General features: G+C 41.7%; 1 protein-coding gene across 3 annotated transcripts; it reads left to right on the forward strand.

Annotated features, from left to right (window-relative positions):
* Positions 1-27632: 27632 nt before the first annotated feature.
* LOC140203019 (cytochrome P450 3A29-like) lies at positions 27633-85289 on the forward strand. 3 transcript variants are annotated; one of them, XM_072268702.1, is made up of 14 exons: positions 27633-27797; positions 28057-28250; positions 35338-35431; positions 37093-37145; positions 44386-44485; positions 44847-44960; positions 49853-49941; positions 55805-55953; positions 57763-57890; positions 68370-68472; positions 82081-82241; positions 83528-83754; positions 84663-84825; positions 85028-85289. In XM_072268702.1, the coding sequence occupies exons 2-14, from the start codon at positions 28156-28158 to the stop codon at positions 85121-85123; spliced, it is 1572 nt and encodes a 523-aa protein (XP_072124803.1). In that variant the 5' UTR covers positions 27633-27797; positions 28057-28155; the 3' UTR covers positions 85124-85289. The 3 variants fall into 3 exon arrangements, with proteins under 3 accessions (XP_072124803.1, XP_072124805.1, XP_072124804.1); XM_072268704.1 differs by lacking the exon at positions 28057-28250; XM_072268703.1 differs by lacking the exon at positions 27633-27797 and having other exon boundaries at positions 27857-28250; positions 68370-68463.
* Positions 85290-105215: the final 19926 nt, after the last annotated feature.

The following is a 105215-nucleotide window of genomic DNA, read 5'->3' on the forward strand; positions in this document are numbered from 1 at the left end:
TGTCCCGTATTAGCTGGGACATTCCATATATTGGGCTAAAGTGGTTTGTCCCATACAGGACCACCCTTGTCCCGTATTTCCCTGGCTAAGATAGAGCGTTCCTATGAAATCTTTCGTAAGCCGAAATAGCGTCAAGCGAAGAAGCAATTACCATTAATTTATATGGTAAAAATTTTTGAGCGTTCCCAGACCCAAAAAAATAACCTACCAAATCATACCACATAAAACCTAAAATAACACTAACATACAGTAAAAGCAGGAATGATATGATAAATACACAGCCTATATAAAGTGTACATCTATATACAGTGTAGTTTCACTTTAACAGAATCGGGAAGATTAAGACAAAACGTATTTGAAAAAAAGATCGGCACGTACATGCATGTGCACACAGGTGCCCTCGCAAGGCTTCATGGTTATGGTAGTCTTTCTCGGGGTAAACAAGTGTCCCGTATTTGACTGCTACAGAACCTTTGTCCCTTAATTGGGAGTGAGAAAGTTGGCAGCCCTACTTGAACACCCCCCCCCCGCCCCACCCACTAGTCGACCGGTCCACAAGAATATGTCAATATTAAACCAGTCTGCGGTGCAAAAAAGGTTGGGGACCCCTGCCTTAGAACTACCCAGGCTTTACCCATAGCCCTCTATTTTCCTAAGCTGGAAATCCAAAGCAACACTCTCAGAATGCTGGCAACAGTCTAAAGTTCTCTGAGCTCTTTCAGAACACAGTTTTCAACAGCAAAGTTAACCCCCACCAACCCGACCACCTTTGGCAGGAGGGGCAAGATCCAAGAAAGGCAAGTGTTGGACCTGGTTAATGAAGGCGTGGGCCAGATCAAAGTGGCAGGGTTGCGTGAAATTGAATCTCAAGGGAGGAGATCAAAAAGCACAAGAGGGCTGATTTGCCCACTGCCCGCATACTCTCAACCCAACCTTACAGTGACAGTCTCTTCATTCTCCCGGTCAACAAAATGCCAATAAAAAAGCCCAGATACCCAAAAGGCGAGAGAGAACCAGTAAGTTAAACGCAAACTGGGTCCACAGAAAACAAGTCACCACTAAACTCAGGTGGACTGCTACTGAATACCCTGTAAACACAGTCAATTTAACCCATGCAATCCCAGGCATACAGATGCCAGGTAATGATGTTTAAAAATTATCATTACCCTGAGAACAACATGCCTCTCATTATCCTGGTTCATGGGAAAAGCACAAGCCGGGCTTGATCAACCCATGACTGGGTCACCTCAGGGAGGGTGTCTAATGATTAAAGACCTGAAACATCTGATGATCCGAGGATGCATTACTGATGATGTGTCCCAGTGCGCACCCGGGCCATTGAACCAAGTGGTGTTGGACCACGATAATGAAAGGCATGGGCCAGATTAACCAAGCTTCACCACACGAGCCTATCTGCCATAGCACCACATACCTCACCACTCAAAACTCTGCAGCCTTACCTATCCCTGTCACAGATATACATCGACCAGCCCAACACTCAAACCTAATCCATCATCATATAACTTGTTTGCTGATAAAAGAAATTTTACCTAAACAAAGTCTGTGCTGCACAGGTGGCTGTGGAGGCCAAATCATTGGGTATATTTAAGGCAGAGGTTGATAGATTCTTGATTAGTCAGGGCATGAAGTGATACAGGGAGAAGGCAGGAGATTGGGGCCAAGAGGGAAAATGGATCAGCCATGATGAAGTGGTGGAAAGACTTGATGGGCCAAATGGCCTAATTCTGCTCCTATATCTTATGCTCTGATAGTCTAATCGTAAACATGAGAAAGTCTGCAGATCCTGGAAATCCAAAGCAACACTCTCAAAATGCTGGAGGAAGTCAGCAGGTCAGGCAACATTAATGGAAATGAACAAACAGTCAACGTTTCAGGCCAAGACCCTTCTTCAGGACAGAAAAGGCAGTGGTGGGGGGGGGGGTGCGCGGGGGAGATGCCAGAATAATAAAGTGGGGGAGGGGAAAAGGCAAGCTGGAAGGTGATAGTTGAAGATGGGTGGAAAGGTAAAGGGCTGGAGAAGAGGGAATCTAGTCACAACGAAGAGTGGACCAAAGGAGAAAGGGAAGGAGGAGGGGACCCAGGGGGAACTGAGAGGAGATGAGAATAATTAAAAGGCTGGAGTAGGGAATAGAGGGAGAAGGGAGGAGGAAGGAAATTTTTATTACCAGAAAGAGAAATCGATATTCATGCCATCAGGTTAGGCTACTCAGATGGAATATAAAGTGTTGCTTCTCCCCCTCGAGGGTAACTTCATCTTGGCATGAGAGGAGGCCATGAACCAACATGTTAGAACATGAATGGGAATCAGAATTAAAATTTTTGGCCACCAGGAAGTTCCACTTTTGACGGAATGGAGCAGAAGTGATTAACAAGGCAGTCCCCCAATTTATGACGGGTCTCACCAATATAGAGGAGCACTGGATACAATAGACAACCCCAGTAGATTTGCAGGTGCAGTGTTGCCTCACCTGGAAGGATTGTTTGGGGCCCCAAATTGGAGGTGAGGGAGGAGGTGTATGGGCAGGTGTACCACTTTGGCTGCCTGCAGAGATAAATACCAGGAGGGACATTAGTGGGGAGAGACATGTGTGTTCGACAATCGTCGACGTCAATGAGGACCTCAACATCATTATGATGGTGTCGAGACTAACGCGTGATTTGAATTTAAGTGAGGGAGAGTTGCGCAGCGTCAGCCTCACTCTCTCTTCCCAATTCCCATCTGGATCCAGTGGCAAGACAGAGTCGAGGCGGCTGGACATGGGACTAGGTGCAGTGGATGACCAGGACGTCTTCTGTGTCTTGTCCTGCTCGACGTGTTCCACGATGCTTGCAGAGGCCGCCTTCTTGACCGTTGGACCTTCCATTGGTCTCGTCCGCTCAATCCGCAGGAGTCTTCCTTCACGTGCTGGGATAGACAACTCCCTATCTGACCGAGGGTTTGAGACCCATCGACTACCCTCACCTGGTTTAGCCGGCTTGTCGAAGCCGTCGCCCGGGGTGTGGCCGCTGCCGCATGCTAACAGCTACGGGGAGCTACAGGTGAGAGCTGAGTGCCAGGTGGGGACCAAAGGTGGACAAACCGCCCTGAAAAGGACGCGACAAGTTCCCCCACCGGAGGTGCTACCCCTCCCTGACACCCCATACACCCGGCATATAGAGAATATGTAAATAAGCAGGCAAGTATGCACATGGCATTATTCTCCCTCTCAATCCACACATCTATTTTTGGGGATTCGAGAAACTATCTTGTTTTCCCTGCCCCCAACACTGATTCAGAGAAGGTAATGTCTGTTTCTGAAAGACTGAGGAGATGATTTTCACAAATGAACCAGTTTCAAACAAAGGAACAGATATATTCTGATGTAACCACACTGCCAAAGTATCCAAGATGTGAGACTGAAGTGTTTGGCTGGCTGCTCTCATAAGACTTTTGCATTGTCTGTGTTTCACTGAGTGAAAATGCTGGTTCTCCCCATTGATTCTCTGCATGATACTGTTGGTATCTCAGCTGAGTCCCCAGGACACAGTGCAAGAGAGATGAAGACAGATTCTGAGGACTGACGATTTTTAAGCCATATTTAAAGTCACATCTCTCTTAAGTGACCAAGACAAATCATCAAGGAGAGATGGTGACTTACCTCTGCAGTCAATTGCGTGACATACACCGAAACAGAAGGGCAGAAAGCAACTGCAGTATTGAGAAATATTAATATTCATGTACCCAAAGCCATATGTGTTAGTATAACGACCATATGTGTAGTATAACGCTTTTACTTTTTAACATCAGTAACTTTGACATAACCATGTATGGACTAATAATAAACCCTGCCACCTTGAATTGAGTTTCAGCTAAATTTATTTCCTAAAGGGGAACAGAAATTATTCTAATTGAGTTTGAGCAGAAAGCAGTGATCTTTCAGCTGTTTATTTATTTATTAATTTTAAACTTTGAGTTATTGAAACAAATAGAAATCCAATCTCTTGTCATGCAAGCATTTGAAAAATTGACATTTTAACATAGAAGTGACACAGAGTTGGACCAACATCAATTTGCTTCAATGATGAGGCATTCTAGAGTGATTACAATACACCCTCTGCATTCCTTTAGAAAAGCAACCCTATCTGAATTATGGGTCACAATGAATACAAAGTAAGATTAATGACTTTGTGATTTGGTTTAGTTAGAACTTGCTTGCATAAACCTGATTTTTGCTGACTACCTGAGGCTAAAACACGGTAATTAAGGAGCTTTTAAAAGGAATAACATTTCCATGCATTTTTTTTACAATAATCAACCATTTAATGACTATGGTTATAAATGGCACAATAAGAAGCTGTCAGAGTTGAACCTAGTTTCAAAGATTTACATATTGATTGACTCATCGTGCCACTGTCCCGAAATTCCTTTGTACATTCTTGCACTAAGGGAAAAATGTTTTGTTTTAAATGTTTACTGTAAATTTATGACATAGAAAGTTGCAGAAAGCTCTCTCCATTTGAACCTGGGTAAATTCAGGAGCAAGTTAACACCAGATCAAAGAAAATAAAGAGGGAATCTGGAAACACTCAGCAAGTCAAACAGCATCTACCAAAATCAGTTCTGATGAAGGGTCTTAGACCAAAAACGGATGAACTTCTGTTCCTGTTTCTACTGGTGCACCCCTCCCCCCCTCCAAACCTGCTGAATGTTTCCAGGATTTTCTGTTTTTCTTTCAGATTTCCAGCGTTTGTAGATTTTGGCTTTTAACCAAATATGCAAAGGATCTCTCCAGCCAGAGCTTGTTTGCCTCTTGTTCGTGGACTTCTCCCCTAAAGCTTTGCTGTTTTATTTTTGTGTTCAGTTCTTCCTCTGACTTCCTCTTTGGTAATTTGAAGGATTACACCCCTGGTCCAAAACCCACCCAGGTTTTCTCGGCCTTTATCTCCTGTGACGCCCTCTGTGAAACCAGCACAGATGAAATTAATGTATTTACAGGACGTTAATTTGAATGACTAAGGTTGAAAATTAGAACTCAGTTCACGTATGAACTACTGTGAGATCAATTCAGTTCAACATTCAAACTTCCAGAAAATGCAGTCAACAAGAAACTAGGGCTTTCTTTTGGGTTCCAAGTGCCCTTCAAACGTAAATGCTTCCCGCTGTGCTCCCACACTCTGACATGGAGCAGTGGAATAGATTGTGATGTAGACACTGGAGCAGAGGCACACTGAGCAATCGAGTGGCAGAACATGACGTCGGTCTGATTTGACTCCATATGTCATTGCCTAGAAAAGATCTTTTAACACCTGATGGTATCAGAATTATGAAGCATACTGCGTCGAAGCTGTTTTAAAGTGATCATTGGTTACATAAAGGTTAGGTGCTGATTGGTTTCTTCTGGTTGTTAACCAATTCCACTATTTTTGTAGCTTGCCATAGAGGTTTCGTTTCTAGTTTCCGTGGGGAGAGCTGCCACGTGTGCTGAAGGTTCCAGCAGGATAGGCTGCCAACGGGAAGAGGAAGTATAGAGTGGGTGTCGGGAATTGGGACTGTATGGAGGGGAAGGTGGAAAATTATCTGCGCCCAAATTGATAGGGGAGCAACCTACTAAGGTTCAACTTGTTAGGTGTCTGTAAATCAGTATATCGCATCCTCAGAGAAATCTGTTACCTACATCACAAGTGGTTTTAAGGCTGAATGTTGCAAAACCCTTTGTGCGTCTGATTTCATTTGGGTTGCTGCTGTTGGTACTTGCAAAATCTCACAGCTTGCTGCTAATTATCATGTTAGTGAGGTCACTGGTGCATAATGTGAGCCAATCACGTTCTGTGTTGCTGGAGACAGAGTGAGCACGAGGACGTGTTCAGGTGGGAGTCTTTCTCACTGGTTGGGGTATCAGTGGCTGCTTGTGCATTGCTTTGAACACATATCAGCAATGACATGGGTTCAAAGTGAAAAGGATCTTGTTCTATCAGTACCCAACTAGTATGCGATCATAGGCACCAATCCTGTACACAGTCATGATGCCTTCAATTCTGTGGTAGTCTGCTGTGCCAGCAGTACCTGAGACACCATGAAACTTTCTTTCCAATCTTGATGAAGAGTCTTGTCCTGAAACGTTGACTAAATTCCTCTCCATCGATGCTGTCTGACCTGCTGAGTTCCCTTCAGCATCTTGTGTGTGTTGCTTTGGATTTCCAGCACAACAAGCATATGCTGACAATGTGACCCTAGGCTGTGCAACCGACACACAACTAGAAAGCAAATCTAGAAGGGGGACCAAGCTCCGTGGAGTGAAGAAATTGTGTACTAAAGAAACATTTTCACAGCTTGGCGCACAGGAGCCTTGCAGTTGCAGGGGAGCAGGTCTGAAAATCTGTGACCGTTTGCCGCATACTGCGCAGTCGGGTATTATGATGAGGCGGGGCCTGCGTAGCTGAGGAGCAGGTAGGCGGTGTGTAAACAAAGTGGCAGAACGGATAAAGAGGAACAGAGTTGGTAAAGTAGACTGTCTCTTGAATGTCTGTTTTCTACAGGAAAACAGATTATTATCTGAATGGTGGCCGATTAGGAAAAGGGGAGGTGCAACGAGACCTGGGTGTCATTGTACACCAGTCATTGAAAGTGGGCATGCAGGTACAGCAGGCGGTGAAAAAGGCGAATGGTATGCTGGCATTCATAGCAAGAGGATTTGGGTACAGGAGCAGGGAGGTACTACTGCAGTTGTACAAGGCCTTGATGAGACCACACCTGGAGTATTGTCTGCAGTTTTGGTCCCCTAATCTGAGGAAAGACATTCTTGCCATAGAGGGAGTACAAAGAAGGTTCACCAGATTGATTCCTGGGATGGCAGGACTTTCATATGATGAAAGACTGGATCGACTACGCTTATACTCTCCGGAATTTAGAAGATTGAGGGGGGATCTTATTGAAACGTATATAATTCTAAAGGGATTGGACAGGCTGGATGTAGGAAGATTGTTGCCGATGTTGGGGAAGTCCAGAACGAGGGGTCACAGTTTGAGGATAAAGGGGAAGCCTTTTAGGACTGAGATGAGGAAAAACTTCACACAGAGAGTGGTGAATCTGTGGAATTCTCTGCCACAGGAAACAGTTGAGGCCAGTTCACTGGCTATATTTAAGAGGGAGTTAGATATGGCCCTTGTGGCTAAAGGGATCAGGGGTATGGAGAGAAGGCAGGTACAGGGTTCTGAGTTGGATGATCAGCCATGATCATACTGAATGGCGGTGCAGGCTTGAAGGGCCGAATGGCCTACTCCTGCACCTATTTTCTATGTTTCTATGTTTTTACAGGAAGAAATGATGCAAGTATAATAGCACCAAACACAACCACAACACCTCGGCCCTGTCCACCAGCTGTTCCACAAAATACTTTCAGGTACCAGCTGTCACCTTGTTCTGTTAGGCCATCTAAACCAAATTTTAAAATAGATAGAAAATTTAAGATTTCCTGTGCATTCTGTTGGCGCCTACTTTCTAAGTGACCATCTTCCATCATCTACCTACAGGAACAATATCAGTAAGATTGAAAGAGTGCTGGGAAATCTACAAGGATGATGACAGGACTTGAAGTCTGGAGTTACAGGGAACGGTTGTAGAGATTAGGACTTTATTCCCTGGAGCGTTGTAGAATGAGGGGAGATTCGATAGAAGTATACAAAATTATCAGGGGTATAGACAGGGTAAATGCAAGCAGGCTTTTTCCATTGAGGTTGTGTGAGACTAGAACTAGAGGACATGAGTTAAAGCTAAACTGTTTCTGGAACAAGCTAAAAGTGGAAGGGGTGGATATGGGCTTGATTTCAACAATAAAGGGAAATTTGAAGAGGTACACTGTTATTCCACCATCAAGAATACTTACTATGCCATCCCATGCCCACAATTTGGAAAGTCCAGTCACCTGGCTGTACTTCTACTCCCAGTGTAAAGGTGGAGACTAAAGACCACAGTACCAGTAGTGAGGACCAAGGTAAGGTGAAGGGAGGAGGAGGAGCGATTACAGGACTGCTTTGAGTTAGTGGACTGGATAACATTCAGGGATCTACCTTTGAGTCTGAACTAATACACCACAGTTGTCACCGGCTTCACTGATACCTGTGTGGATGAGTATGTGCCTTCAAGAACATACAGGACATGCCCAAACCAAAAGCCGTGGATGAACCAGAAAATTCGTATTCTGCTTAGGGCTACATACAATCATATAACCATATAACAATTACAGCACGGAAACAGGCCATCTCGGCCCTTCTAGTCCATGCTGAACTCCTGCCCTATCCTATTCCCACTGACCTGCACTCAGCCCATAACCCTCCATTTCTTTCCTGTCCATATATCTATCCAATTTAACTTTAAACGACAACATAGAACCTGCCTCAACCACTTCTGCTGGAAGCTCATTCCACACAGCTGCCACTGTCTGAGTGTTGGAGGTTGGAGGAACACTCAGGTTGGAGGAACAACACCTTATATTCTGTCTGGGTAGCCTCCAACCTGATGGCATGAACATCGACTTCTCTAACTTCCGCTAATGCCCCACCTCCCCCTCGTACCCCATCCGTTATTTATTTTTATACACACATTCTTTCTCTCACTCTCCTTTTTCTCCCTCTGTCCCTCTGACTATACCTCTGGGTTCCCCTCCACCCCCCTTGTCTTTCTCCTTGGGCCTCCTGTCCCATGATCCTCTCATATCCCCTTTGCCAATCACCTGTCCAGCTCTTGGCTCCATCCCTCCCCCTCCTGTCTTCTCCTATCATTTTGGATCTCCCCCTCCCCCTCCCACTTTCAAATCTCTTACTAACTCTTCCTTCAGTTAGTGCTGACGAAGGGGCTCGGCCTGAGACATCGACTGTACCTCTTCCTAGAGAAATATCCCTTTTAGTTCATTCTGACCTCACATTGTGGTCAGATTTCCTTCTTTGGTTCAGCAAAGTAGTGACCAGTGCCTTAAAAGCTGGGAGATGTATTGAAGCGGCTGAGTGGTGGTGCAGGGAAAATGCTACTTACCCTGAGAGAGGATAGTAGGCTGGGGCTGGGGCTCCATGGATCTACTGGACTGTCCCATGGTCAAAGCAGATGCAGTCAGTCAGAGAACATATTGCTGCACTGCTCTGTCACTGAGCAAGCCCCTTTCAAACACTGATGCCCCCAGTCACAATAACAGCACCTGAGCTTTACCTGCAGTACAGAATTTGAGTGGAGCCTATTTGTTCTACACTGGACACTGAGTTATCTGCCACTGGATCACAGTGCCACGGTACATCTTGACATTAACACAATTCTTCTGGCAGACTTTCCATAGTACTAGGTATTTTGTGCTTGACCTTCAGTTGCCTTGTCTAGGCTATATCGGTGAAATCCTCGTCTGTGTCCTCCCTAGCAAAACCGTCCTTGTTCTCTGCCCTGGCTGCATGCCACCAGCAACCAGAGTCTCGCCACATGCAGGTCCCACACACACTGCGTTCCTCTGAATTACAAGTAGTGTCAGGTGCTTGAGAGATTGATGGCAGCAAGTATGAAATCAAATACTACAGCTTCATCATCACCGCCTTCCTGCTCTTCCTCTACTGCCTGACCTTGCAAGAGTACTTGGGGATAGAAAGGACAAATCTACAAAGCAACACACACAAAATGCTGGAGGAACTCAGCGGGTCAGGCAGCATCTACGGAAGTCAATAAACAGTCGCTGTTTCGGCCCAAGACCCTTCTTCAGGACTGAAAAGGATGGAGGAGGACACCAGAATAAAAAGGTGAGGGGAGGGGAAGGAAGTTAGCTAGAAGGTGGTAGGGGAAGCCTGGCTGGCAGGAAAGGTAAAGGACTGGTGAAGAAGGAATCTGATAGGGGTGGAGAATGGAACAGAAGAGAAAGGGAAGGAGGAGGGGACGCAGGGGAAGGGATAGGCAGGTTAGAAGTGGTATAAGCCCAGAGTGGGAAATAGAAGGAGAGGGGAGTGGAGTGAATTTTTTAATCACTACTCATGCCATTAGGTTGGAGGCTACCCAGACGGAATATAATGGTGTTGCTCCTCCACCCTGAGGGTGGCCTCATCTTGGCACAAGACCAACATGTCGGAAGGGGAATGAGAATTAAAATGTCTGGTCACCGGGAAGTCCTGCTTGTGGTGGACAGTGCGGAGGTGCTCGATGAAGCGGTCACCTGATTTTCAATGGGTCTCACCGCAGGAGGCAGCATCAGGAGCACTGGGCACAGTAGTTGACCTCAGCGGATTCGCAGGTGAAGTGTTGCCTCACTTGGAGAGACTGTTTGGGGCCCTGAATGGAGATGAGGAAGGAGGTGAATAGGCAGGAGTAGGATGCAAGTTATGAGGACAATGGTTGTAAAGAAGGGAGAGGGAAGCCATATAAAGTACTTCTCCATCATCAACAACTTGTAAATCATGGGGGTGGGGGAGGAGGAAATGGGGAATGAAAAGAAGTTTAGATATCTCAAAGCCATTGGCATGAACACTTTTAGCTCTGCTGCTCAGACAGAAGCTGAGAGGTAACAGTGCCAATATGACCAGCATTGTCTGATCCTTGGAGGCAGAACTTGAAGGTGCGCATCTTGCCCATGTTAGCTCCTGATGCCTTTGACTGTGTGCTTCCTTCCCTTGCAGGTCGAGGGAATTGTGTTAGTGATTGTGGTATGTTGAGATGATGTGTTTCTCATAGCTGAGCAACTGGCAGTGAATCCAAGCTGTGAAGTCCTAAGCATGTGGATTGTAACAGCTTTAAGTGGGCATATTAGACCTGAGACCTGTTTGATAGAATCTGAGAGATGAGATGTGGAGTCCAAATCAGTGTTTGCGGTGAGCAGTTGATGACAGATGGAATTTGAAGATGAAGTTGATTATTCGTATTATAAATGGCTGAACGTTTTATGAACCAGATCTAGGCTTGCCTCCAGTCTTCAAACTTTGTGCCCATCTACGGACCATTTCTCCCACTTTCCACCTCTCTCCCAAGAGTTCCAGGTGCAAGCTCTCTCCAAAATGCAGTGTTGCTTCTTTCTCTCTCGGTTCATAGTCGGTTCATGTAGGACTCCCAGCAGCTGCGTCAGCCACAGAGTGCCTCCCCTTTAAGAAATTCAAGCGAGCTTTAAGTCACACGAGTGAGTGTCAATTTTGAGCCCCTATGGTGGTGTGAGCCTCTGAGCTTGTGGTTATCACTACCTGCATATAGGTGTTTATCATTGTTGACGTCGATGAGGAGCTCGACACCATTATGATGGTGTCCAGACTAGCACATGAATTGGATTTAAGTGAGGGAGAGTTGCACAGCGTCAGCCTCACTCTCTCTTCCCAATTCCAATCTGGATCCAGTGGCAAGACAGAGTCGAGATGGCTGGAGATGGGACTAGGTGCAGTGGATGACCAGGACATCTTCTGTGTCTTGTCCTGCTCTACACATTCCACGACGCTTGCAGAGACCACCTTCTTGACAGTTGGACCTTCCATTGGTCTCGTCCGCTCAATCCGCAGGAGTCTGTCTTCACATTGCTGGGATAGACAACTCCCTATCTCACCGAGGGTTTGAGACCTGTCGGCTACCCTCACCTGGTTTAGCCGGCTTGTCGAAGCCGTTGCCCGGGGTGTGGCCGCTGTCGCATGCAAACAGCTACGGGGAGCCACAGGTGAGAGCTGAGTGCCAGGTGGGGACCAAAGGTGGACTAACCGCCTTGAAAAGGATGCAAAATGTTCCCCCAGCAGAGGTGCTACCCCTCCCTCACACTCCATACACCCCGAGACAAATGGTTGAGGGAATCACTAAGGGAAGTGGAAAGTGGGAGGGGGAGAGGTAAAGATGTGTTTGGTGATAGGATCCCTTTGGAGATGGCAGAAATTGCAGGGAATGGTGCGTTGGATGTGCTGGTTGTTGGGGTGATAGGTACAGACAAGAGGAGCTCTATCACTTTGCAGGCGGTGGGTTGGTTGGGTGAGCGCGGATGTTCGGGAAATGGAGGAGATTCAGGTGAGGGCAACATCAATGGTGGAAGGAGGGAAAACCCCGTTCTTTGAAGAAGGAGTGCATCTCTGATCTCTTGGAATGAAAAGTCATGTCCTGCGAACAGACGTGGCAGAGGTGAAGCATCTGAGAAAGGGGAATACATACAAAATGCTGGAAGAACTCAGCAGGCCAGAGAACATCTACAGGAAAAGAGTAAACAGTTGACGTTTCAGACCAAGAACCTTCATCGAGACTGGAAAACAGAGATGAGAAGCCAGGGTAAGAAGGTGGGGAGAGGGTAGGAAAAAGAACAAGGTGAGAGGCGAAACTGCAAGAGGGGGAAGGGTGAAGTAAGGAGCTGGGAAGTCGATTGGTGAAGAAGCTAAAGGGCTGGGGAAGGGGGGATCTGATAGGAGAGGACAAAAGGCCATGGAAAAAAGGGGAGTAGCACCAGAGGGAGGTGATGGGCAGGAAAAGAGATAAGGTGAGAGAGGGAAATGGCAGTGGGGGGTGGTGAAGGAGAGGAGGGGTGTAATTACCTGAAGTTCATGAAATTGATGTTCATGCCATCATGTTGGAGGCTACCCAGATGGAATATAAGGGGGTGTTCCCCCAACCTGAGTGTGGTCTCGTCGCGGCAGTGCGTGAGGCCATGGATTGACATGTTGAAATGGGAAAGGGAAGTAGAATTGAAATGGGTGGCCACTGGGAGATCCCACTTTCTGGTGGTTGGAGCATAGGTGCCCTGTGAAGTGGTTTCCCAATCTATGTCAGGTCTTACCGATATTATGGCCATCACTGAGACCTGGCTAAAGGATGCATGTCTCTGGGAGCTGAATGTCCAAAGATACACCGTGTATCGGAAGGATAGGAAGGTAGGCAGAGGGGGAGGCGTGGCTTTATTAGTAAGAAATGATATTAAATTATTAGAGAGAGGTGATATAGGATTAGAAGGTGCAGAATCTTTATGGGTTGAGCTAAGAAATAGCAGGGGTAAAAGGACCCTGATGGCAGTTATTTATAGGCCTCCAAACAGCTGCAGTGATGAGGACTACAAATTACAACAGGAAATAGAAAAGGCTTGTCAGAAGGGCAGTGTTATGATAATTGTGGTGGATTTTAACATGCGAGTGGATTGGGAAAATTAGGTCAGCACTGGATCTCAAGAGAGAGAATTTGTAGAATGTCTGCGAGATGGCTTTTTAGAACAGCTTGTTGTTGAGCCCACTAGGGGTTCGGCTGTACTGGATTGGGTATTGTGTAATGAACCGGAGGTGATTAGAGAGCATGAGGTGAAGGAACCCTTAGGAGGCAGTGATCATAACATGATTGAGTTCACTGTGAAATTTGAAAAAGAGAAGCCGAAATCTGATGTGTCGGTATTTCAGTGGAGTAAAGGAAATTACAGTGGCATGAGAGAGGAACTGGCCAAAGTTGACTGGAAAGGAACACTGGCGAGAAAGACAGCAGAGCAGCAGTGGCTGGAGTTTATGCGAGAAATGAGGAAGGTGCAAGACAGGTATATTCCAAAAAAGAAGAAATTTTTGAGTGGAAAAAGGATGCAACCGTGGTTGACAAGAGAAGTCAAAGCCAAAGTTAAAGCAAAGGAGAGGGCATACAAGGAAGCAAAAATTAGTGGGAAGACAGAGGATTGGAAAGTTTTTAAAACCTTACAGAAGGAAACCAAGAAGGTCATTAAGAGGGAAAAGATTAACTATGAAAGGAAGCTAGCAAATAATATCAAAGAGGATACTAAAAGCTTTTTCAAGTATATAAAGAGTAAAAGACAGGTGAGAGTAGATATAGGACCAATAGAAAATGATGCTGGAGAAATTGTAATGGGAGATAAGGAGATGGCAGAGGAACTGAACGAGTATTTTGCATCAGTCTTCACTGAGGAAGACATCAGCAGTATACCAGACACTCAAGCCTGGCAGGGAAGAGAAGTGTGCGCAGTCACAATTACGACAGAGAAAGTACTCAGGAAGCTGAATAGTCTAAAGGTAGAGAAATCTCCCAGACCAGATGCAATGCACCCGCGTGTTCTGAAGGAAGTAGCTGTGGAGATTGCGGAGGCATTAACGATGATCTTTCTAAAGTCGATAGATTCTGGCATGGTTCCGGAGGACTGGAAGATTGCAAATGTCACTCCGCTATTTAAGAAGGGGGCAAGGAAGCCAAAAGGAAATTATAGACCTGTTAGCTTGACATCAGTGGTTGGGAAGTTGTTGGAGTCAATTGTCAAGGATGAGGTTACAGAGTACCTGGAGGCATATGACAAGATAGGCAGAACTCAGCATGGATTTCTTAAAGGAAAATCCTGCCTGACAAACCTATTACAATTTTTTGAGGAAATTACCAGTAGGCTAGACAAGGGAGATGCAGTGGATGTTGTATATTTGTATTTTCAGAAGGCCTTTGACAAGGTGCCACACATGAGGCTACTTAACAAGATAAGAGCCCATGGAATTACAGGAAAGTTACATACGTGGATAGAGCATTGGCTGATTGGCAGGAAACAGAGAATGGGAATAAAGGGATCCTATTCTGGTTGGCTGCCGGTTACCAGTGGTTTTCCACAGGGGTCCGTGTTGGGGCCGCTTCTTTTTACATTGTACATCAACGATTTGGATTATGGAATAGATGGCTTTGTGGCTAAGTTTGCTAACGATACGAAGATAGGTGGAGGGGCCGGTAGTGCTGAGGAAACGGAGAGTCTGCAGAGAGACTTGGATAGATTGGAAGAATGGGCAGAGAAGTGGCAAATGAAGTATAATGTTGGAAAGTGTATGGTTATGCACTTTGGCAGAAAAAATAAACGGGTAGACTATTATTTAAATGGGGAAGGAATTCAAAGTTCTGAAGTGCAACTGGACTTGGGAGTCCTCGTACGGGATACCCTTAAAGTTAACCTCCAGGTTGAGTCAGTAGTGAAGAAGTCGAATGCAATGTTGGCATTCATTTCTAGAGGAATAGAGTATAGGAGTAGGGATGTGATGTTGAGGCTCTGTAAGGCACTGGTGAGACCTCACTTGAAGTACTGTGGGCAGTTTTGGTCTCCTTATTTAAGAAAGGATGTACTGACGTTGGAGAGGGTACAGAGAAGATTCACTAGAATGATTCCGGGAATGAGAGGGTTAACATATGGGGAACGTTTGTCCGCTCTTGGACTGTATTCCTTGGAGTTTAGAAGAATGAGGGGAGACCTCATAGAAACATTTCAAATGTTGAAAGGCATGGACAGAGTGGATGTGGCAAAGTTGTTTCCCATGATGGGGGAGTCTAGTACGAGAGGGCATGACTTAAGGATCGAAGGGCTCCCATTCAGAACAGAAATGCGAAGAAATTTTTTTAGCCAGAGGGTGGTGAATCTATGGAATTTGTTGCCATGGGCAGCAGTGGAGGCCAAGTCATTGGGTATATTTAAGGCAGAGATTGATAGGTAGCTGAGTAGCCAGGGCATCAAAGGTGATGGTGAGAAGGCGGGGGAGTTTGACTAAATAGGAGATTGGATCAGCTCATGATAAAATGGCGGAGCAGACTCGATGTGCCGAATGGCCGCCTTCTGCTCATTTGTCTTATCGTCTTATGGATATACAGGAGGCCACACTGGGAGCACTGGATGCAGTAGATGACCCCCAATAGATTCACAGGTAAAGTATCGACTCACCAGGAAGGCTTGTTTGGGGTCCTGAATGGTGGTGAGGGAGGAGGTGTAGGGGCAGATGCTTGCAAGGGTAAGTACCAGAAGCGAGATCAGTCAGGAGGGATGCACGAGCAGGGGAGTCGCATAGGGAGTGATCCCTGCGGAAAGCGGAATGGAGGGGGAGGGAAAGATGTGCTTGGTGGTGGGAACCCATGGGAGATGGTGGAAGTTATGGAGAATTTTGTGTTGGATGCAGAGACTGGTGGTGTGGTAGGTGAGGACAAGAGGAACCCTGTCCCTGATGGGATGGTGGGAGGATGGGGTGAGGGCAGACGTGGATGAAATGGAAGAAATGCAGTTCAGGATATCGTTGATGGTAGAGGAAGGAAAGCTCCTTTCTTTGAAGAAGGTGGAATCTCATTAGTTTGGGACTGAGAAGCTTCTCGTATTTGACAAAAGGAAATAGCATTTTTACAAGAGACAGTGTGGAAAGAGCTGCTTGTCTTTTATTAAATAGCACTTTCTTTTGTTTTGTCTTATTGATGCAAAAAGGAAATCCCCACCACTGTTGTTAGGTTTTTGTGGTAGTTGTTTCTAGTTTCCACCTCTTTAAATAGTGTAACAATATCAGTGTTTTAGATCTGCCCCATATGAGGAGAATTTAGGAGCATAACCAGAGCCTCAAACTTGTGCGGTCTATTTTTCCTCAGTGATTTTATGTATCCTATCTGGATGGAGTGGCTTTCTACTTTGGGGACTGACAACCAGTTAAGACATTTTTCTATCTAAGTTCATCTGCCCTGATATTCCTACTGACATTTTACTGCTACATCAAGAGCACCCCCTTTCCAGTGGAGACAAAAGCTGCAACTCTCTGGGAAACCTAGATTCAAGATTCAACATTCAAGACTGTTTATTGTTATTCTTCAGTACATGGGTGTAAAGGAGAATGAAGTGATTATTACTCTGGATCCGATATAGAATCCAGTAAGAATCATGTTCAGAATCAAGTTTATAATCACCGGCATGTGTCGTGAAATTTGTTAACTTAGCAACAGCAGTTCGATGTAATACCTAATACAGAAGAAGAAGAAGAAAAATAAATAAATAACCAAGCAAACAATCAAATAAATAAACCAACTACAGTATATGTATATTGAATAGATTAAAATTATGCCAAAACATAAATAACATATGAGGGGTGATTGATAAGTTCATGGCCTAATTTAGAAGGAGCCAGTTTTAGAAAACCTAGCACATTTATTTTTCAACATAGTACCCTCCTACATTTACACACTTAGTCCAGTGGTCGTGGAGCATACGGATCTTGGACGTCCAGGAAGTGTCCACAGCAGGGGTGACTGATAAGTTTGTGGCCCAAGGTAGACAGCGATGAGTTATACAGCTCTCGTTACATGCACATGCTGTTCAACTCTGAGTGATTATACAGAAAGTTTGAGGGTAATAACTCATCTGTTAATAACTCATCAGGGGGGATTGATAAGTTCGTGGCCTAAGGGAGAAGGATATGAGTTATTAACTTCAAACTTTCTGCATAATCACTCAAAGAGTTGAACTGCATATGCATATAATGAGAGTTGTATAACTCATCTGCTTCTACCTTAGGCCACGAACTTATTAATCACCCCTGCTGTGGACACTTCCTGGACGTCCAAGATCCGTATGCTCCACGACCACTGGACTAAGTGTGTAAGTGTAGGAGGGGACGATGTTGAAAAATAAATGCTAGGTTTTCTAAAACTAACTCCTTCTACCTTAGGCCACAAACCTATCAATCACCCCTCATATAATAAAAAGGTGAGGCAACGTTCACGGGTTCAATGTTCATTTAGGAATCGGATAGCAGAGGGGAAGAAGTTGTTCCTGAATCACTGAGTGTTTGCCTTCAGACTTCTATACCTCCTACCTGATGGTAACAGTGAGAAAAGGACATGCCCTGGGTGCTGGGGGTCCTTCATAATGGACGCTGCCTTTCTGAGTCACTGCTCCTTGAAGATGTCTTGTGTCCTTTGTAGGCTAGTATCCAAGATGGAGCTGACCAAATTTATGGACCTCCGCAGTGTGTTTTGGTCCTGTGCAGTAGCCCTCCCCATACCAGACAGTGATGCAGCCTTTCAGAATGCGCTCCACAGTTCACCTATAGAAGTTTTGAGTGTTCTTGTTGACATACCAAATCTCTTCAAACTCTGAATGAAGTATAGTTGCTGTCTTGCCTTCTTTATTGCTGCATCAATATGTTAGGACCAGGTTAGGTCCTCAGAAATCTTGACACCCATGAACTTGAAATTGCTCACTCTCTCCATTTCTGATCCCTCTACGGGGATTGGTATGTGTTCCTTCATCTTGCCCTTCTTGAAGATCACAATAAGCTCTTTTGTCTTCCTGACGTTGAGTGCAAGGTTGTTGCTGCGACAGCACTCGATTAGTTGGCATATCTCGCTCCTGTACACCCTCTCGTCTCCATCTGAGACCCTACTAACAATGGTTGTATCATCAGCAAATTTATAGATGGTATTTGAGCATGAAGAACATAATAATAATAAACAATAATTACAGTATAAATATAAAAACAATCCTATAAAACACAATGTTCTAGTAACCATTACGTAGATAGACTAATTATATGTACATGAAATAACACTGGATGATGTGTAAGTAATGGTGCTAGGGGTGGTGGGGTCGGTTAATGGGTGGAGATGTTGGTTTGTCTGATAGCTTGGAGGAGGTGACTGCTTTTCTTTCTTTCTTTTCAAATCTTTTTATTGTTATATTATACAAAAGAAATAACACAAGTACATTGAAGTAACAACCCTTACAATGTCTCAAAAAAGACATTATCGTAAAGATTGAAAAAAAATTTGTGATAACAAAAAAAACCTACTAAGCAGAAGAAGTGGGAAAAAAACCCCATTAGGTGTACAACCCCGGAACCATGCGTCATACAAAAAGCTTCTAAAAATAAACATCAAACTGCCAGCAAGAAAAGAATATATACCAAAAAGTTTACAATTAGATCGTGGAAAGAATCTATCAATTAGCTGAAATGATAATAACGAGCAAATGAGCCTCATCTTTTCTCAAAGCCAAATAAAGCTTTAAAGGTTCGACTTCTAATCTTCTCCAAACTAATGCATAGCATCACTTGAGAGAAGCATTGTGACAAAGTGGGAGCTGATGTATCCTTCCACTTCAACAAAATGGCCCTCCTAACTATCAATGTAACAAATGCAATAACATGTTGGACAGACACAGAAATACCATGAATATTTTGAGGAATTATTCCAAAAAGCACAATTAATTTATGAGGTTGTAGATTAATTTTAAGTGCTTTAGAATTTGTTGAAAAAACTGACTTCCAGAACTGTTCCAATATAGAACAAGACCAAAACATACGTGTCAGTGTAGCTATCTCAGTTTTACATCTATCACAATAACTATCAACATTTGAAAATACTTTAGAAAGTCTCTCCTTCGTCAAATGATAATGATGTACAATTTTAAATTGAATCAGTGAATGGCTAGCACAAATTGAAGAAGAGTTAACCAACTTCAAAATCCGCGTCCAATCCTCCGTCATAAAAGTCAAATTGAGTTCCTTTTCCCAATCCTGTTTAATCTTAGATAAAGGATGCTTATCCCATTGTAATAATAAATTATAAATTTTTCCAATAGAACCCTTGATCGAAGGGTTCATACTCATAATAGTATCTAAGAAGTCAGCCTCCGATATGTAAAGCAAATTACTTAAATATTTTTGTAAAAAATGTCTAACTTGAAGTTATTGCAGAAAGTGTGAGTATGAAAGAGAATATTTATCAATTGGTCAAAAGACATTAATCTATCTTCTCTAAATAAATCCACAAAAGAATTAATACCCTTATTTTTCCAAAGTAGAAAAATTGGATCACTCAAAGAAGGCTTAAAAAAGTAATTTCGATAAATTAAACTACAAAGTTTAAATTTTTTAAGATTAAAAAAATTGCGGAACTGAAGCCAAATTTGTAAAGAATACTTAATCACAGGATATAGGATTAAATTAGCAACTGTAGCTAATTGTATAGGTAAAGCAGCTCCCAATACCGAGGTTAAATAAAACTGTTTCACAGCTTTCAGTTCCTGGTCTACCCAAATTGGCCGATCACTCTTATCAACCCAATATAACCAAAAGGACATGTATCGCACATTAACAGCCCAATAAAACATTCTTAGATTAGGCAAAGCAAGACCTCCATCCTTTTTCAATTTTTGTAAGTGACATTTATTAATTGTTGGACTTTTATTATTCCAAATAAAAGGTAAAATAATAGAACCAATCCGATCAAAAAACTTCCTAGTTAAAAAAATAGGGATATTCTGAAATAAATATAAAAATTTTGGTAAAATCATTTTAACTATATGAATACGACCAAGAAGTGAAAATGTGAGTGGACTCCATCTACTAAATAAATACTTCATAGAGTCTACTAAAGGAACAAAGTTGACTTTCTAAAGATCCTTACATTTTTTAGTAATTATAATACCTAAATATTTAAAAGAATCCGTGACTGAAGAAGGGGTATTATCATATATAGAGACAGAATCATTTAAAGGAAACGATTCACTTTTACTGAAATTTATTTTATATCCTGAAAAGAGGGAGGAGCTGAGGACAATACAGAGTGACCTGAAAGCCAGGATCAGTGAGGCTAAAGACAGGTATAGGAGGAAGCTTGAGTGGAAACTCCAGCAGAACAACATGAGAGAGGTCTGGAGGGGGATGAGGACCATCACTGGGTTCTGGCAAACTAGCAACAGAGGAGCGGAAGGCAGTGTGGACAGGGCCAATGAACTTAACCTCTTCTTTAACGGATTTGACATTGTGGCCCCTGCCCATCCCACTCATGAGCCATCTGTTGTCGGCCCCCAACCAACACATATTCCACTCTCCCCTCCTACCCTTCCTCACAGTCTCCCACCCTGCTCTCATGATTATACCCCTTCCCCACACGAAACCACCACGGGCTTCACAGCTGAACAGGTGAGAAGTCAGCTGAAACGTCTCAACCAAAGCAAGGCTGCAGGACCGGATGGTGTCAGTACCAGGGTGCTCAAAGCCTGTTCCCCTCAGCTATGTGGAGTACTTCGCCATGTATTCAACCTGAGCCTGAGGCTCCGGAGGGTTCCTGTACTGTGGAAGACATACTGCCTTGTCCCTGTGCTGAAGACGCCGCACCCCAGCGGCCTCAATGACTACAGACTGGTGGCATTAACCTCCCACATCATGAAGACCCTGGACAGACTTGTTCTGGAGCTGCTCCGGCCTATGGTCAGGCCACACTTAGATCCCCTCCAGTTCACCTACCAGCCCTGACTAGAAGTTGAGGATGCTATCGTCTTCCTTCTGAACCGTGAAAACTTTAAATTCAATTATAATAAAAGAGAAAAAAAATTAATAGTATATTTGACCCAGCTGAATTTTCAAAAATAGAAATTAATAATATCATAAGTAATTAAACCCTCCCAAATATATATATATATAAAAAGCCCTGTTAGTAGGAAAAAACTACCAATTAGTTGATTAAAAAAAGAAACCAAAAACATCAAACCAGGTATTAGATTAAAGGGACAAATCCCCTTATCTTCTTTTCTCAGTCGAATATTCAGATAATCATTTAGATAGTCATACTTGAGCCATAAATCTTCTTTCCAAAGGAAAACCAATAATATGCAATAATGAACAAATCTCCTTATTTTCTTTTGTTAGTCTCTCAATGAAATATACAAATGACCTTCATAAATCTTCTTTCCAAAATGCAAATAATATACAGATAGCCAAACAACCTTTCAGATAGTTCATTCAGTAGCGGCGTCAGTAACGTGGCGGGTATAGCCTGAACTAAGTCCAGTGCAGCTTTTGGATCAAAAAAAGTACAAGGAGGAGAATTAGCAGGAAAAACTTTAATTCTTGTCGGATATTCGTAAAAATGGAGCTCAGACTCCATAAATCTAAAAACCCTCTGATTTCTTGCCTGTCGCATTATTTGATCTTTAATTTTAAAGTGTTGAAAGCAAACCAGAACAGATCTTGGTTTACTTGAATCCTTCAATTTCAAAGTAAATGCCCTGTGTGCCCTTTCTATAGCAGGCGGCTTTAATAAAACGGTAGGAAATAAAACTGAAAAAATAAAGTGTGGTAAGCAGTTAAATCTCCTTCTTCAGCTCCTTCTTGCAGCCCAGCAATTCGTATATTCTTTTGGCGAGACCTAGTTTCCAGGTCTATAATCTTATTTTGATATCTTTCCAAACGAGTCGTAGCTTCAGACAACTTTTGCTTAGTTATCTTCAATTCTTCTTCATGCGTAATAACTTGAGTTTCCAGGTCTTTAAGTTTTCCCAGAAATGACTTCATTTCATTACTATTCTTTTCCAATTGGTCTTTAGTTGATCCTTTCTGATCCTTAACTGAATTCGGTGTCCGAATGATATCTTCAGCCCATGATGGCATTTCATCATATCTTTCCTTTTGCACCTTTCCTTTCCCATTACCTTTATCACTACCTTCTGATAAATTCTTCCCACTTCTCGTAGACATAGACATATTGTTCCCCCCCAAGAAGCAGCAAGTAAAAATTTTAAATTCAAAGTTTAAACTAGGGGGAGAGAAAGAAAACTAAAAGCAGCACAAAATTACTGCTACTCCATTTGCAGATGGGGCGGTCTCTCGCTTTTGAATCTAGTGGTCCTGGTGTGGATGCTGTGTAAACTCTTCCCTGATGGGAATGGAAATGAAACTCGCCAATTAAACAGAAGCCCCTTCATCCACTGGGACCTCAGCAGTCACCACTCAGCACCATTGAAGTGGTGTAGGTCCTCTTGGACCGGTTCAGAAATATGGACCTCAACAATGATGAATCTAAACCGGGGTTCACAAAAAGTCAGGGGAATATCCACAAAGGGTACAGATGTAGAAGGTCCCTGGATTATGCATTGCATTAAACTAGTAGTAAGCTATAATTGGTATCAGCAAGATCCATATGAGATACAAATATAGAAAATTTAAGAAAATCTGTTATCCATCAGAACATATGCACAACAGGAAAATATGAAGGGAGAATTACAGTGAAATCTGGTGCATTGGGCATTTTCTGCCTCAGCTATCTATATATAACTTTATGGTTTTGCTCTACAATCCCCATCACTGATAAGAAAAAAAACACGCACAGTTTTCATTTAATGCCTCAATTTCATTCCAATGTTTAATTATTATTTCTGTTCCTTTCAATAGATTGTTACTATAAGCAAATTTGAGTTTGCTCTTCTGGGAACTATTCTCATACGCTCTGTTCATTTGTAGCTCTCCTCTTAATTATGTTTTGATTTGATTCACACTACTTCATGAAGATTGCAATTGTCGTAAACCTTATTTAGCTATTTTATTTTAACCTCTATGACTGTTGTCACTCAAGGGGAGCTGACCCTGGATTTTTATCCTTCCTATCTCTCATAATGTGTCATCTCTGCGCTGAAAACATCTTTTTAAAGGCTTCCATTGGTTTGGCTACTAGTGTTTGATTTCAATCTACCTTCAGCTGTCACATGAATTTTACCTTCCTCTAATTATCTACTTTAATTTTAGTTTGAAACATTTCTGTTTTCTTAACTACTTTGATATTTTAAAAGACAGAGATGAATTTAAAACAGCTTTTTGTGAGTCAATCATGATTCTAAGTATATTGTTAAGTGCAGAGAGAGCACCAAATTTTAGAAAGGTGCAAGAGAAAATATTTTGACTTTGAGGATGAAACACTGAGAGAAAGCGGTATTGGAAATGAATGAGAGAGTGAGGGATGAAGAAACTAGTAGGAGAGAGGGAAGGAGAATTAAGGAGGAGTTTGGATCAATAAAAAGGGGAGGGTAAAGAAAGAGTAGATCAGAGAATTGGAGAGTGGGCTCATAATGAGAAAGCATAATCTGATTCAGTAGCCAGATAGAGGGTAGAGATTCAAATCCATCCCCAGCTTTCAACTGAGGAATTGCCTTCGGGTGTCTCCTGTCTCCATGCCTGGGAGAGGTCTGTCTGATCATTGCTGCACGTCCCCTCCCTTTTTATGTGACATTGCATTTGGTAACCTGTATCATGATAAGGCACGTTATTGCATGTTTAATCAGATAAATGTTTTCTTTCTCTTTATTTCTCTTTATAACTATAAGAGGCACATGAGGCAATGATGGCGGATTACCATATATAAACATGCAAACAAGCATTTTCGAGATTCGTTAACTGTTTCATGACTACCTCATTTTTTTAAATATACAATATTTCTGCTTTTGCATGTTTTTAAACATCTATTCAATATATATATCTGTAATTAATTTACTCATTGTTTATTGTTATTATTTTAATTTTATTTATCATTTCTTTCTCTTCTATATTAGGCATTGCTTTGAACTGCTGCTGCCAAGTTAATGAATTTCGCGTCACATGCCAGTGATAATAAACCTGATTCTGATGAATCTTTTGCTGCCTGGGATCTCAAGTTTGTGGCCACAGTCCCGGCTTGCAAGCTGCCTGGGTTGCAAATAGCTCACTGGAATTAAGCACCATTCTAAGCTGGGAGCACCTGATCTGGGGAGCAGTTACACATTGTTTGCTATTTGAAGATGCTTCTCCACAATTCCTGGCTTTACTTCATTGTCTTAGTGGATATTGGATGTAAGAGTGGGGATGGGGCTGCAGGCCAGAAGAAGCCTGAATGGCTTCCTGGTGGACTTACTCAGGTTTAGCCAAGGTATTAATGTACTGCTCAAAGGTGGGTGTTAAGAGAGGGATTGAGCATTCCTTGCCTCTCTTTATGAAGGTATGGAGGAGATCAGAAATGGAAGTTACTTGCAGTCTTTGTCACCATCTATAGAAACAATACTAACCAAATTTACTGTTACCTTTCTTAAATATAATTTGGGTTTTATCGACAATGAGCCTCATTCAGAACTTGCTTTATTAAGTCACAATAAACACAATATTTCAGGTTGATATATCCTGGACTTTTTTTTTGAGTAATACATTAAAGTCAAGATTCTTTCTGACCCTTCAGAAGGAAGTAAGCCCTTGGCCCGATGTCTATTAAAATAAAAAAATGGAATTGCTTTTGTCTCCTGGTCAACATTTATTTTTCCGTCAACAGGACTAAAATTGATTATCTGGCCATTGTCACATGGATGTTAATGGGAGCTCATTGTGTACAAAATGATTTTCACTTTCCTCACGTTCACTCAGTACAGTAAATACCCTTCGGAGAAAGACGAACAAAACAATGAATAAAACACTCTATGCTGCTGGAAGATCTTAAAACATGTGGAACTCACAATTTAACTTCCCCAATCTTCCTGTGCACATTCCAGCCTAAAGGATACACTGAAGCTTGGTGCAGACAATTCAAAGACTTAGCGACGAGGAACTGCGGGCCAAGGTCTTACCAAAGGCTGAGTTCTGTGCATCAACTTTTTAAACACTGTTCAAAAAGGCCACCCGATGCTTTGTAAATAGAATTCATTGACTTGATGACACCACGGACTACTGACTTGATGGCTCAATGAACGTAATTAAAGGCATGATCTATGTTATTCCATTTTAAATATATTTCCACTAATAAAGTTGAAAGAAAACATTATTATATGTAAAACATCGAGGTCTGTGTTGAAATGAACTAAATAAATCGAGCGCGCTTCCTTGCATTGCAAACTGGACTGGATGGGTGCAGCCCATTCCATAACGAGCAAAGACTTATGGTGTTCTTTTACAATCGATTGTAGTTCTTTATTTTCCTGTAAATGCCGGCAAGAAAATGAATCTCAAAGTGTAATGTGGTGGCATATTTGTACTTTGATAATATGATGAACTCTTAAAAGATAAAAACTAAGGGTAGATGAAATTGTAAGGAAGATCTATGATGAAGATCAGAGGTAAACTTTATTTCAAGCATTTACTGTTTTTTGAGTTTTGTCCGAATAATGTTGTGCAATGTAAAGATATATTTTTGGACTTGAGTAATTACTACTTTCAGAAATGTTTTTCAAGATGAACTTTTGTTTAAGTCAAATGTAGCATTGTCAAGTTGTCTCCTGGAGGTCAATGAGCACGATCTGTGTATTTGGTAAGGGCAGTTGGATATAATGCAGACATCATCCCACCTCTCCCGGAAGTTCCGGGAGTCTCCCGCATATTAATAGCGGCTCCCTGATGCCCGCAAATTATATACAATATCCGGGAAATCAATTTTTTTGAGAGCGAGTGCGAGAGAGAGAGAGCAATAGAGCACGAGAGCAAGAGAGAGAGAGAGAGGGCGAGAGAGAGCGCGATAGAGAGAGCACGAGAGAGTGTGAGAGAGAGTGAGAGAGAAGGCAAGAGCGAGAGAGCGAGCAAGAGAGAGAGAGAGAGAGAGAGCGAGAGTGAGAGAGAGAGAGCGAGCCAGAGAGAGTGAGAGAGAGCAGGAGCATGTGCGAGAGAGCGAGCGACAGAGAGAGCGCATGCGAGAGCGAGCCAGAGAGTGAGAGAGAGAGAGCCTGAGAGAGAGAGCGCGAGAGAGACAGAGAGCGTGTGCGAGAGACAGAGAGCGAGAGCACACCATGGCAATGTTCCAAAAAAAGAAAATATAAAACGTACATCACTCCAGACTACCCTAAAGTGTACCCCTGTCTAATAGGGGTCAAAAATAATGACAGTGTTGCTCGCTGCACTGTTTGCAACAGTGACTTTTCTATTGCCCATGGTGGGTTAAGACTGTAAAAGACATGCTGAGGTGAGTTTAACAGGTGCCATTCGTTCATTAGCATAGCGAACATTAGTTACACTAGCTGGCTAGCTGCTAGGGAGCTACTCTATTGCAGACATCCCACCTATCCGGGAAGTTCCGGGAGTCTCCTGCAAATTAATGGTGCTACCCTCCCTGAAATGAGTTTTTGCAGGGTGGGATGTCTGTATAATGGCCTCTGTGAAGTGTCATGAATTAATATCAAAGCTTCACATTTCTATTCAATAACCCTCACTAATTTTTACAGACGCACCGTAGAAAGCATTCTTCTAGGGTGCATCACAACCTGGTATGGAAGTTGTCCTGTCCAAGACCGAAAGAAGCTGCAGAAGATCGTGAACACGGCGCAGCACATCACACAAACCAATCTTCCGTCCGTGGACTCACTTTACACCGCACGCTGTCGGAGCAGTGCTGCTAGGATAATCAATGACACAACCCACCCAGCCAACACGCTTTTCGTCCCTCTTCCCTCTGGGAGAAGGCTCAGGAGCTTGAAGACTTGTACGGCCAGATTTGGGAACAGCTTCTTTCCAACTGTGATAAGACTGCTGAACGGATCCTGACCCGGATCTGGGCCATACCCTCCAAATATCCGGACCTGCCTCTCGATTTTTTTGCACTACCTTACTTCCCATTTTCTATTTTCTATTTAGGATTTATAATTTAAATTTTTAATATTTACTAATTTTAACTATTTTTATATCAAATATCGCTCTGATGATTGTACGTTCTAGTACCAGTTGTTTGGCGACAATTAAGTATAAAGTATATCTTTCCAGTTATGTTTAAACTGAGCTCAAATGACCAATTTGTCAAAAGTGCCAACTTATCATGAGTATAGAGTTAAAGGGCAAAAGTTTAGGGGTAACATGAGGGGGAACTTTTTTACTCAGAGAGTGGTAGCTGTGTGGAACGCGCTTCCAGCAGAAGTGGTTGAGGCAGGTTGGATGTTGTCGTTTAAAGTTAAATTGTACAGCTATATGGACAGGAAAAGAATGGAGGGTTATGGGCTGAGTGCAGGTCGGTGGGACTAGGTGAGAGTAAAGCCTAGTTTATACTTTTGCGTTGACGAGTCGCCGCGGACCATACGCGAGAGCCTGCGATGCCGCGACGCGCACCTCTCCTTAACCGCGCGTCGCGGCAACGCAGACCGTAAGAACTGTAATTGGTCCGCTTGGTAGCATCGCATTTTATCCTACGTTGCAATAGCTTCCCATTGGGCGACCGAAGGGCAGGGAAGGAACTCTGGCTGCAATGTTTTCCCTAAAGCTTGACAGACCTCCGAAATTTCACTTTTACGAAAAAAGACGCTCGCTTTAAACTGGTTAACCCCGAGAAAGACTACCATGACCATGCAGCCTTGTGCGGGCAGGTGAGTGTGCATGCGTGACACCGCGCGAATTACAGAGCGACGCAAACACACCAACGCGGAAGTATAAATGCTCGCTCGCGCGTAGGCCTCTTGCGGAGGTAATGGCTACCAGTTGACGCAGAAGTGTAAACCAGGCTTAATTGTTCGGCGAGATGGCTTGATCCGTGCTGTAATTGTTATATGGTTTTTTATATGTATTATATGTATTTTGCAACTGCTGATGTCAGCTCTCGCGTCGAATCACGTTCCATTTTGGTAGTTATAAAAGGCAGAAATCCCGCCTCTGGTTTGGTTTGCTATCAACAACATTCGCGGAGCGCGTTCGTGTACTCAGCCATCGATCCCCGAAACTTGCGAGATGCTTGTGTTGTCGGAGTGCTTGGGGACTATCGGGGCCGCTCTGTCCTCACCGACATGGGTCCTCCTCGTCACTTTCCTCGTCCTGCTGAGCTGGTAAGTGACTGACCAAGTCATTCTTCCAAATCAAAGGAGGAAGTTTGCTGCAGTTGGAACTAAGAGTGAAAAGTCTAACTTTCTCTGGATGTTTTGTTATTGATCTAGTGTATATTAGTGTGGAACCAAAGTAATCAGCGGGAAGGAAAGTGCCTTTGCAATTTAGTTCGAGATACTGTTGAGCCAATAGGGTTTAGTTCAGTTATTTGGAATCGAGTTGTTCTGATGCGTTGGGGTTCAATGTGTGGGGACGGGGTTGTGGTTTCAATGTGTGGGGAAGGGGTAGGGTTTCCAGACACCCAACCCTGCAAAAGCTCATTTCAGGGAGGTAGCACCATTAATTTGCGGGAGACTTCCGGGAGAGGTGGAATGTCTGCAGTAGAGTAGCTCCTTAGCAGCTGGCCAGCTAGTTTAAATAACGCAAACAACAGGAATTCTGCAGATGCTGGAAATTCAAGCAACACACATCCAAGTTGCTGGTGAACGCACAGGTCAGGCAGCATCTCTAGGAAGAGGTGCAGTCGAAGCTTCAGGCCGAGACCCTTCGTCAGGACTAACTGAAGGAAGAGTTAGTAAGAGATTTGAAAGTGGGAGGGGGAGGGGGAGATCCAAAGTGATAGGAGAAGACAGGAGGGGAAGGGATGGAGCCAAGAGCTGGACAGGTGATTGGCAAAGGGGATATGAAAGGATCATGGGACAGGAGGCCCAGGGAGAAAGACAAGTGCTGGGGGGGGGGGACCCAGAGGATGGGCAAGGGGTATAGTCAGAGGGACAGCGGGAGAAAAAGGAGAGTGAGAGAAAGAATGTGTGTATAAAAATAAATAACGGATGGGGTACGACGGGGAGGTGGGGCATTAGCAGAAGTTAGAGAAGTCAATGTTCCTGCTATCAGGTTGGAGGCTACCCAGACTTCATGCCATTAGGTTGGAGGCTACCCAGACAGACTGGGAGACCGCTTTGCTGAACACCTACGCTCTGTCCGCCAGAGAAAGCAGGATCTCCCAGTGGCCACACATTTCAATTCTACATCCCATTCCCATTCTGACATGTCTATCCACGGCCTCCTCTACTGTAAAGATGAAGCCACACTCAGGTTGGAGGAACAACACCTTATATTCCGTCTGGGTAGCCTCCAACCTGATGGCATGAACATTGACTTCTCTACCTTCCGCTAATGCCCCACCTTCGAGTCACAATTAGATTCACTATTGGTACATTTGTGCAAGAGGCGGGACTGCGCAGGTGTGTGACGTCGGACAGTGAAGTGCAGAAGGTTGAAAAGGTCAGAAATCCTGATTCGGGTTTAATTCAGAGAAGGAAGTCTGAGAATCGGAGCAGGAGTGCAGCGGAAGCCACTTTGATATTTTCTTTTTCTCATCGGCATTAAGAGAGGCGGGACTGTGCAGGCGTGTGACGTCGGGCAGTGAATCATGGAAGATCTAAAAGGAACATAGCCGTATACAACGGGCAGTGTCGTTTTGCGGGCTGCGGAGTGAGCCGGGAGCAGAGTGAAGGCTTAAGGGCTTTGGCTGAATGGGCTTAGGTGGAAACGGGCAAGGCAAAGTAGGTTTGGTTTTCAATTTTCCCTGTTATTTGAGGAAAGGGGGAAATATGAGTGTGAGGGCAACTTACTGTTCTTGGTGTCAGATGTGGGAGGTCCTGGAGTCTCTTAGCCTGCAACAGGTGCGCCGAGCTGCAGCTCCTAAAGGACCGTGTTAGGGAACTGGAGCTGCAGCTCGATGACCTTTGTCTGGTCAGGGAGAGTGAGGAGTTGATAGAGAGGAGTTACAGGCAGGTGGTCTCACCGGGGCCACGGGAAGCAGGCAAGTGGGTCATGGTTAGGAGGGGGAAGGGGAAGTGTCAGGTACTAGAGAGTACCCCAGTGGCTATGCCCCTTGACGATAAATAGTCCTGTTTGAGTACTGTTGGGGGTAGGGGACAGCTTACCAGGGGGAAGCAACAGTGGCTGTGCCTCCGGCACAGAGTCCGACCCTGTGGCTCAGAAGGGTAGGGAAAGGAAGAGGAGGGCAGTAGTAATAGGGGACTTGATATTTAGGGGGTAGATAGGCGATTCTGTGGACGCAGTCAGGAGACCCAGATGGTAGTTTGCCTCCCTGGTGCCAGGGTCCGGGATGTTTCTGATCGCGTTCAAGGTATCCTGAAGTGGGAGCGTGAGGAGCCAGAGGTCGTGGTACATATAGGTACCAATGACATAGGTAGGAAAAGGGAAGAGGTGAAATGAGAATATAGGGAGTTAGGAAGGGAGTTGAGAAGAAGGACCGCAAAGGTAGTAATCTTGGGATTACTGCCTGTGCCATGCGACAGTGAGAGTAGGAATGGAATGAGGTGGAGGATAAATGTGTGGCTGAGGGATTGGAGCAGGGGGCAGGGATTCAAGTTTCTGGATCATTGGGACCTCTTTTGGGGCAGGTATGACCTGTACAAAAAGGACAGGTTGCACTTGAATCCTAGGGGGACCAATATCCTGGTGGGGACATTTGCGAAGGCTACTGGGGAGACTTTAAACGAGAATGGTTAGGGGGTGGGAATCAAATTGAAGAGACTAGGAGAGAGGAGGTTAGTTTACAAATAGAGAAAGCTAGTAGACAGTGTGTGAGGGAGGATAGGCAGGGGACAGAGAACGGGAGCACTCAGACCAAAGATGTAGGGAAGAAGGAAGAAAAAGATAACAAAGTTGTTTGCACCATCAGGGATAAACAGAATAAGAGGTGGAGCATTTCTTAAATGTATCTATTTTAATGCCAGGAGCATTGTAAAAAAGGTGGATGAGCTTAGAGTATGGACTGATACTTGGAAATATGATGTTGTAGTTATTAGTGAAACATAGTTGCAGGAGGGGTGTGATTGGCAACTAAGTATTCCTGGATTTCGTTGCTTCAGGTGTGATAGAATTGGAGGGGCAAGAGGGGGAGGTGTTGCATTGCTTGGCAGAGAAAATATTACAGTGGTGTTTTGGCAGGATAGATTAGAGGACTCATCTGGGGAGGCTATTTGGGTGGAATTGAGGAATGGGAAAGGTGTAGTAACGCTTATAGGGGTGTATTCTAGACCACCGAATGGGGAGCGAGAATTGGAGGAGCAAATTTGTGAGGAGATAGCAGATATTTGTAGTAAGCACAAGGTTGTGATTGTGGGAGATTTTAATTTTCCACACATAATCTGAGAAACCCATTCTGTAAAAGGACTGGATGGTTTGGAGTTTGTAAAATGTGTGCAAGATAGTTTTTTGCAGCAATACATAGAGATACAAACTAGAGAAGGGGCAGTGTTGGATCTCCTGTTAGAGCTTGAGATGGGTCAGGTGACGGAGGTATGTGTTGGGGAGCACTTCAGGTCCAGAAATCACAATGCCATTAGTTTCAATATGATTATGGAGAAGGATAGGATTGGACCTAGGGTTGAGATTTTTGATTGCAGAAAGGCTAACATTGAGGAGATGCAAAAGGATTTAGAAGGAGTGGATTGGGACAAATTGTTTTATGCGAAGAATGTAATAGAGAAATGGAGGTCATTTAAAGGTGAAATTTTGTGGGTACAGAATATTTATGTTCCTGTTAGGATGAAAGGAAAGGTTAAAAGTTTGGGAGAGCCATGGTCTTCAAGGGATATTGGAAACTTGGTTCGGAAAAGGAGAGAGATCTACAATAAATATAGGCAGCTTGGCGTAAATGAGGTGCTCGAGGAATATAAAGAATGTAAAAAGAATCTTAAGAAAGAAATTAGAAAAGCTAAAAGAAGATATGAGGTTGCTTTGGCAAGAAAGGTGAAACTAAATCCAAAGGGTTTCTACAGTTATGTTAATAGCAAAAGGATACTGAGGGATAAAATTGGTACCTTTAGAGAATCAAAGTGGACAGCTATGTGCGGAGCCAAAAGAGATGAGGGAGATTTTGAACAATTTCTTCGGTATTCACTAAGGAGAAGGATATTGAATTGTGTAAGGTAAGGGAAACAAGTAGGGTAATTATGGAAACTATGACGATTAAAGAAGAGGAAGTACTGGCGCTTTTAAGGAATATAAAAGTGGACAAGTCTCCGGGTGCTGTCAGGATATTTCCTAGGACCTTGAGGGAAGTTAGTGTGGAAATAGCAGGGGCTCTGACAGAAATATTTCAAATATCATTAGAAACGGGGATGGTGCCCGAGGATTGGCGTATTGCTCATGTTGTTCCATTGTTTAAAAAGGGTTCTAAGAGTAAACCTAGCAATTATCAGCCTGTGAGTTTAACGTCAGTGGTGGGTAATTAATGGAAAGTATTCTTAGAGATGGTATATATAATTATCTGGATAGACAGGGTCTGATTAGGAACAGTCAACATGGATTTGTGCGTAGAACATCATTTTTGACAAATCTTATTGAACTTTTTGAAGAGGTTACTAGGAAGGTTGACGAGGGTAAAGCGGTGGATGTTGTCTGTATGGACTTCAGTAAGGCCTTTGATAAGGTTCCACACAGAAGGCTAGTTAGGAATGTTCAACCATTAGGTATTAATATTGAAGTAGTAAAATTGATTCAGCAGTGGCTGGATGGGAGACGCCAGAGAGTAGTGGTGGATAACTGTTTGTGAGATTGGAGGCTGGTGACTAGTGGTGTGCCTCAGGGATCTGTACTGGGTCCAGTGTTGTTTGTCATGTATATTAATGATCTGGATGATAGGGTGGTAAATTGGATTATTAAGTATGCAGATGATACTAAGATAGGTGGAGTTGTGGATAATGAAGTAGATTTTCAAAGCTTGCAGAGAGATTTAGGCCAATTAGAAGAGTGGGCTGAAAGATGGAGTTTAATGCTAATAAATGTGAGGTGCTACATTTTGGTAGGACTAATCAAAATAGGACATACATGGTAAATGGTAGGGCATTGAAGAATGCAGTAGAACAGAGGGATCTAGGAATAGTGGTGCATAGTTCCCTGAAGGTGGAATCTCATGTGGATAGGGTGGTGAAGAAAGCTTTTGGTATGCTGGCCTTTATAAATCAGAACATTGAGTATAGGAGTTGGGATGTAATGTTGAAATTGTACAAGGCATTGGTAAGGCCAAATTTGGAGTATTGTGTACAGAATTATAGGAAAGATGTCAACAAAATTGAGAGAGTACAGAGAAGATTTACTATAATGTTACCTGGGTTTCATCTCCTAAGTTACAGAGAACGGTTGAACAAGTTGGGTCTTTATTCTTTGGAGCGTAGAAGGTTGAGGGGGGACGATAGAGGTATTTAAAATTGAGGGGGATAGGTAGAGTTGATGTGGATAGGCTTTTTCAATTGGGAGTGGGGGAAATTCAAACAAGAGGACATGAGTTGAGAGTTAAAGGGCAAAAGTTTAGGGGTAACATGAGGGGGAACTTCTTTACTCAGAGTGGTAGCTGTGTGGAACGAGCTTCCAGCAGAAGTGGTTGAGGCAGGTTCGATGTTGTCATTTAAAGTTAAATTGAATAGCTATATGGACAAGAAAGGAATGGAAGGTTATGGGCTGAGTGCAAGTCGGTGGGGCTAGGTGAGAGTAAGAGTTCGGCACGGACTAGAAGGGCCAAGATGGCCTGTTTCCATGCTGTAATTGTTATATGTTATTCTTCCTCTTTGTGCATGATATTTTTGAGGAAACAATCAATTTTCAATCTCCAAGTAAAATGGAAGCTGTCCTTGAATGTTGCAGCACAGAAGTTGGGTATTGACTATGTCTATGGCATGTATAGCAACATCAAGAGCATCTAGTAGCTGATGACTAGGTTCTTTCCTGATACCAATAGAGACAATGTTTGCACAGTCCCAATTTCTGTTTCACCCTGGCTATACATTCCTCCTAGCTTTTTTCCTGAGGTGTTACCCTTGATTCCAATTTGAATTTCAAATTCCACATAAAGAAAGTGAACAGAGCAGCATTTCAACACTAGAGAAATATTGCAAAGGTACATCTGTTTCTGTCACATAATAATGCTGAATTAACAAATTCATGCCTTTATGTTGAATAGACTAGATTCCTGCAATGCACTTTTTATCGGCCTTCCAAAGCAATCTATTGACAAACTTCAACTCATACAGAACAGTGCTGCTAGACTTTTAACTAACACCAGAATGAGGGAGCATATCACAACTCTGCATCGACTTCATGTATCTTTTAGAATTGATTTTAACGTTCCCTTAGTTGTTTTTAAAACTCAATGGCTTGAGCTTGGAGTATATCACAGAATCACTTTGTTTTTATAATCATGCTTGAAGTTTCAGGTCTTCTTCTGCTGGTCTCGTCAATGTAAATAATCTCCCTCAAAATGAGTCAGCGGTTTTGAACTATGGAACTCGCTTGACACTTTTAAACGGGAGCTCAAAACCTATTTACTTAACCTTGCTTTTAGCAAACACCATTTTTATTTTCATGTTTGCACTTTATCTCATTGTAAAGCACTATGAACTACATCATTTCTATGAAGAGTGCTCAAGAGAAAAGTTACTATTATTATTATGATGGTTATTATGCCATCTGAACTGTATCTGCAGTACATTAGATTTGTAATCACGCCTACCTGTGAAGAGGATAAATGATCCATTTGCCAAAAAAAATTGGTTCATTTTTGCTGCCGTACATATTGGCCCCCAGGGTCCTTTCAAACTGGTGGCAGATGGCCAGTGATCTGCAGACTGACAGTGAACTTGCTTAAAATTGGCAATATTGCCCATGTACTGTAATGGCTTACGTTGCCCTTGTCAAGGCAGAGCACCCTTCTGCAAGAGATCAAGAAAGTATGGGGCAATTTATATGTTAGGACCAGTGGACTAACTGCTTCTAGATTCATTGTTTTCTTAATTTCATTCTTGGTATTTTTCTGTAAGACTCTCAGTATTCTTTTCAGATGTGAACTATTGGAGTATTCCAATTCCTTTGCACACAGGAAGAAACTATAACTTTCTGTATCAATAGAAGATCGAAGTTTGAAGATCTGAATTTATTGAAAAGTGATATGCAAAGATAGGTTAAAGCATTAAAATAAAGGAATGCTCCAATAGTTCACATCCAAAAAGAACACTGACTATAACACAAAGACTATAACCATTTAATTTAAACTTGCAGGTACAGTGTTTCGTCATTTGGGACTTTTAAACGGGTTGGAATTCCAGGGCCAAGGCCAGTACCATTCTTCGGAACATTCTTGCATTACAGAAAAGTATGATTTTTTTTATTGTGTCAGCAGTACTTCCTGTTAGTGCTTCATCTGTTATCAAACAATTCTTTAATTGGTTAAAAGAAGGTACAATATAAGATCTGAGAGGGACTTTTCTGAAATTCTTTGCTATATCTGAGTGAGAGAAGATGTGGGAGTGTTGACTTTCCATATGCTCCAGTGTCGACATTTCATTCAGTGTTGTCAAGCATTCAAAAAGTTTGATGTTTGAACATAATCAGAGCATCATGTTGGAGTGACTACATTGGAACAAAATTAATGTAACAGCTTGGTTGAGAATTAGTATTTTTTTAAATTTAAATTTAAAAAACCTTAATATGGGAAAAGATTCAAAACAAAAAGTTACTACGTCGCTGTATGCACCAGCCTACCACGAGGGAGCTTTTCAAAGGCCAAAATAGATTCCAAATAGAAAATATCCACCATCCTACCCTTGTCATTCATCTTTGTGATTTCCTCAACAGTCTTAATTGAATTTCTCCAGGACTTCCCCAAAAAAGCCAAGCCAACTATATTTAATCTATCTATGCTTATTCAATTCTGTTCCTAAGAATCTTCTTCAATAATTTCCATACCACTGATGTAAGATTCACTGAATTATAATATCCTGATTTGTTCCTGTTGCCCTTAAATAAAGGAGAAAGGCTGGATAATTTCCAATCTTCTGAGACCTCACCTGTGGTTAAAGAGGATACAAAGATCTCTATTAAAGTCCCAACAATTTCCTTCCTTGCTTCCCTCAGTATCCTGGGGTAGATTCCATCAGGCTCTGGGGATTTAACCACCTCAATGTTTTTCAATAACCCAAATACCTATTCCTTCATATCAATATGTTGTTGGGTAGAATATCAGCAAACCTCTCCTTGATCTCATGATCATCAATGACCTTGATTTTGGTGAATACTGATGCAAAATGTTCAGTTGGGACCTCAGTCACTCCCTACCTCACGGCGTCCTTTGTTCTTCAGTGGACCTACATTTTTCCTAGCTACACTCTTTCAATACCTTGGGATACTCCTTAATCCTACTTGCCAAGGACATTTCATGGCCCCTTTTAGCCCTGTAAATTCTTTATTCAAGTTATTTCCTGTTTCCTTTGTGTTCCTCAAGGTCTTTGTCTGATTTGAGCTGATGGATTGGTGTGTTGCTGCACAACACTTTAGTCAAAGAAAATAGTTTACTAAACTGCAAGCACTGAATATTTTCTTTGGTAAAAATTGCAGAATGAAATAGGGTGATTTCTAAATGATATTTACTGTATGCCACAAAGACTTTTGCCCATGCAAATTTTACCCTTCAGATAAAAATAGCAGAGACCTTCAGCAGGCAGAGCTCTTCAGACAGGTGTATGTAGTGGATGTTTCACCTGCAGAAGGTCCTAGGCTTGTCATCATTGACATGGTCTCTGGATATATTGTTCAATGAAGAGGAATTGGGTGCTTATCACTCTTGGGGCATAGGCTGTCCTTCAGTTTCTTTTATGCTGATCTATCATTGACTGTCTTGTACCAATAGATGCAACATATTCACCAAAGGAATGCTCAGAGCAAGATATAATAATTCCTGTATATTTTAGCTGCTTGTGTGCCCACATCATGATTCAATAGTATTATATGAATATCGTTTGTTTTCTTCTTGGCAAGGGTTTTTTAAACTTTGATCAAGAATGCTACAAAAAGTATGGAAAATTCTGGGGGTGAGTACATCCTTCTTTTGCAAACTACAGTAAATTAGTTTGGCACAACACTGGGCTGAAGGGCCTGTTTGTTTGCTGTACCTTTCTGTGTTCTCTATTCTATGCCACAATGCAAAACACCACTGTTCATGTTGTCATTATTCATTCATCTATTTGTTTGGATTTTTATTTAACTTTGATTTATCTGTTTCTTTTGCATTTATGCAATCAAACTGTGGAAATGTCTCCATTTTGCATTCATTCTATGGTCCTGAAGATGTCCTTCATTGGACTGAGATGCAAGAGGGGAGTTCATTTATGGGACAATAGACCTTTGCAATGAATAATGAAGTGCTGACTGTTTTCTTTTCCTGGGATTCGGTGCATTTTAGCCATTCTTGGGTTGTTGTGAGGATAGGCTGAATCTACTATCCATTAAGGACTATCTACTAAGGAATTTCCAAAGCTATTGTCCAGAATTTGACCATTTGACAACTTCCTACAAGTTGGATGGGTCTGGGGAAAATGTACTTAAGTAGTGCAAAGACAATTGATCCTGGAAGTGATATTGGTAGGTGGGGAACTCTTGAATGTCTAGAATCTTCCTTTATTTTTGACATTGGGAAAACAATGGGAAACCTGCCAGATTAATGGGGTTTTATTGTAATTGATGACAATCTAGAGGTCAAATGCACTCAGAGTATGACATTAAGTTTAGATCTGCACGACCTTTCCAAATCAATCCACAGGCAGATAACTAGATGTTAGAACAAAGCGATCTGGAAATATTGGTCCATAATTCATTGAAAGTGACATCACAGATAGATAAGGGTTGTAAAGAATACCTTTGACACATTGGGCTTCATAAATCAAAGTACTGAGTACAGGAGGTGAGATGTAATGTTGAAGTTGTAAAAGATGTTGATGAGTTGGAGTATTGTGTGCAGTTTTGATCACCTAACTACGTGAAACATGTAAAGATGCAAAGGTTGAAAGAGTACAGAGAAAATTTACAAGGATATTGCCAGCATTGGAGGACCTGAGTTATAGAGAAAGCTTGAATAGGTTAGGACTTTATTCCCTAGAACGTAGAAGATTAGGATGAGATTTTATTGTGTTCATTAATGAGGGATAGTGCAGGCATACACCAGGAGGCCAGCATGTAGGATCTTCAACTAAGCTTTATTCATAAAGTTGCTTGTACAATATGTGAACTCCTCCCACTTGGGAGTGGCTAACTGAGAGGCACAGGAATACCACAACATCTCCCTTCTCGGAAAAAAGGAGAACTAGGTATGTACTTTTTGTCCACAGAAATAGGCAGTGAAATTGAGCGATTCAGTTCACTTTACCCATAGCTTGTAACTTGTGCTCCTTAAGTAATCATAAAAAATAATTGCCAACAATTATAACTGTCTTTCTGTTTTTTTCTTTTCAAATCTTTTTTTTTATTATTATTATTATTATCCAAAATTGACAAGAGTACGTCGAAGTAGGCAACACTTACAATGTCTCAAGAAAAAAAAACATTGTGTTAAAGATTGAAAAAATTTTGGTGACAGAAAAAAGAGGGGGGAAAAAACCCCAACTAAAGCAAAGAAAAGTGAGGAAAAAAAACCCATTCGGTGTTCAACCCCGGAGTCATGCATCATACAAAAAGCTTCTAAAGATAAACATTAAACCACCAGCAAGAAAAAAAAATGTACCAAAAATTTACAATTAGATCATGGAGGAAATCTATCAATTAACTCAAATGATAGCAACGAGTAAACGAACCCCATCTTTTCTCAAAATCAAACATGGGTTCGAAGGTTTGACTTCTAATTTTCTCCAAACTAAGACATAGCATCACTTGAGAGAACCATTGTGACAAAATGGGAGCCGACGTATCCTTCCACTTCAATAAAATGGCCCTCCTAGCTATCAGTGTAACAGATGCAATAACATATTGGTCAGACAAAGAGATACCGCAGGTAATTTCAGGAATTATTCCAAAAAGCACAGTTAATTTGACTTTTATGACGGAGGACTGGACGCGGATTCTGAAGTTGGTTAACTCTTCTTCGATCTGTGCAAGTCATTCACTGATTCAATTTAAAATTGTACATCGTTACTATTTGACGAAGGAGAGATTGTCTAAAATGTTTCCTAATGTTGATAGTAATTGCGATAGATGTAAAACTCAGACAGCTACACTGACACATGTTTTGGTCCTGTTCTATACTGGAACAGTTTTAGAAGTCAGTTTTCTTCTACAATTTCTAAAGCACTTAAAATTAATTTACAACCTTTCTCTTTGTTTCTAACGGTCTCTCAATGACTTTGTTTTCCTCCTGTTTTTTTCCTACCAATTCCCTTTTCTAAAACTTTTTCTGAAATGTTTTCAGCATTAGGTCTCTTTTCTAAAAAAAACACTAAATCTAATGGAGATCATGGTAGACAACTTCAACACTCTGAGAAACCGAGAGGATTATTCTGACTGTTTAGTTACTTGCCCTAAGCTGTTAGGCAATGGAGAAAATCTCTGTGGTGGAACAGATAAACAAGCATATCTGGTATAGGTTCCCGGAAGTGTTGGAGTGGATGGAGGTCCTTGAACAGGTGTGTCCACTTCAGGTAAGTGGTTCTCTTCATGAGGATCAGGACACTCTATTTCTTCCTTTACCTTCCGTGGACTTTAAAGGCACAGGAGTCTGATCACAAGTGATTGTGGTGCATGCTGCTGGACAATTGTTCATATTTTGAATTGGTCTGAAACCCTAACAGCTTCACTACTCCTGAGCGGCAGCAAAGACTTTGCTCTGTGGCTGAGACCATGCATGATGTTCATTTTCTCACGCCATGTTGTCTCAAAATATGGTAAGTGAGGTTGGAGATAGGAAGGAAGAACGGGCAGGCTTCTTCTCAGTCTCTGGCCAATTGACAACTCTGATAGACCATAGCCATTCGTAAGAGGAGTGGAACGATCAGCTAGCAGTGCTTTGCTGGCGTCTTTTTGCCTTCAGTAGGACACTTTTAACGGTTTGCACTGCTCCATTTGCCTGTGGGTACCATGAACTACTTGTCTGGTGGTTGAACTTATGGTCCCTAGCAAAGGCCTTGAATTATGGACTGTTTTCTGACACGCATTCTCTGGTATTCCATGTTGAGTGAATACAGCTTTCAATTGCTGTATAACTGTGGTTGAGGATGTAGAGGACGGCTTGGACACCATAAGACCATAAGACATAGGAGAAGAATTGGGCCATCTGGCACATCGAGTCTGTTCCACCATTCAATCATGGCTGATCCTTTTTTTTCCCTTTTATCTCCTCTTGAACCTAAGTTCCCGGCCTTCTCCCTGTAACCTTTGATGCCATGTCCAATCAAAAACCGATCAGTCTCGACCGAAAGTACACCCAGTGACCTGCCCCTCCCCCCACAGCTGCATGTGGCAAGAAATTCCACAAATTCACCACCCTTTGGCTAAAGAAATTTCTCAGTGTTTCTGTTTTGAAAGTGCACCCCTCTATCCTGAGGCTGTGCTCTCTTGTCCTAGACTCTCTCACCGTGGGAAACAACCTTTTCCACATCTACTTTGTCTAGGTCCTTCAACACTCGAAAGGTTTCAATGAGATCCCTCCTCATCCTTTTGAATTCCAGTGAGTACAGATCCATCAAACGTTTGTCGTATGATAACCCCTTCATTCCTGGATTCATCAGGACACCTCAACATTCCATGAGTAGTAATCTACAGTGAGAACATATTTATCTCTTTTCAGCTCAAAAATGTCTGTGCCTGCAATTTTCCATGAAAAGTCTGGGAAATCTGTGGGACAGAGAGGTTCAGTATGATTTTTGTGCTGTTTTCTGCATGCTTCACATTGCTTTATGTAGCCTCCCAGCTGTGTGCTCAGACCAAGATACCACATGGATTACCTTGACATTTTTCGATGCCTTGATGTCCCTGGTAGATTTGACTCATAACTTTGGCATGCAGAGAAGCAGGAATGATGAGTCCGGAGCCCTTTAGCAACAAACTGTTAAGAACAGTGAGTATGTCTCTTTCAGGCCAGTAGGGTCTGAGTTTCGAAGTTCCTTTTGGGAAAAACTGGCCATCCATGCTCACAATATTGCATTACTTTGTTGCAGATTTGGTCCTTTTTCCACTCAGCACAAATTTCATCCAGTTTGCTCCGTGATGCAGAAAAGCTTTCAGCCTTCTCTGAGAAATTGGACTGTCGAGTCAACTGACTCTGCGGCTAGCAGTATTCGTTTAATGTTTAGATGTTGTTTTCAGCCGTAGTGTTTTCCATTTGAGAGTTTTAGTTAACGGCTCTGTTTGGCCTAGTGTTTATTATTTTATTTTCCCTTTTGACACCATTCACATCAATGTCTGTGAACTATGGGCCTACTTCAGCGTCTCTCACTCTGCACTCGGGCCATATCCGAATTGGGTGACAGTTTCCTGTTTCTCTGAGGCAGGTTCTACTTTGTTCTCATGTTCCTCACCTGAGCCTCTGAAGATGAGTATATCATCCATGTGGCCTACTACTCCTTCCATTCCCTCCAACATTTGGTTCATCCTCATCTGAAAGAGTTCAGGGGCTGATGAGATACCAAGCGAGTGTATCCTGAAGGCATAGCGTCCATATGGAGGTTGTGAGCTTCTGTGATTCAGCATCTAAATGGATCTGCCAGAACCCTGAAGTTGCATCAAGTTTGGTGGAGAACTTTGCTGCATCCAGCATACCTACTGTGTGCTCCACAGAGAGCAGAATAAACTTCACCTGACTCACTACCTTATTCAGTTCTGTTAGATCAACACTGATCTTCACTGTGCCATCTGGCTTGGGAACAGGAACAATGCCCGCACAGCAGTCAGTAGAGACATTCAGTCAAACACCTCCATTCTCTCAAGTTCAGCTTTGACTTTGTTCATCAATGGGACCAGTGTAGCCTTGCTCTGGTCGGAGAGTAGGGCATCACTCCTAGCCTCAGTTGGATAAGGTGCTCTTCTTTCAGCACCGCGAGGCTTGTGACCAACTCCTGGTACTTCTGCCACTAAACATCACTTAGTGAATTGAACCTTGCCACATGGTTCAGCTTCTTGATGGCATGTTGTCCCAGTAGTGGTGAGAAGTGATTTTTGACTGTTTCTCATTTTTATGAACAGAAGTAGTAAACGTTCCTTTCTCACTGAGCTTATGGTTCCCTGGCCCCATAAGCAGTTTCTTTGATGGGTTTAGCATAATGCCTGTTTTGAACTGATGTTCAGGGATGGCTGTGACAATGTACCTCAGTGTCCATTTTGAATGTCACTGCCTCATTTTGCAACTGAACCATAGTACATTAGCCTTGTCTACTTGAAGCTAGAATTCACTCCCTTTGCCTGAATCATGGTCTTCTTTGACCTCCTGAACTGTTTCTGAGTGATGCTGGCTTTTATAATGGCGAACGCTATTGTGTTGGTGGACAGGGCTCTTTGACATGGAATGGAGACTTGCCGCATCTCCTGCAGTTGGACATTTTACCTGCTTTTTGTTTCACCTGTCTGTTTTGTTTCAATTGAACTCTACTCTCACTGCTTTCTGACTGCATCTTGCTTGTACCTTTCTTGTACAGCTTCTAGATTTACCATAGCATCATTTTCATGCCTGAGTTCTACCTGTTGCTGGTGAACATTCTCACTCACCCTAACCATAGTAATAGCTTTCTCTAGTATGAATGAGATTTGTCTGCACTCGAAGTCTTGCTGACAATTTAGTGTCTAATAGCCCGGCTCCAATCCTGTCTCTGTGCTCATGTCTCAGACTTCCATATGCACGTTTGTCTGACAGGGCATACAAATGCTGTGATGAAGTCATTTACACTTTCATCTGTCTCCTGTTCTCTGGAGTTGAACCTTGCCCTTTCATATGTCACATTTTGCTTTCCTGTGAAATATTCTGTACTGTTTTGTACTCCCTTTTCTAAGCATCTGTCAGTTCAACTCCCCCCTGTGAATGTCATCATCTTTGTCACCCATGCAGTATATCAGCGTGCTTACTTGATGCCCTTCTGGAGCCTGAGTGAAATTGCTTACAGCCCTAAATCTCTCAGAGCATCTAAGCCATCTCTAAAAGTCCCCTGGTTTAGGGAAATGAAATGTATTGAGGGGCTTTATAAGATAAGTAGATGTATGCACTGCAAGTATTTGCTCCATTTTCCTGTTGATTTGTTTATTTCTTATTTACTTGGACTGTAATTTTTTTCTCTCCACGAGAGTTTGAATGACCTCTGAGTTCTCCACTGTATCTGTGTCTCTGTGCACTCTGCAAGGCTAGTGACCCACACACAAATTATTACCATGTATCCACTTTTGAGTGCAGCCTGAAGGCATTGCCTAGCAACCCTGGTCAGTCTCAGCTCCGTTAGCAAACTAGCATAGGCAGTTTAGGTTGATAAGTCTTTGGACAATTTTCCACAAATATAAGCAAACAAGAGCAGTCTTATTGTAAATTCTTTCTTGATGGGGATCTCCTTTGGTCTTTAGCACAAATTCAATGCTCAACCACTTCTGACACCATTTTGTGCTCATTAATGAGGGAGAATGCAGAGCACACCAGGAGGGTAGCATGCAAGGTCTTCCACTGATCTTTACTGGTAACACTGTTTGTACAATATGTGAACTCCTCCCTTCTGGGAGTGTCTAACTGAATGACATAGGAACAGCATTATTAACCGCCACAACAAATTTGATAGAGATATTCAAAATTGGGGGGGGGGATAGATAGTAAATGAAAGCAAGTTTTTTCCACTAAGGTTGGGTGGGACTACAAATAGAGGTCATGGGTTAAGGGTGAAAGTTGAGAAGTTGAAGAGGAACATGAGGGGAAGCTTCTTCACTCCGGTAGTGAGAGTGTGGAATGAGCTGTCAGCACAAGTGGTGCATGCAAGCTGAATGTCAATGTTTAAGAGAAGCTTGGATGGGTACATAGATGGTAGGGGTATGGAAGGCTATGGTCCTGGTGCAGGTCGATGGGAGTAGGGAGACTGAATTTTTCAGCACAGACTAGAAGGGCCAAAGAGCATGTTTCTGTGCTGAGCTTTTCTATGACTAATTTTCTTTGTTTGCCACCCCTAAATGGCTACATTGTGCACCCTGGCATTTGATTCCAAATGTTTGAAGAGATATAACATAAGTGGCTAAACCTTTTCACCTGTTTATTGCAACTGATTTTCTATTCCTGGATGTTTTATTCCCTGATTTACTTACTGAAAAAAAATTGCTTTCCTTCAGAATTTTTGATGGGCGAAAGCCTCTTCTCTGCATTATGGACCCTGACCTGATTAAATCGATCTTTGTAAAAGAATTCTACACATTGTTTACCAACAGGCAGGTCAGTATTTATGTGCATTGATAGTGGTTTCTTTTGTAACTCTGTTCTTGTTCCATTTTCTTCATTTCAATATTTAGATTAGCTTTCCTCGTCCTCCTTTAAGCCCCTACTTACATGTGCGATACATGTTTAATGGAACTGCCAGGGAATTGCGATGCTTAAAAGGCAAGAGCATCTCAAACATGCCACTTTGGTGCTTGTTCCCCAAGCTCCCACCCCTACCTGCTCCTGCACACTCCTGTATTGTGATTGAAATGCCCCCTCTACTTACAACATCCCTTGTTCTGCCTATCTCTGCAGTTTTAGAACCCAACATGTCATTATGGCAAAGAATTTGATGCTTAATCTTTATTTCATTCAGGGTTTTGGTCTGAATGGTCCGTTTAAGGAATCTATCCTGGTTATCCAGGATGAGCGATGGAAGACAGTCCGAAGCATTCTTTCACCAACATTCAGCAGTGGGAGGCTAAAAGAGGTAACAATAAGGACTTTCTATTAATCAAATCTATTTTAGATTATGAGAACACTCAGTCCTCTTTTATTGTCATTTAGAAATGCAAACATGCATTAAGAAATGATAGAATGTTTCTCTGGAGTGATATAATAGATAATAGAGAATAGGTGCAGGAGTAGGCCATTCGGCCCTTCGAGCCAGCACCGCCATTCACTGTGATCATGGCTGATCATCCACAATCAGTATCCAGTTCCTGCCTTATCCCCATAACCTTTGATTCCGCTATCTTTAAGAGCTCTATCCATCACTTTTTTGAAAGCATCCAGAGACTTGGCCTCCACAGCCTTCTGGGGCAGGGCATTAAAAAATATCCACTGCTCTCTGGGTGAAAAAGTTTTTTCTCAACTCTGTTCTAAATGGCCTACCCCTAATTCTTAAACTGTGGCCACTGGTTCTGGACTCACCCATCAGCGGGAACATGCTTCCTGCCTCCAGCGTGCCCAATCCATTAATAATCTTATATGTTTCAATAAGACACAGAAAAGACGATAAATATCACAGAAAACAGGAGAAACCAAAGACTGAACACTGACAGAACCACATAATTATATAGTTACAGCAGTGCAAAGCAATACCATAATTTGGTGAAGAACAAACCATGGGCACGGTAAATAAAGTCTCAAAAGTCCCCGAGTCAATCGACTCCCAAGTCCCTGATAGCAGGCGGCAAAAGGGAGAAGCTCCCTGCCATAAACCAACAGGCACTGTCAACTTGCCGATGCCTTGGAAGCAGCCGACCACAGCTGACACTGAGTTCATCCGTCCCAAAACTTCGGGCTTCCGACCAGCTCTCCGATACAGCCTCCCAAGCATCATCGTCTGCCAAGCACCTTCGACCTCGCACCCGGCTGCTGAAACACGCAAAGCCGAGGATTTCAGGGCCTTTTGCTCTGGAGATTCTGGTTACCACACACTAGCAGCTGCAGCGAAGCGGGCATTTCAGAAGTTTCCAGATGTTCCTCCGTACTCTCACGTCCGTCTCTCCATCAAATCAGAATTGTGCACGGTCCCCTACTTGACAACAGACATCATCACCAAAGTGGCCACGTGTGCTGCCATTGCGCTGCCATCTTCTCCAAATATATGCCTCCAAATTCTCCTGCACGTATGCCTTCTGTGTCCTTTATGACAACTGGCCTATTGTGCGGGTGAGGGAGATTACGACTCATAGAAAACTTAAAGACAGATTTTAACAGGGTGTTGAAGAGCAACCCGATAACATCTATACTGTTCCAAGGTTACCATATACCGAATACCTTAATTTACATCCATGTTCCCTCTATAATTTGATAATTCCCTGCCTTTTTTGAATACATTAAAGCGGCACCTTTATTCCAACAGTTGTGGAGAATATCTTGGGCTAACAACAATATTCTTTAGATTCCTAAAACTTTTCCATAATATCGAAGGAATTATGATTGCCTGTTTACACAGAATGCTTGGAGGACAGGCTTGATCAGACAAAATTTCTTATCTTTTCCATCGGAGGTTGTATTATAAAATGGAAGCCCACAGAAGTATTTTCCTTGTGGAGCATGAAAAAAACGGCAGATATGGAAACAAGGCAATTGAGTACTTGTGTTGTCCTTAAGACATTTATTTAACTTCATTAATTCTCCACTTTAAATAATTTGTTCGTAACTATTTTCTAGTTAAAGTTAAAGGTTGATAACTACGTTACAGTTTAACAAAGGTAAAATTCATTGTCTATGGTATATCGCGGCACGTGATGATGTCACCTCTGGTTTCGCCACGTGTTGTGGGTAACTCTGGTTCAGAGAAAGAGGAAAGGTGGGGGCCCGTGCATGTTGCATGAACATGAAAAGCTCCGTTTCTACCCACAAAGAAACATTATAGAAGTAACGCCGTGAGTTCATATGACAGTAGGCATGTTGAAGTAAAAATATTAACGAGGGTTCTATTAAAGGAAGTGGCGGTTGGAGTGGCGCACGTGGCGGCTTTTCAATTTTAAACGCGGGGTCAGCTGGAGCCTGGCGGCGGCTGGATGCGACCCCCCCCATCCCTTCCCTGGGCGGCTGAACACACTTGCTAAAAGAAAAGAGCGCGCGTCTCCTTTTCACCATATGATGTTAATGTGGAAGAGTGAACAGTACATGGTTAACCTTACTATGACTCTGTTTTCATTGCCTCTGGTTTAACTTGGTGTTCAGTCAGAGTTTCAACACACTGCACGAGAATGCTACAGTACTGATAATCCATTTATCAATCTTAGAAGACAGAACTTAATAAACAAAAACAAATGCAGATGGTGGAAAACTGAAATAAAATGAGAAAATGCTGGAAATACTCAACAGGAGAGACATTATCTGTGGAGAGATATGGAGAGAGTTAATGATTCTTTCTTTAAGTTTTAAAATTCCACAAGAGTGCTTTGAGTAAAGATCAACATTATGCAATACAGGTTTCCCTCGCCATCTGAAGATGGAGCATTCCTATGAAACGGTTCGTAAGCCAAAATGTCGTAAAGTGAAGAAGCAATTACCACTTATTTATATGGGAAAAGTTGGTGAGCATTCGCAGACCCAAAAATAACCTTCCAAATCATGCCAAATAACACATAAAACCTAAAATAACAGTAACATATAGTAAAAGCAGGAATGATATGATAAATACACAGCCTATATAAAGTAGAAATACTTTTCTACAATCATTACTGCACTGTTCTCCGTAGCGAAAATCTCACGCAAGCGCCGTCGGCAGAAAATCTCACACAAGTGCTGTTGGCAGAAACGGCGCAAGCGCTCTCCAGTAACCTTTAAGCTGTTGAGCTGCCAAATCATACCAAATAACACGTAAAAATACACAGCCAAAATAAAGTAGAAATAATGTATGTGCAGTGTAGTATCACTTACCGGAATCGGGATAGCTCCAAGCAAACTGATGATGGTGTGTTAGTCTGAGTTGTCGCAGGTTGGGGTGGTGCAGTGGCCCCCACCCTCCAGGCCACCAACCGATACCGATCCGTGAAGCATGCAGCGGTAGCCGGGAGGCACACAGCACATCTTTAAGAAAAAAGCCGGAACAAACATGCTATTTAATTAGCTGCCACCCGGCACGTAATTGTCAGCCCCGATCAATGCCGATTTCCAATTGCATCGTCTCTGATCTGGGCCGACAATTACGTGCCAGGCGGCACCTAATTAATTAGCTTTTTTCTTAAAGATGTGCTGTGTGCTTCCCGGCTACTGCTGCATTCTCCGTGAATCAGTGTCTGTCTGTGCCCTGGGGGTTGAGGTGGTGGGACACTGGGGTGTCATCTCGTGATTGTCTATTTCCATTAGGGCAGGCAGGTCATATTCTATCTTTGCCCGCCTCAATGTCGAAGGTCGAGGTTCCTCGTCTGCTGTGGCTGATGTGGAAGGCTTGCTTGACTGCTGAGCCTCGCGCATTTTTCTATCACACAGTTCTTTGTAAGGACTCAAACCATCTTGCAAATATCCCCTAAACCTACGTACCCTTTCAAAATTAAAGTCGTACTTTATCATTGCAGCGAAAATCTCACGCAGTTGCTTCACGTTCAGTTCGCTACTGCATTCGGTTTTGATTGTTATCCTTTTTTCTTCCAATTGCATCAGCTCTTCATCTATCAGATCTTGGTCATGAGATGTTAAAACTTCTTCAACGTCATCTTCGTCAACTTTCACAAGCCAAACTCACTTTCCTTACTTCGTTCACCACGATCGAAACGCTTAATTATGTCTAGTTTTACGTTAAGTGTAACACCCTTACGAGCTCTTTTAGGGTTTTCCGATACCATAGAACTCGTCTTGCTAACAGCTGCTCACAGGCATGTGTTAAAGCAATGCCGGCGAGAATGCAGTTCCGAATCCGAGGAGAGCGGCTCTTCGGGGCGTGTGCTGCCTTTTATCGCGCGCTGATTTTTTTTCGTAACAGTGAAAACACCTTCTGAAAGCGAAAACAGGGTACTAATGTAGGTCTTTCGTAACAATGAGATTTCGTAAAGTGAACGTTGGAAAAGCGGGGGACACCTGTATTGGAGCAAGTAACTAAATTACAAAATTCGTAAGTCATCAGGATTTTAAAAAGTGTTTTAAGATACTGTTAGGATGTTACACTTTGCTTTAGAATAGTGCATCTTGAAAGGAAAAGACAGGGAATCATAGGTCTGAAGGAAGGAACTCTGTGAAAGGCATGGCAACCAAATATGCAAGGGCCCTGCATTGTAGAAACAAGAGACATCGCAGGATTGTAGAACAGAGGACCTTAGAGCAATGAAGAGTATTGATATGAGCAATATGAATTTTAAATTCAACCATTGATGTCACTAGTGCAGGTAAATGAGGAAATGTTGGGTGAACGGGATTTAGTGGAGTGTCTAATTCATTGACATTCTACACTTTTGGAATGTATTGAATTTTTCTGTGTGGCCATGTATTTAAGAATAAACTAGAATTGAAATTGTGATTTCTACATTGTTTTGGTCTGCATTACTAAAATTCACCAAATTCTGCAGGATTTTGTAATTAAACTCCTAGGACATTATATCCAGGAGAAAAATTCTAAGGGCATTTAATGAACAAGCCTTTAATTTAATTTGTTTGTTTATTGGCTACATTGGTCATGTTTTAATGAGCTATTTTCCTGAAGGTCATAAAATGTCTGATCTGGAAATAAAGTCAATGTTCATTTTCAAATTGATATTGGGAGGTAGTGTATAGTTAATTAGCATAGATAGGTCAAATGATTGATATCAGGATATTTTGGGGAGGTGTTAACCAACTGAAAATCTTTAAAGAATACCTAATTGGTCCAGTACCTAGTTGTTTTGTACATTTTTAATTTTGGCTGTCTTTATTTTACTCCTTTCCCAGATGCATCCAATAATTTGTCATTATGCAAACAATCTTGTGAAATTGGCTGAAAAAAAGGTGAAGATGAATGAAGTTGTCCAACTAAAGGAGTGAGTAATTCGTCTGGTTGTTTCTTTGGCACAACTTTTTCCTTTTTAGAGTCATAGAGCCATTTTTTAGCCCATTTCCAGCTGCTTCAGATCCCACTACAATCCACAATAGTCTTCCTCGTTATCTACCACACCCTCAATCTTGGAATTATCTGCAAATTTGTTTCTCCAGTTAACCACAGTATTACCCAGATTGTTGATATATTTGACAAACAACAATGGACCCAGCACCAATCCCTGCGGCACTCTACTAGGCACGGGCCTCCAGTCAAAGAGGCAGCCATTTTATTACCACTCTCTGGCTTCTCCCATGAAGCCAATGCCTAATCCAATTTATTACCTCATCTTGAATGATGAGCAACTGAATCTTCTTGATCACCCCCGCCCCCGCATACAGGACCTTGTCAAATGCTTTACTAAAGTCTATGTAGATAACATCTGCTGCCTTGCCTGCATCCACTTTCTTGGTAACTTCCTTGAAAAATTCTGTAAGATTGTTTAGATATGATCTGCCATGTTGAAAGCCATGCTGACTATCCTTGATCAGTACATGTCTATCCAAATACTTGTATCCGGTCCCTTGGAACAAACTTTTCCAGTACTCATGTCAGGATCACCAGCCTGTAATTTCCTGGTTTATTTTTAAAGCCTTTCTTAAACATCGGAACAATATTGGCTATCCTCCAATCCTCTGGTGCCCCATCTATCGCTAAGGATTTTTAAAATATCTCTGCTAGGATCCTGACAATTTCTGCACTTTTACGAAGGTCCGATGGAGCACCTTGTCTGGCCGTGGGGATTTATCTACCCTAATTTGCCCCAAGGCAGCAAACACCACCACCTCTGTAAATCTGTATCAGGTCCATGAAGTTGGTGCCACTTTGCCTCACTTCTATAGACTCTGTGTCCATCTCCTGAGTAAATACAGATGCAAAAAAAATCATTTAGGATCTCTCCATCTCTCCTGGCTCCGTGCATTGATTATCATTCTGATCTTACAGAGGACCAGTTTTATCCCTTGTAATAATTTTTCTCTTAACATAACTGTAGAATTCCTTTGGGTTCTCTGTCACGGATCACGTTCCTATTTATCCAAGCACTTTCAACCTCTTGGTGTTCCCACAGAGGACGAATATAATATCTGACTCCTCATCACTTAATTGATTATCCTGATTCAGGGATCAATATATTTCTGAATATGAAGGGTAAAGTGGGACTGATTGGTAATTGATTTATCGCTTTAGGTTATTCGGCCCATTGAGTCTGCTCCCGCATTCAATCATGGTTTATATATTATCCCACTCAACACCATTCTCCTGCCTTTCCCCCGTAACCTTTGACGCCTTTATTCAGAGCCTATCAACCTCCACTTTAAATATACTAAATGACTTTGCTTTCACAGCCATCTGTGGCAATGAACTCCATAGATTCACCACCCTCTGGCTAAAGAAAATCTTCCTGATATCTGTCCTAAACGGATGTCCTTCCATTTTGAGGCTGTGCCCTTTGGTCCTAGACTCTCACACTGCAAGAAACATTCACTCTATGTCCACTCTAGCTCAGCTTTTAGATACTCAACAGATTTCAAGGAGATCCCCTTTCATTCTTCTGAACTCAGCAAGTACAGGCCAAGAGCGGTCAAACACTCCTGATACATTCTGTCTTTACAATCCCAGAATCATTCTCATGAACTTTCTCTGGGCCCTCTCCAATGCAAGCACATCCTTTCTTAGACAATGGACAATGGACTACTCCAAGTGCAGTCTGAACAATGCCTTATATGCCTCAACATTGTGTCCACCTTTTATAATCTAGTCCTCTCAAATTGTCCTTATCAACGATTCAGCCTGTAAGTTAACCTTTGGGGAATCCTGCACGATGATTCCCAATTCCCTTTGCACCTGATTTCTGAATTTTCTCACTGATTAGAAAATAGTCTATGCAATTATTCCTTCTCCCTGACTGCAAGGCCATTCTTTTCCATACACTATATTCCATCTCCCACTTCTTTGCCCATTCTAATCTGTCACATGTACTGGGGTACAGAGAAGAAAATTGTTTGTATGACATCCATACATATCATCTGACAACATCAGTATATCAAGGTAGTACAAAAGAAAGGAAACAGCACAAAGCAGAAAGATCTGTCAGAGTTACAGAGGCAATGCGGACAATAAATTGCTAGCCCACGTTGAGATGGACTGTGAGGTCAAGAGCTCCATTAAATAGTCTCATAACAGCATTATAGAAGCTGAAACAAACAAGAGAAAATCTGCAGGCGCTGGAAATCCAAGCAACACAGTATGAAACACTGGAGGAACTAAGCAGTCTAGGCAGCATTTATAGAAAAAAAGTACAGTCAATGTTCTGAGCCGAAATCCTTCAGCGGGACTGGAGACAGAAAGCCGAGGAGTAGATTTAAAAAGGTGGGCGTAGGGGAGAGAGAAACACAAAGTGATAGGTGAAACCTGAAGGGGGATGGATGAAGTAAAGAGCGGGAAAGCTGATTAAAAGAGACAGAAAGGTATGGAAGAAAGAAAAGGGAGGAAGAGCACCAGAGGGAGGCAATGGGCGGGCAAGGTGATGAGGTGAGAGACGGAAAAGGAGATGGGAAATGGGGAAGAACGGCGGGGAGGGGGGAGGTGAGGGAGTATTACTGGAAGTTCGAGAAATCGATGTTCATGGGATCAAGCTGGAGGCCACCCAAATGGAATATAAGGTGTTGCTCCTGCAGTCTAGGTGTGGCCTCATCCCGACAGTGGAGGGGCCATGGGTAGACATAGCGGAATGGGAAGTGGAACTAAAATACTTCCCTATGAATTTTACCTTTTTGTATTTTTCCCCATTTGAAAGATCAAAGTCTATCAAGACTTGATGGTAAATTCCTATTCTTGAGTTTGATTCCAGCTTAGCTGAAAAAACCATGCTAAAGGATCAATATTTCATGCTTTTTTTGATATTAATCTTAATAACATTAACATAATTAGACACATCACATTACAAAAGTGGATGCAGTGCATTTTCTAGGCAGATATTCTATGTTTTGTCCAAATGAGTGTCCCAAAAGAAAAGGAAGTGCTGTTGGAGTGGTTTACTCTCTGAAGCCTGTCACAGAGGAGCACCTATACACCTGCTCTGTGCATCTCCCAACATGTTGTTGTGTAGCAAACTGAGCAGGACATCAGTCATCAATAGTGCAATTCCAGTGGCAATTTCACAGCAATGATGCATATTTTGGTTGCCATGGATGCTGCAGAGGGGATGCCTGAGAGTTCCCACCTTTATTCTAAAGGACATGAACGTTGCGGTCAGTCAGAGGCATGTCTGTAGGAAGGAGAAGATGCACGCACTGGGGGTGGACAGGGAATCTGCCACTATCAGCAAAGCCTGGCAGGAGGTGGTTCTAGTAGTCACTTTCCAATATGAAAATCTCCACACATGGAGGAATGCTCAAAAATGTGTCTTGACTTTGCAAGATTCGCCAGTGATGTTTACACTGAAGTTGGAAGTGCAGATTATGGAAGAGCACGTGCTGGCTACTTTGAGGTGCATTGGGGTAGATGAATCCCCAGGACCTGACAATGTCTCCCCTTGGACTTTGTGGGAGGATTGTGCAGAAATTGCAGGGGCCCTGATAGAGCTATTTAAAATTCTTTAAGAACTATCTAGTGCAGCGGTCCCCAACCACCGGGCCACAAAGCATGAGCTACCGGGCCGCGAGAAAACCTTTCCTCAGTCCCTGTCACACGCACTGTTGAGCCATTACGCACGCATCATCCATGTCAGCACGGGAAGGAGATCAACTCCTTGAGCTTGCAACTGACGGCGGGCTGAAATGTATGTTTGACATAACATCTCTGCCGGCATTCTGGATCAAAGTCAAGGCTAAATATCCTGAGATAGCCACAAAAGCACTGAAAATGTTCCTTCCATTTCCAACATTTTTCTGCAAAGCGGAGTTTTCTGCAATGAATGCAATGAAAACTAAATTGCGGAATAGACTGGACACAAGGAACCCCCTTCGAGTATCGCTCTCCCATCACCCCTGGTTAGGACCGTCTTATTGCAGGAAAACAAGCCCAGGGCTCCCACTGATTCAGCGATGTTGGTGTATTGAAATGATTTTATATGTTCATACGGGGAAAATACGTGCTGTGTGTTTAATATCCAAACGTTACTTAAAATGTTATGATGCTATTGACTTATATAAGCATATAACAATTACAACACGGAAACAGGCCATCTCTGCCCTTCTAGTCCGTGCCGAACGCTACTCTCACCTAGTCCCACTGACCTGCACTCAGCCCATAACCCTCCATTCCTTTCCTGTCCATATACATATCCAATTTTTCTTTAAATGTTAATATCGAACCTGCCTCTACCACTTCTACTGGAAGTTCGTTCAACACTTACTTCAAGCTCCCCTGATAATTGACTTATCACTGTATTCATGCGAGAAAAATATGCGCTGTGTTTAATATTAAATTCGTTAGATAAACCCTTTTAGAAATGAAAGTGAGTGTATTAGCCACTTATCACCTATATTCTGATCATGATTAACACCCCCCCCCGAACAGAATCACCAAAAATGATTTGCAGGGAAAAAAAACAGCAGGTACACGCATGCGCACTGGTGCCCACGCAAGGCTTCATGGTCATTGTAGTCTTTCTCTGGGTAAACGCAACGTATTTGACTGCTACTCTTGTCCGTTGGCAACCAACCCCCCAGCCCCCGGTCAGCTGGTCCACAAGAATATTGTCAATATTAAACCGGTCCGCAGTGCAAAAAAGGTTGGGGACACCTGATCTAGTGTATGTTCTGTTTAAAGGCCCAGAAGATGTAGGGGTGAACAAGACAGGGTTTTAAAAATTCATTAATTTTTTTTAGATTATGAGAACACTCAGTTCTCTTTTATTGTCATTTTGAAATGCATACATGCATTAAGAAATGATACAATGTTTCTCTGGAGTGATATCACAGAAAACAGGACAGACCAAAGACTAACACTGACAAAACCACATAATTATAACATATAGTTACAGCAGTGCAAAGCCATACCATAATTTGATAAAGAACAGACCATGGGCACAGTAAAAAAAAAGTTCTCCAAGTCCCGAGTCGATCGACTCCTGAGTCCCCGATAGCAGGCGGCAAAAGGGAGAAACTCCCTGCCATAAACCTCCAGGCACCATCAACTTGCTGATACCTTGGGAGCAGCCGACCCTGAGTCCATCTGTCCGAAAACTCCGAGCTTCCGAGCAGCCTCTCCGATACAGCCTCCCGAGAGCCATCCTCTGCTCAGCGCTTTCGACCTCTCCCCGGCTGCTGAAACACGCAAAGCCGAGGTTTTCAGGGCCTTCAGCTCCAGAGATTCTGGTTACCACACAGTAGTAGCGGTAGGAAAGCAGTCATTTCAGAAGATTTCCAGATGTTCCGCTGTGCTCTCACGTGTATCTCCATCAAATCAGGATTGTGCACGGTCCCCTACTTGACAAATAACAGATATTCGTGACCTAAGTGGCCACGCGCGCTGTCATCGCGTCGCCATCTTCTCCCGGGAGGAAATTTATTTCATGGAATAAATATTGAGCTACTCAATCCATTTGTCTGGTGGAGAAGAGACATAGCCTAGTAATATGGACAATCCTGAGTCCCAAAGGAAACTATAGAGAATTGCTGTTACTTTGAAAATTATGAGACCACGAATCAATGGAATAAAGGAGTATAAACATTAAAATGCATTTGAAAGAAAGCTAGTCTGTATCTGTGGTGTAAACCTATATAATAATTACATTTTCTCATGCAGCAAAAGATTGCTCAGTTATCATTCATTTCTTAACTAACACATTTTTCTTCTGTCAGATTTTTTGGAGCATACAGTCTGGACGTGGTCACTAGTACGTCATTCAGTGTGGATGTTGACTCCATCAACAACCCCAATGATCCATTTCTGAAAAATGCCAGGAAACTTGCTGATTTTTCCTTCTTCAATCCGCTGATACTTTTGATTTGTAAGTGATGTGAAATATTTATGTTACGTAAAGGAAGATAAGGGTTTTCTTTTAGGTTATGGAAATCACTGATTAGTTGCTGACTATTTTGCTCTGTTCCATGTTTTGGATTTTCTGAAAATTAGTTGACAAAATACTTTTGTACCCTGGGGTAAACACAGTCCTGTTTCTGATGTGCATAGTTTAAGGCAGGAATGTATCTTTCAAGCACAATATCTCCACAAATTACTACTTGTGACCTGGCTTCCTCTTGGCAGAGAATTTCAGAGATACACCATCCTCTAAGAAAATAAATTTCAACACACCTCATTTTGGAATTACTGGCTGCTTATTTTGTAACTATGTCTCCAGGTAGCCCACCCACTTGGTGCTCTCCTCCCCACATACATTCACCAACCCAACTATTTGTCTTCTTTTTTTTTTGTTCATCCCTCTCTTCCACTCCTCTTCCCTGGTTTCATCTACCATCATTCCCTTCACATCCAGTCCCCCCTATCACCTACTAAGCCTCTATCCCAACCCTTACATACTGCTTCCATTGGCAATCTTTCCTGTCCTGTTGTAGTCTTGATGCAGGGTCTCGACCCAGAACGTTGACTACCACCTTTGCTACAGAGATTCTGCTTGACCTGCAGCAGTTTTCCAGCTTTCTGTTTCTATTCTAGAATCCGGCATTTGCAGCCTCTCTTGTCGTCTATCCCCTTAGAATCTTACATATTTGAATATGGTCACCCCCTCAATCTTCTGAACACAAAGGAATACAGACCCAAACTGTCTGACACCTCTTGACAGAACAACCGTCTCATCCCCGTGAATCTCTTCTGGACTGCCTCCAACACTACTTTATGCTTTTTTTTTGTGTGCAGCATTCCCGATACAGCCTCAACAATACTAGTGCAACTATAACAAAACATCCTTATTTTAAAATTCCAATCCCTTCACGATAAAGACCAGAACGCTGATTGCCTTCTTAACAACTTGTTGGATCTACCTGCTAACTTGTTGTCATTCATGCATCCGAACATCTGGATCCCTTTTAAAAAGAAAAATGTGTGATAATTAGGATTAGAGGGGCTCGTATAGCACATGAAAAAATTATGATGATGGATTTGATCTTGGATATTCTAGCAGAGGGTAGCGAAGACATAGTTAAATGGCATCTTTCTATGATCCTAATGTAGCTTATTAAATACAAAGTGGATTGGAAACATTGTGCACTGTCTACACATCCTTAGATTCTGCCCAACAGGTGAATCGAAAGGTTGTGGATACAAGTTACACTATAGAGATCTGAACAAATGATCCACACTGACATTTCAGGGCAGCAATGGGAGAGCATGCTGCTGAGAGAAGTGCTGATAAGATGTGAAATTGAGGCTTCATCTGCTGTCCTGGGAGGGCAGAGGATCCTATTCTTCCATATGACAACTGGAAACTTCTTTTGGATATTTGGCCAATCTACTTTTGAGGGAGCCCAGTTCACACTTGAATCAGGAGATCTTTTGCTCCGTGCTGTTTGTGGATCCTTGCTGTTTGCTATATCCCTACATTACAATAGGAGCTACATTTCAACAATTGGCAGTGCAGCCCTTGGATACCCAGAGTCTGTGAAAATGCCACTGAATTCAGTCTTTCCTTTTACCTCTCTGGCCCCTCCCCAATCCCCTTCATCCTTGAACTAAAACTAATTACTTACTTTGCTTCTCAATTGCTCTTTGTTATTTCTTTTCCATAACCCCACTTACTTTCAAATGAGCAGGTACATGGCTACTCTCAACAGTAATTTCTATGTTTTTGTATTTTTTTCAGTGCTGTTTCCTCCACTTACTCCAATCCTGGAGAAATTGGGTATCTCTGTCTTCCCAAAAGATGTGAATGACTTTTTCATGAGAGTCATACTAAATATGAAGGAAAAGAGGCAGAAAGGTGTACACAATGTGAGTGTTAAATTGACATATTTACATTTCTGCAAACATTTTGTCTCTTTCATTCCACAACACTGACAGTAATTTCGTAACTGAGAAGGAGGTGACTCTTAACAATATTGTTTGACCGAGGAAGGTTGTAGGGGGGGCGGGGGGAGTCCTTGAAAATATGGTGTAATTCTGCAATTTCTTAAATTTGTCTTTTATGCATGCAATATAAATGTCCAACCTGGCTGCACCTGCAATCACTGTTGAAATTTATTGACCTTCTGCACTGGATAACAGAAGCTTGTGTTGGACAGTGTTCAAGATTTGCAAGACATGGAATTTGTAGAATGCCTATGAAATAGCCTTTTAGAGCAGCTTGTGGTTGAGCCCACTGGGGGAGCGGTAATTCTGGATTACTATGTAATGATCCAGTTTTGATTAAGGAGCTCGGGGTAAAGGAACCCTTAGGAGGCAGTGATCATGATATGATAAAATTCACCCTGCAGTGTGAGAAGTAGAAGCTAAAATTGAATGTATCAGTTTTACAGTGACGTAAAGGGAATTACTGAGATATGAGAGGAGCTTGCCAAAGTTGATTGGAAAGGGACATTAGTAGGGATGACAGCAGAGTAGCAATGACTTGAATTTCTGAGAGTAGCTCATAAGGTGCAGGAAAGATACATCGCAAAGATAAAGAAGTATCCTGAATGGAGGATGAGGTGACCATGGCTGACAAGGGAAGTCAAAGACAGCACGAAAGCAAAAGAGAGAGTATATATGTTGCAAAAATTAGTGGGAAGGTAGGGGATTGGGAAGCTTTGAAAAACCTTTGAAAAGGCAATTTAAGAAGTCATAAAGGGAGAAAAGATGATATATGAAAGTAAGCTAGCTAATAATATAAGAGGATCCAAAAAGTTTTTCTTCAATTATATAAACAGTAAAACAGAGTCAAGAGGAAAATAACTCTGGAGCGGTAGTTATTGGGGGGCGGGGGACATAGAAATGGTGGATTAACTTAAGTATTTTGCATCAATCTTCAGTGTGGAAGACACTAGCAGGATGCCAGAAGTGCAAGAGTGTGAGGGGGCAGAAGTGAGTGTTGTTGCTATTAATAAGGAGATGGTGCTTGTGAAGCTGAAAAATCTGAAGGTAGATAAATCATCTGGAAGCCATGGACTAGACCCTAGAGTTCCAAAAGAGGTAGCTGCAGAGATTATGGAGGCATTAATAATATATCAAGAATCACTAGATTCCGGAATTGTTTTGGACTGGAAATTTGTATATGTTACTCCACTCTTTAAGAAGGGAGGGAGGCAGAAGAAAGGAAATTTTAGGCCGCCACTTAGCCCGACTTCAGCGTGTGGAAAGATGTTGGTCTATTATTAGCTGTAAAGTTTCAGGGTACTTGGAGGCACATGATAAAAGAGGACGAAGTTAGCAAGGTTTCTTTAAGGGGAAATCTCGACTGACAAATCTGTTGGAATTCTTTGAGGAAAATTCTTTTGGCCTTTTTTTCTTGGAGCAGTGGAGGATGAGAGGTGACCTGTTAGAGGTGTAGAAGATGAGGAGAGGCATTGATTGTGTGTATAGTCAGAGGCTTTTTCCCAGGGCCGAAATAGCTAGCATGAGAGGGCAAGTGTTAAGGTGCTTGGAAGTAGATACTGAGGAGATGTCAGGGGCAAGTTTTTTTTACACAGAGCAGTGAATGCATGGAATGGGCTGCCAGCGATGGTGGTGGAGGCGGATATGATAGGGTCTTTTAAGAGACTCCTGGACAGGTACATGGAGCACAGAAAAATAGAGGGCTATGGGTAACCCTAGCTAATTTCTCAGATCAGGACATGTTTGGCACAGCTTTGTAGGCCGAAGGGACTGTATCGTGCTGTAGGTTTTCCATGTTTCTAAATAACAGGCAGGAAAGACGAAGGAGAATTGGTGGATGTTGTGTACTTGATTTTCAGAAGGCCTTTGACAAGGTGCTGCAAAGGATACTGCTTAACAAGATAAGAGCCCGTGGTATTGCAGGAAAGATACTAGCATGGGTAAAAGATCGGCTGACTGGTAGGAGTCAAAGAATGGGAATAAATGGGCCTTTTCTGGTTGACTGCTGGTGTGTCCCAAGAGTCGGTGTTTGGGCCATCCCTTTCATGTTATATGTCGATGACTTGGATGAAAGAATTGATGGCTTTATGGCCAAGTTTTCAGTTGATACAAAGAAGATGGAGGGGCAACTAGAGTTGAGGAAGCAGGGTGTCTGCAGAAGGACAGACGCATTGGGAGAATTGACAAAGAAATGGCAGACAGAATATAGTGTAGGGAAGTGCATGGTCATGCAGTTTGGTAGAATGATTAAAGGCATGGATTATTTTCTAAAAGAAGAGAAAATTTAAAAATCCGAAGTGCAAAGAAACTTGGGAGTCCTCGTGCAGGATTCCCTAAAGGTTAACTTGCAGGTTGAGTTGGTGGTATGGAAAGCAAATGCAATGTTAGTTTTCATAGCAAGAGGACAAAAGTACAGAAGTATGGGTGTAATGCAGAGATATTGGTCATACACACTGGAGTATTGTGAGCAATTCTGTGTCCCTTGTCTAAGAAAAGATGTGCTGGCATTGGAGAGGGTCCAGAGGAGATTAATAAATGATCTCAGGAACGATAGGATTAACATATGAGGAGCGTTTGATGTCTCTGCGCCTGTATTCGCTGGAGTTCAGAAGAATGGGTTTGGGGTGGGGAGATCTCATTGAAACGTATCATATATTGAAAGGCCTAGATAGTGGATACAGAGAGCATATTTCCTACAGTGAGGAAGTCTAGGACCAGATGGCACAGCCTCAGAATAGAGGGACATCCATTCAGAATAGAAATGAGGAAAAATTTCTTCAGTTAAAGGATGGTGATTCTGTGGTATTCATAGCTACAGATGGCTGTACAATACAAGTCTTTGGGCATATTTAAGGTGGAGGTCGATAGGTCCCTGATTAATCAGGATGTTAAAGTTTAGAGGGAGAAAGGAGTAAGAACGCTGGAGTATGCATAGCATTTTGAACATCTTGCTACAAATTGGTTAAATTGATCCAAGCTGAAGATCGTGAATTTATTCTATTTTTCCTAATGTGGAGTGAGTGTGTAACTCCACAGCCTATTTCCCAGCCAATTCTGAGGTTATAGGAGAACTTCATTGGACCAATAAATCACTAATTAGAGGTTTGGCTATAAGGCAAGTCAAAGGAAAGAGTGCTGTTATTGAAGTAAAAAACAGCTTTGAAAATTTTATTGCTAATCTTTTCCATTGTTTGATGAGTAGATAAGTAGGTAAATGGGTAGGTACGTATATATTTGAAATCCTGAAAGAGGAATTGGGCAATTATTCAACTTCAAATCATTGTCAGGGACATACATATCCAGTATATAAATGTCAGAAAATGTGCAGAAGTAGCACAGAGCTTTACAAACATGATGAATATAAATTACAGAAAAATGAAATTTGCTTAAATTATACATAACATATACAACAGAATAAACAAACATAAACAACAGTGGATGGCTGAGAGAAATACGGTTGGAGGGTAGAATTATGGTTTTCTAGTTCAGCTCAAGATCCTGATATTAATGGGGAGGATTATGATGCGGAATACCACTAGATTCACCAGTCACTTCTCAAGGGTTGTTGATAAATTAAGTACATGTGGTGGGTGGAACAAAGCAGACAGATGAATTGACTCTAATGTGTTAAAGCTGAATGGGCTTCTGCGTTGTGAAAGGCTTTGGTTTGGAATTCCAGGCTTCTTGCTCAACTCTGTAAAGAGTGTGACTGCTACCCATGTCCATTATTGATGGTCCTTTCAATATTGTGAAGGGCAGAAAAAAATCCATTGTTGATGTTGTTGGGCTTTTTTGCTTACAGGCTCTAAAATGAAAGCTGACCTTTCATGTTTCAGACAGATAGGCTTTGAAGGCTAATGATTGTAGACTCGTAGGTTTTGTCTTCTCTCCAGAGACACACAAGAGCTGACTTCCAGTGTTAAATGCCATTCTATTTGGCGGTTAGATTTATAATTGGGCTGGAGGTAGACAAATTATGGTGGATACCCAACATAGATTTGGAAATCTCTGGAAAACACCCTGTATTTGCAGGGTGATAGAGTTTGCTTAAGATTGTAGATGGGGGGGGGGGGGGCGTCACGTGATGACGTGGGATTGAGACGTGTTAATCCAGCTCTCCCGCAACAAATCAGTAAAGTACCGTTTAAATAAAACAAAGTTGTTAAATACTTTCTCAAAACTATTTATAAACTTTGTAAGACTACTTTACGATATGCCTCCTAAACTGCAACAAAAGAAGTCTGCTGTTGTGAAGCAGCCGCGAGACGGGAAGAAAAAAGGGCCTACTGCAACGATGGAACCTCGGACTCAGGTTGGATCTCCTTTGGTAGAACAGGGAGCAATGGCAGTGGCAACGGTTTCTCTGAAGAAGACACCGGAAATGCACATGCGCAAAGAAGAGCGCATGCGCAAATCGACACAACGCAAACTACAAGAACCGACACCCACTGCAATTGAAAATGACTCAGAGTCAGAATTGGACTCTGCAGAGAACACAGATGAAGAAGAGGAGGAAGAATTGGAAGCGAGTGGAAGTAAAGGAGATGATAGAGACATAAGAGAGGCTCTATTGCAATCAACGGCTGAATTAAGAAAAGTAAGAGAAGAGCTTAGAGATACGAAGAGGTGCTATAATAAAGTTATGGAAAGACAGGACAAAATGGAAAAGAAGCTTCAGAAGAGGGAAAGAGAAATGGGGCTGATGAATGATAGAGTGGAAAAAACAGAAAATGATTTGCTTGTTTGGAACTTGGAAAGAAACCGACTCTTGGAGAAAGTGGATATGTTGGAAAATATCAGTAGACGTAATAATATTAAAATTGTTGGTCTTACAGAAGGTATGGAGGGAGAAAAGCCAATAGAATTTTTTCAAAGATGGATCCCGGATGTTTTGCAAATGGGAGAGGAGGCTCGACCAATTGAAATTGAGCGGGCACATAGAGCTCTAAGACCAAAACCAAAAGATGACCAATATCCACGATCGATTTTAATAAAATTCTTAAGATTTCAAGACAAGGAAAGGATTCTACAGGCAGCTGCTCGAGCTGCCAAAGATAGAAAAGGGCCATTGATAATTAAAGGGAACAAAGTTTTTTTCTACCCTGATATAAGTTACGAACTTTTGAAGAAAAGGAAGAAGTTTAATCCAGTGAAAAAAACCCTATGGGATCATGGTTATCAATTTATACTGCGTTATCCTGCAACTTTGAAGATTTTTTTGCCTGGTGGAGAAAAAAGATTTTTTGATGACTACCAGAAAGCAGAGCAGTTTGTGCAAGATTTTCTGAATATTCACCAGATACAAGAACAAACTCAGGAGAGAGAGATAGATTGAAGATGAAGATTGGGTTAAAGAATGGACTTGTTGGATTTTTGAAGCTGGATGAATGTATAAATATATTATTAATTATATGAGAGGGGTAAGAAAGGTTAACACTGGAGGAAATTAGTTGGGAATAGTAATACTAATTTTGTCTATATATATATAACTTTTTTTGTTGCGGGGGAGCTGGAAGAAGCACTGATCGATTGCTACGTTAATCATGTGTGCAAGCGTGGCTTTTGCCGCGACCCGTAAAATGGAGGGGGGTAGTGTTGTGTATCCTTTCATTCACAACATTAGTGGGGGGGTATTTTGTTTTTTCTTTTTTTTTATCTTTTTTTCTTTTTGCCTTGAAGGTTGGGGGGGAGGGGGAACACATAGCAACATAGTGAAGTTTAAAGAAATTCCCCAAGGAACTATGAGAGTTGAGAAGATAAGTAATGTTTTAGATTGGAGTAACTTTGTTAAGAATAATGACTAATTTATTGAATATTTTGAGTTTTAATGTTAATGGGCTTAATGGACCAGTGAAAAGAAAAAGAATCTTAACATATACTAAAAGAATGAAGATAGATTTAGCTTTTTTACAGGAAATGCACCTAACAGAAATAGAACATCAGAAACTAAAGAGAGATTGGGTGGGTAGTGTTGTTGCGGCTTCATTTAATTCAAAAGCGAGGGGAGTAGCAATTTTGATCAATAAAACGTTACCAATTAGAATACAAAATGTAATAACTGATTCTGCGGGGAGATATGTGATTATACATTGTCAACTTTTTTCCGAACTATGGACTTTTATGAATATTTATGCACCAAACAAAAATGATGCAAAATTCATACAAGAAGCTTTTTTGAATTTGGCGGATGCACATGAAAAAATATTAATTGGAGGAGACTTTAATTTTTGCTTAGACCCAGTCTTAGATAGATCAACCAAGGCTGTTATAAAATCGAAGGTAGTAAATTTAACTTTATCATTGATGAAAGATTTAAATTTGATTGATATATGGAGAAGAATCAATCCTAAAGAAAGAGACTATTCGTTCTATTCCCATAGACATAAAACTTACTCAAGGATAGATTTTTTTCTATTATCAATGCATATTCAACACAGAGTGAAAAATATGGAATATAAAGCAAGAATATTATCAGATCATTCTCCTTTATTAATGACAATAATAATGGCTGACAAGGAAGAAGTGGCTTATAGATGGAGATTTAATTCAACATTATTAAATCATCAAGATTTTTGTGATTTTATGAAAAAGCAGATTCAATTTTTTTTGGATACAAATTTTCATTCAGTGGAGGATAAATTTATATTATGGGATGCGATGAAAGCATATCTTAGGGGCCAGATAATAAGTTATACGTCTAAAATTAAGAAAGAATATATGGCAGAACTAGATCAATTGGAAAAAGAGATTACAAGAATAGAAAAAGAATCTCAAAGATATATGTCAGAAGAAAAATGAAGACAACTTCTCAATAAGAAGTTACAATATAATACGCTTCAGACATATAGAACGGAAAAAGCAATTATAAGAACTAAACAAAGGTATTATGAGTTAGGTGAGAGAGCACATAAAATTCTTGCCTGGCAGTTGAAAACAGAACAAGCTTCCAAAACAATAAATGCAATTAGAACAAGGGCAAATAAAATATCTTATAAACCTCTTGAAATAAATGAAACCTTTAAAAATTTTTATTCTGAATTATATCAATCAGAATCCCAAAATGATGTTAATGAGATAGAAAGGTTTTTATCACAAGTTTCTCTTCCAAAATTGAATTTGGAAGAACAGAGGGGATTAGATATGCCTTTTGCATTAAAAGAAGTTGAAGAAGCTTTAGGATCACTCCAAAGTAATAAATCTCCAGGAGAAGATGGTTTTCCACCTGAATTTTATAAAAAATTTAAAGATTTATTATTTCCTCTTTTTATGGAACTAATACGTCAAGCAGAAAAAATACATAAACTTCCAGAATCTTTTTCAACAGCGATTGTAATAGTATTGCCAAAAAAGGACAGAGATCCTATGAAACCAACATCATACAGGCCTATTTCTTTATTGAATACGGATTATAAAATAATAGCAAAAATTTTATCGAATAGATTATCTAAATATTTACCAAAATTAATACATATGGATCAAACAGGATTTATTAAAAATAGACAATTGGCAGATAATGTAACTCGGCTACTCAGTATAATTCATTTGGCACGAAAAAGGGATGAGAAGAGTATAGTAGTAGCTTTGGATGCAGAAAAAGCATTTGATAGATTAGAATGGGATTTTTTATTTAAAGTATTAGAAAAATATGGGTTAGGAACATCTTTTATAAATTGGATTAAAACCTTAAATTCTAACCCTAAAGCTAAAGTAGTGACAAACTCTCAAATTTCAACACATTCCAGTTAAAAAGGTCAACTAGACAAGGTTGTCCACTATCACCTGCTTTATTTGTATTGGTGATAGAGCCATTAGCAGAACTAATTAGAATTGATCCAGATATTATGGGTTTTAGAGTTAACCAAGAGGAATATAAAATTAATCTTTTTGCCGATGATGTTTTGATATATTTAACAAACCCACAACATTCGTTACATAAATTATCTTCTAGATTGGATCAATATGGGAAGGTATCAGGTTACAAAATAAACTGGGATGAAAGTGAAATTTTACCTCTTACTAAAGGAGACTATAGTCAATGTCGATTAGTAACCCAATTTAGATGGCCGGTAAATGGTATAAAGTATTTAGGTATAAGACTTGATAATGATGTAAAGAATTTATATAAATTTAATTATTTGCCACTGTTGAAAATAATTCAAGAAGATCTTGACAAATGGATGATACTACCAATAACATTAGTAGGTAGAGTCAATGTTGTAAAAATGAATATATTTCCTAGATTACAGTATTTGTTTCAAACATTACCAATACAATTGCCACAGAAATTTTTTCAGGAGTTAAATAAATGTGTGAGAAAATTTCTTTGGAAAGGTAAAATGTCAAGAATATCATTGGAAAAACTGACATGTAAATTTGGGTTAGGAGGATTACAACTTCCAAACTTTAAAAACTACTATAAAGCAAATCAACTTAGATTTATTGCATCTTTTTTCGATGATCAAAAACCAGCATGGATTAAAATAGAACTAGACAAGATAGGAGAAAATAAACCTGAAGATTTTATATATAAATGGGAATCTAAATGGATACGGGAAAAGAAAGAATCTCCTATATTAACACATTTGATTGATCTATGGAATAAGATAAATGTTGATAAGGAAACACAGAAATCTCTATTAGCAAGGAGACCTTTGTTCCAAAACAGACTTATTCCTTTTACAATGGATAATCAACTTTTATATAATTGGTGCCAAAAAGGGATTAAATTTATAGGAGACTGTTTTGAGCGAGGTATATTGATGTCATTTGAACAAAGGATAAATATAAAATATCTAATAATATTTTCTTTTGTTACTTTCAATTAAGGGCTTACTTAATAGGTAAGCTGGGTCAAACAATGTTTTTGCCAAAGCCTAATGAAATTGAAATTTTAATTCAAAAAGGGAAAATTAAAAAATTTATTTCTTGTATGTATAATTTGATTCAAGAACAGACAATTAAACAAGGAATCCATAAGTCAAAGCAAAAATGGGAAACAGATCTGAATATTAATATTGATGAAACAAATTGGTCAAGACTTTGTCTTGACAGTATGACAAATACAATAAATGTTCGACTTAGATTAGTACAATATAATTTTTTACACCAATTATATATTACACCACAAAAAACAAATAGATTAAATTCAAATCTATCTGATAAATGTTTTCAGTGTAATCAAGAAATTGGTACTTTTTTACATTCTACTTGGTCTTGTTTTAAAATTCAACCCTTTTGGATAAATTTAAGAGTCTTATTGGAACAAATTACTGGAATTCAACTTCCACATAACCCTGTATTATTTCTATTAGGTGATATTGAAGGGATAAAACCGAAACTTAAATTGAATAAATATCAGAAAGAATTTATAAAAATTGCATTGGCAGTAGCTAAGAAGACTATAGCAGTTACTTGGAAATCTGATTCGTATTTAAGTATGGATCGTTGGAATAATGAAATGGCTAGTTCTATTCCACTTGAAAAAATTACTTATAATTTAAGAGATAAATATGTAACATTTTTGAATATTTGGCACCCTTATTTACAAAAGATAGGATGGCATATTTAAGTGCTCCGATAAAGATTTTGGTTACTTGGGGAAAGTAACGAATAATTATACCAAATTTATTTTGAATCCCATGGAGCATGTGGAAACCTTCCAATAACCAGGCGGTTCTTTTCTTTTTTTTCTCTTTCTTTCTTTTTAGGTAGGACTATATATGGGGGGGGGGGAGGGTTAAGGGGAGGGGGGGTGGGTAGATTTTATCTTTTCATGTATTTTTGAAAATTTAATAAAAATTATATTAAAAAAAAGATTGTAGTTAGAATTGATGTGAGCTTTGGAGTCCATGTACATGGATTTACAGAAGGGAATTGATAAGATGTGACGTAACTGGCTCATTAACAGAGTTGAAATCCATGGCATAAAAGAAACATGGATAGCATGGATTGGAAGTTGGCCAAATAGCAGAAATCCAGTGAATGGATGTTTATTTCGACTGGAGTAAATAGTGGTGTCATCCAGACCCAGATTGTGATTTTGTTTTCTTCAACTATCTTAATGAAACAGACTTGGGGATTCAAGCTCCAATTCCAAATTTTGCAGATGACACAGAAGTTGTCAATGCTGTGAATCATGAAGAGAAATGGGTTGGAATATGAAGCTGAACAGTAGCTTTAAATATGTGAGAGCTAGCACAGACATGACATAGATAGTGGAGGTGTCAACTGTCCTCCTCCTGCAGGCTTCGGCTTGATTCTGTTTTTGGTCCTGCTGGAGACAATAGATTGTTTTTTATCCCCTTTCACACCTTGGGCTTTCAGGATTCATACTTAATTCTAAGTGACTTGTCCCTGTGCCCTCTTGGTTGAATCTGACTATCTTGTTTATTTAACTTTCAGGATCGGGTGGATTTTCTGCAGCTGCTGGTTGATTCTCAAGCAACAGCCACTAACTCAGAGCAGCAGAATGATGCCAACAATTCAGCGCATAAAAGTATTGCCAGTACATCTTTGAGCTTTATTTCCTTTTATTCCTGAAGTTGACGCCCCGTTTTCAGTCACTAGCATTCTTTGATTAGTCGACTAGTTTGCATTCTGATAGAAATGGTTGCATGAAAACAATGCAGGGAGTAATCTCTCTGCTACAATTAGCCCCTCCACTGGTGGAAGTTACCTGACCTACAGTCACAGGTCTAGTTGGGAGTTGAGCTGTACAGGGAAGTTTTTGACGTAGTGTTTCTGGGGCTGGAATTGCAGTGAGCACTTTCAACATTTAAACCGTTTGCGTGCTGATTAGCTTTTATTGTTCTGATCATTAAAGACCAGAAAAGTTGTGATTTACCTCAGCATTGGAATGCACATTTGATGTCACTTCACTTGTAATCGCCTCTCAGAGAACATCAGTCTGTAATCTCAGCGATTTAGAAAGGAATCCTCCAAAGAGTTTAAACAATGTGGCTCTGAAATTAAACAACTAAGCAGAAAATTGGATTCTATTCAGGAAACCTTAACTGAGCACGATAAACAAATAAAAGAGAATGAAGAAATCCTGTCAATTCTGGATGAGAAAATGGACGACCTGCAAAAGCGTTATGAAAAACAATCCAAGGTTAATGATGAACTAAATCAGAAGATTACTGATTTAGAAAACAGAAGTAGTAGGAATAATGTATGAATTCTTGGTCTGGAAGCGTTAATTGAAGGTCATCATCCTATGGAATTGTTTGCAAACTTTCTGGTTCAGTTCCTTCCTGATATTTTAAAATCGACACCGATGATCAACCAAGTGCACAGAGTACCTAGGAACAGAATGTTTGCAAGCAAACCTCGTTCAGTAATAATCTCTTTTCATGAGTTTCAACCAAAGGACCGTATAATTCGTGAATCTCGTCAGAAAGTTATGATTGATTATAATGGTAAGAAGATTAGAACTCTTGAAGATTTCTCGGCAGAGATTATGAGAGAGCGTGCTAAGTTTAAAAGCGTTATGTCAGAGCGCTACAACAAGGATTTTAAACCTTCTCTACGGTATCTGGCGAAGCTCAGAATTAGATTGCAGGATGGATCGCAGGAATGGTTCCGTTCGAGTCTCCAGGCCCAGAAATTTTTAGGGTCAGTAAAGTGATTGCTTATTATTTGTTATGCGAATAACTGTCTATTTTACCTTTGCTAAGCTTTGTACTTAACTCTTTCTTTATGAACTTTTTAAGGCTTTATTTTGAGAATATGATTTTAATGTGCTAAAACTTTGTCTGCTAAGTTTAAAAGTGTCATGTTAGATCTGCTTAACAAAAAGTTGCATGAATAATTGTGTATTTTGCTTCTGGCGTATCTTGTAGTCAATTCTCTTTTTTGAACCTTTTAAGGTTTAACTTTGAGAATAAGATTTTAATGAGCTAATTTTCTGTGTGTCCATATTATTTTATATTATACTTTTCTCGAGTTGATATCAGAATTAACTATTTCTTTATCATCTGTTGTTTTGACTAGGTTGGAATATTTCTCACTTTGAAATTTATTTGGAGCTAAGCCAGCGGGGGGGGGGGATGTTGCTATTAGTTGTAGGCATCGATTCTTTTTGGTCAACTTTCTCTCTTTGGGAGGGGGGAAGGTGTTTGGGTATTTTTCTTGGAAGCTGTTTGGGATTCTTAGTCAAGCCTGTTGTTTGGTTTCCTTATCTCATAGGTCGTTGTTTAGTTTTATTAATCTTAAGGATTATCCTTTTAACTTTTTTTAAAAATAATAATAAAATGGATTATAATATTAATGTACTTAGTCTTAACATGGAAGGATTAAATCACGCTTTGAAACGAAATAAGATTTTTGCCTATATTATAAAACTTAAGGTCCCAATTATTTTTTTACAAGAAACCCACGTAGGCAATTCTGGTAGGGTAGGGCAAGGAAGAGGAGGGCAGTTGTGATAGGGGACTCGATAGTAAGGGGGTCAGATAGGCGATTCTGTGGACGCAGTCCAGAGACCCGGATGGTAGTTTGCCTCCCTGGTGCCAGGGTCCGGGATTTTTCTGATCGTGTTCAAGATATCCTGAAGTGGGAGGGTGAGGAGCCAGAGGTCGTGGTACATATCGGTACCAATGACATAGGTAGGAAAAGGGATGAGGTCCTGAAGGGAGAATATAGGGAGCTAGGAAGGGAGTTGAGAAAAAGGACCGCAAAGGTAGTAATCTCGGGGTTACTGCCTGTGCCATGCGACAGTGAGAGTAGGAATGCGATGAGGTGGAGGATAAATGCGTGGCTGAGGGATTGGAGCAGGGGGCAGGGATTCAAGTTTTTGGATCATTGGGACCTCTTTTGGCGCAGGCGTGACCTGTACAAAAAGGACGGGTTACACTTGAATTCTAGGGGGACCAATATCCTGGCAGGGAGATTAGCGAGGGCTACTGAGGTGACTTTAAACTAGAATGGTTGGGGGATGGGAATCAAATTAAAGAGGCTAGGCGAGAAGAGGTTAGTTCACAACAGGGGGATGGGAACGAGTGCAGAGAGACAGAGGGGTGTAAAGTGAGGGTAGAAGCAAAAAGTACTAAGGAGAAAAGTAAAGTGGCAGGCCCACAAATCCAGGGCAAGCATTAAAAAGGGCCACTTTTCAACATAATTGTATAAGGGCTAAGAGAGTTGTAAAAGAGCGCATGAAGGCTTTGTGTGTCAATGCAAGGAGCATTCGTAATAAGGTGGATGAATTGAAAGTGCAGATTGTTATTAATGATTATGATATAGTTGGGATCACAGAGACATGGCTCCAGGGTGACCAAGGATGGGAGCTCAACGTTCAGGGATATTCAATATTCAGGATGGATAGGCATGAAAGAAAAGGAGGTGGAGTGGCATTGCTGGTTAAAGAGGAGATTAACGCAATAGAAAGGAAGAACATAAGCCGGGAAGATATGGAGTCGATATGGGTAGGGCTGCGTAACACTAAGGGGCAGAAAACGCTGGTGGGAGTTGTGTACAGGCCACCTAACAGTAGTAGTGAGGTCGGAGATGGTATTAAACAGGAAATTAGAAATGTGTGCAATAAAGGAACAGCAGTTATAATGGGTGACTTCAATCTACATGTAGATTGGGTGAACCAAATTGGTAAAGGTGCTGAGGAAGAGGATTTCTTGGAATGTATGCGGGATGGTTTTTTGAACCAACATGTCGAGGAACCAAATAGAGAACAGGCTATTCTGGACTGGGTTTTGAGCAATGAGGAAGGGTTAATTAGCAATCTTGTCGTGAGAGGCCCCTTGGGTAAGGGTGACCATAATATGGTGGAATTCTTCATTAAGATGGAGAGTGACATAGTTAATTCAGAAACAAAGGTTCTGAACTTAAAGAGGGGTAACTTTGAAGGTATGAGACGTAAATTAGCTAAGATAGACTGGCAAATGACACTTAAAGGATTGACGGTGGATATGCAATGGCAAGCATTTAAAGGTTGCATGGATGAACTACAACAATTGTTCATCCCAGTTTGGCAAAAGAATAAATCAAGGAAGGTAGTGCACCCGTGGCTGAGAAGAGAAATTAGGGATAGTATCAATTCCAAAGAAGAAGCATACAAATTAGCCAGAAAAAGTGGCTCACCTGAGGACTGGGAGAAATTCAGAGTTCAGCAGAGGAGGACAAAGGGCTTAATTAGGAAGGGGAAAAAAGATTATGAGAGAAAACTGGCAGGGAACATAAAAACTGACTGTAAAAGCTTTTATAGATATGTAAAAAGGAAAAGACTGGTAAAGACAAATGTAGGTCCCCTACAGACAGAAACAGGTGAATTGATTATGAGGAGCAAGGACATGGCAGACCAATTGAATAATTACTTTGGTTCTGTCTTCACTAAGGAGGACATAAATAATCTTCCAGAAATAGTAGGGGACAGAGGGTCCAGTGAGATGGAGGAACTGAGCGAAATACATGTTAGTAGGGAAGTGGTGTTAGGTAAATTGAAGGGATTGAAAGCAGATAAATCCCCAGGGCCAGATGGTCTGCATCCCAGAGTGCTTAAGGAAGTAGCCCAAGAAATAGTGGATGCATTAGTGATAATTTTTCAAAACTCGTTAGATTCTGGACTAGTTCCTGAGGATTGGAGGGTGGGTAATGTAACCCCACTTTTTAAAAAAGGAGGGAGAGAGAAACCGGGGAATTATAGACCGGTTAGCCTAACGTCGGTGGTGGGGAAACTGCTGGAGTCAGTTATCAAAGATGTGATAACAGCACACTTGGAAAGCGGTGAAATCATCGGACAAAGTCAGCATGGATTTGTGAAAGGAAAATCATGTCTGACGAATCTCATAGAATTTTTTGAGGACGTAACTAGTAGAGTGGATAGGGGAGAACCAGTGGATGTGGTACATTTGGATTTTCAAAAGGCTTTTGACAAGGTCCCACACAGGAGATTAGTGTGCAAACTTAAAGCACACGTTATTGGGGGTAAGGTATTGATGTGGATAGAGAATTGGTTAGCAGACAGGAAGCAAAGAGTGGGAATAAACCGGACCTTTTCAGAATGGCAGGCGGTGACTAGTGGGGTACCGCAAGGCTCAGTGCTGGGACCCCAGTTGTTTACAATATATATTAATGACTTGGATGAGGGAATTAAATGCAGCATCTCCAAGTTTGCGGATGACACGAAGCTGGGTGGCAGTGTTAGCTGTGAGGAGGATGCTAAGAGGATGCAGGGTGACTTGGATAGGTTGGGTGAGTGGGCAAATTCAAGGCAGATGCAATTTAATGTGGATAAATATGAAGTTATCCACTTTGGTGGCAAAAATAGGAAAACAGATTATTATCTGAATGGTGGCCGATTAGGAAAAGGGGAGGTGCAACGAGACCTGGGTGTCATTATACACCAGTCATTGAAAGTGGGCATGCAGGTACAGCAGGCGGTGAAAAAGGCGAATGGTATGCTGACATTTATAGCGAGAGGATTCGAGTACAGGAGCAGGGAGGTAGTACTGCAGTTGTACAAGGCCTTGGTGAGACCACACCTGGAGTATTGTGTGCAGTTTTGGTCCCCTAATCTGAGGAAAGACATCCTTGCCATAGAGGGAGTACAAAGAAGGTTCACCAGATTGATTCCTGGGATGGCAGGACTTTCATATGAAGAAAGACTGGATGAACTGGGCTTGTACTCGTTGGAATTTAGAAGATTGAGGGGGGATCTGATTGAAACGTATAAAATCCTAAGGGGATTGGACAGGCTAGATGCAGGAAGATTGTTCCTGATGTTGGGGGAGTCTAGAACAAGGGGTCACAGTTTGAGGATAAAGGGGAAGCCTTTTAGGACCGAGATTAGGAAAAACTTCTTCACACAGAGAGTGGTGAATCTGGAATTCTCTGCCACAGGAAACAGTTGAGGCCAGTTCATTGGCTATATTTAAGAGGGAGTTAGATATGGCCCTTGTGGCTACGGGGATCAGGGGGTATGGAGGGAAGGCTGGGGCAGGGTGCTGAGTTGGATGATCAGCCATGATCATAATAAATGGCGGTGCAGGCTCGAAGGGCCGAATGGCCTACTCCTGCACCTATTTTCTATGTTTCTATGATAACTCACGCCTTTTTAGCCAATGAAAAAGATTCACTTTCATTCTTGTTGTCAGGCCAAATCTAAAGGTTTTTTGATTTTTATAGAAAATACTGTTCCCTTTGTTCAACACAAGGTTGTTCCTGATACTAATTGGTGACTTGTTATAGTATCAAGGAAATTAGAGAATAAGTTGTTAGTATTTGCTAATGTTTATGCTCCAAATATAGACAATCCAGGATTCTTTGAGTGTTTTTTTTCTCTGTTTCTGCCTGATGTGAGTTTGTACTCATTGGTGGTGGCAGGAGACTTTAATTGCTGGTTAGATCCAGTTTTAGATCGGTCTTCTCTTAAACCAGTGACACTTAACAAATCAGCTTTGTTTATTCATTCATTTCTAATGAAATGAGGTATTGTTGATATATGACATTTCTTAAACCCAGCAGATAGAGAATGCTCGTTTTTCTCTCATGTTCATCATGGACATTCCAGAATTGACTATTTTTTATTGATAACCAAATGATGCCATTAGTTTGATCTTGTGAATATAAAGAGATAGTGATTTCTGACAATGCTCCTGTGCTTTGATCCATAGATCTTCCTGGTTTTCCTCAGACAAACAGATTCTGGCATTTTAATTTAACTTTGTTATCTGACAGCGATTTCTTAAAGTTCTTGGAGAGGCAAACTACTCTTTTTTGAAGAGAATATAGTGGAGGAGACTTCTAGCCTCGTCATATGGGATGCCTTTAAAGCATATATTAGAGGACAAATCATTTCTTATACTGCAAGTGTTAAGAAAAAATCTAATAAAGAGAATTAATTTAGCCAATCAGCTGAAACAATTAGATGAACTTTATAAGGCTTTTTCTTCTTTGCTTATACCTCATTTATGTTCAGTTTTCTCAGATTCTTTCAAGTCAAGTAGGTTGCCGCAATCTTTTTACGAAGCTTCTATTTTGCTTATCCTTAAAAAAAAAAGAACCCAACTGAATGTTCTTCATATAGACCAATTTCCCTACTTAATGTTGATGCTAAAATCCTATCTAAAGTTCTGGCCTGTAGGATGGAAAAAATCTTATCATCTATCACTTCTGATGATCAGACTGGTTTTGTTAAAAATCCATATTTTCATTTTAATATTCATTGGTTATTAAATGTTATCTATTCTCCTTCTAAGGAGATATCGGAGTGTGTGATATCCTTAGACGCTAAGAAGGCTTTTGATCGGGTTGAATGGCATTATTTATTTAAAATTTTAGAAAAATTTAATTTTGCGTCCAAATTTATTCAATGGATTAAATTACTGTACTTATCTCCTTTTGCTCGGATTCTTATTTTTCTTTTCTTTTCAAATCTTTTTATTGTTATATTATACAAAATAAATAACGCGAGTTCATTGAAGTAACAACACTTGCAATGTCTCAAAAAAGACATTATCTTAAATATCAAAAAAATAATTTGTGATAACAAAAAAAACCTACCAAGCAGAAAAAGTGAGGGAAAAAACCCCATTAGGTGTATAACCCCGGAGTCATGCGTCATACAAAAAGCTTCTAAAAATAAACATCAAACCACCAGCAAGAAAAGAAAATATGCCAAAAAATTTACAATTAGATCGTGGGAAAAATCTATCAATTAGTTCAAATGATAATAACGAGCAAATGAGCCCCATCTTTTCTCAAAATCAAATAAAGTTTCAAAGGTTCGACTTCTAATTTTCTCCAAACTAAGACATAGCATCACTTGAGAGAAGCATTGTGACAAAGTGGGAGCTGATGTATCCTTCCACTTCAGCAAAATGGCCCTCCTAGCTATCAATGCAACAAATGCAATAACATGTTGATCAGACACAGAAATACCATGAATATTTTGAGGAATTATTCCAAAAAGCACAGTTAATTTATTAGGTTGTAGATTAAAATTTTAAGTGCTTTAGAAATTTTTGAAAAAACTGACTTCCAGAACTGTTCCAATATAGAACAAGACCAATACATGTGTCAGTGTAGGTATCTCAGTTTTACATCTATCACAATAACTATCAACATTAGGAAATATTTTAGAAAGAGTCTCCTTCGTCAGATGATAACGATGTGCAATTTTAAAATGAATCAATGAATGGCTAGCACAAATTGAAGAAGAGTTAACCAACTTCAAAATCTGCATCCAATCCTCCGTCATAAAAGTCGGAGAGGCAAATTACTCTCATTTTTGAAGAAAATATAGTGGAGGAGACTTACTAATTCTGAGAATTCTAAACCATTTAACTTCAACGTGGAACTTGACAAGATTGCCCTTTGAGTCCCTTGCTCTTTGACCTGGCCTTGGAACCCTTAGCTATTGCTTTTCGAGAACCTAATGATAGCACTGGTATTTTATGGAAGGATACTATACACAAAGTTTCACTTTATGCGGATGACTTATTACTTTACATTTCTAATGTTGAAACTTCGTTACCTTCTGTGCTTTCTTTACTCTCTTGTTTTAGTCAGTTTTTCTGGATATAAATTGAACCTACGCAAGAATGAACTTTTTCATTTGAATAATTTGGTATCAACTGATATTAACCTTCCTTTTAAAATTGTAAGAGTTGTTATTTGAATGTAACAATTACAAAGAATTATAAATACCTATTTAAAGAAAATTTTCTTACTTTATTAAATTATATAACAAGAACATTATCAAATTGTTTGCCCCTTTCGTTATCATTGATTGGTCGAATTAATTCTATTAAGATGAATCTTTTACCTAAATTTAGATACCTCTTTCAGGCTTTACCTGTTTTTATTCCTAAATCCGTTTTTGACTCTCTGGACTCTATTTTATCCTCCTATATATGGAAAAATAAATGTCCTCGATTGAATAAAGCCCATCTTCAGAAAGTTAAAAAGAATAGAGGTTTAGCTTTACCAAATTTTAGGTTTTAATACTGGGCAATTATATACGGAATCTCAGGTTTTGGTTGTACTACATTAATCATGAGGACTGTCCTGGGTGGGTTTCTTTAGAAGCTAACTCGGTTAATAAATTTTGTATTATCTCTCTTTTGGGATCTTCACTTCCTTTATCCTGAAGTAAGATACCTGAAAATGTGGTAGTCAAACATACTTTGAGGATTTGGATATAATTTAGAAAACACTTTGGTTTATTGAGATTCTCCCTTTCTAGTCCCATTTTTTCAAATTACCTTTTTAAGCCGCCTATGGCTGATGTAGTTTTTAAACAATGGGAAGGATTGGGCATTACATGTTTCCGGGATCTGTTTGTGGAGGAAGTCTTTCTTTGCTCGAACAATTGTGAACTAAATATAATTGACCAAAAACCCATTTTTTCGGTGCTTACAAACTAGAGATTTTCTGTGATCTCAATTATATACATTTCCTAATAGTCCTGATAAGAACGTATTAGATGAAATTCTTAATATGAAATCATTTTATAATGGTTCGATATCCAATATTTATGATATGTTGTTGGGAATGAGAAATGATTCTTTTGACAAAATCAAAAATCTTTGTGAACAAGATTTACAAACTTCAATTTCTGAAGAAACCTGGAATGAAATTTTTAAATTGGTTAATAAGACAATAAGGCAAAGGAGCAGAAGTCAGCCATTTGGCCCATTGAGTCTGCTCCGCCATTTTATCATGAGCCGATCCATTCTCCCATTTAGTCCCACTCCCCCGCCTTCCCACCAGAACCTTTGATGAACTTGCTACTCAGATACCTACCAATCTCTGCCTTAAATACACCCAAATGACTTGGCCTCCACTACTGCTCGTGGAAACAAATTGCATAGATTCACCACCCTCTGACTAATAAAATTTCTTCGCATTTCTGTTCTGAATGGGCGCCCTTCAATCCTTAAGTCATGCCCTCTCATACTAGACTCTCCCATCATGGGAAACAACTTTGCCACATCTACTCTGTCCATGCCTTTCAACATTCGGAATGTTTGTATGGGGTCTCCCCTCATTCTTCTAAACTCCAAGGAATACAGTCCAAGAGCGGACAAACGTTCCTCATACGTCAACCCTCTCATTCCCGGAATCATTCTAGTGAATCTTCTCTGTACCCTCTCCAAAGTCAGCACATCTTTTCATAAATAAGGAGACCAAAACTGCCCACAGTACTCCAAGTGAGGTCTCACCAGCGCCTTATAGAGCCTCAACATCACATCCCTGCTCCTATACTCTATTTGTCTAGAAATGAATGCCAACATTGCATTCGCCTTCTTCACTACTGACTCAACCTGGAGGTTAACCTTAAGGGTATCCTGTATGAGTACTCCCAAGTCCTGTTGCATCTCAGAACTTTGAATTCTTTCCCCATTTAAATAATAGTCTGCCCGTTTATTTCTTCTGCCAAAATGCATAACCATACACTTTCCAATATTGTATTTCATTTGCCACTTCTTTGCCCATTCTTCCAATCTATCCAAGTCTCTCTGCAGACTCTCCGTTTCCTCAGCACTACCGGCCCCTCCACCTATATTCGTATCGTCAGCAAGCTTAGCCATAAAGCCATCTATTTCATAATCTAAATCGTTGATGTACAATGTAAAAAGAAGCGGCCCCAACACGGACCCCTGTGGAACACCACTGGTAACCAGCAGCCAACCAGAATAGGATCCCTTTATTCCCACTCTCTGTTTCCTGCCAATCAGCCAATGCTCTATCCATGTATGTAACTTTCCCGTAATTCCATGGGCTCTTATCTTGTTAAGTAGCCTTATGTGTGGCACCTCGTTGAAGGCCTTCTGAAAATCCAAATATACAACAGCCACTGCATCTCCCTTGTCTAGCGTACTTGTAATTTCCTCAAAAAATTGTAATAGGTTTGTCAGGCAGGATTTTCCTTTAAGGAATCCATGCTGAGTTCTGCCTGCCTTGTCATATGCTTCCGGGTACTCTGTAACCTCATCCTTGACCATCGACTCCAAAAGCTTCCCAACCACCGATGTCAAGCTAACAGGTCTATACTTTCCTTTTTGCTTCCTTGCCCCCTTCTTAAATAGTGGAGTGACATTTGCAATCTTCCAGTCCTCTGGAACCATGCCAGAACCTATCAACTTTTGAAAGATCATCGCTAATGCTTCCGCAATCTCCACAGTTACTTCCTTCAGAACACGAGGGTGCATTCTATCCGGCCTGGGAGATTTATCTACCTTTAGACTATTCAGCTTCCTGAGTACTTTCTCTGTCGTAATTGTGACTGCGCACACTTATCTTCCCTGCCACCCTTGAATGTCTGGTATACTGCTGATGTCTTCCTCAGTGAAGACTGATGCAAAATACTCATTCAGTTCCTCCACCATCTCCTCATCTCCCATTACAATTTCTTCAGCATCATTTTCTATCGGTCCCATATCTTCTCTTACCTGTCTTTTACTCTTTATATACTTGAAAAAGTTTTTAGTATCCTCTTTGATATTATTTGCTAGCTTCCTTTCATAGTTAATCTTTTCCCTCTTAATGACCACCTTAGTTTCCTTTCGTAAGCTTTTAAAAACTTCCCAATCCTCTGTCTTCCCACTAATTTTTGCTTCCTTGTATACCCTCTCCTTTGGTTTAACTTAGGCTTTGACTTCTCTTGTCAGCCACGGTTGCATCCTTTTTCCATTCGAAAATTTCTTCTTTTTTGCAATATACCTGTCTTGCACCTTCCTCACTTTTCACATAAACTCCAGCCACTGCTGCTCTGCCGTCTTTCCCACCAGTGTCCCTTTCCAGTCAACTTTGGCTAGTTCCTCTCTCATGCCACTAATTTCCTTCACTCCACTGAAATACCGACACATCAGATTTCGGCTTCTCTTTTTCAAATTTCACAGTGAGCTCAATCATGTTATGATCACTGCCTCCTAAGGGTTCCTTCACCTCGATCTCTCTAATCACCTCCGGTTCATTACACAATACCCAATCCAGTACAGCCGATCCCCTAGTGGGCTCAACAACAAACTTTTCTAAAACGCCATCTCGCAGATATTCTACAAGAGATCCAGTGCCGACCTGATTTTCCCAATCCACTCGCATGTTAAAATCCCCCACAATTATCATAACGCTGCCCTTCTGACAAGCCTTTTCTATTTCCTGTTGTAATTTGTAGTCCTCATCACTGCAGCTGTTTGGAGGCCTATAAATAGCTGCCATCAGGGTCCTTTTACCCCTGCGATTTCTTAGCTCAATCCATAAAGATACTGCACCTTCCTATCCTATATCACTTCTTTCTAATGATTTAATATCATTTCTTACCAATAAAACCCATGCCTCCCGCTCTGCCTACCTTCCTATCCTTCCTATTCCCAATACTTCATCGTTACGTGCTCGTCATTCCCTCCTACAATTTAAAGTGGTTCATAGGGCTTATATGACCAAGGATAAGTTATCTCGGTTTTATATGGGTAAATCTCCCTACTGTGATAGGTGCAACAATGGAGAAGCTTCATTATTTCTTATGTTTTGGACATGCCCAAGTCTTGGAAAATAGTGGAAGGAAGTATTCCAAACTTTTTCTGTACTCTTTAAAGTGAACTTTAAGCCTAATCCTTTGACTGCCCTGTTTAGTATTATTGGAAGGAAAGATATCATCTTGAAGAAATCTGATTTGCACATTCTGGCTTTTATCTCTCTTATGGCTAGGAGGGCGCTTTTGTTTAAATGGAAGGATGCTGTTCCACATAACCATAGTTCGTTATTCAATTTCTGAATCTAACCAAGATTTTCAAAATTTGTGGGGGCTGTTTTTAAATTGTTTTCATAATCTTTGACTTCTTGTTAAAGTACAGAAATTGGTTAATAGCATATTTTATTTTCTGATAAGGTTTTTTTTTTCCCAAAAAGCTTCGACTTTGGCAGTGGGTATAGACGTTTTTTTATAAAACTGTTTATATTCTGATATGCAATTTAATCTAATCTATATGAATATAGGATAAGGAGTTCGTTAATGTGATTCAATACACTGTATCTGGTATTGTATTTTTTCTTTTGTTTTATAGTATGTATTCTTTTGGCCTCTGTATTCTTCTATATAGAAATCAATAAAAATATTGAAAAGGAAAGAAAGAGCCACATATAATAAAGGCTCTTTATTAAATATGACACACATTGGGAAGACATGCCTAGAAATTCCATTCAACCCATTAGTAAGCATTAGATAGACTTGGCATTGGGTGCCAATGACTACTTTGCTCCTTGTCTGCAGCTGAAGTTTTCAGCAGAAGTTTGATTGAGCATTTAAATGCTGTTTCCTCCTTTCCAAGGTAAGTAGATAGGCAACCAGAAGTGAGAAGAGCCTGTGGTGTAGTCCATGGGTATTGGGAAGGGGAGAGGGACAAAGATGCACTAGAACCCATAATTTGGTGGAATCATGAATGGAAGACTGGCATTGAAGACTTGGGTGGGAAGAGACTTGGAATAGTGAGATCTGAGGACTGGGGTAGAAATTGACACTGGCTTGGAAAGGTGGGATTAGGAGGAGGTGGAGAGTGGCATGATTGTCCAAAATGAATGAGAAAATTGTACAGTCATGGGGGCTACAGTTTAGGGATTTTTAGATGGTGACTAGAAAGAAGAGGAGAGTTGTGGAGATGTTCAATGCAGTATGTCTGAGCTCTCCCAAGGAAAAAGGTAAGTAATCTATCTATTTAGAGTTTATATGTTGGAAGTGTTCACTGCAACTCCAGTTTCATAAACACACAAGTATGTCTACAATTTTGATGGACTGTTCAGCTCCCAACTAGATCTGTGACTGTAGGTCAGGCGACTTCTATCTGTGGAAGGGCTAATTTTACATAACAAGTATCTAATTTGGCACTGCTAGGAAGACTAAATTGTGTAAGGAATTCTAAACACTGTACTCTCCCAGAATAATGTGACCCAAGCTCTCCTGCAGTGCTGTGAAAGGATATAGTTGTTTCTTTTTGGAGCAATGTAGAAGATTTGTACTTGGGATGAGGGCTGAAAATTCAGTTGCTGATAAAATAGCCTTTTAAGACCAAAAGTTAAAGGGAGTATTTAAAAACTATCACGTTAAATTTTGTTTAAAAATGAGATTTGGAGAATAAATTCTGGCTCTCCCCCTTTTCTGCAGCTCTGACTGACTCGGAGATTATGGCACAGTGCATCACTTTTGTCCTTGCTGGGTATGAGACTACCAGTAACACGCTTTCATACTTGGGGTACAATCTGGCCATGCATCCAGATGTGCAGAAGAAATTGCAGCAGGAAATAGATGAGGCTTTTCCTAACCAAGTGAGTTCTTGAGAGAAAAAGACTTGTTTACATCAGTACCTTTTTTTTAATTACCATAAAGTCCCCTAGCACTTTCTGGCCATTAAGTTTCAACATTTCTGAAATGGAGCCATTGTTACAAGGTCATAAGAGCAGAATAAACAGCAGCATGAATAGTGCAATCAGCTCCTCCTGTCTGCTTCATTCAATAAGGTCATGGATAATCTAATTTCGATTCACACACTTCCTTACTTTCTCAAACTATCCCAATTCCCTTGCAGTTTAAATCTTTGTCAAATTCTGCCTTGAACATGCTCAGTTTCTTCATCTTTCGAGCTCTCTTGGTTAGAGAACTTAAGAGGTTCATTGAGGGAACTTGAGGGAAGATGTACTTTTCCTCCTCCATATCCTCCTCTCTCCCTTAAATATCTGACCCCTTATTCTGAAAAAATGCCCCCTGGGTTTAGCTTGGCAAAACATAATCCCCTCAGAATCCTGTATGTTTCTAAAAGGCCACTCCTTATACTTTTTGGGTATATTTTTCTATGCTCCAGTCAGCTCAAGTTTCATCTAACAGCTTCATCCAAGGAAACACTTTTGTGAAATGCCTGTGCACTAGCTCTGTGGTGCTATCTATGAAGACCAAAAATGTATGCTGTACTGCAGGTGTTGTCTCAGCAGTGCCCCATGGACTTCGTGACAATGAGCTACTATTTTATACTAAAAATTCTAATAGCCTTCCTAATTAGTTGCTATATCCTACATGCACCGGGGCTCCCAGATTATTTCGCAATGTAACGTTTAGTCATCACATTCTTTTTAATTAACAATTGATTTTTCCATTCTTACACATTATACTCCAGTTCTCATTTTCTTGTCTGTTTAAATAATCTATCTATATCCTGTTGTGTGCTGTTTGTGTTCTTCCCATTACTTGTTGGACTGCAGGACAGATGAAAGATCTCGATCCAAAATGTCAAATGTCCTTTTCCCTCCACAGATGCCAACTGCCCTGCTGAGTTCCTCCAGTGCTTTGTGTGTTGCTTCACATTCCAGCATCTTCCATTTCTTATATCACCTTTTCTAATGGAGCTCATTAGGACTAGAGGAATTGTTGGCGTCTGCTCTATTAGTTTCGATCTGTGGTCTTCTCTGCAAGTGGAAATATTTTCACTAACAATGCACAGTAGGAAGTACATATTTCCTGCTCTATGACAAAATATTTTAGCCTTATCACTTAGTGATGTAAATACCCATCTCCCATCTGTATTAATGTCCTGTTGTTAAGAGTGTTTTTGTGTGTGAAGGCTCCGCCCACATATGATGGTGTGATGCGTCTGGAGTACCTGGAAATGGTGATATCTGAAACACTGAGGTTATACCCTCCTGCACCCCGTTTGGATAGAGTCTGCAAGAAAGATGTCAAACTCAATGGAGTGACAATTCCAAAGGACACTGTAGTTGTGGTGCCTGCTTACGTCTTGCACCATGATCCAAAGTACTGGGAAGAACCTGAAGAATTCAGACCTGAGAGGTACATATTAATTGTGTTTCTTTTCATGAGTACCAATGATCTTTCCCCACCCACCCCAACCTGCGATGACAACCAGATCTCCATTTGTGGGTTTTGCTGTAGCTTTTTTTTTTAAATGGCAATTTCCTATTTAGTACATAAATAGGTGTTTGGGCAGATAACCAAAAGCTGGGTCAAATTGATTTTAAGGAGTGCCTTTATATCAATGGAACTAATTTGTCTTCCAACCTTCAGCTGGGTTGATAACTGACCCACAGAAGACGGTCTCCTTGTTGTGGTCACAGGCTGAGGGTAGCAGACACCAACAGAATTAACAAACTCATTTGTAAGGCCAGTGATGTTGTGGGGATGGAACTGGACTCTCTCACAGTGGTGTCTGAAAAGAGGATGCTGCCAAAGTTGCATGCCATCTTGGTCAATGTCTCCCATCCACTACATAATGTACTGGGCGGGCACAGGAGTACATTCAGCCAGAGACTCATTCCTCCGAGATGTAGCACAGAGCGTCATAGGAAGTCATTTCTGCCTGTGGCCATCAAACTTTACAGCTCCTCCCTTGGAGGGTCAGACACCCTGAGCCGATAGGCTGGTCCTGGATTTATTGCATAATTTACTGGCATAATTTACATATAACTATTTAACTATTTATGGTTCTATTACTATTTATTATTTATGGTGCAACTGTAATGAAAACCAATTTGCCCCGGGATCAATAAAGTATGACTATAACTATTCGGTGACTTCTAAAGAATTTCGGAGGACAACGGAAGATCGACGGCATCAGCTTACCTGAAGAACTAAACGTCTGTCTCTCTCTCGACTAGGTGGTTGCAGTTTCTCGGTGTTGTATTTCACATCTATCTCTTCCAACCAGCCTGACAATGATGTGTTTCTGCCCTTGTAATTAGGTTCAGTAAAGAGGAGAGTATGTCTCGGAATCCTTCCACCCTCCTGCCATTTGGGATGGGTCCTCGAAACTGCATTGGGATGCGGTTTGCTCAACTTACGATGAAGGTCATCGTAGTTTTACTCCTGCAGCGGCTGACTCTTGTGCCATGTGACGAGACACCAGTGAGCATTGCATAATAGAGGAATTGCATGAAAAAGTGGTTCAAGTATTGCATTAAAATGTGGGCTTTTTGTGATGGTGGGTAGGTGGGGATAGTGGTGATGAATAATAGTGGACAGAAGGATATTGAGATGAAATTTAAGTCATTCATCTCTAGTGAAACTCTCTGTTAATTTAACATCACCATTGTTGTTTCTTTTCCAGATCCCATTGGAAATAGTTCTGAAAGGACCCTTGCGTCCAAAAAAACCAATAATTCTGAAATTTGTGCCACGAATAGATACTGATTCAAAGGAATAAAACTGAAGAATTATTAGCAGCTATGAAATATTTGGAGTATGTATATCTCCAAGTACTGAAATTATCTTCTTTATTAACTCTTTAAAACAAAATATATAGAAATGTAATGCACCTTTAAGTATACTGTATGTAGTATAGTTAAATAAAGCTAAGCATCCAAACACCATCTTGTTGTTGAGGCTGAATATTGAGGAAAATGCTAATGTTCACAGGAATGCTATTACTGTGATTGTTCCATTAATTATTGCTGATGGTTGAATAGAATTTTGCATAAAATATTAAAAAATTTCAAAATTGAAATGAATCATCTCTGAAACTTTTAAAACTATTTTTACACTTAAACTTCTATAAAAACTATCAGTTAATACTTTTGGCAAACTAATTTTTGATTATAAGTAAATAAAATTAAATATAAAAATGGTCGTGCATTGTGTTCTGTTTTGAATGCTTTTGTCTCTTTAACTTGAGTAATAAGCTTGCTTATCGAACTTGGGTTGTCGGTTCACTGATGAACAACTATCCACCAGAAAAATAAAATGTGGCAGATAATGAAAATCTAAATTAAAAATAAGACACTGCATAGTATCAGTGGGTTTGGTAGTGTCTGTAGAAAGAGGAGCAGAACTCATGTTTGTACATATTTTATTAGAACCAGGTTCTGAAAAATAATCATTCAATATCTCTGATGTGGTTGGAGTGAAGGCTGATGGGAAGGTCAGGCTCACTCTGAGAAACATAGAAAACATACAGCACAATACAGGCCCTTCGGCCCACAAAGCTTTGCTGAACATGTCCCTACCTTAGAAAAGTCGTCCCCAACTACCGGGCCGTGAGGAAACGATATGATTTGACGATATGAGTCAGCTGCACCTTTCCTCATTCCCTGTCACGCACTGATGAACTTGAACATAGGGTTGCCTACTGTCCCGTATTAGCTGGGACATTCCATATATTGGGCTAAAGTGGTTTGTCCCATACAGGACCACCCTTGTCCTGTATTTCCCTGGCTAAGATAGAGCGTTCCTATGAAATCTTTCGTAAGCCGAAATAGCGTCAAGCGAAGAAGCAATTACCATTAATTTATATGGTAAAAATTTTTGAGCGTTCCCAGACCCAAAAAAATAACCTACCAAATCATACCACATAAAACCTAAAATAACACTAACATACAGTAAAAGCAGGAATGATATGATAAATACACAGCCTATATAAAGTGTACATCTATATACAGTGTAGTTTCACTTTAACAGAATCGGGAAGATTAAGACAAAACGTATTTGAAAAAAAGATCGGCACGTACATGCATGTGCACACAGGTGCCCTCGCAAGGCTTCATGGTTATGGTAGTCTTTCTCGGGGTAAACAAGTGTCCCGTATTTGACTGCTACAGAACCTTTGTCCCTTAATTGGGAGTGAGAAAGTTGGCAGCCCTACTTGAACAGCCCCCCCCCACCCCACCCACTAGTCGACCGGTCCACAAGAATATGTCAATATTAAACCAGTCTGCGGTGCAAAAAAGGTTGGGGACCCCTGCCTTAGAACTACCCAGGCTTTACCCATAGCCCTCTATTTTTCTAAGCTGGAAATCCAAAGCAACACTCTCAGAATGCTGGCAACAGTCTAAAGTTCTCTGAGCTCTTTCAGAACACAGTTTTCAACAGCAAAGTTAACCCCCACCAACCCGACCACCTTTGGCAGGAGGGGCAAGATCCAAGAAAGGCAAGTGTTGGACCTGGTTAATGAAGGCGTGGGCCAGATCAAAGTGGCAGGGTTGCGTGAAATTGAATCTCAAGGGAGGAGATCAAAAAGCACAAGAGGGCTGATTTGCCCACTGCCCGCATACTCTCAACCCAACCTTACAGTGACAGTCTCTTCATTCTCCCGGTCAACAAAATGCCAATAAAAAAGCCCAGATACCCAAAAGGCGAGAGAGAACCAGTAAGTTAAACGCAAACTGGGTCCACAGAAAACAAGTCACCACTAAACTCAGGTGGACTGCTACTGAATACCCTGTAAACACAGTCAATTTAACCCATGCAATCCCAGGCATACAGATGCCAGGTAATGATGTTTAAAAATTATCATTACCCTGAGAACAACATGCCTCTCATTATACTGGTTCATGGGAAAAGCACAAGCCGGGCTTGATCAACCCATGACTGGGTCACCTCAGGGAGGGTGTCTAATGATTAAAGACCTGAAACATCTGATGATCCGAGGATGCATTACTGATGATGTGTCCCAGTGCGCACCCGGGCCATTGAACCAAGTGGTGTTGGACCACGATAATGAAAGGCATGGGCCAGATTAACCAAGCTTCACCACACGAGCCTATCTGCCATAGCACCACATACCTCACCACTCAAAACTCTGCAGCCTTACCTCTCCCTGTCACAGATATACATCGACCAGCCCAACACTCAAACCTAATCCATCATCATATAACTTGTTTGCTGATAAAAGAAATTTTACCTAAACAAAGTCTGTGCTGCACAGGTGGCTGTGGAGGCCAAATCATTGGGTATATTTAAGGCAGAGGTTGATAGATTCTTGATTAGTCAGGGCATGAAGTGATACAGGGAGAAGGCAGGAGATTGGGGCCAAGAGGGAAAATGGATCAGCCATGATGAAGTGGTGGAAAGACTTGATGGGCCAAATGGCCTAATTCTGCTCCTATATCTTATGCTCTGATAGTCTAATCGTAAACATGAGAAAGTCTGCAGATCCTGGAAATCCAAAGCAACACTCTCAAAATGCTGGAGGAAGTCAGCAGGTCAGGCAACATTAATGGAAATGAACAAACAGTCAACGTTTCAGGCCAAGACCCTTCTTCAGGACAGAAAAGGCAGTGGTGGGGGGGGGGTGCGCGGGGGAGATGCCAGAATAATAAAGTGGGGGAGGGGAAAAGGCAAGCTGGAAGGTGATAGTTGAAGATGGGTGGAAAGGTAAAGGGCTGGAGAAGAGGGAATCTAGTCACAACGAAGAGTGGACCAAAGGAGAAAGGGAAGGAGGAGGGGACCCAGGGGGAACTGAGAGGAGATGAGAATAATTAAAAGGCTGGAGTAGGGAATAGAGGGAGAAGGGAGGAGGAAGGAAATTTTTATTACCAGAAAGAGAAATCGATATTCATGCCATCAGGTTAGGCTACTCAGATGGAATATAAAGTGTTGCTTCTCCCCCTCGAGGGTAACTTCATCTTGGCATGAGAGGAGGCCATGAACCAACATGTTAGAACATGAATGGGAATCAGAATTAAAATTTTTGGCCACCAGGAAGTTCCACTTTTGACGGAATGGAGCAGAAGTGATTAACAAGGCAGTCCCCCAATTTATGACGGGTCTCACCAATATAGAGGAGCACTGGATACAATAGACAACCCCAGTAGATTTGCAGGTGCAGTGTTGCCTCACCTGGAAGGATTGTTTGGGGCCCCAAATTGGAGGTGAGGGAGGAGGTGTATGGGCAGGTGTACCACTTTGGCTGCCTGCAGAGATAAATACCAGGAGGGACATTAGTGGGGAGAGACATGTGTGTTCGACAATCGTCGACGTCAATGAGGACCTCAACATCATTATGATGGTGTCGAGACTAACGCGTGATTTGAATTTAAGTGAGGGAGAGTTGCGCAGCGTCAGCCTCACTCTCTCTTCCCAATTCCCATCTGGATCCAGTGGCAAGACAGAGTCGAGGCGGCTGGACATGGGACTAGGTGCAGTGGATGACCAGGACGTCTTCTGTGTCTTGTCCTGCTCGACGTGTTCCACGATGCTTGCAGAGGCCGCCTTCTTGACCGTTGGACCTTCCATTGGTCTCGTCCGCTCAATCCGCAGGAGTCTTCCTTCACGTGCTGGGATAGACAACTCCCTATCTGACCGAGGGTTTGAGACCCATCGACTACCCTCACCTGGTTTAGCCGGCTTGTCGAAGCCGTCGCCCGGGGTGTGGCCGCTGCCGCATGCTAACAGCTACGGGGAGCTACAGGTGAGAGCTGAGTGCCAGGTGGGGACCAAAGGTGGACAAACCGCCTTGAAAAGGACGCGACAAGTTCCCCCACCGGAGGTGCTACCCCTCCCTGACACCCCATACACCCGGCATATAGAGAATATGTAAATAAGCAGGCAAGTATGCACATGGCATTATTCTCCCTCTCAATCCACACATCTATTTTTGGGGATTCGAGAAACTATCTTGTTTTCCCTGCCCCCAACACTGATTCAGAGAAGGTAATGTCTGTTTCTGAAAGACTGAGGAGATGATTTTCACAAATGAACCAGTTTCAAACAAAGGAACAGATATATTCTGATGTAACCACACTGCCAAAGTATCCAAGATGTGAGACTGAAGTGTTTGGCTGGCTGCTCTCATAAGACTTTTGCATTGTCTGTGTTTCACTGAGTGAAAATGCTGGTTCTCCCCATTGATTCTCTGCATGATACTGTTGGTATCTCAGCTGAGTCCCCAGGACACAGTGCAAGAGAGATGAAGACAGATTCTGAGGACTGACGATTTTTAAGCCATATTTAAAGTCACATCTCTCTTAAGTGACCAAGACAAATCATCAAGGAGAGATGGTGACTTACCTCTGCAGTCAATTGCGTGACATACACCGAAACAGAAGGGCAGAAAGCAACTGCAGTATTGAGAAATATTAATATTCATGTACCCAAAGCCATATGTGTTAGTATAACGACCATATGTGTAGTATAACGCTTTTACTTTTTAACATCAGTAACTTTGACATAACCATGTATGGACTAATAATAAACCCTGCCACCTTGAATTGAGTTTCAGCTAAATTTATTTCCTAAAGGGGAACAGAAATTATTCTAATTGAGTTTGAGCAGAAAGCAGTGATCTTTCAGCTGTTTATTTATTTATTAATTTTAAACTTTGAGTTATTGAAACAAATAGAAATCCAATCTCTTGTCATGCAAGCATTTGAAAAATTGACATTTTAACATAGAAGTGACACAGAGTTGGACCAACATCAATTTGCTTCAATGATGAGGCATTCTAGAGTGATTACAATACACCCTCTGCATTCCTTTAGAAAAGCAACCCTATCTGAATTATGGGTCACAATGAATACAAAGTAAGATTAATGACTTTGTGATTTGGTTTAGTTAGAACTTGCTTGCATAAACCTGATTTTTGCTGACTACCTGAGGCTAAAACACGGTAATTAAGGAGCTTTTAAAAGGAATAACATTTCCATGCATTTTTTTTACAATAATCAACCATTTAATGACTATGGTTATAAATGGCACAATAAGAAGCTGTCAGAGTTGAACCTAGTTTCAAAGATTTACATATTGATTGACTCATCGTGCCACTGTCCCGAAATTCCTTTGTACATTCTTGCACTAAGGGAAAAATGTTTTGTTTTAAATGTTTACTGTAAATTTATGACATAGAAAGTTGCAGAAAGCTCTCTCCATTTGAACCTGGGTAAATTCAGGAGCAAGTTAACACCAGATCAAAGAAAATAAAGAGGGAATCTGGAAACACTCAGCAAGTCAAACAGCATCTACCAAAATCAGTTCTGATGAAGGGTCTTAGACCAAAAACGGATGAACTTCTGTTCCTGTTTCTACTGGTGCACCCCTCCCCCCCTCCAAACCTGCTGAATGTTTCCAGGATTTTCTGTTTTTCTTTCAGATTTCCAGCGTTTGTAGATTTTGGCTTTTAACCAAATATGCAAAGGATCTCTCCAGCCAGAGCTTGTTTGCCTCTTGTTCGTGGACTTCTCCCCTAAAGCTTTGCTGTTTTATTTTTGTGTTCAGTTCTTCCTCTGACTTCCTCTTTGGTAATTTGAAGGATTACACCCCTGGTCCAAAACCCACCCAGGTTTTCTCGGCCTTTATCTCCTGTGACGCCCTCTGTGAAACCAGCACAGATGAAATTAATGTATTTACAGGACGTTAATTTGAATGACTAAGGTTGAAAATTAGAACTCAGTTCACGTATGAACTACTGTGAGATCAATTCAGTTCAACATTCAAACTTCCAGAAAATGCAGTCAACAAGAAACTAGGGCTTTCTTTTGGGTTCCAAGTGCCCTTCAAACGTAAATGCTTCCCGCTGTGCTCCCACACTCTGACATGGAGCAGTGGAATAGATTGTGATGTAGACACTGGAGCAGAGGCACACTGAGCAATCGAGTGGCAGAACATGACGTCGGTCTGATTTGACTCCATATGTCATTGCCTAGAAAAGATCTTTTAACACCTGATGGTATCAGAATTATGAAGCATACTGCGTCGAAGCTGTTTTAAAGTGATCATTGGTTACATAAAGGTTAGGTGCTGATTGGTTTCTTCTGGTTGTTAACCAATTCCACTATTTTTGTAGCTTGCCATAGAGGTTTCGTTTCTAGTTTCCGTGGGGAGAGCTGCCACGTGTGCTGAAGGTTCCAGCAGGATAGGCTGCCAACGGGAAGAGGAAGTATAGAGTGGGTGTCGGGAATTGGGACTGTATGGAGGGGAAGGTGGAAAATTATCTGCGCCCAAATTGATAGGGGAGCAACCTACTAAGGTTCAACTTGTTAGGTGTCTGTAAATCAGTATATCGCATCCTCAGAGAAATCTGTTACCTACATCACAAGTGGTTTTAAGGCTGAATGTTGCAAAACCCTTTGTGCGTCTGATTTCATTTGGGTTGCTGCTGTTGGTACTTGCAAAATCTCACAGCTTGCTGCTAATTATCATGTTAGTGAGGTCACTGGTGCATAATGTGAGCCAATCACGTTCTGTGTTGCTGGAGACAGAGTGAGCACGAGGACGTGTTCAGGTGGGAGTCTTTCTCACTGGTTGGGGTATCAGTGGCTGCTTGTGCATTGCTTTGAACACATATCAGCAATGACATGGGTTCAAAGTGAAAAGGATCTTGTTCTATCAGTACCCAACTAGTATGCGATCATAGGCACCAATCCTGTACACAGTCATGATGCCTTCAATTCTGTGGTAGTCTGCTGTGCCAGCAGTACCTGAGACACCATGAAACTTTCTTTCCAATCTTGATGAAGAGTCTTGTCCTGAAACGTTGACTAAATTCCTCTCCATCGATGCTGTCTGACCTGCTGAGTTCCCTTCAGCATCTTGTGTGTGTTGCTTTGGATTTCCAGCACAACAAGCATATGCTGACAATGTGACCCTAGGCTGTGCAACCGACACACAACTAGAAAGCAAATCTAGAAGGGGGACCAAGCTCCGTGGAGTGAAGAAATTGTGTACTAAAGAAACATTTTCACAGCTTGGCGCACAGGAGCCTTGCAGTTGCAGGGGAGCAGGTCTGAAAATCTGTGACCGTTTGCCGCATACTGCGCAGTCGGGTATTATGATGAGGCGGGGCCTGCGTAGCTGAGGAGCAGGTAGGCGGTGTGTAAACAAAGTGGCAGAACGGATAAAGAGGAACAGAGTTGGTAAAGTAGACTGTCTCTTGAATGTCTGTTTTCTACAGGAAAACAGATTATTATCTGAATGGTGGCCGATTAGGAAAAGGGGAGGTGCAACGAGACCTGGGTGTCATTGTACACCAGTCATTGAAAGTGGGCATGCAGGTACAGCAGGCGGTGAAAAAGGCGAATGGTATGCTGGCATTCATAGCAAGAGGATTTGGGTACAGGAGCAGGGAGGTACTACTGCAGTTGTACAAGGCCTTGATGAGACCACACCTGGAGTATTGTCTGCAGTTTTGGTCCCCTAATCTGAGGAAAGACATTCTTGCCATAGAGGGAGTACAAAGAAGGTTCACCAGATTGATTCCTGGGATGGCAGGACTTTCATATGATGAAAGACTGGATCGACTACGCTTATACTCTCCGGAATTTAGAAGATTGAGGGGGGATCTTATTGAAACGTATATAATTCTAAAGGGATTGGACAGGCTGGATGTAGGAAGATTGTTGCCGATGTTGGGGAAGTCCAGAACGAGGGGTCACAGTTTGAGGATAAAGGGGAAGCCTTTTAGGACTGAGATGAGGAAAAACTTCACACAGAGAGTGGTGAATCTGTGGAATTCTCTGCCACAGGAAACAGTTGAGGCCAGTTCACTGGCTATATTTAAGAGGGAGTTAGATATGGCCCTTGTGGCTAAAGGGATCAGGGGTATGGAGAGAAGGCAGGTACAGGGTTCTGAGTTGGATGATCAGCCATGATCATACTGAATGGCGGTGCAGGCTTGAAGGGCCGAATGGCCTACTCCTGCACCTATTTTCTATGTTTCTATGTTTTTACAGGAAGAAATGATGCAAGTATAATAGCACCAAACACAACCACAACACCTCGGCCCTGTCCACCAGCTGTTCCACAAAATACTTTCAGGTACCAGCTGTCACCTTGTTCTGTTAGGCCATCTAAACCAAATTTTAAAATAGATAGAAAATTTAAGATTTCCTGTGCATTCTGTTGGCGCCTACTTTCTAAGTGACCATCTTCCATCATCTACCTACAGGAACAATATCAGTAAGATTGAAAGAGTGCTGGGAAATCTACAAGGATGATGACAGGACTTGAAGTCTGGAGTTACAGGGAACGGTTGTAGAGATTAGGACTTTATTCCCTGGAGCGTTGTAGAATGAGGGGAGATTCGATAGAAGTATACAAAATTATCAGGGGTATAGACAGGGTAAATGCAAGCAGGCTTTTTCCATTGAGGTTGTGTGAGACTAGAACTAGAGGACATGAGTTAAAGCTAAACTGTTTCTGGAACAAGCTAAAAGTGGAAGGGGTGGATATGGGCTTGATTTCAACAATAAAGGGAAATTTGAAGAGGTACACTGTTATTCCACCATCAAGAATACTTACTATGCCATCCCATGCCCACAATTTGGAAAGTCCAGTCACCTGGCTGTACTTCTACTCCCAGTGTAAAGGTGGAGACTAAAGACCACAGTACCAGTAGTGAGGACCAAGGTAAGGTGAAGGGAGGAGGAGGAGCGATTACAGGACTGCTTTGAGTTAGTGGACTGGATAACATTCAGGGATCTACCTTTGAGTCTGAACTAATACACCACAGTTGTCACCGGCTTCACTGATACCTGTGTGGATGAGTATGTGCCTTCAAGAACATACAGGACATGCCCAAACCAAAAGCCGTGGATGAACCAGAAAATTCGTATTCTGCTTAGGGCTACATACAATCATATAACCATATAACAATTACAGCACGGAAACAGGCCATCTCGGCCCTTCTAGTCCATGCTGAACTCCTGCCCTATCCTATTCCCACTGACCTGCACTCAGCCCATAACCCTCCATTTCTTTCCTGTCCATATATCTATCCAATTTAACTTTAAACGACAACATAGAACCTGCCTCAACCACTTCTGCTGGAAGCTCATTCCACACAGCTGCCACTGTCTGAGTGTTGGAGGTTGGAGGAACACTCAGGTTGGAGGAACAACACCTTATATTCTGTCTGGGTAGCCTCCAACCTGATGGCATGAACATCGACTTCTCTAACTTCCACTAATGCCCCACCTCCCCCTCGTACCCCATCCGTTATTTATTTTTATACACACATTCTTTCTCTCACTCTCCTTTTTCTCCCTCTGTCCCTCTGACTATACCTCTGGGTTCCCCTCCACCCCCCTTGTCTTTCTCCTTGGGCCTCCTGTCCCATGATCCTCTCATATCCCCTTTGCCAATCACCTGTCCAGCTCTTGGCTCCATCCCTCCCCCTCCTGTCTTCTCCTATCATTTTGGATCTCCCCCTCCCCCTCCCACTTTCAAATCTCTTACTAACTCTTCCTTCAGTTAGTGCTGACGAAGGGGCTCGGCCTGAGACATCGACTGTACCTCTTCCTAGAGAAATATCCCTTTTAGTTCATTCTGACCTCACATTGTGGTCAGATTTCCTTCTTTGGTTCAGCAAAGTAGTGACCAGTGCCTTAAAAGCTGGGAGATGTATTGAAGCGGCTGAGTGGCGGTGCAGGGAAAATGCTACTTACCCTGAGAGAGGATAGTAGGCTGGGGCTGGGGCTCCATGGATCTACTGGACTGTCCCATGGTCAAAGCAGATGCAGTCAGTCAGAGAACATATTGCTGCACTGCTCTGTCACTGAGCAAGCCCCTTTCAAACACTGATGCCCCCAGTCACAATAACAGCACCTGAGCTTTACCTGCAGTACAGAATTTGAGTGGAGCCTATTTGTTCTACACTGGACACTGAGTTATCTGCCACTGGATCACAGTGCCACGGTACATCTTGACATTAACACAATTCTTCTGGCAGACTTTCCATAGTACTAGGTATTTTGTGCTTGACCTTCAGTTGCCTTGTCTAGGCTATATCGGTGAAATCCTCGTCTGTGTCCTCCCTAGCAAAACCGTCCTTGTTCTCTGCCCTGGCTGCATGCCACCAGCAACCAGAGTCTCGCCACATGCAGGTCCCACACACACTGCGTTCCTCTGAATTACAAGTAGTGTCAGGTGCTTGAGAGATTGATGGCAGCAAGTATGAAATCAAATACTACAGCTTCATCATCACCGCCTTCCTGCTCTTCCTCTACTGCCTGACCTTGCAAGAGTACTTGGGGATAGAAAGGACAAATCTACAAAGCAACACACACAAAATGCTGGAGGAACTCAGCGGGTCAGGCAGCATCTACGGAAGTCAATAAACAGTCGCTGTTTCGGCCCAAGACCCTTCTTCAGGACTGAAAAGGATGGAGGAGGACACCAGAATAAAAAGGTGAGGGGAGGGGAAGGAAGTTAGCTAGAAGGTGGTAGGGGAAGCCTGGCTGGCAGGAAAGGTAAAGGACTGGTGAAGAAGGAATCTGATAGGGGTGGAGAATGGAACAGAAGAGAAAGGGAAGGAGGAGGGGACGCAGGGGAAGGGATAGGCAGGTTAGAAGTGGTATAAGCCCAGAGTGGGAAATAGAAGGAGAGGGGAGTGGAGTGAATTTTTTAATCACTACTCATGCCATTAGGTTGGAGGCTACCCAGACGGAATATAATGGTGTTGCTCCTCCACCCTGAGGGTGGTCTCATCTTGGCACAAGACCAACATGTCGGAAGGGGAATGAGAATTAAAATGTCTGGTCACCGGGAAGTCCTGCTTGTGGTGGACAGTGCGGAGGTGCTCGATGAAGCGGTCACCTGATTTTCAATGGGTCTCACCGCAGGAGGCAGCATCAGGAGCACTGGGCACAGTAGTTGACCTCAGCGGATTCGCAGGTGAAGTGTTGCCTCACTTGGAGAGACTGTTTGGGGCCCTGAATGGAGATGAGGAAGGAGGTGAATAGGCAGGAGTAGGATGCAAGTTATGAGGACAATGGTTGTAAAGAAGGGAGAGGGAAGCCATATAAAGTACTTCTCCATCATCAACAACTTGTAAATCATGGGGGTGGGGGAGGAGGAAATGGGGAATGAAAAGAAGTTTAGATATCTCAAAGCCATTGGCATGAACACTTTTAGCTCTGCTGCTCAGACAGAAGCTGAGAGGTAACAGTGCCAATATGACCAGCATTGTCTGATCCTTGGAGGCAGAACTTGAAGGTGCGCATCTTGCCCATGTTAGCTCCTGATGCCTTTGACTGTGTGCTTCCTTCCCTTGCAGGTCGAGGGAATTGTGTTAGTGATTGTGGTATGTTGAGATGATGTGTTTCTCATAGCTGAGCAACTGGCAGTGAATCCAAGCTGTGAAGTCCTAAGCATGTGGATTGTAACAGCTTTAAGTGGGCATATTAGACCTGAGACCTGTTTGATAGAATCTGAGAGATGAGATGTGGAGTCCAAATCAGTGTTTGCGGTGAGCAGTTGATGACAGATGGAATTTGAAGATGAAGTTGATTATTCGTATTATAAATGGCTGAACGTTTTATGAACCAGATCTAGGCTTGCCTCCAGTCTTCAAACTTTGTGCCCATCTACGGACCATTTCTCCCACTTTCCACCTCTCTCCCAAGAGTTCCAGGTGCAAGCTCTCTCCAAAATGCAGTGTTGCTTCTTTCTCTCTCGGTTCATAGTCGGTTCATGTAGGACTCCCAGCAGCTGCGTCAGCCACAGAGTGCCTCCCCTTTAAGAAATTCAAGCGAGCTTTAAGTCACACGAGTGAGTGTCAATTTTGAGCCCCTATGGTGGTGTGAGCCTCTGAGCTTGTGGTTATCACTACCTGCATATAGGTGTTTATCATTGTTGACGTCGATGAGGAGCTCGACACCATTATGATGGTGTCCAGACTAGCACATGAATTGGATTTAAGTGAGGGAGAGTTGCACAGCGTCAGCCTCACTCTCTCTTCCCAATTCCAATCTGGATCCAGTGGCAAGACAGAGTCGAGATGGCTGGAGATGGGACTAGGTGCAGTGGATGACCAGGACATCTTCTGTGTCTTGTCCTGCTCTACACATTCCACGACGCTTGCAGAGACCACCTTCTTGACAGTTGGACCTTCCATTGGTCTCGTCCGCTCAATCCGCAGGAGTCTGTCTTCACATTGCTGGGATAGACAACTCCCTATCTCACCGAGGGTTTGAGACCTGTCGGCTACCCTCACCTGGTTTAGCCGGCTTGTCGAAGCCGTTGCCCGGGGTGTGGCCGCTGTCGCATGCAAACAGCTACGGGGAGCCACAGGTGAGAGCTGAGTGCCAGGTGGGGACCAAAGGTGGACTAACCGCCTTGAAAAGGATGCAAAATGTTCCCCCAGCAGAGGTGCTACCCCTCCCTCACACTCCATACACCCCGAGACAAATGGTTGAGGGAATCACTAAGGGAAGTGGAAAGTGGGAGGGGGAGAGGTAAAGATGTGTTTGGTGATAGGATCCCTTTGGAGATGGCAGAAATTGCAGGGAATGGTGCGTTGGATGTGCTGGTTGTTGGGGTGATAGGTACAGACAAGAGGAGCTCTATCACTTTGCAGGCGGTGGGTTGGTTGGGTGAGCGCGGATGTTCGGGAAATGGAGGAGATTCAGGTGAGGGCAACATCAATGGTGGAAGGAGGGAAAACCCCGTTCTTTGAAGAAGGAGTGCATCTCTGATCTCTTGGAATGAAAAGTCATGTCCTGCGAACAGACGTGGCAGAGGTGAAGCATCTGAGAAAGGGGAATACATACAAAATGCTGGAAGAACTCAGCAGGCCAGAGAACATCTACAGGAAAAGAGTAAACAGTTGACGTTTCAGACCAAGAACCTTCATCGAGACTGGAAAACAGAGATGAGAAGCCAGGGTAAGAAGGTGGGGAGAGGGTAGGAAAAAGAACAAGGTGAGAGGCGAAACTGCAAGAGGGGGAAGGGTGAAGTAAGGAGCTGGGAAGTCGATTGGTGAAGAAGCTAAAGGGCTGGGGAAGGGGGGATCTGATAGGAGAGGACAAAAGGCCATGGAAAAAAGGGGAGTAGCACCAGAGGGAGGTGATGGGCAGGAAAAGAGATAAGGTGAGAGAGGGAAATGGCAGTGGGGGGTGGTGAAGGAGAGGAGGGGTGTAATTACCTGAAGTTCATGAAATTGATGTTCATGCCATCATGTTGGAGGCTACCCAGATGGAATATAAGGGGGTGTTCCCCCAACCTGAGTGTGGTCTCGTCGCGGCAGTGCGTGAGGCCATGGATTGACATGTTGAAATGGGAAAGGGAAGTAGAATTGAAATGGGTGGCCACTGGGAGATCCCACTTTCTGGTGGTTGGAGCATAGGTGCCCTGTGAAGTGGTTTCCCAATCTATGTCAGGTCTTACCGATATTATGGCCATCACTGAGACCTGGCTAAAGGATGCATGTCTCTGGGAGCTGAATGTCCAAAGATACACCGTGTATCGGAAGGATAGGAAGGTAGGCAGAGGGGGAGGCGTGGCTTTATTAGTAAGAAATGATATTAAATTATTAGAGAGAGGTGATATAGGATTAGAAGGTGCAGAATCTTTATGGGTTGAGCTAAGAAATAGCAGGGGTAAAAGGACCCTGATGGCAGTTATTTATAGGCCTCCAAACAGCTGCAGTGATGAGGACTACAAATTACAACAGGAAATAGAAAAGGCTTGTCAGAAGGGCAGTGTTATGATAATTGTGGTGGATTTTAACATGCGAGTGGATTGGGAAAATTAGGTCAGCACTGGATCTCAAGAGAGAGAATTTGTAGAATGTCTGCGAGATGGCTTTTTAGAACAGCTTGTTGTTGAGCCCACTAGGGGTTCGGCTGTACTGGATTGGGTATTGTGTAATGAACCGGAGGTGATTAGAGAGCATGAGGTGAAGGAACCCTTAGGAGGCAGTGATCATAACATGATTGAGTTCACTGTGAAATTTGAAAAAGAGAAGCCGAAATCTGATGTGTCGGTATTTCAGTGGAGTAAAGGAAATTACAGTGGCATGAGAGAGGAACTGGCCAAAGTTGACTGGAAAGGAACACTGGCGAGAAAGACAGCAGAGCAGCAGTGGCTGGAGTTTATGCGAGAAATGAGGAAGGTGCAAGACAGGTATATTCCAAAAAAGAAGAAATTTTTGAGTGGAAAAAGGATGCAACCGTGGTTGACAAGAGAAGTCAAAGCCAAAGTTAAAGCAAAGGAGAGGGCATACAAGGAAGCAAAAATTAGTGGGAAGACAGAGGATTGGAAAGTTTTTAAAACCTTACAGAAGGAAACCAAGAAGGTCATTAAGAGGGAAAAGATTAACTATGAAAGGAAGCTAGCAAATAATATCAAAGAGGATACTAAAAGCTTTTTCAAGTATATAAAGAGTAAAAGACAGGTGAGAGTAGATATAGGACCAATAGAAAATGATGCTGGAGAAATTGTAATGGGAGATAAGGAGATGGCAGAGGAACTGAACGAGTATTTTGCATCAGTCTTCACTGAGGAAGACATCAGCAGTATACCAGACACTCAAGCCTGGCAGGGAAGAGAAGTGTGCGCAGTCACAATTACGACAGAGAAAGTACTCAGGAAGCTGAATAGTCTAAAGGTAGAGAAATCTCCCAGACCAGATGCAATGCACCCGCGTGTTCTGAAGGAAGTAGCTGTGGAGATTGCGGAGGCATTAACGATGATCTTTCTAAAGTCGATAGATTCTGGCATGGTTCCGGAGGACTGGAAGATTGCAAATGTCACTCCGCTATTTAAGAAGGGGGCAAGGAAGCCAAAAGGAAATTATAGACCTGTTAGCTTGACATCAGTGGTTGGGAAGTTGTTGGAGTCAATTGTCAAGGATGAGGTTACAGAGTACCTGGAGGCATATGACAAGATAGGCAGAACTCAGCATGGATTTCTTAAAGGAAAATCCTGCCTGACAAACCTATTACAATTTTTTGAGGAAATTACCAGTAGGCTAGACAAGGGAGATGCAGTGGATGTTGTATATTTGTATTTTCAGAAGGCCTTTGACAAGGTGCCACACATGAGGCTACTTAACAAGATAAGAGCCCATGGAATTACAGGAAAGTTACATACGTGGATAGAGCATTGGCTGATTGGCAGGAAACAGAGAATGGGAATAAAGGGATCCTATTCTGGTTGGCTGCCGGTTACCAGTGGTTTTCCACAGGGGTCCGTGTTGGGGCCGCTTCTTTTTACATTGTACATCAACGATTTGGATTATGGAATAGATGGCTTTGTGGCTAAGTTTGCTAACGATACGAAGATAGGTGGAGGGGCCGGTAGTGCTGAGGAAACGGAGAGTCTGCAGAGAGACTTGGATAGATTGGAAGAATGGGCAGAGAAGTGGCAAATGAAGTATAATGTTGGAAAGTGTATGGTTATGCACTTTGGCAGAAAAAATAAACGGGTAGACTATTATTTAAATGGGGAAGGAATTCAAAGTTCTGAAGTGCAACTGGACTTGGGAGTCCTCGTACGGGATACCCTTAAAGTTAACCTCCAGGTTGAGTCAGTAGTGAAGAAGTCGAATGCAATGTTGGCATTCATTTCTAGAGGAATAGAGTATAGGAGTAGGGATGTGATGTTGAGGCTCTGTAAGGCACTGGTGAGACCTCACTTGAAGTACTGTGGGCAGTTTTGGTCTCCTTATTTAAGAAAGGATGTACTGACGTTGGAGAGGGTACAGAGAAGATTCACTAGAATGATTCCGGGAATGAGAGGGTTAACATATGGGGAACGTTTGTCCGCTCTTGGACTGTATTCCTTGGAGTTTAGAAGAACGAGGGGAGACCTCATAGAAACATTTCAAATGTTGAAAGGCATGGACAGAGTGGATGTGGCAAAGTTGTTTCCCATGATGGGGGAGTCTAGTACGAGAGGGCATGACTTAAGGATTGAAGGGCTCCCATTCAGAACAGAAATGCGAAGAAATTTTTTTAGCCAGAGGGTGGTGAATCTATGGAATTTGTTGCCACGGGCAGCAGTGGAGGCCAAGTCATTGGGTATATTTAAGGCAGAGATTGATAGGTAGCTGAGTAGCCAGGGCATCAAAGGTGATGGTGAGAAGGCGGGGGAGTTTGACTAAATGGGAGATTGGATCAGCTCATGATAAAATGGCGGAGCAGACTCGATGTGCCGAATGACCGCCTTCTGCTCATTTGTCTTATCGTCTTATGGATATACAGGAGGCCACACTGGGAGCACTGGATGCAGTAGATGACCCCCAATAGATTCACAGGTAAAGTATCGACTCACCAGGAAGGCTTGTTTGGGGTCCTGAATGGTGGTGAGGGAGGAGGTGTAGGGGCAGATGCTTGCAAGGGTAAGTACCAGAAGCGAGATCAGTCAGGAGGGATGCACGAGCAGGGGAGTCGCATAGGGAGTGATCCCTGCGGAAAGCGGAATGGAGGGGGAGGGAAAGATGTGCTTGGTGGTGGGAACCCATGGGAGATGGTGGAAGTTATGGAGAATTTTGTGTTGGATGCAGAGACTGGTGGTGTGGTAGGTGAGGACAAGAGGAACCCTGTCCCTGATGGGATGGTGGGAGGATGGGGTGAGGGCAGACGTGGATGAAATGGAAGAAATGCAGTTCAGGATATCGTTGATGGTAGAGGAAGGAAAGCTCCTTTCTTTGAAGAAGGTGGAATCTCATTAGTTTGGGACTGAGAAGCTTCTCGTATTTGACAAAAGGAAATAGCATTTTTACAAGAGACAGTGTGGAAAGAGCTGCTTGTCTTTTATTAAATAGCACTTTCTTTTGTTTTGTCTTATTGATGCAAAAAGGAAATCCCCACCACTGTTGTTAGGTTTTTGTGGTAGTTGTTTCTAGTTTCCACCTCTTTAAATAGTGTAACAATATCAGTGTTTTAGATCTGCCCCATATGAGGAGAATTTAGGAGCATAACCAGAGCCTCAAACTTGTGCGGTCTATTTTTCCTCAGTGATTTTATGTATCCTATCTGGATGGAGTGGCTTTCTACTTTGGGGACTGACAACCAGTTAAGACATTTTTCTATCTAAGTTCATCTGCCCTGATATTCCTACTGACATTTTACTGCTACATCAAGAGCACCCCCTTTCCAGTGGAGACAAAAGCTGCAACTCTCTGGGAAACCTAGATTCAAGATTCAACATTCAAGACTGTTTATTGTTATTCTTCAGTACATGGGTGTAAAGGAGAATGAAGTGATTATTACTCTGGATCCGATATAGAATCCAGTAAGAATCATGTTCAGAATCAAGTTTATAATCACCGGCATGTGTCGTGAAATTTGTTAACTTAGCAACAGCAGTTCGATGTAATACCTAATACAGAAGAAGAAGAAGAAAAATAAATAAATAACCAAGCAAACAATCAAATAAATAAACCAACTACAGTATATGTATATTGAATAGATTAAAATTATGCCAAAACATAAATAACATATGAGGGGTGATTGATAAGTTCATGGCCTAATTTAGAAGGAGCCAGTTTTAGAAAACCTAGCACATTTATTTTTCAACATAGTACCCTCCTACATTTACACACTTAGTCCAGTGGTCGTGGAGCATACGGATCTTGGACGTCCAGGAAGTGTCCACAGCAGGGGTGACTGATAAGTTTGTGGCCCAAGGTAGACAGCGATGAGTTATACAGCTCTCGTTACATGCACATGCTGTTCAACTCTGAGTGATTATACAGAAAGTTTGAGGGTAATAACTCATCTGTTAATAACTCATCAGGGGGGATTGATAAGTTCGTGGCCTAAGGGAGAAGGATATGAGTTATTAACTTCAAACTTTCTGCATAATCACTCAAAGAGTTGAACTGCATATGCATATAATGAGAGTTGTATAACTCATCTGCTTCTACCTTAGGCCACGAACTTATTAATCACCCCTGCTGTGGACACTTCCTGGACGTCCAAGATCCGTATGCTCCACGACCACTGGACTAAGTGTGTAAGTGTAGGAGGGGACGATGTTGAAAAATAAATGCTAGGTTTTCTAAAACTAACTCCTTCTACCTTAGGCCACAAACCTATCAATCACCCCTCGTATAATAAAAAGGTGAGGCAACGTTCACGGGTTCAATGTTCATTTAGGAATCGGATAGCAGAGGGGAAGAAGTTGTTCCTGAATCACTGAGTGTTTGCCTTCAGACTTCTATACCTCCTACCTGATGGTAACAGTGAGAAAAGGACATGCCCTGGGTGCTGGGGGTCCTTCATAATGGACGCTGCCTTTCTGAGTCACTGCTCCTTGAAGATGTCTTGTGTCCTTTGTAGGCTAGTATCCAAGATGGAGCTGACCAAATTTATGGACCTCCGCAGTGTGTTTTGGTCCTGTGCAGTAGCCCTCCCCATACCAGACAGTGATGCAGCCTTTCAGAATGCGCTCCACAGTTCACCTATAGAAGTTTTGAGTGTTCTTGTTGACATACCAAATCTCTTCAAACTCTGAATGAAGTATAGTTGCTGTCTTGCCTTCTTTATTGCTGCATCAATATGTTAGGACCAGGTTAGGTCCTCAGAAATCTTGACACCCATGAACTTGAAATTGCTCACTCTCTCCATTTCTGATCCCTCTACGGGGATTGGTATGTGTTCCTTCATCTTGCCCTTCCTGAAGATCACAATAAGCTCTTTTGTCTTCCTGACGTTGAGTGCAAGGTTGTTGCTGCGACAGCACTCGATTAGTTGGCATATCTCGCTCCTGTACACCCTCTCGTCTCCATCTGAGACCCTACTAACAATGGTTGTATCATCAGCAAATTTATAGATGGTATTTGAGCATGAAGAACATAATAATAATAAACAATAATTACAGTATAAATATAAAAACAATCCTATAAAACACAATGTACTAGTAACCATTACGTAGATAGACTAATTATATGTACATGAAATAACACTGGATGATGTGTAAGTAATGGTGCTAGGGGTGGTGGGGTCGGTTAATGGGTGGAGATGTTGGTTTGTCTGATAGCTTGGAGGAGGTGACTGCTTTTCTTTCTTTCTTTTCAAATCTTTTTATTGTTATATTATACAAAAGAAATAACACAAGTACATTGAAGTAACAACCCTTACAATGTCTCAAAAAAGACATTATCGTAAAGATTGAAAAAAAATTTGTGATAACAAAAAAAACCTACTAAGCAGAAGAAGTGGGAAAAAAACCCCATTAGGTGTACAACCCCGGAACCATGCGTCATACAAAAAGCTTCTAAAAATAAACATCAAACTGCCAGCAAGAAAAGAATATATACCAAAAAGTTTACAATTAGATCGTGGAAAGAATCTATCAATTAGCTGAAATGATAATAACGAGCAAATGAGCCTCATCTTTTCTCAAAACCAAATAAAGCTTCAAAGGTTCGACTTCTAATCTTCTCCAAACTAATGCATAGCATCACTTGAGAGAAGCATTGTGACAAAGTGGGAGCTGATGTATCCTTCCACTTCAACAAAATGGCCCTCCTAACTATCAATGTAACAAATGCAATAACATGTTGGACAGACACAGAAATACCATGAATATTTTGAGGAATTATTCCAAAAAGCACAATTAATTTATGAGGTTGTAGATTAATTTTAAGTGCTTTAGAATTTGTTGAAAAAACTGACTTCCAGAACTGTTCCAATATAGAACAAGACCAAAACATACGTGTCAGTGTAGCTATCTCAGTTTTACATCTATCACAATAACTATCAACATTTGAAAATACTTTAGAAAGTCTCTCCTTCGTCAAATGATAATGATGTACAATTTTAAATTGAATCAGTGAATGGCTAGCACAAATTGAAGAA

This window comes from Mobula birostris, chromosome 9 (genome assembly GCF_030028105.1).
Source record: "Mobula birostris isolate sMobBir1 chromosome 9, sMobBir1.hap1, whole genome shotgun sequence".
Classification (NCBI taxonomy): domain Eukaryota; kingdom Metazoa; phylum Chordata; class Chondrichthyes; order Myliobatiformes; family Myliobatidae; genus Mobula; species Mobula birostris.

Coding starts and splice junctions, on each gene's coding strand:
- LOC140203019 (XM_072268702.1), top strand. CDS start 28,156: ATGCTTGTGTTGTCGGAGTGCTTGGGGACTATCGGGGCCGCTCTGTCC. Junction 49,942..55,804: donor GAAGTTGTCCAACTAAAGGA/GTGAGTAATTCG, acceptor TTCTTCTGTCAG/ATTTTTTGGAGCATACAGTC. Junction 68,473..82,080: donor AGCGCATAAAAGTATTGCCA/GTACATCTTTGA, acceptor CCTTTTCTGCAG/CTCTGACTGACTCGGAGATT.